General features: G+C 30.8%; 7 protein-coding genes across 9 annotated transcripts; 5 read left to right on the top strand and 2 right to left on the bottom strand.

The window, feature by feature from the left end:
* Positions 1–16,348: 16,348 nt before the first annotated feature.
* LOC135130200 (leucine-rich repeat-containing G-protein coupled receptor 4-like) lies at positions 16,349–17,622 on the bottom strand. Its single transcript, XM_064057555.1, has one exon. The coding sequence runs from the start codon at positions 17,607–17,609 to the stop codon at positions 16,380–16,382; it is 1,230 nt and encodes a 409-aa protein (XP_063913625.1). The 5' UTR covers positions 17,610–17,622; the 3' UTR covers positions 16,349–16,379.
* Positions 17,623–30,892: 13,270 nt separating this feature from the next.
* Positions 30,893–90,290, top strand: LOC135130560 (adenylate kinase isoenzyme 5). The gene is made up of 9 exons (XM_064057964.1): positions 30,893–30,988; positions 31,054–31,225; positions 37,860–37,970; positions 38,510–38,652; positions 52,753–52,935; positions 67,674–67,823; positions 68,016–68,483; positions 69,153–69,317; positions 89,328–90,290. The coding sequence occupies exons 1-9, from the start codon at positions 30,893–30,895 to the stop codon at positions 89,748–89,750; spliced, it is 1,911 nt and encodes a 636-aa protein (XP_063914034.1). The 3' UTR covers positions 89,751–90,290.
* A 15,593-nt stretch (positions 90,291–105,883) lies between these two features.
* LOC135130040 (inosine triphosphate pyrophosphatase) lies at positions 105,884–106,739 on the bottom strand. Its single transcript, XM_064057347.1, has one exon. It carries the CDS (start codon positions 106,615–106,617, stop codon positions 106,057–106,059), a length of 561 nt encoding a protein of 186 aa, XP_063913417.1. The 5' UTR covers positions 106,618–106,739; the 3' UTR covers positions 105,884–106,056.
* Positions 106,740–106,747: 8 nt separating this feature from the next.
* LOC135130037 (zinc finger protein 14-like) lies at positions 106,748–109,301 on the top strand. 2 transcript variants are annotated; one of them, XM_064057345.1, is made up of 2 exons: positions 106,748–106,847; positions 106,905–109,301. In XM_064057345.1, exon 2 carries the CDS (start codon positions 106,915–106,917, stop codon positions 109,288–109,290), a length of 2,376 nt encoding a protein of 791 aa, XP_063913415.1. In that variant the 5' UTR covers positions 106,748–106,847; positions 106,905–106,914; the 3' UTR covers positions 109,291–109,301. The 2 variants fall into 2 exon arrangements, with proteins under 2 accessions (XP_063913415.1, XP_063913414.1); XM_064057344.1 differs by having other exon boundaries at positions 106,749–106,853.
* Positions 109,302–118,044: 8,743 nt separating this feature from the next.
* Positions 118,045–121,004, top strand: LOC135130038 (zinc finger protein 90-like). The gene is made up of 3 exons (XM_064057346.1): positions 118,045–118,145; positions 118,435–118,565; positions 118,614–121,004. Exon 3 carries the CDS (start codon positions 118,624–118,626, stop codon positions 120,724–120,726), a length of 2,103 nt encoding a protein of 700 aa, XP_063913416.1. The 5' UTR covers positions 118,045–118,145; positions 118,435–118,565; positions 118,614–118,623; the 3' UTR covers positions 120,727–121,004.
* A 4,020-nt stretch (positions 121,005–125,024) lies between these two features.
* On the top strand, positions 125,025–127,799 carry LOC135130404 (zinc finger protein 43-like). 2 transcript variants are annotated; one of them, XM_064057783.1, is made up of 2 exons: positions 125,025–125,289; positions 125,345–127,799. In XM_064057783.1, the coding sequence occupies exon 2, from the start codon at positions 125,945–125,947 to the stop codon at positions 127,631–127,633; it is 1,689 nt and encodes a 562-aa protein (XP_063913853.1). In that variant the 5' UTR covers positions 125,025–125,289; positions 125,345–125,944; the 3' UTR covers positions 127,634–127,799. The 2 variants fall into 2 exon arrangements, with proteins under 2 accessions (XP_063913853.1, XP_063913852.1); XM_064057782.1 differs by having other exon boundaries at positions 125,025–125,296.
* A 12,478-nt stretch (positions 127,800–140,277) lies between these two features.
* Positions 140,278–142,978, top strand: LOC135130345 (zinc finger protein 142-like). The gene is made up of 2 exons (XM_064057709.1): positions 140,278–140,506; positions 140,555–142,978. The coding sequence occupies exon 2, from the start codon at positions 140,565–140,567 to the stop codon at positions 142,665–142,667; it is 2,103 nt and encodes a 700-aa protein (XP_063913779.1). The 5' UTR covers positions 140,278–140,506; positions 140,555–140,564; the 3' UTR covers positions 142,668–142,978.
* The last annotated feature ends 1,201 nt before the right edge of the window (positions 142,979–144,179 follow it).

The raw sequence follows: 144,179 nt of genomic DNA, 5'->3' as shown, positions 1-144,179 counted from the left end.
TATATGAAGAAACAATAAATAAGGTGAGAGTGAATGGAATAGAGAGCGAGAGTTTTTATACAAATAGAGGAGTGAGACAGGGATGCCCACTCAGCCCCGCATTGTTTGCAGCTTACCTAGGAGATACAGACGAAATGTTCAGAAAAGCACAGACAGGAGGGGTGGTAGTGGGCAAAGAGAAAGTGTGGTAGTTGGCGTACGCAGATGATTTGGTGATTGTGGCAAAGAAAAGAGAAGAAATGAAAACAATGATTAAAAGTTTCGAGAAGTACGTACAAAAAAAGGAATTGGAAATGAATGTGGAAAAACAAAAATGGTGGTGTTTGGGAAGAAAGTAAGAAAGGAGAAGGAAGAGTGGGCATGCAGAGGGAAGAAGATTGAACAGGTGGAAAGAATTCCAGTACTTAGGATATACATTAAAGGCCAATAATTCAAATAGAGCGCATATTCAAGAAATGGTCCGAAAAGCGAACAAAGTGATAGGAATAGTATGGGGAATAGGAGAGAGAAAATTTGGACATGACTATAAAAGAAGAATGATGATGTTTGATAGTTTGATCAAAAGTGTATTTATGTATGGAGCTGAGATTTGGGGGTGGAGGGAATATGAAGAAATAGAGAGAGTGCAAGAAAAATACTTGAAATGGACATTGGGATTGGAAAAGTATACGCCGGGGTATATAGTGAGAGAAGAAACAAAAAGGAAGAAAATGAGAGTGGAAGCGGGTAAAAGGGCGGTTGGATTTGAAGAGAAGTTTAGTGAGAGAGGTGATTGCAAAATACTGCAAGAATGTTGGAAAGAAATAAGAAAGGAAGGGGGAAAACATGTTTGGAACGAAAGAAACAAGTATTATGAAGGAAAGGGATGATGCATGTGAAAAAATAGAGAGAATGAGAGAAATGGCAAGGAGTATGAAAGAAGAATATCGGAGTCTAGATATAATGCAGAGTATAGAAAAATAATGAAGGATGAAATACCAAAGTACCGTTTGTTCGTGACCGTGGAACAGACGTTATTGACAAATTTTAAAAATTTGCAGAACTACCACCTACTTAAAAATAATTAAAATTACATTGTCATCAATTAAGGAAACATAAAATCTCAGTAAGTTCTGTTCATTAATTTATACTGTGAATATAGTTTTAACGACTAAGTTGACTGCAAGCGATTAAATTTCTTGCTTGTTAATGTAAAATGTGTAAAAAGTGTCCCTCCATCTAATATTAGCTTTCTATGCCACTTTATTTTTATCATTATTAAAAAGACAACAAATGCAGAATAATTCAATACCACTATAAACTATTTAAAACATATCGACCCCTTTTTTATAAATCCGCTTGAAACATTCCCCAAGTTACATGTTGCATCCCACGAGTTTCCGCTATCTCAAATAAAAAGTACTTTCTGTGAATTATCGCTCATAAAAATGCATGTTTTATACATCATGAGTCAAAATGATTGATTGTGATCGGCTTATTTATTTAACTTCGTTGACCTGTTCCCTACTCTAATTGTTACATCAAGTTGAATTTTTTCCCCATACTGACAACCCATCATTAGTGGCTTGTGAGAAAAGCCACTGGAACTATTATCTAATTTATTATTTAGGGGAGAAAATTCCAATGTACGCACCGGAGAAGTGCAATTAAAAATTTAAAGCTGACGTAGTTTTGACCCAGATGCTATTAGTAAAGTAAATCGGTGCTAAGGAATTGGTGACACTTATGTAGATCTTGGCCGAATAATATATACATTGTAGTTGCTTTATTTAGAAACAATTAGGGTAAAAAAATAATTAAGTCGTAGAATGAATGAGGTGAGACGTCAGTTGAAATGTACTTGAAATACATATTTCGGCTCCAAAATTATTTATTTGTAGGACGTTGCTCATCTTTATCGCAAATTTTAAAATTCGAGTCTACAGAATAAATTAAATATCGTTTCATACAAATTGATTGATAGTTATTTATTAATTATTGTGAATTTTTTGGCCGGTTGGCAACACATTTAAAATTTTATGATGGCATACCTGATTGTCAAAATGGAATTTAGAACACAGGCCATCTTCTTATCATATTTGTGAAGGCACGCTCGTGTCAAAGCTGACAACTGTGAACTGACACGTTAATACTGCTGCCAATAATTCAGAACTGCCAACCCAAAAATTTGCTTTAATCATTAATACTCAACAACAGATTTTGATTTAAATTAAATGTCACTCTCAACCATATCAACTCTGACACAGGAAGTAAGGTGGGGTGACAGTTCTATCATTTTCGAACAAAATATATTGATACCAACTGAAACAGTATTCAATTTTTTATCACACCGTATTTATATACTTTTCCTGCGATTCTGAAAATTTTGATGTAGTGTGTAGTTTTGACATTTGATTTTTAAACGAACTATGACAAATATGTTAGTTTATTTATTTTTATCAAGTGAGGTTTGACAGGAATGTGTCAACCTAATAATTGCCTACTTGAGAAATAAATGACAAATTAAAAGTCAGTTGAATTAATTCCCATTTTTATTGAATGCAACTGTAAAGGTAGTGTGCAGTGGTGCCAACTTGAAGGAAAATCCCCTGAAATAAGGGGACATATTTCTGTGATGAAATGAAGCCCAAGAACCAGTTGAAATCTACAAGAAAATGGCTTTGAGTAATTTCCGATTTATGCTCGAAAAATACTGAAAAAATTTAGACGGTGGAGGAGGCTATTGAAAATTTGAAAATTTTGAAATACTCAACAAAAATTTGGGACATAAATTTCGACAGTTTATTTGGAAAACAGAAAGTATAAAGCCCCGGACTAAAATTTTCGAAAAATTTGGTTTGATAATGAATTTTTTTGCCTCGAAAATTGATATTTTTTCATTTGATCAATTCTGGCAAAATTGTTAGAATTGTCGAAGAAATGGAACCGAAAATCTAAATGAATAAAAAAATTCCCTTGGCTAATTTTCGAAGTGTTCCAAGGACAAAAAACTGTTTGTATTTTTTTAACTCCTCTAATGTCTCTTTTTTAAATTGAACGGTTATTCGTGATTGCTTGTGTTTTATTAAAAAAATATATATATTTGAATATTTGAAGAAAATTTGAGGGTCTGTAGTGTATTTTTTTCTAACAAAACCTTCGGTATATTTTTATAACTTCAAGACCTTACATTTTGCCCTTTTTTCTTATTAATACATGTAGCCTTCTTTTTACAACAAGAAAGGTAAAACATGTTTAAAATGGTAAATTTTTGTAAGAAAGTAGCGATTTTGCAGTTAGGCTCCGCCTCTCGACTTACGACGAATAAATAAATCATCAGAATTGAGATAGGACGGGCGGGCGGGGCTTACATTTTCCCTTGTTGTTATATATACATAGCCATCTTTTCATAATAAGAAAGTTAGAACATGATTAAAATGGTACATTTTTGCAAGAAAATATGGATTTTGCAATTATGGGGCGGAGTCTAATGTCGGGAACCCCTGGTGTTTTATTTTTTTAAAGTGTTTGGCGAAATTTTGGGGCCCCAACGTTTTTCTTTATTGAGAAATCTTCGGGGCGCCTTATGTTTAGCTTTGAAAAGATTTGGAAATATCTACAGGGTTCCTGGGGTTTTTTTCCTTTTTTGAAAACTTCTTTGGAGCCCCCGGATTTTATTTTTGGCAAAATTTTGAAAATGAATTTTGTTGTTTTTTCAGGAATTTGAAATTCTGAACTCCTCTAACGTCTCTTTTTTAAATTGAACGGTTATTCGTGATTGCTTGTGTTTTATTAAAAAAAATATATATTTGGAACAATCTGTGAAAGCGTGCCGTTTTATTTTTGAAAATTTTTTGTTAAATATTTGAAGAAAATTTGAGGGTCCGTAGTGTATTTTTTTCTAAGTAAACCTTCGGTATATGTATTATAACTTCAAGGGCTTATATTTTGCCCTTTTTTCCTATTAATACATGTAGCCTTCTTTTCACAACAAGAAAGGTAAAACATGTTTAAAATGGTAAATTTTTGTAAGAAAGTATCGATTTTGCAATTAGGCTCCGCCCCTCGACTTACGACGAATAAATAAATCATCAGAATTGAGATGGGGCGGGGGGCGGGGCTTATATTTTTCTTTTTTTATATATACACATAGCCATCTTTTCATAATAAGAAAGTGAGAAAAGGACGATTAAAATGGTACATTTTTGCAAGAAAATATGGATTTTGCAATTATGGGGCGGAGTCTAATGTCGGGAACCCCTGGTGTTTTATTTTTGAAAGTGTTTGCGAAATTTTGGGGCCCCAACGTTTTTTTTTAATGAGAAATCTTCGGGACGCCTTATGTTTGGCTTTGAAAAGATTTGGAAATATCTACAGGGTTCTTAGGGTTTTTTACTTTTTTGAAAACTTCTTTGGAGCCTCCGGATTTTATTTTTGGAAAGATTATGAAAATGAATTTTGTTGTTTTTCCAGGAGTTTGAAATTCTGAACTCTAATGTCTCTTTTTTAAATTGAACGGTTATTCGTGATTGCTTGTGTTTTATTAAAAAATATATATATTTGGAACAATCTGTGAAAGCGGTGCCGTTTTATTTTTGAAAATTTTTTGTTAAATATTTGAAGAAAATTTGAGGGTCCGTGGTGTATTTTTTTCTAAGAAAACCTTCGGTATATGTATTATAACTTCAAGGGCTTACATTTTGCCCTTTTTTCTTATTAATACATGTAGCCTTCTTTTCACAATAAGAAAGGTAAAACATGTTTAAAATGGTAAATTTTTGTAAGAAAGTATCGATTTTGCAATTAGGCTCCGCCCCTCGACTTACGACGAATAAATAAATCATCAGAATTGAGATGGGGCGGGGGGCGGGGCTTATATTTTTCTTTTTTTTTTATATATACATAGCCATCTTTTCATAATAATAAAGTTAGAAGATGATTAAAATAGTACATTTTTGCAAGAAAATATGGATTTTGCAATTATGGGGGGGAGTCTAATGTCGGTAACCCCTGGTGTTTTATTTTTGAAAGTGTTTGGCGAAATTTTGGGGCCCCAACGTTTTTTTTAATGAGAAATCTTCGGGACGCCTTATGTTTGGCTTTGAAAAGATCTGGAAATATCTACAGGGCTCCTATGGTTTTTTCCTTTTTTGAAAACTTCTTTGGAGTCCCCGGATTTTATTTTTGGCAAAATTTTGAAAATGAATTTTGTTGTTTTTTCAGGAATTTGAAATTCTGAACTCCTCTAATGTCTCTTTTTTAAATTGAACGGTTATTCGTGATTGCTGGTGTTTTATTAAAAAATATATATATTTGGAACAATTTGTGAAAGCGGTGCCGTTTTATTTTTGAAAATTTTTTGTTAAATATTTGAAGAAAATTTGAGGGTCCGTGGTGTATTTTTTTCTAAGAAATCCTTCGGTATATGTATTATAACTTCAAGGGCTTACATTTTGCCCTTTTTTCTTATTAATACATGTAGATAAAACATGTTTAAAATGGTAAATTTTGTAAGAAAGTATCGATTTTGCAATTAGGCTCCGCCCCTCGACTTACGACGAATAAATAAATCATCAAAATTGAGATAGAGCGGGCGGGGCTTATATTTTTCTTTTTTTTTTTATATATAGATAGCCATCTTTTCATAATAAGAAAGTTAGAACATGATTAAAAGGGTACATTTTTGCAAGAAAATATCGATTTTGCAATTATGGGGCGGAGTCTAATTGAAAAATCGATATTTCCTTACACAAATTTTCCATTTTAAACATGTTTTAAGTTTCATGTTGTGAAAAATAGTCTACACATATATATTAAAACAAAAAGGCAAAATGTAAGCCCGCCCACCCGCCCTATCGCAATTGTGATGATTTTTTTTTATTCGGCGTGAACCAAGAGGGTGGAGCTTAACTGCAAAATACTTATTTCTTTACAAAAAATTAAAAGTATGTCTTTAAGTATCGTGTTGATCAAACAATACTATGTATATTAAGAAAAAGAAGGCAAAATATAAACCCCGCCCACCCACCCCGTCTCAATTGTGATGATTTTCTTTATTCTTAGAAACTTAAAATATGTTTAAAATGGTAAATTTTTGTAAGGAAATAGGGATTTTGCAAATAGGCTCCGCCCCTAGGTCTGGCAACGAATGAAAACTTCATTGCTGTTTCGATCAGGGTAGTTTTGGCTGGGACTTAATCTTTGGCTTTAATTTTTTCTTAATATACATATTTAGTAATGTTTGAACAACACGATATTCAAAATCATCTTTTTAATATCTCGTAGAAAAATAAGGATTTTGCAGTTAAACTCCGCCCCCTTGGCTCACGACGAATAAAAAAATCATCACAATTGAGATAGGGCGGGTGGGCGGGGCTACATCTTGTCTTTTTTTCTTAATATGTGTAGACTTATTTCGACAACAAGGAACTTAAAATATGTCCAAAACAGCAAGATTATAAATCCCACTTAACTCTAATTACTATATATTATATTGCGCAAACCCACCTTTATATTTAGTTACAAAAAAGTAACTATTGTGTCAATTATACCGCGGGATCAGAAATTACTGAATCTGAATTTTTAATTGAAATTGGTATCATGATGTTTATTATAATTTCCGGTTGTCAGCTGTCAAGATTGACAGATTGTTGACATTTTTAATTTTCAAAACGTATCCAAGAGATAACCTAAATTAATCAATCGCATGTCACGATTGACGTATCTGTCACACAATTATTTCCATTATGCCAACATAAACGCAAGAAAAAGTCACATTTTTGTTTAAAAAGTACTGCCAACAGACTCTATCAGTTTTGATCACGCGGTATCAGTTATAATAATTTGTAAAATAAGCAAATTCAAAACGACCAAGATTACATCATGGCCTGATTCACGTTTGTCTGACAGACAATTGAAATGTCAACAAAGAATTTCATAAGTTCAAAATTACCATACCTGATGTACTGCCAACCTTATTTAGAATTTTCACAGCTTTCTGCGTCGACAACTATTTTGAACTAAATGATAACTTAATGTTTTGTAATGATTTTGATTATTTTTGGTTAATTTAATTGAAAAGTGTAATTAATGTTGTTCTGTTTATGAGAAATGCCATTTAAATACTTATAACCAAAGATAACATACCTTTAACAAAGCAAAACTCCATTATCAATTTCAATAACTTCAACGAAGAGAGAAATTTGGTTCTGAGGAGCGGTTACCGAACAGATGGAGTGATCTCGTGCGTACAAAGTGAACGTCCAAGCTTACACAATACCATCAAAATTAAACGTATAAAGAAACATCGCTGGGATTATTGTTATTATTAACATTTTTTTATTAAGCGAGTAACCTTGAATTAATGGGTTTTTACTGAACAAAAAATAATTTCATTTTTACGTATCATTCCGTTCAAGTTCTTTGACATATATAACAATGCAAAAAAACATAACCTAATCTGAGCTGACGTGACCTGACTTGACCTGACCTGATGCACTATACATGACTTAAATTGCAACAGACTTTTTGAAAATATAACTTTTGTTTTCATTTTGGGGTTAGTTTTGCACCAAAGATTAGGTTATCTGTCATTTGTACCATTCTATTTTGACACTTAAATGTAGTGGCTAAAATTTCAAAATTGGCAAGTTAAGTGTAGGCTATCCACTTTATTACCTACTAAGTTTTTTTTGTAGGTTTAAAATTGGTGGATGCGCCGGTTTAGTCTAATACCCATTCGTGGTACCAATCGAATTCAATACAAAATTTAAGCGACAAATCTCAATAATAAGCACTCCAGGAATTTAGTTTCCAACAAAACAAAGAGGTCAAACTACTGCATGAAACCCATCTGGGACACTGCAACCATATAATTTCGAATGCTTATTTAATGCTTCCCATCATTAATGCAAACCCCACTTAAAAACCACCCACGTCGCCCCGTCCAAGAAACCGTGTCAAAACCCCCCGATGAATAGATAATCCCGGTAAACGCCACCGAGAAAACCAAATTATACCATCACCGGTCGGGATTTACCATGCGCGCGATGGTCACCGATGGTCAGCTACGGCGTCGCCGTATCCCCATGGTAACGACGTCGACCGCCGTCGAAGCCAACTATTATTAATTATTCAAATTACCGAACATTTTCACGGCCTCCCGATGGAAATCAACTAGTTTTGTGGCGGAGGCGGCGCGAACAACATTGTGTCTCGAGGCTTTTCTTCTGGTAACCCTTTGGTGATGACTGTGAGCGCGGCCGCCATGTAGTGATTATGCGCCGAAATTTTCGAAAGAAAAGGGACGAAAGGTGCTTTCAAAGTTACTTCTTGAGCTCCATGTTCAAAGTGGAAGGGCTTACGCGGCATCCGCGTTATTCGTTCTCGACGACGAACTTTCAGTTTTTCACTTTCTTGAGGATATAATATGGGAATCTGCTTGGATACAGGTGAGGATTGGTTAATTTGTCCGAGTAAGTTTGATGATGGTTTTAATCGAGCTGTGATTGGCGTTTAATCGATACGATTATTTATTGTTGGTTTTTTGAGTGCTATTGCTGTTTGTATGCAGGGAGTTAAGTTGTAAGGGTGCAAGGTATTAAATGTACGTGATTAATTTATGGATGGAAAGAACTTAAAGTTATTGTGTGAAGTTGTTTGTATGGAAGAATATTGGCGCGAAATAAAGTCGTTTGGAAGTTTTTGTTGGTTATCGACGTCTGAAAGTATTACGTTTTATGGCTGAGTAATGATGTGGTATGAAATGTATGTGTCAAGATGAGTGATTATAGAGGTATATGCAAAGTCACTTAGACGAGTTTTTCTACGACAAATAGAGCCGATGGATTTTGTTTTTTGTGTCATCATATACTTGTTCGTTCAATAATATGTTTTTTAATGGCTTATGGTGTGGCTGTGCTAGTTTATGACACACGAAAACTCACGAAAGCAATATGTATATTTTTGTTTTTATTTTCCTTTTATGGGTTATCGAAAAACGCTAATGCTAGTCTTTTAATTATTCGTTTAGTTATCTTTATAGTGTACACCATAAAAAGTTTGATTTTTTGTAAGGTTGGCAACATGTTTACAATTTTATGGTGGCATATCTGATGTCAATTTGAAATTTTGGATACCAATTCACTAACTGCCATCTCAAAATTGACAATAATAGCTGACATGCAAACACTGCTACAAATAATTCACAATTGCCAACCCAAAATTTGTTTCAATTAATAACTCACCCAGTAATCTGTAGATACTTTTCTTCCGGGATTTGTTCACATACTTTTGTTAGAGATAAAGACACATATCGAATACTTTATTTCATTGAAATTGACATTTATAACGAAAGAGACTACTGTATTTTTAAAAATAATTTGCCGTTTCATTGAGATCGGTAGCAAATCTTTATTGAAATTTATGACAGATAATGAGTAGTTTATGAATCATTGCAACGAGGCGGCAAAATTCACATAATTTCAAAGCCAACTTGATGTAAGGTTACTATAATTGGTGTTTTATTAAAAAGTTGCTTTAAAAAAAATAGAATCAGAATCTTAATCCTCTTATTATAATACGACTCCATCCACAACAACTACAACCCTCAAGAGTCCCCTACAAATTCATGTTTTTAAGCAGCAACCTTTTCTAGAATGCTCAATATACGGGGTAGACGGTCAGGATTAACCGCCTTAAGATGATGTACTTATTGGTATTTTAACCCTTCCGAAAACTTGACACTGTAATTTTAATTCGTTTTTAAGTAAATCGTTTTTTAAATTTATACTGTGACATGGCACTTTATTTGTGGTATCTACATTTTTAATCATACCCAGTAATTGAAAAAGAAAGCTTTGAAATTAATTCTCAATAAAATTATGTTGGCAACAGCAATGCGTTCCTTATTCGGTTTGACAGTTACGGTCAGGTCAAATCACTGTCAAGTAAAAGGTCAAACAGCGGCAATGTCAACATCACAATTTTTTTCGATCAATTGGTATTAAGTTATTATAAACAATTATATCAGTTTGAGGTTATGATTTTAAAGAACAACTTCCAAAAATTGTAAAAATAATTAAATTCTAAACTACAAAGATTACACCACGGACTGACACAGATGTTTCTGACAAAGTGACAAGACAACTGAATTGTCAAAAAAAAAATTTCAAAATTACTATACTTGATGCACTGCCAACTTTATTTAGAATTTTCACAACAATCTGCGCAGGCAATGATTTTGAAGTAAATAACAAAAGTAAATACCGAGTGACTATTAACATTTGCGATTTTTTTTGTCAGGTTGGCAACATATCTAAACTTTTATGGTGATTGTCAATTTGAAATTTATGACAGTAAGTAAGCAGCTGTCATCTTCGCATCACTTTTGTTAGGCGCCTTCATTTCAAAATTGACAACTATGAACTAACAAATGTAGTACCAATAATTAAGAATTGCCAACTAATTCAGAACTGCCAACATAAAAATTTGCTTCAGTCATTAATAAGAATACACCACGGACTGACGCATATGTTTCTGACAAGCCAATTGAAATGTCAAAAAATAATTTCAAAATTACTAGACTTGATGTAGTGCCAACTGTATTTAGAATTTTCACAACCATCTGCGCAAACAATCATTTTGAAATAAACAATAAAAATAAATACCGAGTGACTATAAACATTTGCGATTTTCTTGTAAGGTTGGCAACATATCTAAAATTTTATGGTGATTGTCAGTTTGAAATTTATGACACTAAGTCAGTAGTTGTCATCTTTGCATCACATTTGTTAGGCGCCTTCATTTCAAAATTGACAACTGTGAATTAATAAATGTAGTACCAATAATTCAGAATTGCCAACTAATTCAGAACTGCCAACATAAAAATTTGCTTCAGTAATTAATAAGAATACACCACGGACTAACGCATATGTTTCTGACAAGCCAATTGAAATGTCAAAAAAGAATTTCAAAATTACTAGACTTGATGTACTGCCAACTTTATTTAGAATTTTGACAACCATCTGCGCAAACAATCATTTTGAAATAAACAATAAAAATAAATACCGAGTGACTATAAACATTTGCGATTTTCTTGTGAGGTTGGCAACATATCTAAAATTTTATGGTGATTGTCATTTTGAAATTTATGACACTAAGTTAGTAGTTGTCATCTTTGCATCACATTTGCTAGGCGCCTTCATTTCAAAATTGACACACTATGAACTAACAAATGTAGTACCAATAATTCAGAATTGCCAACTAATTCACAACTGCCAACATAAAAATTTGCTTCAGTCATTAATAAGAATACACTACGGACTGACGCATATGTTTCTGACAAGCCAATTGAAATGTCAAAAAAGAATTTCAAAATTACTAGACTTGATGTAGTGCTAACTTTATTTAGAATTTTCACAACCATCTGCGCAAACAATCATTTTGAAATAAACAATAAAAATAAATACCGAGTGACTATAAACATTTGCGATTTTCTTGTAAGGTTGGCAACATATCTAAAATTTTATGGTGATTGTCAGTTTGAAATTTATGACACTAAATCAGTAGTTGTCATCTTTGCATCACATTTGTTAGGCGCCTTCATTTCAAAATTGACAACTGTGAATTAATAAATGTAGTACCAATAATTCAGAATTGCCAACTAATTCAGAACTGCCAACATAAAAATTTGCTTCTGTCATTAATAAGAATACACCACGGACTGACGCATATGTTTCTGACAAGCCAATTGAAATGTCAAAAAATAATTTCAAAATTACTAGACTTGATGTACTGCCAACTTTATTTAGAATTTTCACAACCATCTGCGCAGATAATCATTTTGAAATAAACAATAAAAATAAATACCGAGTGCCTAAACATTTGAGATTTTTTTATGAAGTTGGCAACATATCTAAAACTTTTATGGTGATTGTCAGGTTGAAATTTATGACAGTGAATCAATAGTTGTCATCTTGCATCACCTTTGTTAGGCGCCTTCATTTCAAAATTGACAACTATGAATTAATAAATGTAGTACCAATAATTCGGAATTGCCAACTAATTCAGGACTGCCAACATAAAAATTTGCTTCAGTCAATAATAAGAATACACCACGGACTGACGCATATGTTTCTGACAAGCCAATTGAAATGTCAAAAAAGAATTTCAAAATTACTGGACTTGATGTATTGCCAACTTTATTTAGAATTTTCACAACCATCTACGCAAACAATCATTTTGAAATAAACAATAAAAATAAATACCGAGTGACTATAAACATTTGCGATTTTCTTGTAAGGTTGGCAACATATCTAAAATTTTATGGTGATTGTCAGTTTGAAATTTATGACAGTAAGTCAGTAGTTGTCATCTTTGCATCACATTTGTTAGGCGCCTTCATTTCAAAATTGACAACTATGAATTAATAAATGTAGTACCAATAATTCAGAATTGCCAACTAATTCAGAACTGCTAACATAAAAATTTGCTTCAGTCAATAAGAAGACACCACGGACTGACGCATATGTTTCTGACAAGCCAATTGAAATGTCAAAAAAGAATTTCAAAATTACTTGACTTGATGTACTGCCAACTTTATTTAGAATTTTCACAACCATCTGCGCAGATAATCATTTTGAAATAAACAATAAAAATAAATACCGAGTGCCTAAACATTTGAGATTTTTTTGTGAGGTTGGCAACATATCTAAAATTGTATGGTGATTGTCAGTTTGAAATTTATGACAGTGAATCAGTAGTTGTCATCTTGCATCACGTTTGTTAGGCGCCTTCATTTCAAAATTGACAACTATGAACTAACAAATCTAGTACCAATAATTCAGAATTGCCAACTAATTCAGAACTGCCAACATAAAAATTTGCTTCAGTCATTAATAAGAATACACCACGGACTGACGCATATGTTTCTGACAAGCCAATTGAAATGTCAAAAAAGAATTTCAAAATTACTAGACTTGATGTACTGCCAACTGTATTTAGAATTTTCACAACCATCTGCGCAAACAATCATTTTGAAATAAACAATAAAAATAAATACCGAGTGACTATAAACATTTGCGATTTTCTTATAAGGTTGGCAACATATCTAAAATTTTATGGTGATTGTCAGTTTGAAATTTATGACAGTGAGTCAGTAGTTGTCATCTTTGCATCACATTTGTTAGGCGCCTTCATTTCAAAATTGACAACTATGAACTAACATATGTAGTACCAATAATTCAGAATTGCCAACTAATTCAGAACTGCCAACATAAAAATTTGCTTCAGTCATTAATAAGAATACACCACGGACTGACATACATGTTTCTGACAAGCCAATTGAAATGCCAAAAAGGAATTTCAAAATTACTAGACTTGATGTACTGCCAACTGTATTTAGAATTTTCACAACCATCTGCGCAAACAATCATTTTGAAATAAACAATAAAAATAAATATCGAGTGCCTAAACATTTGAGATTTTTTTGTGAGGTTGGCAACATATCTAAAATTTTATGGTGATTGTCAGTTTGAAATTTATGACAGTGAGTCAGTAGTTGTCATCTTGCATCACGTTTGTTAGGCGCCTTCATTTCAAAATTGACAACTATGAACTAACAAATGTAGTACCAATAATTCAGAATTGCCAACTAATTCAGAACTGCCAACATAAAAATTTGCTTCAGTCATTAATAAGAATACACCACGGATTGACATACATGTTTCCGACAAGCCAATTGAAATGCCAAAAAGGAATTTCAAAATTACTAGACTTGATGTACTGCCAACTGTATTTAGAATTTTCACCACCATCTGCGCAAAAATCATTTTGAAATAAACAATAAAAATAAATACCGAGTAACTATAAACATTTGTGATTTTCTTGTGAGGTTGGCAACATATCTCAAATTTTATGGTGATTGTCAGTTTGAAATTTATGACACTAAGTCAGTAGTTGTCATCTTTGCATCACATTTGTCAGGCGCCTTCATTTCAAAATTAACAACTATGAATTAACGTATATAGTACCAATAATTCAGAATTGCCAACTAATTCAGAACTGCCAACATAAAAATTTGCTTCAGTCATTAATAAGAATACACCACGGACTGACGCATATGTTTCTGACAAGCCAATTGAAATGTCAAAAAAGAATTTCAAAATTACTAGACTTGATGTACTGCCAAATTTATTTAGAATTTTCACAACCATCTGTGCAGACAATCATTTTGAAATAAACAATAAACATAAATACCGAGTGCCTAAACATTTGAGATTTTTTTGTGAGGTTGGCAACATATCTAAAATTTTATGGTGATTGTCAGGTTGAAATTTATGACAGTGAGTCAGTAGTTGTCATTTGGCATCATGTTTGTTAGGCGCCTTTATTTCAAAATTGACAACTATGCACTAACAAATGTAGTACCAACAATTCAGAACTGCCAACATAAAAATTTGCTTCAGTCATTAATAAGAATACACCACGGACTGACGCATATGTTTCTGACAAGCCAATTGAAATGTCAAAAAAGAATTTCAAAATTACTAGACTTGATGTACTGCCAACTTTATTTAGAATTTTTACAACCATCTGCGCAGATAATCATTTTGAAATAAACAATAAAAATAAATACCAAGTGCTTAAACATGTGAGATTTTTTTTGTGAGGTTGGCAACATATCTAAAATTTTCTGGTGATCGTCAATGTGAAATTTATGACACTAAGTCAGTAGTTGTCATCTTGCATCACGTTTGTTAGGCGCCTTCATTTCAAAATTGACAACTATGAACTAACAAATGTAGTACCAATAATTCAGAATTACCAACTAATTCAGAACTGCCAACATAAAAATTTGCTTCAGTCATTAATAAGAATACACCACGGACTGACGCATATGTTTCTGACAAGCCAATTGAAATGTCAAAAAAGAATTTCAAAATTACTAGACTTGATGTACTTCCAACTTTATTTAGAATTTTCACAACCATCTGCGCAAACAATCATTTTGAAATAAACAATAAAAATAAATACCGAGTGACTATAAACATTTGCGATTTTCTTGTGAGGTTGGCAACATATCTAAAATTTTATGGTGATTGTCAGTTTGAAATTTATGACAGTGAGTCCAGTAGCTGTCATGTTCACATTACGTTTGTTAGGCACGTTCATTTCAAAATTGAAAACTATTTTTCTGTCATTTAAAAAAAACACGATGTAATCTATGCTTTGCTGTCACAATGATTGACACTTTTAAAAAATATTTTTTTTAATGTAGTATCACATAATCAGAAATGACTGGGTCTGTTGGTAGTAGTTTTTAAACAAAAAATCTTTTACAGGTTTTTGTTTTATTTGCGGCTTTTTATAAATGTAAAAACCTTAGTAACCTTAGGGTTTTGCACAGCTGTTAACTTGGTGTCAAAAATGTCAACAGGTATGCCTTCATAAAATTTTAATATGTTGCCAACCTGACAAAAAAATCACAAACATTAATAGTCTGTCAATTGTATGTGCTAGCATGAAATCTCGCGTAGAATTTTTCTGTCACTTGGAAAAAATTGGATGTAGAGTAAGCTTTATTGTTGTATTTGTTGTTAAAATAATAAACCGACAAGCATGACTAAAATTACAAGTAAGGTTATGGTACCTAAGGAGCGTTTCACAAATTATGTTAGTGAAATGACATCAGTGTCCGACATTCCGTACTAGCAACTGTACAACGTAATCAAGTACTGTTTCAGTTGGTATCAATGAATTTTGCTTGAAATTGTCACTTCCTGTTGTCAAAAACTGACATGGTTAACAGTGACATTTAAGTTTTTATTTTACAATGGTAAAAATGTAGGTTAACATGCCAGTGTCACTACTAGTCACTACGTCTAGTGAATTTTCAAATCCACATTATATCTATCACTTGTGTCATTCTGTTTTGACACTTAAATGTAGTGGTTAGGCTACAAAATTTCGACAAATCTAGTGTAGGCAACTGATTTTGGTCTCGTTAAGTTTTTCTTTAAGAACTTCGCAAAGCAACGAAAAATTGTATCATACAATGTGTTAAAATGGTGGATGCGCCGGTTTCTAACTCACCTAATAATTTTCCTTGATGGCAGATAATTTTTAGCAATCTTTTAAAGTCCGTCTTCACAAATATTTTTGAAAGTATTTCGAGAAACGTTTAAAAACAAGCTCGGAAAAAACGTATTCGATTTTTTGAAAAATGAGTTGATTTATACCTGGGTAATAGGGAGAATCTCGCAGTTCTAGGACTCTAAAAAGTGAAAGTTTGGAATTTTATACAAAACGTTTGCGTCACCTTGTCTAATTATGCCAGTAAAAAACAAAACACACAAAATAATAACCCCAGCTTTATTGAACCAAATATTGTTAATATAAAATTACTCATATATCTCAAAAATGTTTATCCAGATTCTTCCACCATTGAATTTGTTCCAGTTAAGATCAATTCTATCAATACTAACATTAGCCACCCAATCTGGATTCCAACTATCAATTTCGTTAGCAGCCAAATCTAAAATATGAATATGCCCCACATTATGAAAAGCTTTCATTGAAATTTTCGAAATTTTGTTGTGTGCAAGATCAATATGAAACACGTCACGATAATTCTTGAAGGCCTCATCTGGAATTTCAGTAATTCGGTTGTTATTAACGATTAAAGCAGAAAGTTCTGATGATCCAGCTAACCAATTATTATCCCACAGAGTTAGATTATTATTATACATAATACTCAACCGCTTGAGTTTTGGCATATGGTCAAAAGCTTTTGTCGCAATTGTAGCAATTTGGTTGAACTGCAGATTTAAATCCGTGATAGTAGTGTTGTTGAAAACTCCATCTGGAATTTCTGTCAACATGTTAGATTCAAGTGTTAGCTTCTTCAATCGGGGTAAGTTTTTCAAGTCTCCAGGTCGTAAAAGCTTGATTTGGTTGTAACTCAAATCGAGTGATGTTAATTCAGGATGATTAAAATTGTCTGAATCGATTGATTCAACTCGGTTGATTTTGAGATTTAAATTTCTCAACGAACGTGGTAGTGCTTTTGATGATATAGTGTGCATGCGATTACTACTCAAATCCAAGCTTTTGAGTGTCACATTTTCGAAAATGCCAAGTGGAAGTTCAGTACGTGAATTGCCACTGAGGGCTAGTTCTCCAATAATGACGTTCTTGAAAGCTCCAGGTTGCAGAGATTTGATTGAACTAAATGCCAAGTTTATCAGGGACAGGTTTAGGTTACTAAAGGTACCACTTTTAATTTCAGTTATTTTATTCTCACTTAAATCCAAATATCGTAAAAGTGGTAAGTTTCCAAAGGCTCCCGGTTTGATTTCTTTCAAACTCTCCTCATTTAGTTGCAGCGATTCCAAATTATGTATATCATGAATTGATTGTTCATATAAAACGGGAACGACGCCAGTAACTTTTACTGACAGTTTTTCTCCACTAGGGATGATTTTCTTCAAATTGTCAGCGGTACCAAGTCTTGTTTCATTTTTGCTAGCGGTTACATACAAAATTGTCACATTTTTGAAAGTGATTTCTCGAGCATCACTAATTTTAAGTAGAAAAATAACGAGAAGTAGTTGGAACGGCAAAGAACACATTTTGAATACTGAACTGGTGTTTAGAATGAGCAGCGTATTAATAAACTGGGGTCAAGACAGTGATAGTGACCTCTCCAAGGCAAACTGCAATAAACATATTCAGCATTCATCATCAACGGCCCACTCCGTTTGTCCGAAAATTCACGTTTCATAACCCCTTGAATACGAAAACATAAGTCTCTTGTTTCCGTCGTTTGTGTCAATTTTGCCGAATAAATGTAAAATATGTACAATGTTAATTCTAGAAATTACAGAAATTCTAAAATTCTGGCCGAATTTTTGAAAAGATCCCAAATGTTGCGAAAGTCCACATATTCTAAGCTTTACAAAAGTTTTACGGCTTTCAAGGACGCCAAAAACTCTAAGGACTACAAGAATTTTGGAAATTCCAAAAAATTAAAAAAAGCGAGACAAGCCGGCAATTTAAAGGGATTTCTGTGATTTCAAAAATTTCGAAGATTCCACAGATACCAAATATTTACAAATTGAATTAATAAAAATCCTGCAGTATGTTAAAAATAATGAAAATCCGAAAGCTGTAAAGATTGTAGAAATTCTAGTGATTCTAGATTGTAGAGATTCTAAAGATTCCAAAGTTACCAATGATTTGAAAGATTGAAAAAGGACAAAAGCTTTCACGGATTACATATACCAGAAATTGCGAAGTCAAAAGACACTTAAGGTTCTAAATAAGTTCTAATGTTCTAAATATAAGAAACATCCAACAAGATCTTAAAAATTTTAAACAACGTGGGGGTACTAAGGATCCTAGAAGAAAGTGTCCAAAATTTCCACATATTGGAAAGACTCTAAAGAGTCTAAAGACTAAAAATTTTAAAGGCTCCAAAGGATCTAAAGACTCTAAGGACTCTAAGGGGTCAAAAGCTAAAATTCTATTTTGAATAATTGAAAGATTCTAAAAGTTCTAGAGAAGTTCCAATAAGCCAAAGATTCTAAAACTAGCAAAAATCGCGTGAAATCTTAAAATGCCACCCTAATTGTTATCTCAGAAATCTTGGAGACTGTAAAGATTCCAGAGATTCCAAAACTTCCAAAGATTTAGACTCTTGAAACTAAGTGTTAGAAAATCTGAAGTAATTTAGAAAATACAAAATATTGGAAAATGTTGATTTTCAAAATACTGCTATAACTGGAGCTTGATATAATTTTAGAACTTTTAGAAAATGTGAAAATTCTGGTCATTTTGTGTACTTCGGAAAATCTGAAAAATTGGGTTAATCTGGAATATTCCTGTAATTTTGAAAATTACGAAAATTCCCGAAAATTAAAAGAAATTAAAAAAAATATTAAATTTCAAAATTTCAAAAGATTTGCAGATATTCTAAAAATTCTAAAGTATGTAAATGTTTAAAATATTTAAAAGGTTTCAAACCTTTCAAAAATTCTAAAAACTTGACACATTGTAAAAATCTTAAAGATTTCATACACTAGAATTTGCGATATATAAAGACACCAAACATGCTAAATAAACTAAAGTTTTAGGTTCTAAATCGAAGAAACATCCAACAAAATCTTAAAAATTGTAAAGATCTTGGAAGTATTAATCTTTCTAGAAATTATAAAAATTCTAAAGATTCTATAATTTGTAAAAAATGCATGAACTCTTAACATGACAAAAATTTTAAAGATTCCAAGGACTAAACAAAACAAATATCCTAAAAATCTAAAAATTGTAAAAATCTGATGAATGCTTTTTTTAATTTTTATAAATCCTATATGAATTCAGGGTCTCGAATACCTTAATTACTATCTTGTACATCCCAGAGATTCCAAAATTCCAAAGATTTTAAAACTCTTGGCGTCTATTAATTTTAGAAAATCTGGAAATATCTAGAAAGTGTGAAAAATGTGAAAGACCTAGAAATCTTGAAAACTGAGGAAAATGTTGAATTCTGGCATATCCGAAGACTGATATTTTTGTAATATTTAGGAAAGCTGCAACTTTTGGAAATTATGAAAATTTACTCAATTCTAGAACATTTTGCTGAATTTGTGAAAATATTTCAAAACTGTGAAAGTTCAAAGTCTTCTCTAAGTTTCAAAGATTTCAAGGATTCCATGGGTGCCAAAATTCTAAGGAGTCTATTAATACTAAATTGATATATGTGCCCTTGCTAAAATGTTAATAACGTTATCAAACAAAATTTATATGGAAAACTGACTATAAAGATGAAAAAAAGAATTCTCAAAGTTAAAGTTGATAATAATTTTTCGAAGTTTCAACCAATTTTTTTAGTGAAAAAATGATCGCATTTAAAAATTCACAGCTCTACGATTCTTAACAGTGGTGGTTTGGATTTTTTTTTCTGATTCGTAACATTATTAATAATAAAATATCAAAATTTAGACGAATTAATTAATAAGAATGTTTTTGTATTTTTATGGAAAAAATTGTCACAGATGCCAAATATTTACAAATTGAAAATAAAAATCCTGCAATATGTTAAAAATAATGAAAATCTGAAAGCTCTAAAGATTGTAGAGATTCTAAAGATTCCAAAGTTACCAATGATTTGAAAGATTGAAAAAGTACAAAAGTTTTCACGGATTACATATACCAGAAATTGCGAAGTGTAAAGACACTTAAGGTTCTAAATACGTTCTAATGTTCTAAATATAAGAAACATCCGACAAAATCTTAAAAAATTTAAAGAACGTGGGGGTACTAAGGATCCTAGAAAAAAGTGTCCAAAATTTCCACAGATTGGAAAAACTCTAAAGAGTCTAAAGACTAAAAATTTTAAAGGCTCCAAAGGATCTAAAGACTCTAAGGACTCTAAGGGGTCAAAAGCTAAAATTCTGTTTTGAATAATTGAAAGATTCTAAAAGTTCTAGAGAAATTCCAAAAAGCCAAAGATTCTGAAACTAGTAAAAATCGCGTGAACTCTTAAAATGCTACCCTAATTGTTATCTCAGAAATCTTGGAGACTGTAAAGATTCAAAAGATTCCAAAATTTCCAAAGATTTAGACTCTTGAAACGAAGTTTTAGAAAATCTGAAGAAATTTAGAAAAGGTGGGAAAAATGTGGTGGACCTAGAAATCTTGAAAATATTGGAAAATGTTGAATTTCAAAATACTGCTATAACTGGAGCCTGATATAATTCTAGAACTTTTGGAAAATGTGAAAATTCTGGTCATTTTGTGTACTTCGGAAAATCTGAAAAATTGGGTTTATCTGGAATATTACTGAAATTTTGAAAATGTTGCAAATTACGAAAATTCCCGAAAATTAAAAGAAAATAAAAAATATTAAATTTCAAAATTTCAAAAGATTTGCAGATATTCTAAAAATTCTAAAGACTTGACACATTCTAAAAATCTTACAGATTTTATACACTAGAATTTGCGATATATAAAGACACCAAAGATGCTAAATAAACTAAAGTTTTAGGTTCTAAATAAAAAAAATTGGTCTAAAGAGTTTAGACAGTACTTCCCTCGCTGTCGGAAACGTGACGACTGCATGCCTATTATGTTTTTTTTTCGCAGTGGATTTCAAAGAATTCGGTTTTGTAGTTCCTGAGTAAATCAAAAAAATAAATTTACGCATTCATTAATTTTTTTGAGTCACCCTGTATATGCAAATCCAAAAAAAAAATCAATGGAGTGATAAATCACAAGTACAGACTCATCATATTTTGTACAGTTTAGATAGGATTTATTCGGCAAACTTTCGAGCTGACGTCATCAATTTTTTGGAGGGGATAAGCAAATGTATTTTGACTAAACATTTATTATGCTCTTTATAACCTTAAAACATCTGCAAGATTTCAAAGCATTCGGTTTTATAGTTCCTGAGTAAATCAGTAAAATAAATTTACGCTTTCATTATTTTTTTTTAATCACCCTGTATATGCAAATCCAAAAAATATGAACGGAGTGATAGATCACAAGTACAGACTGATCATATTTTGTACATTTTAGATATGATTTATTCGGCAAACTTTCAAGCTGACGTCATCAATTTTTTGGAGGGGATAAGCAAATATATTTTGACTAAACATCTATTATGCTCTTTATAACCTTAAAACATCTGCAAGATTTCAAAGCATTCGGTTTTGTAGTTTCTGAGTAAATCAGTAAAATAAATTTACGCATTCATTAATTTTTTTGAGTCACCCGTATATGCAAATCCAAAAAATATGAATGGAGTGATAGATCACAAGTACAGACTCATCATATTTTGTACATTTTAGATATGATTTATTCCACAAACTTTTGAGCTGACGTCATCAAGTTTTTGGAGGGGATAAGCAAATATTTTTTGACTAAAGATTTATGATGCTCTTTATAACCTTAAAACATCTGCAACATTTCAAAGCATTCTGGTTAGCAGATTAAAAATTAAATTTCAAAATGTTGTTTTATAATTTTGATTTTTTTTCCAAAAATCTGGACGTTTCGGGTGAAAAGTCGATTCGGAGTTGTAAACTACATGTGTAGGACTATGTTATTTTATGCAATTGAAAACCCATTTACTATGTACAATTTTGAAGTGACGTCATCGCATTAGTGGTGGGGATGATTAGACAAATTTTGGTTAGCGTTTTACCATCTACATGATATTCTTAATATAAGTACAAAATTTTACAACAATCGGTCGAGTACTTTCGGAGATTATCTGTCTAATAAAAATCCGGGACAACAGACGGACAGACGGACGGACAGACGGACGGACAGACGGACGGACAGACAGACGGAAATGGGAGACCTATTTCTTCGTCTTCTAGGGGTCATGAAAGATCGAGAAAACGTAAAAGTAGAGAGTCGGCCGACGGACTCGATTACAATACTTCCTTTGCTTACGCTCGGGAAGTAAAAAAACATCCAACAAAATCCTAAAAATTGTAAATATCTTGGAAATATTAATCTTTCTAGAAATTATAAAAATTCTAAAATTTATAAAATTTCTAGTGATTCTGAAGTATCCAAAATTTCCAAAGATTGTTAAGACTCTAAGGACTCTGAAAACTCTAAAGTTTCTAAATACTCTAAGGACTCAAACGTTAAAAAGGTTTTTAAAATTCTGTTCCAGATATTTCAAAGATTCTATAATTGGCAAAAAACGCATGAACTCTTAACAAGACAAAATTTTTAAAGATTCCATGGACTAAACAAAACTAAAAATCGTAAAAACCTGAAGAATGCTTTGTTTAATTTTCAAAAATCTTATATGTATTCATGGTCTTAAAAACCCTAATTACTATCCCAAAGATTCTAAAGTTTCCAGAGATTCCAAAAATTCTAAAGATTTTAAGACTCTTGGGGTCTATTAATTTTAGAAAATCTGGAAATATCTAGAAAATGTGAAAAATGTGAAAGACCTAGAAATCTTGAAAACTGAGGAAAATGTTGAATTCTGGCATATCCGAAGACTGATATTTTTGTAATATTTAGAAAAGCTGGAACGTCTGAAAATTACGAAAATTTACTCAATTCTAGAACATTTTACTGAATTTGTGAAAATATTTCAAATACTGTGAAAGTTCAAAATCTTCTCTAAGTTTCAAAGATTTCAAGGATTCCATGGGTGCCAAAATTCTAAGGAGTCTATTAATACTAAATTGATATATGTGCCCTTGCTAAAATATTAATAACGTTATCAGACAAAATTTATATGGAAAACTAACTATAAAGATGAAAAAAAGAATTCTCAATGTTAAAGTTGATAATAATTTTTCGAAGTTTCAACCAATTTTTTTAGTGAAAAAATGATCCCATTTAAAAATTCACAGCTCTACGATTCTTAACAGTGGTGGTTTGAATTTTTTTTCTGATTCGTTACATTATTAATAATAAAATATCAAAATTTAGACGAATTAATTAATACGAATGTTTTTGTATTTTTATGGAAAAAATTGTCACAGATACAAAATATTTACAAATTGAAAACAAAAATCCTGCAGTATGTTAAAAATAATGAAAATCTGAAAGCTCCAAAGATTGTAGAAATTCTAGTGATTCTAGATTGTAGAGATTCTAAAGATTCCAAAGTCACCAATGATTTGAAAGATTGAAAAAGTACAAAAGCTTTCATGGATTACATATACCAGAAATTGCGAACCGTAAAGACACTTAAGGTTCTAAATAAGTTCTAATGTTCTAAATATAAGAAACATCCAACAAAATCTTAAAAATTTTAAAGAACGTGGGGGTACTAGAAAAAAGTGTCCAAAATTTCCACAGATTGGAAAGACTCTAAAGAGTCTAAAGACTAAAAATTTTAAAGGCTCCAAAGGATCTAAAGACTCTAAGGACTCTAAGGGGTCAAAAGCTAAAATTCTGTTTTGAATAATTGAACGATTCTAAAAGTTCTAGAGAAATTCCAAAAAGCCAAAGATTGTAAAACTAGCAAAAATCGCGTGAACTCTTAAAATGCCACCCTAATTGTTATCTCAGAAATCTTGGAGACTGTAAAGATTCCAGAAATTCCAAAACTTCCAAAGATTTAGACTCTTGAAACTAAGTTTTAGAAAATCTGAAGAAATTTAGAAAGGGTGGGAAAAATGTGGAAGACCTAGAAATCTTGAAAATATTGGAAAATGTTGAATTTCAAAATACTGCTATAACTGGAGCCTGATATAATTTTAGAACTTTTGGAAAATGTGAAAATTCTGGGCATTTTGTGTACCTACTTCGGAAAATCTGAAAAATTGGGTTAATCTGGAATATTCCTGAAATTTTGAAGATTTTGCAAATTACGAAAATTCCCGAAAATTAAAAAATAATAAATTTCAAATTTTCTAAAGATTTGCAGATATTCTCAAAATTCTAAAGTATCCAAATGTTTGAAATATTTAAAAGGTTTCAAACCTTTCAAAAATTCTAAAGACTTGATACATTGTAAAAATCTTAAAGATTCCATACACTAGAATTTGCGGTATATAAAGACAACAAACATGCTAAATAAACTAAAGTTTTAGGTTCTAAATAGAAGAAACATCCAACAAAATCTTAAAAATTGTAAAGATCTTGGAAGTAATAATCTTTCTAGAAATTATAAAAATTCTAAAGACTCTATAATTTGTAAAAAATGCATGAACTCTTAATATGACAAAAATTTTAAAGATTCCAAGGACTAAACAAAATAAATATCCTAAAAATCTAAAAATTGTAAAAATCTGATGAATGCTTTTTTTAATTTTTATAAATCCTATATGAATTCAGGGTCTCGAATACCTTAATTACTATCTTGTACATCCCAGAGATTCCAAAATTCCAAAGATTTTAAAACTCTTGGGGTCTATTAATTTTAGAAAATCTGGAAATATCTAGAAAGTGTGAAAAATGTGAAAGACCTAGAAATCTTGAAAACTGAGGAAAATGTTGAATTCTGGCATTTCCGAAGACTGATATTTTTGTAATATTTAGAAAAGCTGCAACTTCTGGAAATTACGAAAATTTACTCAATTCTAGAACATTTTACTGAATTTGTGAAAATATTTCAAATACTGTGAAAGTTCAAAGTCTTCTCTAAGTTTCAAAGATTTCAAGGATTCCATGGGTGCCAAAATTCCAAGGAGTCTATAAATACTAAATTGATATATGTGCCCTTGCTAAAATGTTAATAACGTTATCAAACAAAATTTATATGGAAAACTGACTATAAAGATGAAAAAAAGAATTCTCAAAGTTAAAATTGATAATAATTTTTCGAAGTTTCAACCAATTTTTTTAGTGAAAAATTGATCATATTTAAAAATTCACAGCTCTAGGATTCTTAGCAGTGGTGGTTTGGAATTTTTTTTCTGATTCGTAACATTATTAATAATAAAATATCAAAATTTAGACGAATTAATTAATAGGAATGTTTTTGTATTTTTATGGAAAAAAATGTCACAGATACCAAATATTTACAAATTGAAGATAAAAATCCTGCAGTATGTTAAAAATAATGAAAATCTGAAAGCTCCAAAGATTGTAGAAATTCTAGTGATTCTAGATTGTAGAGATTCTAAAGATTCCAAAGTTACCAATGATTTGAAAGATTGAAAAAAGTACAAAAGCTTTCAAGAATTACATATACCAGAAATTGCGAACTGTAAAGACACTTAAGGTTCTAAATAAGTTCTAATGTTCTAAATATAAGAAAAACCCGACAAAATCTTAAAAATTTTAAAGAACGTGGGGGTACTAAGGATCCTAGAAAAAAGTGTCCAAAATTTCCACAGATTGGAAAGATTCTAAAGAGTCTAAAGACTAAAAATTTTAAAGGCTCCAAAGGATCTAAAGACTCTAAGGACTCTAAGGGGTCAAAAGCTAAAATTCTGTTTTGAATAATTGAAAGATTCTAAAAGTTCTAGAGAAATTCCAAAAAGCCAAAGATTCTAAAACTAGTAAAAATCGCGCGAACTCTTAAAATGCCACCGTAATTGTTATCTCAGAAATCTTGAAGACTGTAAAGATTCCAGAGATTCCAAAACTTCCAAAGATTTAGACTCTTGAAACTAAGTTTTAGAAAATCTGAAGAAATTTAGAAAGGGTGGGAAAAATGTGGTAGACCTAGAAATCTTGAAAATATTGGAAAATGCTGAATTTCAAAATACTGCTATAGCTGGAGCCTGATATAATTTTAGAACTTTTGGAAAATGTGAAAATTCTGGTCATTTTGTGTACTTCGGAAAATCTGAAAAATTGGGTTAATCTGGAATGTTCCTGAAATTGTGAAAATTTTGCAAATTACTTTAATTTCCGACAATTAAAAGAAAATAAAAAAATATTAAATTTCAAAAATTCTAAAACTTGACACATTCTAAAAATCTTAATGATTTCATACACTAGAATTTGCAATATATAAAGATACCAAAGATGCTAAATAAACTAAAGTTTTAGGTTCTAAATAAAAGAAACATCCAACAAAATCTTACAAATTGTAAAGATCTTGGAAGTATTAATCTTTCTAGAAATTATAAAAATTCTAAACTTTATAAAATTTCTAGTAATTCTGAAGTATCCAAAATTTCCAAAGATTGTTAAGACTCTAAGGACTCTGAAAACTCTAAAGTTTCTAAATACTCTAAGGATTCAAACGTTAAAAAGGTTTTTAAAATTCTGTTCCAAATATTTCAAAGATTCTATAATTTGTAAAAAACGCATGAACTTCTAACATGAAAAAAATTTTAAAGATTCCAAGGACCAAACAAAACAAAAATCCTAAAAATCTAAAAATCGTGAAAATCTGAAGAATGCTTTCTTTAATTTTTATAAATCCTATGTGTTCAGGGTCTTGAATACCCTAATTACTATCTTGTACATCCCAGAGATTCTAAAGATTCCAGAGATTCCAAAAATTCCAAAGATTTTAAGACTCTTGGCGTCTATTAATTTTAGAAAATCTGGAAATATCTAGAAAGTGTGAAAAATGTGAAAGACCTAGAAATCTTGAAAACTGAGGAAAATGTTGAATTCTGGCATATCCGATGACTGATATTTTTATAATATTTAGAAAAGCTGGAACTTCTGGAAATTACGAAAATTTACTCAATTCTAGAACATTTTACTGAATCTGTGAAAATATTTCAAATACTGTGAAAGTTCAAAGTCTTCTCTAAGTTTCAAAGATTTCAAGGATTCCATGGGTGCCAAAATTCTAAGGAGTCTATTAATACTAAATTGATATATGTGCCCTTGCTAAAATATTAATAACGTTATCAGACAAAATTTATATGGAAAACTAACTATAAAGATGAAAAAAAGAATTCTCAATGTTAAAGTTGATAATAATTTTTCGAAGTTTCAACCAATTTTTTTAGTGAAAAAATGATCCCATTTAAAAATTCACAGCTCTACGATTCTTAACAGTGGTGGTTTGAATTTTTTTTCTGATTCGTTACATTATTAATAATAAAATATCAAAATTTAGACGAATTAATTAATACGAATGTTTTTGTATTTTTATGGAAAAAATTGTCACAGATACAAAATATTTACAAATTGAAAATAAAAATCCTGCAGTATGTTAAAAATAATGAAAATCTGAAAGCTCCAAAGATTGTAGAAATTCTAGTGATTCTAGATTGTAGAGATTCTAAAGATTCCAAAGTCACCAATGATTTGAAAGATTGAAAAAGTACAAAAGCTTTCATGGATTACATATACCAGAAATTGCGAACCGTAAAGACACTTAAGGTTCTAAATAAGTTCTAATGTTCTAAACATCCAACAAAATCTTAAAAATTTTAAAGAACGTGGGGGTACTAGAAAAAACTGTCCAAAATTTCCACAGATTGGAAAGACTCTAAAGAGTCTAAAGACTAAAAATTTTAAAGGCTCCAAAGGATCTAAAGACTCTAAGGACTCTAAGGGGTCAAAAGCTAAAATTCTGTTTTGAATAATTGAACGATTCTAAAAGTTCTAGAGAAATTCCAAAAAGCCAAAGATTGTAAAACTAGCAAAAATCGCGTGAACTCTTAAAATGCCACCCTAATTGTTATCTCAGAAATCTTGGAGACTGTAAAGATTCCAGAAATTCCAAAACTTCCAAAGATTTAGACTCTTGAAACTAAGTTTTAGAAAATCTGAAGAAATTTAGAAAGGGTGGGAAAAATGTGGTAGACCTAGAAATCTTGAAAATATTGGAAAATGTTGAATTTCAAAATACTGCTATAATTGGAGCCTGATATAATTTTAGACCTTTTGGAAAATGTGAAAATTCTGGTCATTTTGTGTACTTCGGAATATCTGAAAAATTGGGTTAATCTGGAATATTCCTGAAATTTTGAAAATTACGAAAGTTCCCGAAAATTAAAAGAAAATAAAAAAATATTAAATTTCAAAATTTCTAAAGATTTGCAGATATTCTAAAATTTCTAAAGTATGTAAACGTTTCAAATATTTAAAAGGTTTCAAACCTTTCAAAAATTCTAAAGACTTGACACATTGTAAAAATCTTAAAGATTTCATACACTAGAATTTGCGATATATAAAGACACCAAATATGCTAAATAAACTAAAGTTTTAGGTTCTAAATAGAAGAAACATCCAACAAAATCTTAAAAATTGTAAAGATCTTGGAAGTATTAATCTTTCTAGAAATTATAAAAATTTTAAAGATTCTATAATTTGTAAAAAATGCATGAACTCTTAACATGACAAAGTTTTAAAGATTCTAAGGACTAAACAAAACAAATATCCTAAAAATCGTAAAAATCTGAAGAACGTTTTCTTTAATTTTTATAAATCCTACATGTATTCAGGGTTTTGAATACTCTAATTACTATCTTGTACATCCCAGAGATTCTAAAGATTCTAGAGATTCGGTTTCCTGGAATTTTGAAAATTTTGCAAATTACGACAATTCCCGAAAATTAAAAGAAAATAAAAAAATATTAAATTTCAAAAATTCTAAAACTTGACACATTCTAAAAATCTTAATGATTTCGTACACTAGAATTTGCAATATATAAAGATACCAAAGATGCTAAATAAACTAAAGTTTTAGGTTCTCAATAAAAGAAACATCCAACAAAATCTTAAAAATTGTAAAGATCTTGGAAGTATTAATCTTTCTATAAATTATAAAAATTCTAAACTTTATAAAATTTCTAGTAATTCTGAAGTATCCAAAATTTCCAAAGATTGTTAAGACTCTAAGGACTCTGAAAACTCTAAAGTTTCTAAATCCTCTAAGGACTCAAAAGATTTTAAAAATTCTGTTCCAAATATTTCAAAGATTCTATAATTTGTAAAAAACACATGAACTCTTAAAATGACAAAAATTTTAAAGATTCTAAGGACTAAACAAAACAAAAATCTTAAAAATCTAAAAATCGTAAAAATCTGAAGAAGGCTTTCTTTAATTTTTATAAATCCTATATGTATTCAGAGTCTTGAATACCCTAATTACTATCTTGTACATCCCAGAGATTCTAAAGATTCCAGAGATTCCAAAAATTCCAAAGATTGTAAGACTCTTGGGGTCTGTTAATTTTAGAAAATCTGGAAATATCTAGTGTGAAAAATGTGAAATGTTCTAGAAATCTTGAAAACTGAGGAAAATGTTGAAAGTAGTTCCTCTCTCCGTGGCAAATTTGACATTCAAGACGTTTTATTTTTAAATATTTTTTTCGACATTGCGTGTTCAAACCTTCTAGAAATACAAATACATATTTAAATTCAAATATATTCAACTTTGATATAATTTTCTCAAAGTTGCTAAAATAAACCTATAATTTTTCACAAAACACGATTTTTGATTTTTTGATACACACAACTGATGTCATTGCAATTGTCGATAATTTTTCAAAGACGCATTTAAATTGTTTATTATTTACTAAACACAATAACAAGTCAACCAAATATTATTGTTATTATCGTAACGTGTAATTGTCCTTCTGATCTGTAGTGGGTGTTATTGATTTGAAAACAACATTATGTCAATTTGACACAAGTCCACACCCTGAAATAAATGACAAGCACTTGACAATGTTGCCAACATTATTTTGAGTAGTTTGTTCTTTATATTAAACCTTGATGATGTGGTAATTTTTCACACTTTTAATCTTTGATAAAAGCTCAGATTTCCACAGTGACAACAAACAAAAAACGCTTAACGACTTCATGTATATTAACCCAGACAGGACGCTTTTCATCAAAAATTCAAACTCAAATTCTATATCCATCATTTTTTTACTGTGACCCTAATCACGTTTTTCCATCTAACGAATAGCTCATTTGTCAGAAAATGAAAAGCTTTCAACTTATGATCTTAATTGTGCAGTGTTTATTCCCAAATCTGATAACAACACTATTCAAAAATGAATTTCTAAAAATATTCGCTCCGATTTCGTGATAAGCAAATTAGCATTTCCTTAAGTTTACGTTATAATCTAAAAGAGTGAGAAACGCATGCAACTAATTACGGAGTTAAATTCTGTCCAAGTAATTACCTTAATTAATTCATAAATAACTCCCGCATTCAACAAGTGGATAGAAACACAGATTTTCGCTCAAGCCTCTCACAATTACCATTAAAAAAATGCAATTAATGCAGAAATGTTAAAGTAGCACGCTCCCTTAAACCCACACGCAATTTAAAAATTTCCTGCCTGATTTATGCGAAAATCGAACACAAAAGTCGAAGAAAATGCATTGCGGAGTAACTGCGAAGTTTCTATTTATAAACGCGGATTTAAAAATAAGAACAATTGCTCAAGAAGTCGAGGGTATAAAAAGAACGCGTCCAACCCTGAAAAGAACTCATTTATAAACATGAATTGAAACAGTGTTTTGGTGTAGCCTTGTACTCCCCGTTGTCAGCGATATGATCGGTCAAGGGTGGCTAATCTACATGCGAGGGTTGATTTGCTGCGACTGTCTACATTTACGGCTGCTAATCACTAAGGGCACGCATTTGACTGTGAGAATGGGAATTTTGACACGGAAATGTTTTAACGTTGTTTTCGTTTTTTCATTCCAGAACAGAGTGATGGTTCTCAAGCATTTGAAGAAGGACAGGACACTTGGGTGCAAAATACCCCAAGACGGGCCGAACCGGGAAGAAATACAGCCACTCCACCAACCGGGAAGTTGCCTATGCAAAACGACACGACTGTACAGTTCGAGTCACCAAAAGTGCCAGTTATTTTCGTTTTGGGTGAGTGGCAACAATTAGAACAGTTGGCAACTACGTGTTAGTGTGTTTTGAGGTTAATGTCACTGACACGTGACCCTAAAGCGATCGTTAATTATATGATTGGCTAATGAAGCTTCAAAGTCGCGGTCAGATCTGTTTACACTTTTGGAACGAAGATTTACGTAGTGGAATAAGTAGTATATGAAGCGTTTGTTTTTAATTCGTAATGAGGACGGAGACAATGTTAATGCGTTATAAATGTTGACCTCACAAGGTAATTAGTGGGTTTTGTAGATATTAATGGTGCTATGGTTTCCAGAACATCTTTAGCTTTTTTCCGATAGTTCGTTTGCTTTATACCTTCTTGAATATTTCAAGCTTTCGTGATCGAATATATATGGTTTTGTCTTTAATGAAAGTAATGACGTTCTTTTGAGGATGACAGCGTAGAGATTAAAATACTGACACAGTGTTAATAACGTTGGAAGTTTAATACATGTGATCGAAAAATTATCAAAAAAAAATAAGGTACTGAAAAATTGACTTTTTGGAAGAATGTCTTAAACATCCACAAAACCATATTTCTTCAAATTTTCAACTTGAACTTTTCGTTTTCGGTTTTATATTTTCTTTATTTTTACAGTCTTTCCATTTTTCAATGTTCCAATTTTATAATTTTTTGTTTTTTCAATTTTTCATTTTTTTTGTTTCTTCAATTTAGGCTATACAACTTTTCGAGTTTTTTAGATTTGCAATTTCACGAGTTTTCAATTTTTTCAGTTTTCAATTTATCATGTTTTCAGGTTTTCGATTTACAATTTTTCGTTTCGATTTTGTTTTCGTTATTTTTTCAATTTTATGGGTTTCAATTATTCAGTTTTTCAGCTTTCGGATTTTTTAATTTTTCACTTCTTTAATTTTAGATTTTTCGTTTCTCGATTTTTCAGATTTTCCTTCCTTCAATTTTTGATTCGTATTTTTCTAGTTTTCTTGTTAAATATGTAATAATTATAATAATATTTAATATTTTTTACTTTTGTAATTTTATGATTCTTGAATTTTTCATTAATTTATTCGATTTTCCAAATTTTCGATCTTTCAATGTTACAGTTTTTTGATTTTACAATTTTTTGGTTTTCTAATTTTTTGCTTTCCCGTTTATTCTTGTTTCTAATTTTTCGATTCATTAATTTTTTCGATTTTTAAGTTTTTCAAGTTTTAGTTCTTCAGTGTTCCAATTTGTCATTTCTTCGTTCTTTTCAGTTTCCACTTTCTCGTTTTTTAAATCTTTCGATTTTCCAAATTTTCGAGTGAAGAAAATATAAAAATTGAAAAAGGATAAAATGAAAACTGAAAAATAAAAAATTGGAAATCAGGAACTTGAAAAATCGAAGAAATGAAAAACATAAAATTGAAAAACTTAAAAATGGGTTGACGGAACTTCTCTCGCCCTTGGAAAAATAGTCAAAATTATATAATAATATTTTACAATTTGACTTTGAAATTGTAACACCAAAGATTTTAAAATTTATCCCTTATCAAAAAAAAAAACGGAAAATGAAGCTTTAGATTTGGTTTATAAGTAAAATTTTTAAAATTGGTACTATTTGCCAAATTTCAATTCACCCTTCTGGAAAAACGACAGCAATTTTCGAAGAAATTCGATTTGACAACCAAATAATCCTAAAAATTGCTATATTTCAATTGGCGATTGTACAAAAATGATAAGAATTTTCGAAAAAACCAAGCCTAAAATAACTTCTAGGGCTTGAATTTACAAAAAAATTCTTTAGCTAATTTTAGAAGGTGATCGAAAAATGATAACGTACTAAAAAATTGACGTTTTGGGAAAATATCTATCCTAAATATCCACAAAAAATTCTGGGATTTTGATCTCGACGTCCTGATTTCAGTTTTTAGTTTTTTAATTTTTCGATTTTTCGTTTCTGTTTTTTATTTTCTTTATTTTTACAGGTGTCCATTATTTTCTGGAGATGAAAGCGACCAGATTAATAAAAAATTGATTCATTCATTATTTTTTTTTAGTAGAACTGTATATATATTTATTCTAAAAACTACGTTTAAAACCGAAAAATTGGCAAATTAAAAAAGCAAAATATCAAAAAAAAATTCGAAAAACAAGAACTGAAAAAGCCAGAAATCAAAAAGTCGAAAAACCGTCAATTTGAGACACGAAAACTGAAAATTTAAAAAACTGAAAAACGAAAAAATTGAAAAATTCAAATACTGAAAAATCGGGAAATTGGAAACTCGATAAATCAAAACATCAAATAATCGAAAAATTAAAAAATAGAAAATTTAAAAAATGGAAAAATTGGAAAAGTAAAAAATCGAGGAAAATTTTCAAATAATGAAGCCTTATTGACATTTCGCATTGTTGCCAACCGCGATTTTTGTAAAATAAAAAGAACAAGATGAAAAAATTGTTCGAAGATTATTTCGACGGAAAATGCTTTTCGAAAAATCCAAGAACTGAAAAATTGAAAAATCGTGAAATTGAGAAATCGAAACATCAAAAAACAGAAAAATTGCAAAATATAAAATTTAAAAATCGGAAAGCTGAAAATGTTAAAAATCGAAAAAGCGAGAAATCGAAAAATCCAAATGTTTTTTAAATTTCGATTTTTTCAATTTTTCATTTCTTCAATTTTTCAATTTGCAATTCGTCAATTTTTCATGTTTTGTTGTTTCTTCAATTTAGGATTTGTAACTCTTCCAGCTTTCATTTTTAAATTTTTCAGTTTTTTATTTTCTAATTTTTGGATATTTAAATTTTGTACTTTTTCGATTTGTAATTTTAGGAGTTTTTAATTTTTGATTTTTCAGTTTTTCAAGTTTTCAGTTTTTCATGTCCTCAATTTTTCGATTTGCAATTTATCGTTCCGGTTTTTTATTTTTGAATTTTTCAGTTTTCAATTATTCGATTTTTCAACTTTTGGGTTTTTTAATTTTTGGTTTTTTCAATTTCAAATTTTTCAGTTCTTCAATTTTTCAATTTTTCTTCAATTTTTTATTTGCATTTTTGTACTTTTCATGTTAAATATACAGTAATTATAATAATATTTAATATTTTTCACTTTTGTAATTTTATGATTTTAGAATTTTTCTACTTTTCTTTAATTTATTCGATTTTTCAAATTTTCGATTTTTAATTTGTCAATTTCTTGATATTTAATCTCTCAAATTTTTGATTTTTCAATGTTACAGTTTTTCGATTTTATAATTTTGACGATTCTATAATTTTGCAATTTTTTGGTTTTCCAATTTTTCACTTTCGGGTTTAATCTTCTTTCTAATTTTTCAATTCATTAATTTTTTCCAATTTTTAATATTTTCAATTTATAGTTCTTCAGTGTTCCATTTTTTCTTTTCTTCGTTTTTCGATATACAGTTTTTCAATTTTCCACTTTTTCGTTTTTTCAGTTTTTCGAACTTTTTGAATAAAAAAAATCTGAGATGTAGATCCACAAAAAATTCTAGGATATTTGATTTCGACGTCCTGATTTCAATTTTTCGATTCTTCAGTTTTTCATTTCCTCAAATTTTCCGTTTTTCGTTTCTGTCTTTTATTTTCTTTATTTTTACAGTTTTTCAAATTTTCAATGTTCCTATTTGACAATTACCTGTTTTTTTATTTTAATTTTTTCAATATTTTGGTTTTCAATTCTTCGATTTTTCAATTTTTGGATTTTTTTATTTTTTGTTTTTCAGTTTGCATATTTTTTTGTTTCTTCAATTTACGATTTATTCTATGTTTAAATTTTTAGAAGTTACAATTTTTCATTTTTAAATTTCAGGTGTTTTTAATTTTTAGTTTTTCGATTTTTCATGTCTTCAACTGTTCGGTTCTTAATTCTTTGATTTTTCAACTTTTTGATTTTTTAATTTTCCGTTTTTCAATTTTCGATTTTCCGTTTTTTCAGTTTAACGTTTTTCATTCCTCAAATTTTCAATTTTTCGTTTCTTCAATTTTTGATTTGCATTTTTCTAGTTTTCATGTTAAATATATAATAATTATAATATATTTTAATATTTTTCACTTTTTCAATTTTTAAATTTTAGAATTTTTCTATTTTTCATTTATTCGATTTTTCAAATTTCGATTTTTGATTTTTCAAGTTCTAATTTAATTTTTCAATGTTACAGTTTTTTGATGTTACAATTTTGACGATTCTGTCCTTTTTTGAAGTTGTAATTTTCTGGTTTTTCAATTTTTCGCTTTCGCGTTTTTTTTTTCTTTCTAATTTTTCGATGAATTTTTTTCTGTTTTTAAGTTTCTTGATTTTTAGTTCTCCAATGTTTCAGTTTTTCGTTTCTTCAGTTCTTCGATTTTTATTTTTAATTCAAAATAGAAAAATTGTAAAATTGAAAAATCAAAAATGAAAAAACGAAAAAGCATGAAATGTAAACTTTCAAAAATCTAAAAATTGATAATCAGAAACTTTTCGATTCTTCAATTTTTCATTTCGTTAAGTTTTTGTTTTGCAATTTTTTGTTTTATTCATTTTTGCAGTCTTTCAAATTTTCCGATCTCATAATTACTTTTGTTTTTTTTAATTTCAGTTTTTCGTTTATCAATTTTTCGATCTGCAATTTTTCGATTTTTCATATTTTTTTGTTTCTGCATTTAAGATATCCAACTCTCGAGTTTTCATTTTAAATCTTTTAGTTTACGATTTATTTGATGTTTAAATTTTTAAAAGTTGGAATTTTTCAATTTTAAATTTCACGACTTTTTAATTTTTCAATTTTTTTATGCCTTATAAATTTTTCGATTTGCAATTTTCCATTTCGGGTTTTTATTTTTATTTTTTTTTTTTCAATTATAGATTTTTCGTTTCTTCAATTTTTGATTTGCATTTTTCTAGTTTTCATGTTAAATAATAATAATAATTATAATAATTTTTAATATTCTTCGGTTTTTCAGTTTTAGGATTTTTGATTTTTCCATTTTTCATTTATTCGATTTATCAATTTTTCGAAATATTTAATCCTTTAATTTTTGAAAAAGTTTTGGGATTTTGATGTCGACGTCCTAATTTCAATTTTTAATTTGCAATTTTCGTTTTCTTTATTTCTACAGTTTTCAAATTTTATTAATGTTCCAATTTTTCAGTTTTTCATATTTTTTGTTTCTTCAATTGAGGATATGCAACTCTTTGAGTTTTCATTTTTAAATTTCTCAGTTTTCGATTTTTTGAATATTTATATTTTTAAAAGTTGCAATTTTCTAATTCAAAATTTTTTATTTTTCAATTTTTCATGTTTTCAACTTTTCGATTTACAATTTTTCGGTTGGGCTCAATTTTTTGTGTTCAATTTTTAGATTTTTCAACTTTTTGATTTTTCAAATTTCCTTTTTTCAATTTTGGATTTTTCGTTTCCCGAATTTCCAGTTTTTCGTTTCTTCAATTTTTAATTTGCATTTTTCTAGTTTTCTTGTTAAATGTATAATAATTATAATGTTTTTTAATATTCTTTACTTTTTGAATTGTAGCATGTTAGAATTTTTTCATTTGGTATTACTCCATTTTTCTGTCTTTCTATGTTGCAGTTTATCGATTTTACAATTTTGACGATTCTTTGATTTTTCATTTCTACAAACTTTCGATTTGCAATTTTTCGTTTCGGTTTTTATTTTCTTTATTTTTACAAATTTTCGATTTTTGCATGTTCCGATTTTATAATATTTTTGCTTTTCAATTTAAATTTTTTCACTTTTTGGTTTCTTGAATTTTTCGATCATTTATTGATTTTCCAATTTTTGGCTTTCGCTTTACTTTTCTTTCAAATTTTACGATTCATTAATTTTTTCGATTTTTAAGTTTCTTGATTTTTAGTTCTTCCATGTTTCAGTTTTTCATTTCTTCAGTTCTTCGATTTTTAATTTTAATTAAAAAATAGAAAAATTGGAAAATTGTAAAATTGAAAAATCAAAAATGAAAAAACGAAAAAGCACAAAATGAAAACTTTCAAAAATCTAAAAATTGGAAATCAAAACTTGAAAATTTGAAGAACTGAAAAATTAAAAATTGGTCGACAGAATTTCCCTCGCCCTTGAAGTATATTCCGCCAAATCCCCTTCTATAAAAAATTATAAAATTTCATTTTTCGATTTTCGTTTTGTGATAACCTCTATAAACTCTGAACCAATGGCGTAATTAACACCCGCTTAGCCCTAAATTCCAAGAGGGCGCGATCAGCTTAATTGTGGCAAGTTTAAATATATTTAAAGCAGATAACCAACGACAAAAAATGTAGAGATTCTCCATTTCTCAGTACATGCTTAACTTTGGCACTTTGACTGTTTATGTTTATTCTTCGAAAGATATCGACTATTAGCCCGTTCAGATTACAAACAGCAGCGGTTAAAAGAAAATGAAATTTGATTAATTTTGCCTCCTCAACACACTCAGTTTTTTTCCAAAAATGGTGTGAAAAACTGTAAAATGACAAACACCGTTAAACTGTGAAATATTGGTTACATAATTTTGATTTTTTCCCAAAAATCTAGATGCCAAGAATAAAAATTTAAAACGGATTCATAAATCACACATACAGGAGCACGTTGACTTCCACACACGATTTTCAGCACCTTAACAAAAACAGGAAAATAACAAAAAACCCATTTCAGGAGGTCCTGGCAGCGGGAAGGTGACCCACTGCGACAGCCTCATGCAAGAAAAAAAGGGCATCACCCACATCAACATGACCGACCTCCTCCAACAATACGCCATCGGCAACGGTAAGCCAATCAATGAAACCACTAATAAAAAACATTCATACCGAAAACACTCAATGGTAAATTATTATACACACACAAAACGCTAAATAATCAATACGACGTGACGTACAAGAAAATGATTGAATTTTTGTTAAACCCCCAGATGGACAAACGAGCTTAATCAATATCGGTAGCGTTCAAAAAGGTAAATAGTCTCGAAAAACTCAAAACTAGTTTGGTGTGGCATTGCGATACATTTTGACTGACTTACCGTAGCGTAGACCTAGGCTTTGACAACCCCAGCTTGCCTGCAAAATTAATACCAACAAACGCATCATTCCATCCGCAGCCGTCACAGGAAAATTCTACAGTTTGCTTATCGATTATTTAAAACTAATAATGTAGGGCGTCCAAGGCCGAGCCTTCAGGTTAATCTTTCTGATAAAACTTACTGCAAATTCCTGCAGTTGCATTAAAATAGTTGATGTTGGCGTGTTGCACAAGCATGCGGTTGCATAACACTCGGTCAATTGACGGTTATTTATTGTGGGGTTTTGCAGACATGCAAGATTTCGGCTTGCTGTCCAGCAAGACGGTGACGGAAGTCCTCATGCTGGAAATGAAGATGGCGCCGGCGGCGAAGACGTATCTGGTGTCGGGGTTTCCCCGGAACATGCGAGACGTGGTGGAGTATTCGGAGAAGGTACTATTTTTGTTTTTTTTTTAATGTAAGGGTGTCCCAGTGGCGGCTCGTCAAATAATTACTTAAAAAAAATAATAATATCTTTATTAAATATTCCATTCTCGCGTGGTGTCCAGATCGAAAAAAGACAAATTTTAGAAATTGGCAAGCCAAAACTACAACTGATTTTTTTAACGGGTGTTGTTTTCTGTTGATAATAACTTTTAGTATATTTCACTTTTTTGATTTTAAGATTTTAAAATAATTCCATTTTTCATTCGATTTCTCAAATTTTCGATTTTCAATTTGTCAATTTCTCGATATTCAATCTTTCAATTTTTCCATTTTGCTATTTTTGCTTTCCAAATTTTTCGCTTTCCGTTTATTCTTCTTTCTAATTTTTCGATTCATTCATTTTTTTAGATTTTTAAGTTTCTCCCTTTTCTAATTTTTCGGTGTTTCAGTTTTTCGTTCCTTCAGTGTTTCTCAACGTCTTGATATCAATTTTTAATTTGCAATTTTTCGATTTTTCAATTTTTCGTTTCTTCAAATTTTCGACTTGCAGTTTTTCGTTTTTTTTTATTTAAAAAATTTTTCAAAATATTCAAGGTTTCGATTTTATAATTATTTGTTTTTTGAATTTCAATTTTTCGTTTCTTCAAATTTTCGATTCACAGTTTTTCAATATTTCAATTTTTTTTGTTTCTTTAATTTTACGATACACAACTCCTCGAGTTTTCTTTTTAAATTTTTCAGTTTTCATTTTTTTGGATGTTTAAATTTTTAGAAGTGAAATTTCACGAGTTTTTCATTTTTTAATTATTCCATTTTTCAATTTTTCGGTTCTTCAATTTTTGATTTGCATTTTTCTAGTTTTCAAGTTAAATATAAAATAATTATAATAATTTTTAATATTTTTCACTTTTTCAATTTTAGGATTTTAGAATTTTTCCATTTTTCTTTTATTCCGTTTTTCAAAGTTTCAATTTTTTTTAATTTGTCAATACTTAATCTTTCAATTTTTCGATCTTTCAAAGTTACAGTTTTTCGATTTTACAATTTTGACGATTTTATAATTTCTCGATTTTGCAATTTTTTGGTTTTCCAATTTTGCGCTTGCGCGTTTATCTTCATTCTAATTTTTCGGCTCATTAATTTTTTTAGATTGTCAAGTTTGTCGATTGTCAATGTTTCAATTTTTCGTTTCTTCAGTTTTTCGATCTATAGTTTTCCGATTTTCCAAAAAAGTCTTTTGCTAATTTTCAAAAGTGGTCGAAAAATTATCAAAAGTCACAAGGTTTGACTTTTTCGAAAAATGTCCTAAAAATCCATAAACAATTCTGGGATTTTGATCTCGACGTCCTAATTGCAATCCTTCATTTGAAATTTTTCGATTTTTCAATTTTTCATTTCTTCAAATTTTCGACATGCAATTTTTCGATTATTTGTTTTTTGAATTTCAATTTTCCGTTTCTTCAAATTTTCGATTCGCAGTTTTTCAATTTTTCAAATTTTTTTGTTTTTTAAATGTTACCAAATGCAACCCTCGAGTTTTTCTTTTTTAATTTTTCAGTTTTCAATTTTCTGGATGTTTAAATTTTTACAAGTTGCAATTTCACGAGTTTTTCATTTTTTAATTATTCGATTTTTCAATTTTTCGTGTCTTCAGGTTGTCGACTTTCCAACTTTTCCGTTCTTCAATTTTTGATTTGCATTTTTTTAGTTTTCAAGTTAAATATAAAATAATTATAATAATTTTTAATATTTTTCACTTTTTCAATTTTAGGATTTTAGAATTTTTCCATTTTTCTTTTATTCCGTTTTTCAAAGTTTCAATTTTTTTTAATTTGTCAATATTTAATCTTTCAATTTTTCGATCTTTCAGAGTTACAGTTTTTCGATTTTACAATTTTGACGATTTTATAACTTCTCGATTTTGCAATTTTTTGGTTTTCCGATTTTTCGCTTTCGCGTTTATTCTTCATTCTAATTTTTCGATTCATTAATTTTTTTAGATTTTCAAGTTTCTCGATTGTCAGTGTTTCAATTTTTCGTTTCTTCAGTTTTTCGATCTACAGTTTTCCGTTTTTCCGAAAAAGTCTTTTGCTAATTTTCAAAAGTGGTCGAAAAATGATCAAAAGTCATAAGGTTTAACTTTTTCGAAAAGGTCCTAAAAATCCATAACAAATTCTGTGATTTTGATCTCGACGTCCTGATTTCAATTCTTATTTTGGAATTTCTCGATTTTTCAATTTTATTTCAATTTTTCGTGTCTTTAGTTTCTTGATTTTCCAATTTTTCGGTTCTTCAATTTTTGATTTGCATTTTTCTAGTTTTCAGGTTAAATATAAAATCATTATAATAATTTTTAATATTTTTCCCTTTTTCAATTTTTGGATTTTAGAATTTTTCCATTTTTCTTTTATTCCATTTTTCAAAGTTTCAATTTTTTTAATTTCTCAATATTTAATGTTTCAATTTTTCGATCTTTCAGAGTTACATTTTTTCGATTTACAATTTTGACGATTTTATAACTTCTCGATTTTGCAATTTTTTGGTTTTCCAATTTTTCGCTTTCGCGTTTATTCTTCATTGTAATTTCTCGATTCATTAATTTTTTTAGATTTTCAAGTTTCTCGATTGTCAGTGTTTCAATTTTTCGTTTCTTCAATTTTTCGATCTACAGTTTTCCGATTTTCCAAAAAAGTCTTTTGCCAATTTTCAAAAGTTATCGAAAAATGTCCTAAAACTCCATAAAAAATTCTGGGATTTTGATCTCGACGTCCTGATTTCAATTCTTAATTTGAAATTTTTCGACTTTTCATTTTTTATTTTTTTATTTTTTCAGTTTTTCATTTTTCAATTTTTCGATTTTTCAAATTTTGGATTTTTTAATTTTTGTTTTTTCAATTTTAGATTTTTGGTTTGTTCAATTTTTGACTTGCATTTTTCTAATTTTCATGTTAAATATATAATAATTATAATAATTTTTAATATTTTTCACTTTTTCAATCATAGGATTTAAAAATTTTTCCATTTTATATTTATTCGATTTTTTTGAAGATTTTTGATTTGCACTTTCGTTTTCTTTAATTTTACAGATTTTCAAATTTTCAATGTTCCGATTTTATATTTATATATTCGTTTTTTGAATTCCAGTTTTTCGTTTCTTCAATTTTTCGATTTGCAATTTGTAAATTTTTCAGTTTTCGATTTTTTGGATGTTTAAATTTACAGAAGTTGCAATTTTTCAGTTTTAAATTTCAGGAGTTTTTAATTTTTCAATTTTTCGATTTTTCATGTCTTCACTTATTCGGTTTTCAATTCTTCCATTTTTCAACTTTTTGATTTTTTAATTTTCCGTTTTTTCAGTTTCAAATTTCCAATTTTACGTTTCTTCAATTTTTGATTTACATTTTTCTACTTTTCGTGTTAAATATATAATAATTATAATATATTTTAATATTTTACATTTTTTCAATTTTAGGATTTTAGAATTTTTCTATTTTTCATTTATACGATTTTTCAAATTTCGATTTTTGCTTTTTCAATTTCTAATTTAATTTTTCAATGTTACAGTTTTTCGATATAACAATTTTGACGATTCTGTCCTTTTTTGAAGTTGTAATTTTCTGGTTTTTCAATTTTCAGTTTTTAATTTTTCAGTTTTTTGAATTCCAATTTTTCGATTCGCAATTTTTCAATTTTTCATATTTTTTTCCACTTTTGGATTTTTTAATTTTTGTTTTTTCAATTTTAAATTTTTCGTTTCTCGATTTTCCAGTTTTTCATTTCTTCAATTTCTGATTTGAATTTTTCTAGTTTTCTTGTTAAATATGTACGTAATTATTATAATTATTTTTTCGATTTTTAATTTGTCAATTTCCCGATATTTAATCTTTCGATTTTTCGATTCATCAATGTTGTGTTTTTTCGGTTTTACAATTTTGACAATTCTATAATTTTTCGATTTTGCAATTTTTTGGTTTTCCGATTTTTCGCTTTCGCGTTTGTTCTTCTTTCTAATTTTTCGATTCATTAATTAAAAAAAAAAATTAAGTGTCTCGATTTTTAGATTGTCAGTGTTTTAATTTTTCATTTCTTCAGTTTTTCGATATATAGTTTTTCTATTTTCAAAAAAAATCTTTGGCTAATTTTCGAAAATAGTCGAAAAATGATCAAAAATCAGAAGGTTTGACTTGTTCAAAAAATGTCTTAAAAATCCACAAAAAATTTTGGGATTGTGATCTCAACGGTCTGATTTCAATTTTTAAATTGCAGTTTCTAAATTGGCCGAAGTTAATTTGGACAGAACTTTCCTTGCCCCTGAAGCAGTGCCCAACTAAACCCATTTCTTTGAAAAATTATAAAAATTGGTTGCCAATTTTATTTTCTCATAACCTCTGTAAAGTAAAAACCAACGACGTAAATAACAAACTTTTAAGTTTAAGTTTTTCAATTTTTCGGTTTTTGGATTTTGCAATTTTTCTGTTTTTTTTTTCGTTTCTAGAAATATCCAATTTTATATTTTTTTTGTTCTTCAATTTAGATTTTTTCATTTTTTCGTTTCTTCAATTTTTCGATTTGCAATTTTCTAATTTTTTCAATTTTTGAAGTTTAACAATTTTTCGATTGCAATCTTTCGTAATTTTTTTTTTGTGAATTTTAGACTTTTCAGTTTCATAATTCTCTAATTTTTCGTTTCTTCAAGACTTGATTTGTAGTTTTTCTAGTTTTCATTTTATGTATGTAATAATCATTATAAATTTCAAAATTTTTTACTTTTTCAATTTTACGATTTTAGAATTTTTCTATTCTTCAATTATTCGGTTTTAAAACTTTTTCATTTATTGGATTTTTCAATTTCTCTATTTTTAATTTTTCAGTTTTTCAATCTTTCAATGTTGAGTTTTTCGACTTCCCAGTTTTGACGATTCTTTGATTTTTCATTTCTTTAAATTTTCGATTTGCAACTTTTCGTTTCGGTTTTTTATTTTCTTTATTTTTACAAATTTTCGATTTTATGAATGTTCCGATTTTATAATTTTTTTGTTCTTCAATATAAATTTTTTCACTTTTTTTATTTTCTTTTTTGGATTTTATCAATTTTCTTTTTTTCAATGTGAAGTTTTTAAAGGTTTGGATTTTTAAACTTTTAGATTTTTTAATTTTTCTTTTTCAATTTTTGATTTTTCATGTTCATAATTCTTTAATTTTTCGTTTCTTCAATATTTTTCGATTTGCAATGTTTCTAGTCCTCATCTTATATATGTAATAATCCTTATAATTTTCAAAATTTTTCACTTTTTCAGTTTTACGGTCTTCGAATTTTTCCAATTTTCAATTATTTGGTTTTAAAACTTTTTTTAGTCATTAGATTTTTCAATTTCTCGAATTTAATTTTTCAGTCTTCCAATGTTACATTTTGACGATTCCATAATTTTTTGATTTTACAATTTTTGGGTTTTCCAATTTTCCGATTCCATTCGCTTTTTCTTCTTTCCATTTTTTGTGTTTCATTAATTTTTTCCCATTTTTAAGTTTCTCGATTTTTAGTTTTTCAATGTTTCAATTTTCGTACTTCAATATGCAATTTTTCGTTTCAGATTATCGATTTTGAATCGCTTGATTTTCCAATTTTTAGATTTTTCAACTTTCGAATCAAAAAAATGGAAAAAATGCAAAATTCTAAAATTGAAAAACCAAAGCGAAAAAACGAAAAAGGAAACTTTGAAAAATCTAAAAACTGGAAATCAAGAACATGAAAATTTGAGGAAACGAAAAATCGAAAAAGTGCAAAATCGAAAAAACACGAAATATGAATAATATAAAATCGAAATATTGAAAATTAAAGAAATTAGAAAATGGGATAACTTGAAATCCAAAAATTGCAAAACTGAAAAATTTAAAAATTGGAAAATTGGGGAATTAAAAAATCAAATATTGAAAATTTTGAAAAATTGAATAACCCAAAAATTATAAAATCGAAAGAAACAACAAAACAAACAAAAAATTTTGATCTAAAATGAGAAAGTGAAAATAAAAAAATCGGGAGAATATAAAAAACAACGAGAGATTGAAATATTGAGGAAACGAAAAATTGAAATTTGGAAAAATTAAAAATTGTGAAACTGATCGAAGGAAATCAAGATTTTTCGAAAAGTTATAAGATTTGATTTTGCGAATTTTTTATAATACGTTATACAATTTTGACTTTTTTTTTCCAAAAATCTGGATGTCTAGGGTGAAAACTTGACACGACTTCATACACACAAGTACAGGAGTATCTTATTTTATGAAATCCAAAAATTGGAAAATTGAGGAATGAAAAAATCAAATATTGAAAATTTTGAGAAAAATTGAATAACCGAAAAAATATAAAATTGAAAGAAACAACAAAACAACCAAAGCTTTTCATATAAAATCGAGAAAATGAAAATTAAAAAATCGGGAGAATGTAAATAACATTCGAGAACTTGAAATATTGAGGAAGCGAAAAACTGAAATTTAGAAAAATTAAAAATTGAGAAACTGAAAACCTGAAAAATGAAAAATTGTAATATCGATAAGTTGCAAATCGGGAAACTGAAGAAACGAAAAATTGTAAATAAAAAAATAAATGGTTTATTTCCAAATAGGTTACAAACTTAATTATTATAGGAAATCTATAAAAGTTATTTTATTTTATTTTTGTTATTGATTTTTTAATACGTTTTTTGTTAATTAGATATTTAAGTTTAAAGAATTTTATTTTATACAGATTGTTAGCCTCACGAGCCGTCCCTGGGGTGCCCCAGAATAATCGGCACCCTTAATCGCTTCAAACGTACACATCGTCGTTGAAAACACTTATCGATTGTGGCGAGCTGTGTAAACATTGTTGCGTTATCAGACATTAATTTGACGGTCATGGAAAAAGTTCCATTTTGTCTTTTAACTACATTATTGTAATGAATAAGTTATTTGTTACCCTTTTTGGATAGCTTGTTGCTTCATATTTTAGTGTGATTGTGCCTACATACATCCTAAACACTCGTTATTTCGTCAGTGTTGTTTAAAGCAGTTTGAAAGCTTTCCCTGAAAGCTTTTTAATGCCCCATTTCAAAATGCAAATTTTACGTTAAAATATGCCTGTCGCAACGCTTTGTGTATAATTTGTGCGAGAAACTTAAAGAACTTTATTTAATGCGATAGCCTGATAAGAGTGCTGTATGCAGTTAAACCTTTTGTTGTAATTTCCATGTTTTAGCCATTACTCAGGGGTAATAATTAAGCTTTCATAGATGGAAGATACGTCGTCCCAATACTTTGAATAAAACGTATTTGCAACAAAGTATTGCAAAAGAAAACTTTATAGAAAATTGTAACAAAATATTAAAAAGCAATTCTTGAATATTACTACTTTAAAAATCTCGAATGAGAAGTTATTAATCTAAATAATAACTTAGGAAAAACCATCCAGCCCTTTGGACATATTACAATTAAAATGTCAAGCTTGAATCAGTCTCTCACTAAATCATTCTAAAATTACACCTAAAGATTCCCACTACCAACCACTATATTTTTTAAAAACATCAATGGTTGTCTACACTCCTAAAAGGGATTTTCGCGATCTGTGTTTTTTTCCTAGGGGTAAATTTAATTTCAAAAATTTCGAAATGGGACACCAACCATTTTATATAAATTCTTTGATAGCTGTACCTGAGTTTTCCGGATTGTAGGTTTTTTCAATTTTTCGAAATTTCAGTTTTGGAATTTTTCAGATTACACTAGTTTACAAGGTTTTATATCCAAAGACAAAAATAGTTGAACCTAAAGGATTTGGGTTCGGGAAATTCAAATCTGAAAGCAGAAAAAATTGATCACGTCAGGTTTTTGAGATATTTATATAAACATTCCCCGTATTTCTTTTCTTTTATAGAACTCTTGCAATTTTTTTATTTTTAAATATATATGAACATATAGTTCTTTGAGCAAATTTGTATCATTTTAAAAGATCATTTACGTAAATAAATAACATGAGTCAATTTTTCAAGTATTGATTTTAGAATAATTGGTTGCTTTTGATTTTTCTACGGGAAGTGATAATAAAAATGTGAGGTTGGCCTCACAAAGATCTTTTTAAATGATACAAATTTGCTCAAAGAAGTATAGGTTTATCTTTAAGAATAAAGAAGTTACAGGGGTTGTATCAAATAAAAGCAACACCCAGTATATATTATAAACATTATGGCTCAAAATTAAAAATAATTAACACTTTCTTTTATTGGCAGTACTGTCAGTTTCTCTTACAATAGACCGACAGGAACACATTTTCGTTCCAAAAACCTTGATACCTTCTTTTTAAGCATATTTGAACAGGTCTTCCAGCTTTAGGTACTATAATTTTACCACAAACGTAAGAAAACTGATTTCCACTTAGTTTGCACGATCTCGAAGACATTTTTTATACGACATGGTGCATTAACATGAATCAGTTTAACACTAACAAGAAGGTAAAAGCAAAGTTCATTATTTTGGATTTATGAAAAAACCTGACGTGATAGGGATTATCCGTTTTTGGATTTGTTATCAGTAAGTAATTTAGAAGTAGAAAATATTTTTTTTATTTTTGGATAAGAAAAAAAGTTTAAATTTGTAAACTAGTGTTATTTGTTATTCAATTTTACAATTTTTAAATATTTCGATTTTTCAATTTTCGAGTTTTCTAAATTCTCAATTTTTCGATTTTTCAGTTAATCGATGTTTTGATTTTCCCATTTCTTAACTTTCGATTGTTTCTATTTTCCAGTTCTTCAATTCTTTTTCAGTTCAATTTTTCGACTTCACGTTTTTGATTTTTCGATTTTTCAATTTTTCAGTTTTTCTTCCATTTTTCAATTTTTAGAAATTTCAGTTTTAGGATTTTTTTCCCAATTTTCCGATGTTTCAATTTTACGTTTTTCCAATTTTTCTCCTCTTCAGTTTTACGATTTTTAAATATTTGGTCTTTCCAGTTTTTCAAATTTGACTTTTATAAACTCAGTTTTTCGATTTTCCATTTCTTCAATTCGTCAAATTTTAAATTTTTTAGATTTTTGATTTTTCAGGTTTTTAAGGTTGTGATATTTCGACTTAACTTTTTGAATCTTTGATTTCTCAATTTCTAAATTTATGGATATTTCAGTTTTGAGATTTTTCAGTTTTTCCATTCTTCAGTTTTTCTTTCATTTTTCAATTTTTCGAAATTTCAGTTTAGGGATTTTTCAGATTATTTATTATTTAATTTTTCTCTACAATTTTACGAGTTTTAAATATTTCGATTTTTCAATTTTTGACTTTTCTAAATTCTCAATTTTTCGATTTTTCAATTAATCCATGTTTTGATTTTCCAGTTCTTCAATTCTTCAATTTTTCGACTTCTCTTTTGATTTTTAGATTTCTCAATGTTTCGAATTTTTCAATTTCTCAGTTTTTGGATATTTCGGTTGTTGGGATTTTTCAGTTTTTCTTCCATTTTTCAATTTTACGATTTTCAATTTTCCGATATTTCAATTTTACGTTTTTCTAATTTTTTTCCTCTTCATTTTTATGATTTTTAAATATTTGGTCTCTGCAATTTTTCAAATTTGACTTTTATAAACTCAGTTTTTCGATTTTCCAGTTCTTCAATTTTTCAAATTTTAAATTTTTCAGGTTTTCAATTTTTCAGTTTTTTAAGGTTGTGATATTTCGACTTCACTTTTTGACTCTTTTATTTCTCAATTTCTCAATTTATAGATATTTCAATTTTGAAATTTTTCAGTTTTTCCATTCTTCAGTTTTTCTTTCATTTTTCAATTTTTCGAAATTTCACTTTTGGAATTTTTCAGATTATTTATTATTCAATTTTTCTCTACAATTTTACGATTTTTAAATATTTCTTTTTTTCAATTTTTGACTTTTCTAAATTCTCAAATTTTCGAATTTTCAATTCATCGATGTTTTGATTTTCCAGTTCTTCAATTTTTTAATTTTTCGACTTCACTTTTGATTTTTCGATTTCTTTTGAATTTTTTAATCTCTCAGTTTTTGGATATTTCGGTTGTGGGAATTTTTCAGTTTTTCTTCCATTTTTCAATTTTACGATTTTCAATTTTCCGATGTTTCAATTTTACGTTTTTCTAATTTTTCTCTTCTTCAGTTTTACGATTTTTAAATATTTGGTCTTTGCAATTTTTCAAAATTGACTTTTATAAACTCAGTTTTTCGATTTTTCATTTCTTCAATTCTTCGAATTTTAAATTTTTTACGTTTTTGATTTCTTAGTTTTTTAAAGTTTTGATTTTTCGACTTCACTTTTTTGACTCTTTGATTTCTCAATTTCTCAATTTTTAATTTCAGTTTTGAGATGTTTCAGTTTTTCCATTCTTCAGTTTTTCTTTCATTTTTCAATTTTTAGAAATTTCAGTTTAGGGATTTCTCAATTATTTGTTATTCAATTTTTCTCTACAATTTTACGATTTTTAAAAATTTCGATTTTTCAAATTTTGAATTTTCTAAATTCTCAATTTTTCGATTTTTCAATTAAGAAATTCCCATTTCCTGACTTTCGACTGTTTTCAATTTTCAATCTTTTAATTTCTCGGTTTTTGGATGTTTCAGATTTGAAATTTTTCAGTTTTTCCATTCTTCAGTTTTTTTCATTTTTCAATTTTTCGAAATTTCAGTTTCGGGATTTTCCAGATTATTTGTTATTCAATTTTTCTCTTCAATTTTACGATTTTTAAATATTTCGATTTTTCAATTTTTGACTTTTCTAAATTCTCAATTTTTCGATTTTTCAATTAACCGATGTTTTGATTTTTCCATTTTTTGACTTTCGACTGGTCCAATTTTCCAGTTCTTCAATTCTTTTTCAGTTCAATTTTTTGGGATTTTTCACTTTTTCATACATTTTTCAATTTCTCAATTTTTCAATTTTACGGTTTTCAATTTTTCGATTTCCCAATTTTCCGATGTTTCAATTTTACGTTTTTCTAATTTTTCTCCTCTTCAATTTTACGATTTTTAAATATTTGGTCTTTGTAATTTCGCAAATTTGACTTTGATAAACTCTCAGTTTTTCGATTTTGCATTACTTCAATTATTTTTAAATTTTAAATTTTTTACGTTTTTCATTTTTCAGTTTTTTAAGATTTTGATTTTTCGACTTCACATTTTTGACTCTTTGATTTCTCAACTTCTCAATTTTTAATTTCAATTTTGAGATGTTTCAGTTTTTCCATTCATCAGTTTTTCTTTCATTTTTCAATTTTTAGAAATTTCAGTTTAGGGATCTTTCAATTATTTGTTATTTAACTTTTCTCTACAATTTTACGATTCTTAAAAATTTCGATTTTTCAATTTTGGACTTTTCTAAATTCTCAATTTTTCGTTTTTTCAATTAAGAAATTCCCATTTCTTGACTTTCGACTGTTTCGATTTTCCAGTTCTTCAATTTTTCAATTTTCCGATTTTTCAGGTTTTTCAATCCTCAATTTTTTTAATTCTCAGTTTTTGGATAATTCAGATTTGAAATTTTTCAGTTTTTCCATTCTTCAGTTTTTTTCATTTTTCAATTTTTCGAAATTTCAGTTTTGGGATTTTCCAGATTATTTGTTATTCAATTTTTCTCTTCAATTTTAGGATTTTTAAATATTTCGATTTTTCAATTTTTGACTTTTCTAAATTCTCAATTTTTCGATTTTTCAATTAATCGATGTTTAGATTTTTCCATTTTTTGACTTTCGACTGGTCCAATTTTCCAGTTCTTCAATTCTTTTTCAGTTCAATTTTTTGGGATTTTTCAGTTTTTCTTTCATTTTTCAATTTCTCAATTTTTCAATTTTACGTTTTTCTAATTTTCTCCTCTTCAATTTTACAATTTTAAAATATTTGGTCTTTGTAATTTCGCAAATTTGACTTTGATAAACTCTCAGTTTTTCGATTTTGCATTTCTTCAATTATTTTTAAATTTTAAATTTTTTACGTTTTTGATTTTTCAGTTTTTTAAGATTTTGATTTTTCGACTTCACATTTTTGACTCTTCGATTTCTCAACTTTTCAATTTTTAATTTCAATTTTGAGATGTTTTAGTTTTTCCATTCTTCAGTTTTTCTTTCATTTTTCAATTTTTAGGAATTTCAGTTTAGGGATTTTTCAATTATTTGTTATTCAATTTCTCTCTACAATTTTACGATTCTTAAAAATTTCGATATTTCAATTTTTGACTTTTCTAAATTCTCAATTTTTCGATTTTTCAATTAAGAAATTCCCATTTCTTGACTTTCGACTGTTTCGATTTTCCAGTTCTTCAATTCCTCAGTTTTTCGATTTTTCAAGTTTTTGAATTTTCAATTTTTCCATTTTTTAAGGTTTCGAGTTTTCGACTTCATTTTTTCGAGTTTTTGACTTCATTGTTTTGATTTTTCTATTTCTCAGATTTTCAATTTCTTAGATTCTCAGTTTTTCGACATTTCAGTTTTTCCATTCTTCAGTTGAAAATTTTAGATTATTTTTCGATTTTTTGATTTTTCGTTTTTAAAATTTTTCGATTTTTCAATGTTTTGATTTCCCGATCCATGGAGATTTGGATGTTTCGATATTTTAATCGTTCAGTTTCTCGATTTATGAGTTTTTCAATTTATAACTTTTCGATTTTTTATTTTAGCCTATTTCGGTTTCTCAGTTGTTCCATTTTTCCGTTTTTTTTATTTTTTCGCTTTTAGATTTTTCAATTTTCCAATTTTTAAACTTTTAACTTTTCGTTTTTTCGATTTTAGACTATTTCGGTTTCTCAATTTTTCGATTTCATGACATCGATTTCTCAATGTTTCATTTTTTCAAATTTTTAAATTTTTTGATTTCTCGAGTTATAGAGATTTGGATGTTTTGAATATTCAATTTCTCGATTTATCATTTTTTTTTATTTTGAACTTTTCGATTTTGACCTATTTCGGTTTCTTGATTTTTCGATTTTCCAGTTTTTCGATGTTTCGATTTTCAATTATCCCATGTTTCATTTTTTCGATTTTTTGATGTTTCGATCTCTTGACATCTTGGTTTTTCGAGTTCTCGATTTTTCAAATTTTCCATTATTTTAATTTTTATCACAAAATTGTCACTAAAAACATTTAAAAATTCATACAAAGTTCTTCGTATTTAAGCCTGAATAAATGAATTTCTAACAAGTGTTTTAAATTAACATTTGCATCGCTACAATGATTAATTCAAAAGCAAAACAAATCTTATTGAATTATTTTAAACTCAAATTCACATATGTGTCAAATCATCGGGCCTTGCTTTTAATAAAATATAGAAATGTGTTACAATATGGAGGAAAATTAAATTGACCCCCACAAAGAACCACTATATTTTTTGAAAAAATAAAAGTAAAAATCTAAAATTTATAAAGTATTTTGATCTTTAAGGAAATTATTGCAAAAACACATTTCCTTTCTAAAAAAATCGACATCTTCTATATACGAAGCCTTAAAATTGTTAGGGAAAATCTAAGAGCCTTAAAATATTAAACGAAACAGATAATTATGTCTTGCACAAGATCCATTTTCAAGCCCTAAATATCCAAATAGGTTTTATCATCAGTTGATAGTTGATTTAATATTCACATAATGAAACAAAACCCAGAAGTTTAAATCTTGTATTTACAAAGTATACAAAAAGCTGAATTATTGGTTGCCTACCTAACGAAACACGTGTCTCAAAATCTACATTTATTTTCAAAATGAAAATTTTATTACTTCGGGAATATTGTATGTTTTAATATTGAATCAAATTAAGAAACAAAGTTGTTTCGAATATTATTTGAGTCCTTATTTTCGGAAAATAGCCAACTCTTTATGTATAAACCAACTTGGCCTCTTTTTAATTACGTTACAAAGAAACTTTCAGCGTGTAGCTTCTTTATCGACGAGCTCAATAATAACTTAATAACTCAAACACGTGCATTCCACTCCACCTGCACTTCCATAAATAATGAAGCGATCAAGGGGATATTATAGCATTATCCACCATTCAATTACATGCAACTCTAAGTGCACCACTATTCTAATATTTATAGCAACATTAATTCCCACAGCTGCACAAACTCCACTTTTTCAGATTCAAATGCTGAGCGGAGCCATCATGATCTCGTGGCGACAAAAAGTCCTAGAGCGACAAATCGACTATGGTGCCAAATTAGGTCAAGTTGTCTTATCACTGGCCAGAATGGAACTGAACAATTTTTACAAAAACGTCATGCCCGTGGCCGACTACTTCGACCAGAGCAACATGCTGATATCGGTAAGTCGCCTAATTTTCCATTTAAAAAAAGAATAAATCGCAAGCACACACTTAAGCGAAAGCTCGCTGGCTTTATGGAAAGCGGCACGTAATAAGGAAAATCCGCCGGCGTTTAGACTCGTTGTTTAGGACTTCCGGTAATTCGAAGCTCCGGTTCGCTCCGGGCACGCAATCGTGTCACGATTTTTCCATCCGGGGACTGCTGGTCTCAATGAACGCATAAGTTATCGTTTAAAAATGATCTTAAACAAGTATTAAACAAAACTGGTTAATAAGTGTGTCCATGGACAAATAAACAAAATTCTGAACACGCCACACTGAACTCCACAATCAATTATAATGTCGTTTGTTTGACCTCTAAGTAATGACAACGCTTTACCGACAAAAAGTATCGATCTTTGATGATAAAAAATGTCATATATTTACCCACCTTTGCTTGTTTTCCGTATAATAACTCGTATTGATTATTTTAAATAATTAAACAGCGTTGTTACAATTATAATAATATAAAAATTGTTCTTGTGCTGCGCCATTTTCGGTGACATCGTGTGCATAATTGTGGCCTGTGATAAATAATACAAGAAGTCATCTTTCCACTAAAACTACATCAAAACAAATCAAAGATTTAACACTTAATATGTATCTTGGACTCGGCCGCCGATCGATATGATAAAAGAAGGTAAAGAAGCGACTGAATATATTAATACAGTGAATAAAATATGACGGTGGAAAGATTTGTCAATAATGTACTGGAAATGTGTGTCATTAACACTGACATGGATTTTATCTTGCCGGAAAGGTGACGGATATCGTGATTTACTAGTCGAAAATAATTATGGGGAATGCATTCCCGATCGTTTTTGTGTATTTGCTTGATTTGTTGGAGCTATTACTTTGGTTTATGATCTGTGAAGCCGTAAAAATCAGGACAGCGATATTTGTAAATTACTTAGAAGTCCTAATCATTTATTTATGAAATCGGACTATGGCGGCGTGACATAAAAATGCTCCGGTTATTTTACGATGTCTACGTGGATTTAGAATCTGATTTGAAATTGATTGATTGTTAAAGACTAGATTTTGCAATGACACAAACGCATTTTTCCAAGAAACCATAAACTCAGAACAAAAAGTAGCCATTCGTGGGATGGACCCTATTACAATACTTCCTTAGCTTACTCTCGGAAAATATAAAGAAGTAGTAAATACCAAGTAATAATAATAGGCAATCACACAAATTACAGTTTTGGTACAATAAATGTAACGACGAATAAAGGCGCAAAGAAACCAGCAATGAAACTGATGATTACATATTATTACACAATTGATAACATTGTTCATGTACTTTTGTACAGAAGTAAATGCGATTAAAACAAAAACAGAACTGTATACACTATTTTATGATATTGTGTCGAAAAGAAAGGGATTTAAATTTGGCTACAATATCGTAGTTTCGGTTGGTAACTCTGTTTGGTAAATTATAATATGCAGTTAAAGTGTTTCCAAGGAAAAATTAACTCTACACTTTTTTTTTATATTTATACGAATAATGTATTGTTAAAATATTATTATTATTAACAAATAATCAAAGAAAACTACACAAAAATTTAAAAGATCCCAGTTAGGATGATGTTGGCAACATCAACACTCTTCTTGTGAAGTTTGACAGTTACGGCTAATCAGAGTTCTAGAATTACTTACTACTAATTCAGTGACTTTGCGGTCAAATAATTGCAAAAAGTGGCAAATAGTTGCAATGCCAACATTATTATTTTAAAAATACATTTCAAGGCCTACTAGAGGACTTTTTTCGATCAATTTTGTCATTTTCAATTTTTCGTTTCCTCAGTTTTTCAAGTTTTCGATTTTTATTTTTCCTTTTTCCTGATTTTTTGAATTTTCAATTTTTCGGTTTTATGTCACAAATTTTCATTTTTCAATTCCTTTATTTTTTGTTGTTTCTTTCGATTTTTCAGTTTTCGATTTCTTCAATTTTTCAAATTTTCAGTTTCTCAATTTTTCTGTGTTTTTTTTTTCGATTACAACTTTGCAGTTTTTGGATTTCCAGTCTTAAAATTTTTCAATTTCTTTAATTTTCAATATTTACATTTTACAATACATATTTCTTTTTTTTATTTTTCACTTTTTCGAATTTTAAGTTTTTCAATTTTTAATCTTCCGATTTTTCAAATTTTCGTTTCTTCAAATTTTCATGTTTGATTTTCACTTTTGACATTTTTCAAGTTTTCATTATATACTTTTTCGTTTTTTTATTTTTGATTTTTCAATTTTACAGTTTCTTGACTTCTACATTTTTCAATTTTTCGAGCTGCAATTTTTTAATTTTGCAATTTTTCGATATTACAGTTTCTCATTTTTCAATTTTTCGCATTCTCAGTTTTTAATTTTTGTCATTTTCAAGGTTTCGTTTCCTCAGTTTTTCAAGTTCTCGATTTTTATGTTTCCTTTTTCCTGATTTTTTTAATTTTCATTTTCTCGGTTTTATGTCACAAATTTTCATTTTTCAATTCCTTTATTTCTTGTTGTTTCTTTCGATTTTTCAGTTTTCGGTTTCTTCAATTTTTCAAATTTTCAGTTTCTCAATTTTTCGTTTCCGCAATTTTTCATGTTTCCGATTTTTATTTTTCAATATGGCGAATTTTTAATTTTTATTTTCTAGATTTATATCACAATTGTCCGTTTTTTCATTGCCTTTATTTTGTGTGTTTTTTTTTCGATTACAACTTTGCAGTTTTTGGATTTCCAGCCTTCCAATTTTTCAATTTCTGATAATTTTCAATATTTAGATTTTACAATACATATTTCTTTTTTTTTATTTTTCACTTTTTCGAATTTTAAGTTTTTCAATTTTTAATCTTTCGATTTTTGAAAATTTCGTTTCTTCAAATTTTCATGTTTGATTTTCACTTTTCACATTTTTCAAGTTTTCATTATATACTTTTTCGTTTTTTATTTTTGATTTTTCAATTTTACAGTCTCTGGACTTCTACATTTTTCAATTTTTCGAGTTGCAATTTTTTAATTTTGCAATTTTTCGACATTACAGTTTCTCATTTTTCAATTTTTCACATTCTCAGTTTTTAATTTTTGTCATTTTCAATTTTTCGTTTCCTCAGTTTTTCAAGTTCTCGATTTTTATTTTTCATTTTCCTGATTTTTTTAATTTTAATTTTCTCGGTTTTATGTCACAAATTTTCATTTTTCAATTGCTTTATTTCTTGTTGTTTCTTTCGATTTTTCAGTTTTTCGTTTCTTCAATTTTTCGAATTTTTAGTTTCTCAATTTTTCGTTTCCACAATTTTTCATGTTCCCGAATTTTGTTTTTCAATGTGGCGAATTTTTAATTTTTATTTTCTCGATTTATATCACAATTGTCCGTTTTTTCATTTCCTTTATTTTCTGTGGTTTTTTTCGATTACAACTTTGCAGTTTTCGGATTTCCAGTTTTCCAATTTTTCAATTTCTTTAATTTTCAATATTTAGATTTTACAATACATATTTCCTTCTTTTTTTTCACTTTTTCGAATTTTACGTTTTTCAATTTTTAATCTTTCGATTTTTCAAATTTTCGTTTCTTCAAATTTTCATGTTTGATTTTCACTTTTGACATTTTTCAAGTTTTCATTATATACTTTTTCGTTTTTTATTTTTGATTTTTCAATTTTACAGTCTCTGGACTTCTACATTTTTCAATTTTTCGAGTTGCAATTTTTTAATTTTGCAATTTTTCGACATTACAGTTTCTCATTTTTCAATTTTTCACATTCTCAGTTTTTAATTTTTGTCATTTTCAATTTTTCGTTTCCTCAGTTTTTCAAGTTCTCGATTTTTATTTTTCATTTTCCTGATTTTTTTAATTTTAATTTTCTCGGTTTTATGTCACAAATTTTCATTTTTCAATTGCTTTATTTCTTGTTGTTTCTTTCGATTTTTCAGTTTTTCGTTTCTTCAATTTTTCGAATTTTTAGTTTCTCAATTTTTCGTTTCCACAATTTTTCATGTTCCCGAATTTTGTTTTTCAGTGTGGCGAATTTTTAATTTTTATTTTCTCGATTTATATCACAATTGTCCGTTTTTTCATTTCCTTTATTTTCTGTGGTTTTTTTCGATTACAACTTTGCAGTTTTCGGATTTCCAGTTTTCCAATTTTTCAATTTCTTTAATTTTCAATATTTAGATTTTACAATACATATTTCCTTCTTTTTTTTCACTTTTTCGAATTTTACGTTTTTCAATTTTTAATCTTTCGATTTTTCAAATTTTCGTTTCTTCAAATTTTCATGTTTGATTTTCACTTTTGACATTTTTCAAGTTTTCATTATATACTTTTTCGTTTTTTATTTTTGATTTTTCAATTTTACAGTCTCTGGACTTCTACATTTTTCAATTTTTCGAGTTGCAATTTTTTAATTTTGCAATTTTTCGACATTACAGTTTCTCATTTTTCAATTTTTCACATTCTCAGTTTTTAATTTTTGTCATTTTCAATTTTTCGTTTCCTCAGTTTTTCAAGTTCTCGATTTTTATTTTTCATTTTCCTGATTTTTTTAATTTTCATTTTCTCGGTTTTATGTCACAAATTTTCATTTTTCAATTGCTTTATTTCTTGCTGTTTCTTTCAATTTTTCAGTTTTTCGTTTCTTCAATTTTTCGAATTTTTAGTTTCTCAATTTTTCGTTTCCACAATTTTTCATGTTCCCGAATTTTGTTTTTCAATGTGGCGAATTTTTAATTTTTATTTTCTCGATTTATATCACAATTGTCCGTTTTTTCATTTCCTTTATTTTCTGTGGTTTTTTTCGATTACAACTTTGCAGTTTTCGGATTTCCAGTTTTCCAATTTTTCAATTTCTTTAATTTTCAATATTTAGATTTTACAATACATATTTCCTTCTTTTTTTTCACTTTTTCGAATTTTACGTTTTTCAATTTTTAATCTTTCGATTTTTCAAATTTTCGTTTCTTCAAATTTTCATGTTTGATTTTCACTTTTGACATTTTTCAAGTTTTCCTTATATACTTTTTCGTTTTTCTATTTTTGATTTTTCAATTTTACAGTTTCTTGACTTCTACATTTTTCAATTTTTCGAGTTGCAATTGTTAATTTTGCAATTTTTTGATATTACAGTTTCTTATTTTTCGATTTTTCTCATTCTCAGTTTTTGTTTTTTGTCATTTTCAATTTTTCGTTTCCTCTGTTTTTCAAGTTCTCGATTTTTATTTTTCTTTTTTCCTGATTTTTTAATTTTCATTTTCTCGGTTTTATGTCACAAATTTTCATTTTTTCAATTCCTTTATATCTTGTTGTTTCTTTCGATTTTTCATTTTTCGTTTCTTCCATTTTTCGAATTTTCAGTTTCTCAATTTTTCGTTTCCACAATTTTTCATGTTCCCGAATTTTGTTTTTCAATGTGGCGAATTTTTAATTTTTATTTTCTCGATTTATATCACAATTGTCCGTTTTTTCATTTCCTTTATTTTCTGTGGTTTTTTTCGATTACAACTTTGCAGTTTTCGGATTTCCAGTTTTCCAATTTTTCAATTTCTTTAATTTTCAATATTTAGATTTTACAATACATATCTCTTTTTTTTTCACTTTTTCGAATTTTACGTTTTTCAGTTTTTATTCTTTCGATTTTTCAAATTTTCGTTTCTTCAAATTTTCATGTTTGATTTTCACTTTTGACATTTTTCAAGTTTTCATTATATACTTTTTCGTTTTTTTATTTTTGATTTTTCAATTTTACAGTTTCTTGACTTCTACATTTTTCAATTTTTCGAGTTGCAATTGTTAATTTTGCAATTTTTTGATATTACAGTTTCTTATTTTTCGATTTTTCTCATTCTCAGTTTTTATTTTTTGTCATTTTCAATTTTTCGTTTCCTCAGTTTTTCAAGTTCTCGATTTTTATTTTTCCTTTTTCCTGACTATTTTAATTTTCATTTTCTCGGTTTTATGTCACAAATTTTCATTTTTCAATTCCTTTATTTCTTGTTGTTTCTTTCGATTTTTCAGTTTTCGGTTTCTTCAATTTTTCAAATTTTCAGTTTCTCAATTTTTCGTTTCCGCAATTTTTCATGTTCCCGTATTTTGTTTTTCAATGCGGCGAATTTTTAATTTTTATTTTCTCGATTTATATCACAATTGTCCGTTTTTTCATTTTCTTTATTTTCTGTGTTTTTTTTTCGATTACAACTTTGCAGTTTTTGGATTTCCAGTCTTCCAATTTTTCAATTTCTTTAATTTTCAATATTTAGATTTTACAATACATATTTCCTTTTTTTTATTTTTCACTTTTTCGAATTTTAAGTTTTTCAATTTTTAATCATTCTATTTTTCAAATTTTCGTTTCTTCAAATTTTCATGTTTGATTTTCACTTTTGACATTTTTCAAGTTTTCATTATATACTTTTTCGTTTTTTTTTTTTATTTTTCGATTTTACAGTTTCTTGACTTCTACATTTTTCAATTTTTCGAGTTGCAATTTTTTAATTTTGCAATTTTTCGATATTACAGTTTCTCATTTTTCGATTTTTCACATTCTCAATTTTTAATTTTTGTCATTTTCAATTTTTCGTTTCCTCAGTTTTTCAAGTTCTCAATTTTTATTTTTCATTTTCCTGATTTTTTTATTTTTTATTTTCTCGATTTATATCACAATTGTCCGTTTTTTCATTTCCTTTATTTTGTGTGTTTTTTTTCGATTACAACCTTGCAGTTTTTGGATTTCCAGTCTTCGAATTTTTCAATTTCTTTAATTTTCAATATTTAGATTTTACAATACATATTTCTTTTTTTTATTTTTCAATTTTTCGAATTTTAAGTTTTTCAATTTTTAATCTTTCGATTTTTCAAATTTTCGTTTCTTCAAATTTTCATGTTTGATTTTCACTTTTGACATTTTTCAAGTTTTCATTATATACTTTTTCGTTTTTATTTTTGATTTTTCAATTTGACAGTTTCTTGACTTCTATATTTTTCAATTTTTCGAGTTGCAATTGTTAATTTTGCAATTTTTGATATTACAGTTTCTTATTTTTCGATTTTTCTCATTCTCAGTTTTTATTTTTTGTCATTTTCAATTTTTCCTTTCCTCAGTTTTTCAAGTTTTCGATTTTTATTTTTCCTTTTTCCTGACTTTTGTAATTTTCATTTTCTCGGTTTTATGTCACAAATTTTCATTTTTCAATTCCTTTATTTCTTGTTGTTTCTTTCGATTTTTCAGTTTTCGGTTTCTTCAATTTTTCGAATTTTCAGTTTCTCAATTTTTCGTTTCCACAATTTTTCATGTTACCGAATTTTATTTTTCAATGTGGCGAATTTTTAATTTTTATTTTCTCGATTTATGTCACAATTGTCCGTTTTTTCATTTCCTTTATTTTCTGTGTTTTTTTTTCGATTACAACTTTGCAGTTTTTCGATTTCCAGTCTTCTGATTTTCAAATTTCTTCCATTTTCAATATTTCTATTTCATATTACATATTTTTTTTTATTTTTCACTTTTTCGATTCTTAAGATTTTTCAAGTTTCCATTTTGTAATTTTTCGTTTTTCGGTTTGCATCATTTTATCAATTTGGCAATTTTTCAATATTACAGTTTTTCATTTTTCGATTTTTCAGTTTCTCAATTTTTAATTTTTTCCTTTTCCAAATTTTTGTTTCAATTCTTATTTTTTATTTTCCCGATTTTTTAATTTTCACTTTTTCGATTTTATATCACAATTTTTCGTTTTTCCATGTCCTTTACTTTTTGTTGTTTCTTTCGATTATTCAATTTTTCGTTTATTTAATTTTTCAAATTTTAAGGTTTTTTTCAATTTTTCTTCAAATTTTCAAGTTTGATTTTCACTTTTTACATTTTTCAAGTTTTTATTATACTTATACTTTTTCGTTTTTTTATTTTTGAGTTTCAATTTTACAGTTTGTCGACTTCCAAATTTTCCAATTTTTCAATATTACAATTTCTCATTTTTCCATTTTTCACATTCTCGATTTTTAGTTTTTCCCTTTTTCAATTTTTGTCCCCTAAATTTTTCAACTCCCCGATTTTTATTTTGCATTTTCCTGATTTTTTATTTTTCATTTTCTCGATTTTATATCACAACTTTTTGTTTTTTCATTTCCTTAATTTTTGCTGTTTCTTTCGATTTTCCAATTTTTCGTTTATTCAATTTTTCAAATTTTCAGGCCAATCGATTCCAATTCGTCGATTTTCCAATTTTGAAATTTTTCAGTTTGCAGTTTTTGGATTTCCCCCCCTTTTTTACTTTTTGGATTTTCAATTTTTCGTTAAACTTTAGATTTTTCAAATTTTCGGCAGTTTTATACTTCGATTTCTCAATTTTTTTTTATTTCTCGATTTATCGAATTCAGATGTTTGGATGTTTTGATTGTTCAATTTCTCATTTTTTTTTCTATTTCTCGATGTTTCGATTTTTGGATTTCTCGGTTTTTCGTTTTTCCAATTTTTCGATGTTTCGATTTTTCAATTTTTTAAAATTCTGGAGTTTCGATTTGTCGATTTTTCAGTTTTTCGATTTTTATGTTTTAGATTTCGAATTTTTCTTTTTTGATTCTTTGATGTTTGGATTTCTCCATCTTTCAATTTTGCGATATTTCAATTGTTCAATGTTTTAAATTTTAGATTTTTCGATTTCTGGATTTTTTGATTTTCCAGTTTTTCGATATTTCTATTTTCCAATTTTTCAAATTTTGACGTTGCTAAATTTTCAGTTTTCCGATTTTTCAATTAATATATATTTTTTTATTTTCCCGTTTCTCGAATTCGCAGTTTCGATTTTTCAGTTCTTCAATTCTTCGATTTTTGGATTTTTCGGTTTCCCTAATTTTTTAATTTCTCAATTTTGGATATTTGTTTCAGTTTTGGGATTTTTCAATATTTCTATTTTTCGACTTTTCGATTTTTAATTTTTTCGATAACGATTATAACTGCCTAAGGGTAGAAATTATTTTAGCCCCCCGCCAGTTCATGATACTATGAATTTTGTTAATTTAACTGCCGTGAATGAACTATTAGCAATCTTGTGTGAAAAATTTAGGAAATGTTCTAATGTACGTAACACTTCAGTATTGGCATCCAGAAACGTTATTCGTAATTTGACAAACAAAATCAAACGAGTCCTGACTCAGTGAATTTCATGAAATCTCCTAGCAAGTGTTTGTCTAAACAAATCTAATGTCTGTTAAATTGTATTAGAACCAGTTAACGATTAAAATCCTAACCTGATCGGTAAATTTGTTTTGTCTACTCAACCGCCCTCTAACTAAAATCTCAAGCAGACTACTACCTACTACCCGAAAGCGCTAACGTACACATGGTTGCCTATGTTTAACGATTTTTTGATTGAACTTTTTTCTCAAATTCAAATCATTCAAACGTGATTTCGCGCCACTGTTAATTAATTTCAGCGCGAAAATTTGATTCAACTTCGGTCACATCAATAACGATTAACAAATTTGGATTTAAATTAAAAAATGTATTTGGAATTATGAATCTGCCTGATTGAACGCAAATTGTCAAAAAAAAACAGACAAATTCGGTTGCGAGCTTACGTAAAATATCCTCTGAAAATATCGAACTAGTCCGAGAAGGAGAATTGTTATTTTCACCGAACCATTTCAAATAAAATTTCATAAGTGAGTTTTTCCACCGAAAATGAATGAAAATTACAGAATACCGGAAGTGGTAAATGCTTATCTGTAAACGTGTCTTTTCTGTCTTGTTCTAACAGAGCGTGTTAGTAAAAGACAAGTGACACACGTTTATAATTTATCATAATGTATATCTCTGATAGTTCTAAAAAGAAGTATTATAGATATCATGCAAATGGTGTTAAAATAATAGTGACAATAATAATAGTAATAATATTTTTTAATTAATTATAATACAGGGTTTTTATAAATGATGGTAAGGGTGTAGTAGGCAATGGATTTCAAAAATCCCGCTTCGCTGAAATTATGCCTCATTGGCTATGTAATTTCAATACTACCAAAGCAAAATATATGTACATTAAAAATATTACATTGAATTTGTAGTAATAGTAAAATAGTACGTACATTATTAATCTACCACGGACTAGAAATATTAACAAATCTATAAAAAAAAGAAAAACTGCGAAATCGAAAAATTGGAAAACCAAAAAATTACAAAATCGAAAAATTATAAAATCGTCAAAATTAAAATGAAAAATTGAAAAATCGAATAAATAAAAAAGTTTTAAAACTCAGTAATTGAAAAATGAAAAAATTCAAAAAACTGAAAATTTAAATTGAAAAAACGAGAAATTAAAAAATCCAAGAAAATCGAAAAATTGAAAACCGAAAGTTATACTTAGCCACGCCTACCCACCCGTTTCTCATTTTTTCTCCTGAAATAAGAAATAATTGTTATAGCAAGTACTGCAACAATTTCTTAACATATATACTTTTCTTTTAACAACATCATACTTAAAAAGATGTTCCACATGGCAGTTTCTTGTAGGGAAATAAGCATTTTGCAATTAAGATCCGCCCTTCGGTTCACGACGAATAAGAAAATTCATCACAATTGAGAAGAGGGCGGGTGGGCGGGGTTTTGAATTTTGTCTTTTTTTTTCTTATATGCACGTAAATTTGTAGAGAAGTGTTGGAGATAAAATTTACCATTTTAAATATGTTTCAGTCTTTTGTTGTGAAGAGTATGTAAATTAAAAAGATTTTTTTTCTTCTAAGTCAAATTATAAAAAATGAAAACTCCAAGAGTAGCAAATATTGAAAAATTGTAAATCGAAGAAAAGGAAATGTAAAAAAAAAATCAAAAAGGAAAACAAATAAAACATTTAAACATTAAAATCGAAAAATTCTAAAAACAAAGAAAATAAATAACCGAAACGAATAATTGAAAAATTGAAACCCAAATAAATGAAAAAGTTTTAAAATCCACTAACTGAAAAATGGAAAAATTCTAAAATAGTAAAACTGAAAAAGAGAAAAATTCAAAAAGTTATTTTTATTACACATTTAAAATGAAATCTAGAAAAATTGCAAATCAAAATCTAAAATTAAAAAAAAGTAAAATTATAAAATGAGAACACCGAAAACGCGAAAAATCGAAAAAATAAAGAAAATAAAAATCGAAAAAAATTGCAAATCGAAAAACTGAAGGAAAAATGGTAAAACCTAGAAATTAAGACATCCAAAACTTGGAAAATTAATACTTAAAACTAAAAAATTGCATTTCGAAAAATTGAAGCAACGAAAAATTTTTAAAATATTGAAATTGAAAACACAAAAAGTTATAAAATCGGAACATTGAAAACTCGAAAAATTGTAAAAAATTTAGAAAATAAAAAACCAAAACGAAAAATTGCAAATCGAATATTTGAAGAAACGAAAAAGTGGAAAATCAAAAATTGAAAAATTAGAAATCGAAAGTTTGAAAAATCGAATTAATGAAAAACTTCTGAAATCCCGATACCTGAATATGGAAAAGTTATAAAATCGTAAATCTGAAAAATTAAAAATGATGAATTGAAAAATTTAGAAACTGAAAACCTAAAATTAAAAAAACGAAAAATTCAAAAAGTCAAAAGTTGAAACAGCGAAACAATGAAAAATTGAAAAAATCATAAAACCAAAACATTGAAAACCTGAAAAATTGATAAAATAAAGAAAATAAAAAACCGGAATGGAAAATTGCAGAAAAGGAAAATTGAAAAACGGAAAATAAATTAAACATTGAAACATTAAAATCGAAAAATTCTAAAAACAAAGAAAATAAATAACCGAAACGAAAACTTCCAAATCGAAAATTTGAAGAAATGAAAAAATGAAGAATTGAAAAATTAAAAACCAAATTAATGAAAAAGTTTTAAAATCCACTAAAAAAAAAGCTATTGCTATTACATATTTAAAATGAAATTTAGAAAAATCAAAACTTGAAGAAACGAAAAATAGGAAACTAAAAAATGTAAAATTGAAAAAAGAAAAATTAAAAAATATGGAAGTCGAAAAATCGAAAAAATAAAGAAAATAAAAATCGAAAAGAAAAATTGCAAATCGATAACTGAAGACATGAAAAACTGAAGGACAGATAAATTGAAAAATTGAAGAAACGAAAAATTTTAAAAATATTGAAATTCAAAAAACAAAAAATTATAAAATCGGAACATTGAAAAACCGAAAAATTGTAAAAAATGAAGAAAATAAAAGACCAAAACGAAAAATTGCACATCGAATATTTGAAAAAATGAAAAAGTGGAAAATTCAAAATTGGAAAATCAAAAATTGAAAAATAAAAATCGTAAAATTGAAAAATCGAATTAATGAAAAACTTTTGAAACCCTCTTAACTGAAATTGGAAAAGTTATAAAATCGTAAAATTGAAAAACTAAAAAAATTTTAAAATTATTGTGTTTACAATATATATATATTAAACATGAAAACTAGAAAAGTTGAAAAAGTGAAGAAACGAAAAATTGAAAAATCCAAAAGTTGAAAAAGCGAAAAATTGAAAACCGAAAAACTGTGAATCGAAACATTGAAAAATCCAAAAAGTTATAAAATCAGAACATGAACACCCGAAAAATTGAAAACATAAGGAAAATAAATAAAAAACCAAAACGAAAAATTGGATGGAAGACTGAAAAATCGTGAAATTGCAAATCGGAAAATTGCAAAATAAATTGCAGAATCTAAAATCTGAAACATCCTAAATTTGGAAAATTGAAAAACTGAAAAATCAAATAAATGAAAAGTTTTAAAATCCACTAAATGAAAAATGGAAACATTCTAAAATCGTAAAATTCAAAAAGGCAAAGTTATTGTTACATATTTAAAATGTAAACTAGAAAAATCGCAAATCGAAACTTGAAGAAACGAAAAATTTAAAAATCTAGAAATCGAAAAATTGCCAAAAAGTGACAAATTAAACATTGAAAAAGGAAAAATTCTAAAATCAGAACATTGAAAACTCTAAAAATTGAAAAAATAAAAGAAATAAAAATCGAAATGAAAAATCGCAAATCGAAAAACTGAAGACATGAAAAATTGAAGAAATGATAAAATGAAAAATTGAAAAATGAAAAATTGCAAAATCTAGGTACTGGGACATCCAAAATTTGAAAAATTAAAAAACTAAAAAATATTGAAGAAATGATAAATTGAAAATTGAAATTAAAAAACAAAAAATTATAAAACTGAAACATTGAAAACTCGGAAAGTTAAAAAAAATGAAGAAAAAAAAATTGCAATTCGAAAATTTGAAGGATTGAAAAATTGGAAAATCAAAAAGTGAAAAATTAAAAATCGAAAAATTGAAAAATCGAATAAATGAAAAAGTTTTAGAATACCAATAACTGAAGAGTGGAAAAATTTTAAAATCGTAAAATTGGAAAAGTGACCATTTTTTAAAATCCTTATTATTATTAATTATTTAAAATGAAAACCAGAAACATTGTACGAGTAAGTCAAAAATTGAAGAAACGACAAATTAAAAAATGGAGTAACTAAAAAAGTTGAAAAATCCAAAAACTAATAACCAAAAAATTGCAAAAAGACATGAAAAATTGAAAAATTAACAACTGAAAACTCATGAAATTGCAAATCGAAAAATTGTAATTTCTAAAAATTGAAACACCCGTAATTTGGAAAATCGAAAAACTGGAAAACTTGAATATTAAAACTCGAAGAGTTGCACATCGTAAAATTGAAGAAAAAAAATTAAAAACTGGAAAATTGCAAATCCAAAAATTGAAAAGAAAAAAATTATAAAATCGAAACATTGAAAAATTGTTAAAACAAAATAAATAAAAAATCGAAAGGAAACATTAAAAAATCTAAAAGTTGAAAAATTGTAAAATTGAAATACCCAAAAACTGAAAAATTTCACATTGAAAAAAGAAAAAGAATATTGAAAAATCGAAAAGTTAAAAAAATTAAGAATGTAAAAAACTGAAACGAAAAATTGCAAATCGAAACATTAAAGCAATGAAAAAGTGAAAAACAAAAAGTGAAACATCCAAATGTTAGAAAATCGAAAAACTGAAAAATTTTAAAAGGAAAACTCGAAGAATTGCATATTGTAAAATTGAAAAAAAAAAAAAAATTAAAACTTTAAAAAATTGCAAAACGATAAATTGAAAAAACAAAAAATTATAAACCGTAAACATTGAAAAACTGGAAGATTGTAAAAATAAAGTAAAAAAAAACCGAAACGAAAAAATGCAAATCGAAAACTGAAAAATAAAAAATTAAAAATTCTAGAAACTAAAACCGAAAAATTGAAAAACTGAAAAATTGAAAAATTGCTGCGAAAAAACTTTTTTCAAGCACGAAGTAAGTTCCGTCGAAACAACCTAGTAAAGAAAGTCTAAAAATAAAATTCGGATATCGAAATATTCAGTTTTATTGCGTATATAATCTGTTTATCTACTCAATTTTCTATTTGAGGCAGCTATTTTTGGTTGATTTCTCAAACAGAAACACATCCTTGAAGAAACCAGCAAACACTTTTCAGCATTTACCCCTATAATGTTTTATTATCTTAATAATTTTCTCGATTTTATCCCAAACCGCCCTCCCACTGACCCAGCGGACGCGCGCCCATAAACACGTCACCCACCTTTAACTAACCCCAACGTTTCGGTAATTAATAAATAATTCACCCCATCATCGATTCTTTTCGCCACAACCTAATCCCTGAATAATTAAATTCCAGATAAACGGTGAACGTCACCCTTCGGACGTCTACAAAGACTTCCGAACGGCCGTATTCAAAATCCTTGGCATGCAAGACAACCCTCCAGTATTCACCAACGGCAAAATAGCCAACGTACCATCGGACGTCACCAACGAACTTCCAACAATGGTGAGTTCATACAAACAAGCTTCAACGCTTCCACCGATCGATTCTAATAGACTTCATAAATTGCTCATCGCAAGTAAAATGCAATCGATAGTGACGATATGGGGGCAGCGGGGGCGGCGGTCACTTGCCCCGTCAATGCCGCCTCCAAAACAAAACTTTACTTGTATTTAAAATTAAAAACGACTTTTACAGCAAACTTTGCCCCCCGTACCTGCCCCCCTCCAGACCCACCAGCCCGAGCGAATGGTGGTAGATCCCGAGTCAGAGCCGGAGCGGCCCAGGACGCAGGTGATCTCCGTGAACGCCAGCAACCCCAACAACTACCAGTCGCCCGTGAAGACGGGGTGGCCGCCGGTGCTGTGGGTCATCGGGGGCCCCGGGAGCAACAAAGCGGCCCTGTGTTCCCAGGCCTCGAAGGACACAGGCTGGACCCATATTAGTCTGGGGAAGCTGTTAAGGGCAGCCGCTGAACCCCCCGACCCTAGACACAACAGCGAAACGTCCAAAATAAGGAACAGCATCAGCGGCGGGGAAATGGTACCTCTGGACATAGTCATGAAGTTCGTGGAGTCCCATATGGCGTCGAATATCACGACGCCCGGGATCATTTTAGACGGGTTCCCGAGGGATATGACGCAAGCCACGGAGTTCGAGGCAAAGGTAAATTTTGTTTATTTTCACAGCTATAAGGGGAGTACTGTGGCGGCACAATATACCATTCCAGTTGGTATTATTGAGTCGCAGGTCCACAAAATGTTTGTTTCGTTCAAAATATTATTTAAACGAAAGTAAATATGTTTTCAAAAGCAACATTCGCCGTGTTTGTCATATTGATTCTTATAAAAACAAGTTTCTACGCATTTATTTACACAACGGACCTATCGTTGACAGCAGAATTTAAGCTTAATAAAAAATAAACTACGATTCGTTTCAAAAATATCTCCCAAATCACCGAAATCGATAAACTTAAACTAACAACATTTTATTACGTAATTAGATAACGCCCACGATCGTCTGAAATAAATCACGACGTGCGTTTTGTTTCACAACACCTCACCAAATCGATAGCTCAACGTAATTAATATTCCTCTTCAACTCTCACAATTATGATTAAAATTTTACAAGATCGTCTACAATTAAACGTCGTCAAATTCTAATGTCTGACGTCATAATTACCACCCACGGTTGTAATTTCCAGAAGTCGTACTTCTCGAATAAACGTGTAATTTCGTCGTGTCTTAATGAAATATTAAGCGTCGTATGAAGGACTCGCCGGAAATACATGTTTCCTTCTAGGCGAATCGTACATTCGTTGATTGTTCGTTTCAGTTCAAGCAAAAACCCACGATCATCCTCTTGGACTGCTCCAAGCTGCAGCTGGGTCGGGGGCGGCTGGACGACAGCGTGACTGCGTTCAGGAGGAGGCTGGAGATTTTCAGACAGTCGTCGTTGCCGATGTTGAAGGCCATGGACAGCATAGGACGTCTCACGATTGTAAGTTATTTATCGGGTTTTGTTGAGTGGGGTAATTTTTGTAAACACCGCAATTGGGGTGGTGATTATAGAGTGGGAAATCTGGTTGTTTTCGTGAAAAAATCGGGTTCGATCGGTTTAACGAGGGTAAGTGTCAAAGGTTGGTTCGACAGAACTAGGCTTGTCCCTGAAAAAGCTCGATAAATACCGAGCCTCTTTGAAAAAAAATTGGGATTTTTTTTTGATAACCTCTATAAAGTAAAAAGTACCAGCATAAATAACACTCGCAGCTTTTTTGACTTGACTTCAGTTTTCCGAGTTTTAAGTTTGAATTTTTCAGTTTTTCAGTTTTTAGATTTTTCGTTGCTTCAATTATTATTATTGATTTGAAATTTTGCTAGTTTTAATTTTAAATTTGTAATAATAATAACTTTCAAAATTTTCCACTTTTTCAATTTTAAGATCTTTAAATTTTTCCATTGTTCTTAGATTTTAAAACTTTTTCATTTATTCGATTTTTCCATTTTTCCATTTTTAATTTTCCAGTTTTTCTATTCTTCAACTTATTATTTCTTCAATGATTCGTTTTGCAATTTTTCACTTCGGCGTTTTATTTTCCATATTTTATTAATTTTTCGGTTTTTCAGTGTTCTGATTTTGAATTTTTTTCGGCGTGAAATCCTCAATTTTTTTTGATTTGTCAATTTTTGGATTTGCAATTTTCTGGTTTACAATTTTTCAATTTTAGATTTTTCAGTTTCTTGATTTTTCAGTTTTTCTTTTTTTCAATTTTTAATTGCAATTTTTCATTTTCATTTTAAATATATAACAATAATAACTTCTAAATTTATCACTTTTTTAATTTTACGATTTATGAATTTTTCAATTTTCCAATGATTCGATTTTAAAACTTCCATTTATTCGATTTTTCAATTTTTCGATTCTTCAATTTTTCATTTCTTCAAATTTTCGGTTTGCAATTTTTCGTTTCGGCTTTTTATTCTGTATTTTTACAATTTTTTATTTTTTTGTTTTTTTAATTTTACGATCTGCAGCTCCTCGAGTTGGGATTTTTAGATTGTTCAGTTTTTCGATTTTCCAACTTTTTTATGTTTCAATTTATAAATTTTATAACTAATAATAATTTAAAAAATAATAATAATTTTTCATTTATTTAAATCAAATTTTCGATTTCAATTTTTTCGTTTCGGTTTTTTATTTTCTTTATTTTTACAATTTTTTGATGTTTTTAACGTTTCTATTTTATAATTTTTTAATTTTTTTAATTTCTTGTTTCTTCAGTTTTTCGATTTGCAACTTTTCTTTTATTTTTTTTGTTTCTTCAATTTTATGATACGCAACTAGTTTTCATTTTTAAATTTTTCAGTTTTTCGATTTTCCAACTTTTGGATGTTTTAATTTTTTAATTTGCAATTTCCCGAGTTTTCAATTTTTAATTTTTCAATTTTTCATATCTTCAAATTTTCGATTTCCAATTTATGGCTTCGGGTTTTTATTTTTTCAATTTTTTGGGTTTTCTTTTCTTTCAGTGTTCTTTTTCTTTTATCAATGTGAAATTAATAATAATTACAAATTTTACAATTTTTCGATTATTGAATGTTCCGATTTTTTTTCAATTCTAATTTTTCCAATTTTTCTTTTCTTCTACTTTTGTTTTTCAGTTTTACGATATGCGAGTCTTCCAAAATTTAGGATTTTTTAGTTTCTCGATTCAGCAATTTTTCGATTCGCAATTTCACGATTTTTCAGTTTTTCATTCAAATTTTCGCATTGCAATGTTTTGTCATTTTGTCAGTTTTTCGGTTTTTCAATGTAAAATTATTCAATTTTTCAATTTTGCAATTTGGGATTTTTCGGTTTTTAATTTTTCGATATTTCAACTTGTAGTTTTTTTAATTTTTTAATTTTTCGTTTTTCAACTTTAGGAGTTTCCAATTTCTCGATTTTTCAAATTTTCATTTTATCAGTTTATGATTTGCCATTTTTCCAGTTTTCAATTTAAAACTGTAATAATAATAATATAATAATAATAATGCTAACTTTAAAAATTTTTCACTTTTTCAATTTTACGATTTCAGAATCTTTCCGTTTTTCAATTATTTCATTTGAAAAGATTTTATATTTATTCGATTCTTCAATTTTTGATTTTTTTTGTCCCTTGAATTTTATGATATTCAACTCTTCGAGTTTTCGTTTTCAACTTTTTCAATTTTTAGATTTTCCAAATTTTGGATATTTCAATTTTTCGATTTGCAATTTCACCAGTTTTCAATTTTTAATTGTTCAGTTTTTCATGTCTAATTTTTTTATTTACAGTTTATGGTTTCCGGTTTTTATTTTCTTTGTTTTTTCAATTTATAGGTTTTCTATGCTCTTTTTCTTTTATTCAATGTGAAAAATTTGAATTTTTGGATTTTTCAGTTTTTCAATTTGCAATTTTCCGGTTTTCAATTCTTTGATTTTTTAATTTTTAATTTTTGGTTTTTTTCAGTTTTAGATTTTTCAGTTTCTCGGTTTTTCAATTTTTGGTTTGCAATTTTCTAGTTTTCGTTTCAAATATGTAATAATAGTAATAATAACTAACAATTCTACGATTTCATTTTTTTTCCATTTTTCAACTATACTTCATTTATTGAATTTTTCAATTTTCCGATTTTTCAATTTTTCAATTCTTCATTTTTTTTTAGTTTTACAATTTTCGAATTTTTCATTGCTCCGATTTTTTTTCAATTTCAATTTTTTTCAGTTTTCTTTCTTCGATTTTTGATTTGTAATTTTTTTTGTTTCTTCAATTTTACAACATCCGAGTCTTCGACTTTTCATTTTTAAATTTTTCAGTTTTTAATTTTCCAAATTTTGGATGTTTTAATTTTTAGATTTTGCAAAATTGAATATCTATAATGAAAAAAGTTTAAAATGAAATAGTTGAAAAATTTTAAAATTGGAAATTAAATTTTTGGGATTTTTCAATGTTTCAAATCGCAATTTTTCGGTTTTCAAATTTTCACTTCTCCAATTTTTCAATTTTTCGTTTCTTCAATTTTTGATTTGCAGTTTTTCTAATTTTCATGTTAAATATTTCATATCTATATTAATAAAAATGAATCGCCGAAATGTATGTACGCTCATAACTTCAGAACGACTGCACCGAATTGGACGATTCTTTTTTTACGTGTACCTTATTGTCAGGACAAGGTTTATATGTAGGAAAATTTATAAAAAATAAGACGGCTAAAAGATAAAAAAATTTTAAAAATTTTGCATGGGAATCGCCACTTCGAATGAATTTGAATAGTTGGCGTTCCTGACGGACCTGTCGCCTAACTGACATGTCATACAAAACTATTTCTTCCGTGCGATTGTGAAAAAAGTATTATTGCATTTCAAATCGTTCTTTGTTTTTTCGTAAAAAAAAACGTCGTTTATTTTAAGAAAAGTCTTAGTTAAAGTGAATTTAGTTACACATTGCAAAAGTGTCTTATTAATTTTGATCTGCCATTCTATTTACCTATGTTCACTTTGTTGGTTTCGACAAAACTTCAAACTTTACCGTTGTTCGAGGATTTAATTTGAAGTTTTCAATATTTTAAAATGCTCAAGACAAAATTTACAGATTTGATTGACTGTGAAAATAATTCTGTATCGTTTTATGAAGTTCATTACAATGCCGAGAAGACGACAAGCTGACATAAGTCCACGAAGTCAATCAAATGTGCGACGAACTACCTAAGGTGCAAATCGCGATGATTTATTTCAAGGGTAATTCGGATACGGAAGTTGATCAGCGTTGTGCTCATAATCAACATCATAATTAAACATTGAAGCGAGACATTGGACGGTATGAATAAAACTGAGTAGATACTCATATTCGAAGTACGAAGTACCTACTTCATTATTACTCTTATATACCTGAGCATCTACCCGATGTACTGTGTATCTACTTGCAAACATTGTATCTCCCCGGACACAAATTGAACATTTACGCGTTTTGTGAGCATTTAATCTAAAAATGAGCATCGGCGTGGCAAATGACTATTTGTGCTTATAAATGATAAATTAAATGGAATATATTTTTTTTTCCTTAAGAATATAGAGTTAACAAAGTTAGTTGAGTTACAAAAGTCTCTTTTGCTCCACGTTGGCCACCAACGAGCGATTTTCATGATTTTTGTGAACCTTTGCTGGTTTTGAATTTGAATTTTCTGTCCTCGATAGTTGATGCTCAGCAAGAACCACGGGAAGGTCTGGAGCAGATCTCGCTAGGAAAGGAGAGGGCTAGGAATTGTTAATGAGGGATAGAACGTTATACAGTACAATACAACGGAAATACAATACAGGTACCTACAATCTAGCTAGAATACAGAATGCACTACAGATTCAGATACAATTCAGATACAATACAAATGCAAAGTTAGTACCCACCGGAAGAAATTGCACCAAAAATTGAGAATGTTGCAAAATGAAAACCCAAGCAAGCACACCGATGGAACTCGGGACGAAATCTATTGGTCGCAGCGCTCACACGCCCAAGGGAGAACGCAGCCGCATAAATCCAAGGTTGTCTTACCTCATTCTCAAAGAACGATGCAACCCAGCGTCTAAGGGCCAAAAGAACCCCCCCAGGCCAAAGCGTCTGACGACATGGAGAATTCAAACCCGGAACCAAAGAATGCACTGTTGCAAAATTAATACCCAAGCAAGCACTCCGATGGAACTCGAAACGAAATCTATAGGTCGCAGCGCTCACACGCCCAAGGGAGAATGCAGCCGCATAGATACAGGGCCGACTGACCTCATCCGTTTAGGATGATGAACCTCATCCGTTTAGGATGATGACCCAGTGTCTAAGGGCCAACAGAGCCCCCCCAGACCAGAGCGTCTGATGACATGGAGAATTCAGTCTCGGAACCAAACTGTTGCAAAATTAAAACCCAAGCAAATGCACCGTGAAAACAAAGCATTTGCACCACTGGAGCTAAATTGGCAAGACCCAAGTTAAGTTAGTAACACATACAATATACAGTACAAAATGCTTCAATTACAAAAGTTACAATATACAAATTTCTCCACGTTTGCCAACAAAGAGCGATGACTCTGCTCGCTCGTTGCTGTTGCCCAGCAAGAACCAAACAATACGAGGAGGTCTGGAGTGCGTCTTGCCATTAAAAGAGAGGACTAGGGTTTGATAGCATGGGTGAAGGACACCGTATTTTGTAAATTTGGACGCCGTAGTTTAAAAATGATGCATACGGTATTTTGTGAATTATGAACGCTGCACTTTGTATTGTCCAAAGCCGTACTTTATCAGTCCTGAATGCATGTTATTAACAACATAGTTAAAAAAAAATCGGGCATTTTTGGAAAAATATCCACATTCCTTCGTGTTCACAGCACGTAACACAAAACATTTTCGCTAATATTTATTAACAATAAATTAGAAATTCGCGAACACGTGCTACTTTTAAGCCAAAACGGAGCTCCAGTGTTGCTGCTACCAGACCGGAATCAAAACTAAACACAGAGGATGGAAAAACTGACCTTTTATTAGGTAGCTCACGTGACAGTGACGTCATCGTACGTCACGATGAGATTGCAAAAGTTATCTTTCATATTTTAGATCAGAAATTGTACATTTTCGGGGTTAATTTAAAAATGTTTAAACAAACTAATTTGTTTTTGCTAACCTCGTGTTCTTAGGAAGATGGATTTCGGTTTAATTATCATATATTGATAGTTATCGTATTTGAACATTATGAATTCTATTAATTATGTTTAAATTTTATTTAATTATATCGCGAAAATGTATAGCTTTGACCCACCAACTTCAATCGTTTCGAAAATTTATCCAAAATGTAAACATTGTCGACCAAACGAATCACGGAATCCGATAAATTAAAACTAAAGTCGTACTTACCCTGTTTTCGGTCTATTTCGGAAAAATATTCATTTTCGTCCGTGTTCACAGCACTAACACAACAAATTTTCCTTAATACGTATTAATAATAAAATTAAAATTCGCTAAAATGCTCCACCTTTACGCCAAAATGACGCGACGATCTTGCCGCCATCAAACAGAAATTAATACTGAACACAAAGGACCGTAAAACGTGACCTTTATACAGGTAGCTCACGTGACATTGACGTCATCGTACGTCACCATGAGACTGCAAAAATTATTTTTCATATTTTTGCCGGGAAAATGCACATTTTCGGGGATAATTTAACATTGTTTAAACAAATTGATTTGTTTTTAATAATTTCGGGTTTGTAGGAAAACGAGTTTCGGTTTAATTATCGTATTTTGATGCTTATCATATTTAAACATTATAAATGATATTAATTACGTTTAAAATGTATTTATTTATATCGTGAAAATGTATAGCTTTGATCAACCGATTTCAATCGTTTCGAAAATGTCCCCAAAATTTAAACAAAGTCGAGTGAACGAATCACGGAATCCGATAAATTAAAACTGAAGTCGTACTTACCCTGTTTTCCGTCTTTTTCGGAAAAATATCCATTTTCGTTCGTGTTCACAGCACTAACACAACATATTTTCCGTAATATGTATTAATAATAAACTAGAAATTCACTAAAACGTTCCACTTTTACGCCAAAATGAAGCGACGATCTTGCCGCCATCAAACAGAAATTAATACTGAACACAAAGGACCGAAAAACGTGACGTTTATACAGGTAGCTCAGGTGACAGTGACGTCATCGTACGTCACGATGAGATTGCAAAAATTATTTTTCATATTTTGGCCGGGAAAATGCACATTTTCGGGGATAATTTAACGTTGTTTAAACAAATTAATTTGTTTTTAATAACTTCGGGCTTTTAGGACAACGAGTTTCGGCTTAATTATCGTATATTGATGCTTATCATATTTAAACATTATAAATGATATTAATTATGTTTAATATTTATTTATTTATATTGTGAAAATGTATAGCTTTGATCAACCGATTTCAATCGTTTAGAAAATTTTCCCAAAATTTAAACATAGTCGACCGAACGAATCACAGAATCCGATAAATTAAAACTGAACTCGAACTTACCCTGTTTTCGGTCCTTTTCAGAAAAATATCCATTTTCGTTCGTGTTCACAGTACTAATACAACACATTTTCACTATTATTTGTCAATAATAAATAAGAAATTAGTGAAAGGAGCCCTACTTTTAAGCCAAGAATGACTCTGAAGTTGCTACCACCAAACCAAAATCAAAAGTAAACGCAGAGGACCGAAAAATGTGACCTTTTATCAGGTAGCTCACGTGACAGTGACGTCATCGTACGTCACGATGAGATTGCAAAAATTATTTTTCATATTTTAGATCAGAAATTGTACATTTTCGGGGTTAATTTAACAATGTTTAAGCAAACTAATTTGTTTTTGCTAACCTCGTGTTTTTAGGAAAATGGTTTTCGGTTTAATTATCATATATTAATAGTTATCATATTTAAACATTATGAATTATATTAATTATGTTTAAATTTTATTTAATTATATCGCGAAAATGTATAGCTTTGACCCACCAACTTCAATCGTTCCGAAAATTTTTCCAAAACTTAAACATTGTCGAATAAACGAATCACGGAATCCGATAAATTAAAACTGAAGTCGTACTTACCTCGTTTTCGGTCCTTTTCGGAAAAATATCCATTTTCGTTCGCGTTCACAGCACTAACACAACATATTTTCCGTAATATTTATTAATAATAAAGTAGAAATTCGCTAAAACGCTCCACTTTTACGCCAAAATGAAGCGACGATCTTACCGCCATCAAACTGAAATTAATACTGAACACAAAGGACCGCGAAACGTGACCTTCGGACAGGTAGCTCAGGTGACAGTGACGTCATCGTACGTCACGATGAGATTGCAAAAATTATTTTTCATATTCATTTTTTGAAAAATGGGCCGGGAAAATGCACATTTTCGGGGATAATTTAATAATGTTTAAACAAATTGATTTGTTTTTAATAATTTCGGGCTTTTAGGACAACGACTTTCGGTTTAATTATCATATATATTTATGCTTATCATATTTAAACATTATAAGTGATATTAATTATGTTTAAAATTTATTAATTTATATCATGCAAATGTATAGCTTTGATCAACCGACTTCAATCGTTTCGAAAATTTTCCCAAAATTTAAACATTGTCGAGTGAAGGAATCACGGAATCCGATAAATTAAAACTGAAGTCGTAAGATAATTAGCTTTTATTTATGCATAAATTGTGCAGTGCGTTCTTTCTAACACTGAACATAGAGATTCCCAACTCAAGGTGTCTACCCCATACTAACTGATATTTTGGTGACTCGATTTTTGCCTTGATGGTTGAACACTGTCACTGTTTTCCGTTTTTGTTGTATCGAGATACTACTTGAGCATCAACTGTTACCTACTGAAGTATTAGCATCATCTAGAAAAACTAGAAATATTTTGATTTGATATTCGAGTAGATAATTCGTATTTCGAGTATGAGCATCTAATGAGTTTTATTTATATCAACCATTGTCAAAAATGATCGAACGTTGTTTCGACAGAACTTCCTTCGCACCAAAAGTATAATGAAACATATTCACCATTTTCGAGTTGAGTCTTTTCTTCACACAATTTTGTGATGACCTAATCAACATTTACGATCAACACGTGTAGCACCTTGGATTGGTGCAGTGTAATACTGAAAATAACTGTATTGTATTCCCAAAATTATCTGCGAAAATCGAGTGGGCCGTTCCATCAATTTTTTGGGGGGAATAAGTAAATATTCTTAACAATTTACCATGCTTACAATAACTTTAAAACGTCTGCAAGATCTCAAAGAAGTCATTTCTTCAACTCTTGAGTTATTCTCTAAAATAAATTGACTGATCCATACATTTTTTGGAGTCACTGTAAAAACAAATCTAAAAAATATGAATGCAATGATAAATTACGAAATTATACTGATGATGTTTTGCACATTTTAGATAGGATTTGTTCGGCAAAATCTTGAGATGACGTCATCAAGTTTTTGGGCTTGATTAACAGATATATTTTGATTAAAAACCTACCATGTCAAACAGTAACTTCAAAACGTCTGCAATATTTCAAAATTCAGTTTTGCAATTCTTGATTCTATCAATAAAATAAATTGACTCAGTGATTAATTTTTTTGAGACACCCCCTATAAGCAAAACCAAAAATTATGAATGGAATGATAAATCACAAGTATAGTCTCATCCTACCGTGGACATTTTAGAGAGGATTCATTTGGCAAAATTTTGGGCTGACGTCATCAATTTTTTGGAGGGGATAAGTAAATATATTTTGAATAAAAATTTATTATGCTTATCATATGTTTAAAACATCTGCAAGATTTCAAAGCATTCGGTTTTGCAGATTCAAAATTAAATTGTAGGTGAAACGAAGTTCTCGGGGTCAGCTAGTTTATAATAATTAAAAAAACAATCTTTACGATTTTAAGATTTTTCCATTTTGAGTTATTGAATTTAAAATTTTTTCATTTATTCAATTTTTCGATTTTAATGGTTTCGGATTTCGGGTTTTTATTTTCTTTATTTTTTAATTTTCTGGGTCTTCAATGTCCTTTTTCTTTTTTCAGTGTGAAATATTTGTATTTTTGGATTTTTCAGTTTCTCGGTTTTACAATTTTTGATTTGCAATTTTCTAGTTTTCATTTTAATTATGTAATAACAATAACAATAATAATAACTTTAAAAAATTTTCACTTTGACAATTTTACGATTTTAGAATTTTTCGATTTTTCAATTATTTTTAATTTTTCCGATTCTTCAAGTTTTCAATTTTTCAAATTTTCGATTTGCAATTTTTCGTTGCGGTTTTTTTAGTTTCTTCTTTTTCCGATTCTTCAATTTTTCAATTCTTCAAATTTTTTTTAGTTTTACAATTTTTCGATTTTTCATTGCTCCGATTTTTTTTCAGTTTAAATTTTGTTCAGTTTTTCTTTTCTTCGATTTTTGATTAGTAATTTTTATTTTTTTTGTTTCTTCAATTTCACGACATCCGAGTCTTCGAGTTTTCATTTTCAAATTTTTCAGTTTTTTAATTTTCCAAATTTTTGAGGTTTTAGTTTTGAGGTTTTGCAATTTTTCCATTTACAATGTCACGAGTTTTCCATTTTTCGGTTTTTCAATTGTCTGATTTTATTTCGAATAAAAAAAATGGAAAAATTGCAAAATTGTAAAATTGAAATATCAAAAATGAAAAGAAAAACGAAAAAGTATAAAATCACAAAATTTTCGGTTTTCAAATTTTCACTTCACCAATTTTTCATTTTTTGATTTACAATTTTTCTAGTTTTCATGTTAAATACTTAATAATTATAATAATAATTAAAAAAAATCTTTACGATTTTAGAATTTTTCCATTTTGAATTATTGGATTTGAAATTTTTCATTTATTCAATTTTTCAATTTTTCGATTTTTATGGTTTCAGGTTTCTGGTTTTTATTTTCTTTATTTTTTAATTTTTTGGGTCTTCAATGTCCTTTTTCTTTTTTCCAGTGTAAAATATTTCTGTTTTTGGATTTTTCAGTTTCTCGGTTTTTCAATTTTTGATTTGGAATTTTCTAGTTTTCATTTTAATTATATAATAACAATAATAATAATAATTTGAAACATTTTTCACTTTTACAATTTTACGATTTTAGAATTTTTCCATTTTTCAATTATTTCTCATTTTTCCGATTCTTCAAGTTTTCAATTTTTCAAATTTTCGATTTGCAATTTTTTTCAATTCTTCAATTTTTTTATTTTTACAGTTTTTCGATTTTTCATTGCTCCGATTTTATTTCAATTTCAATTTTTTTCAGTTTTTCTTTTCTTCGATTTTTGATTTATAATTTTTATTTTATTTTTTTTGTTTCTTCAATTTTACGACATCCGAGTCTTTGAGTTTTCATTTTTAAATTATTCTGTTTTTCAATTTTTCAAATTTAGGATGTTTTAGTTTTTAGATTTGTCAATTTTTCGATTTACAATGTCACGAGTTTTCAGTTTTTGATTCAACTTTTCGTTTTGGTTTTTCGTTTATTTTATTTTTTTATTTTTTCAATTTTCCGGTTTTTCAATGCTGTGATTTTATTTCGAATAAAAAAAATTAAGAAACTGCAAAATTGTAAAACTGAAATATCTAAAACGAAACGAAAAAGTATAAAATAAAAACTTTGAAAAATCTAAAAATTTGAAATCAAGAACTTGAAAAATTTAAAAATGGAAAGATAAAACTTTGGAAAACTTAATTTTTTGGATTTTTCAATGCCCCAAATCGCATTTTTTAGTTTTCCAATTTTTCGATTTGCAATTTTCCGGTTTTTATTATTTTTTTTTGTTTCTTCAATTTTATGATACTGTTCAAATTTTCCTTTTTAAATTTTCAATTTATGGTTTCAGTTTTTTATTTTCTTTATTTTTTAATTTTCAATGTCTTTTTTTTTGTGTGAAATATTTCTGGATTTTTCAGTTTTTAGTGTTGCAATTTTCCGGTTTTCAATTTTTTAATTTTTTAAGTTTTGGATTTTTTAATTTTTCAATTTTAGATTTTTCAGTTTCTGGGTTTTTCAGTTTTTGATTTGCAATTTTCTAGTTCTCATTTTAATTATATAATAATAATAACTTAAAAAAAACTTTTCAATTTTACAATTTTACGATTTTAGAATTTTTCCATTTTTCAATTATTTTTCATTTATTAGATTTTTCAACTTTTCGAGTTTTAATTTTTCATTTTTCCGATTCTTCAATTTTTCAATTTTTCAATGCTCCGATTTTTTCTTCAATTTCTATCTTTGCAATTCTTCTTTTCTTCGATTTTTGATTTACAATTTTTTTTTGTTTCTTCAAGTTTACGATATCCGAGTCTTCGAGTTTACACTTTTTTATTGTTCTAGTTTTATATTCTGAAATATTTTTCGAACAGCAATTTCACGATTTTGCAATTCTTCATTCAATTATTCGTTTTGGTTTTTTATTTTCTTTATTTTTTCAATTTTTCGGTTTTTCAATGTTCTGATTTTGTTTCCTATAAAAAAAATGGAAAAATTGCAAAATTGTAAAATTGAAATATTTAAAACGAAACGAAACGAAAAAATATAAAATGAAAATTTTGAAAAAGCTAAACATTGGAAACCAAGAACTTGAAAAAATTAAGAATGGAACGATTAAAAATTGAGAAACTTAATTTTTGGGATTTTACAGTGTTTCAAACCACAAATTTTAAATTTTTCGTTTCCTCAAATTTTTTATTTGCAATTTTTCTAGTTTTCATTTTAAATTTGAAACAATAACTTAAAATTTGTAAATAAATAAAACATTGAAAAAAATATATAAAAACATAGAAAATAAATAACCGAAGGAAAAAATTGCAAATTGAAAATTTGATGAAATGAAAAATTGAAGAATCGAAAAATTGAAAAATGGAAAAATTCTAAAATCGTAAAACCGAAAAATCGAAAAATTGAAAAATTTCACATTGAAAAAAATATATATAAATTGAGAACACCGAAAACGCGAAAAATCGGAAAAATAAAGAAAATAAAAATCGAAAAGAAAAATTGCAAATCAAAAAACTTAAGACATGAAAACCTGTACAGATAAAATAAAAATTTGTAAAATCTAGAAATTGGGACATCCAAAATTTTAAAAAAGAAGAAAAAACCAAAACGGAGAATTGCAAAGAAACGAAAAAGTGGAAAATCAAAAATTGAATAATTAAAAATCGGAAAATTGAAAAATCGAATAAATGAAAAACTTGAAATCCCCATAACTGAATATGGAAAAGTTATAAAATCGTAAAATTGAACATGAAAACTAGAAAAATGGAAACACTGAAAAAAGGAAAAATTGAAAAATTTAGAAACTGAAAATCTAAAATTAAAAAAAAGTTGAAAAACCGAAAAACTGTGAATCGAAACATTGAAAAATCCAAAAAGTTGTAAAATCAGAACATTGAACACTCGAAAAATTGAAAACAAAAAAAATAAATTAAAACCCAAAAGGAAAAATTGCAAATCGAAAAATTGAATAGTGGACTGAAAAATCGTGAAATTGCAAAACCAAAAATTGCAAAATAAATTGCAGAATCTAAAACCTGAAACATCAAAAATTTGGAACATTGTAAAATTGAAGAAACAAAAAAAAATTAAATATTGAAAAATTGCAAATCCAAAATCGAAGAAAAGGAAAACTGAAAAAAGGAAAATTTATAGAATATTGAAACACTGAAAATCGGAAAATTGTAAAAAAAATAATAAAAAACCGAAACGAAAAACTGCAAATCAAAAATTTGAAGAAATGAAAAATTGAAAAATTAAAAATCAAATAAATGAAAAAGTTTTAAAATCCACTAATTGAAAACTGAAAAAAAAATGAAAAAGAGACATTTTTCGGTTTTACGATTTTAGAACTTTTACATTTTTCAATTATTTTCCATTTTTCAATTATTTTTCATTTATTAGATTTTTCAACTTTTCGAGTTTTAATTTTTCATTTTTCCGATTCTTCAATTTTTCAATTTTTCAATGCTCCGATTTTTTCTTCAATTTCTATCTTTGCAATTCTTCTTTTCTTCGATTTTTGATTTACAATTTTTTTTTGTTTCTTCAAGTTTACGATATCCGAGTCTTCGAGTTTACACTTTTTTATTGTTCTAGTTTTATATTCTGAAATATTTTTCGAACAGCAATTTCACGATTTTGCAATTCTTCATTCAATTTTTCGTTTTGGTTTTTTATTTTCTTTATTTTTTCAATTTTTCGGTTTTTCAATGTTCTGATTTTGTTTCCTATAAAAAAAATGGAAAAATTGCAAAATTGTAAAATTGAAATATTTAAAACGAAACGAAACGAAAAAATATAAAATGAAAATTTTGAAAAAGCTAAACATTGGAAACCAAGAACTTGAAAAAATTAAGAATGGAACGATTAAAATTTGAGAAACTTAATTTTTGGGATTTTACAGTGTTTCAAACCACAAATTTTCAATTTTTCGTTTCCTCAAATTTTTTATTTGCAATTTTTCTAGTTTTCATTTTAAATTTGAAACAATAACTTAAAATTTGTAAATAAATAAAACATTGAAAAAAATATATAAAAACATAGAAAATAAATAACCGAAGGAAAAAATTGCAAATTGAAAATTTGATGAAATGAAATATTGAAGAATCGAAAAATTGAAAAATGGAAAAATTCTAAAATCGTAAAACCGAAAAATCGAAAAATTGAAAAATTTCACATTGAAAAAAATATATATAAATTGAGAACACCGAAAACGCGAAAAATCGGAAAAATAAAGAAAATAAAAATCGAAAAGAAAAATTGCAAATCAAAAAACTTAAGACATGAAAACCTGTACAGATAAAATAAAAATTTGTAAAATCTAAAAATTGGGACATCCAAAATTTTAAAAAAGAAGAAAAAACCAAAACGGAGAATTGCAAAGAAACGAAAAAGTGGAAAATCAAAAATTGAAAAATTAAAAATCGGAAAATTGAAAAATCGAATAAATGAAAAACTTGAAATCCCCATAACTGAATATGGAAAAGTTATAAAATCGTAAAATTGAACATGAAAACTAGAAAAATGGAAAAACTGAAAAAACGAAAAATTGAAAAATTTAGAAACTCAAAATCTAAAATTAAAAAAAAGTTGAAAAACCGAAAAACTGTGAATCGAAACATTGAAAAATCCAAAAAGTTGTAAAATCAGAACATTGAACACTTGAAAAATTGAAAACAAAAAACCCAAAAGGAAAAATTGCAAATCGAAAAATTGAATAGTAGACTGAAAAATCGTGAAATTGCAAAACCAAAAATTGCAAAATAAATTGCAGAATCTAAAACCTGAAACATCAAAAATTTGGAACATTGTAAAATTGAAGAAACAAAAAAAATTAAATATTGAAAAATTGCAAATCCAAAATCGAAGAAAAGGAAAATTGAAAAAAGGAAAATTTATAGAATATTGAAACACTGAAAATCGGAAAATTGTAAAAAAAAATAATAAAAAACCGAAACGAAAAACTGCAAATCAAAAATTTGAAGAAATGAAAAATTGAAAAATTAAAAATCAAATAAATGAAAAAGTTTTAAAATCCACTAATTGAAAACTGAAAAAAAATTGAAAAAGAGACATTTTTCGGTTTTACGATTTTAGAATTTTTACATTTTTCAATTATTTTCCATTTTTCAATTATTTTTCATTTATTAAATTTTTCAACTTTTCGAGTTTTAATTTTTCATTTTTCCGATTCTTCAATTTTTCAATTTTTCAATGCTCCGATTTTTTCTTCAATTTCAAACTTTGCAATTCTTCTTTTCTTCGATTTTTGATTTACAATTTTTTTTTCTTTCTTCAAGTTTACGATATCCGAGTCTTCGAGTTTACACTTTTTTATTGTTCTAGTTTTATATTCTGAAATATTTTTCGAACAGCAATTTCACGATTTTGCAATTCTTCATTGAATTTTTCGTTTTGGTTTTTTATTTTCTTTATTTTTTCAGTTTTTCGGTTTTTCAATGTTCTGATTTTGTTTCCTCTAAAAAAAATGGAAAAATTGCAAAATTGTAAAATTGAAATATTTAAAACGAAACGAAACGAAAAAATATAAAATGAAAATTTTGAAAAAGCTAAACACTGGAAACCAAGAACTTGAAAAAATTAAGAATGAAACGATTAAAATTTGAGAAACTTAATTTTTGGGATTTTACAGTGTTTCAAACCACAAATTTTCAATTTTTCGTTTCCTCAAATTTTTTATTTGCAATTTTTCTAGTTTTCATGTTAAATCTTACTTACTTACTAAAATTATAATTAATAATTTTAAAAAATGTTCAGTTTTACGTTTTTAGATTTGTTTCATTTCTGAATTATTGGATTTTAAAAGTTTTTCATTTATTCGCTTTTTACTGTTATGATTTTTAATTTTTCAATTTCTTGATAATTTAGTTTTTCAATTTTTCGATGTTCAGTTTTTCGATTTTACAATTTTGACGTCTCTATAATCTTTCGAAGTAACAATTTTTTGGTTTGTCACTTTTTCGCTTCCGCTTTTTTCATTTTTTTTCCATTTACAATTTTTTTAGATTCTTAAGAATCTCGATTTTTAAGTTTTTCAATATTTCAATTTTTCGTTTCTCATTTTTTCGATTTTCCATTCGATTTTGCAATTTTTCGTTTTTTCCAGCTTTCGATCTTTAATTTTTCAATTTTTCAACTTTTCGAATTAAAAAAATTGAAAAATTGCATAATTGTAACAGACAAATTTTAATTAATGATTTACGATGTTTGCAATAACCTTAGATACTTGTTATATAAAAATCCGGACAGACGACAGACAGATTCTTTGATTTTTTAACTTTTAAATTTTTTAATTTTTGTTTTTTTTCAGTTTCAGGTTTTTCAGTTTCTCGGTTTTTCAATTTTTGATTTGCAACTTTTGCAATTCTACGATTTCAAATTTTTTTCCATTTTTCAATTATATTCATTTATTCGATTTTTCAATTTTCCGATTTTTGAATTTTTCAATTCTTCGTTTTTTTTATTTTTACGATTTTTCGATTTTTCATTGCTCCGATTTTTTTTCAATTTAAATTTTTGCAATTTTTCTTTTCTTCGATTTCTGTTTTTCAATTTTACGATATTCGAGTCTTCCAAATTTTGGATGTTTTAATTTTTCGATTCTGCGATTTCACGATTTTTCAGTTTTTCATTCAATTTTTTGCATTGCAATGTTTCGCTTTGTTTTTTATTTTTCTTCATTTTCTTCAGTTTTTCGGTTTTTCAATGTGAAATTATTTAATTTTCAATTTTGGGATTTGGGATTTTTCGGTGTTTAATTTTTCGACATTTACCTTTTACTTTTTTTAATTTTTCGTTTTTCAACTTTAAGAGTTTCCAATTTCTCGATTTTTCAAATTTTCATTTTATCAGTTTATGAATTGCCATTTTTCTAGTTTTCATTTTAAATATGTAATAATAATAATAAGAATAACTTTAAAAAAATTTTTGTTTTTCAATTTTACGATTTTAGAAATTTCCCATTTTTCCATTATTTCACTCGAAAAGATTTTTCATTGCTCCGATTTTTTTTCAATTTCAATTTTTTTCAGTTTTTTTCTTCGATTTTTGATTTGTATTTTTTTTGTTTCTTCAATTTTACGACATCCGAGTCTTCGACTTTCCATTTTTAAATTTTTCAGTTTTTCAATTTTTCAAATTTTGGATGTTTTAGTTTTTAGATTTTGCAATTTTTCGATTCACAATGTCACGAGTTTTCAATTTTTCGGTTTTTCAATGTTCTGATTTTATTTCGAATAAAAAAAATGGAAAAATTGCCAAATTATAAAATTGAAATATGTATCTAAAATGAAAAAAAAAAAACGAAAAAGTATAGAATGAAATCGTTGAAAAATCTAAAAATTAGAAATTTTTGGGATTTTTCAATGTTTCAAACGGCAATTTTTCGGTTTTCAAATTTTCACGTCTACAATTTTTCAATTTTTCGTTTCTCCAATTTTTGATTTGCAATTTTTCTATTTATGATAATTAAGAAAAAAATCTTTACGATTTTAGAATTTTTCCATTTTAAATTATTGGATTTGAAATTTTTCATTTATTCAATTTTTCAATTTTTCGATTTTTATGATTTCAGATTTCGGGTTTTTATTTTCTTTATTTTTTAATTTTTTGGGTCTTCAATGTCCTTTTTCTTTTTTCCAGTGTGAAATATTTCTGTTTTTGGATTTTTCAGTTTCTCGCTTTTTCAATTTTTGATTGCAATTTTCTAGTTTTTATTTTAATTATGTAATAACAATAATAATAATAATTTTAAACATTTTTCACTTTTACAATTTTATGATTTTAGAATTTTTCCATTTTTCAATTATTTTTCATTTTTCCGATTCTTCAAGTTTTCAATTTTTCAAATTTTCGATTTGCAATTTTTCGTTGCGGTTTTTTTAGTTTCTTGTTTTTCCGATTCTTCAATTTTTCAATTATTCAGATTTTATTATTTTTACAATTTTTCCATTTTTCATTGCTTCGATTTTTTTTTCAGTTTAAATTTTTTTCAGTTTTTCGTTTCTTCGATTTTTGATTTGTAATTTTTATTTTTTTTTTGTTTCTTCAATTTTACGACATCCGAATCTTTGAGTTTTCATTTTTAAATTATTCAGTTTTTCAATTTTCCAAATTTTGGATGTTTTCAATTTTTCGTTTTTTCAATGTTCTGATTTTATTTCGAATAAAAAAAAATGGAAAAATTTCAAAATTGTAAAATTGAAATAACTAAAATCAAAAGAAAAACGAAAAAGTATATCACAAATTTTCGATTTTCAAATTTTCATTTCCCCAATTTTTCAATTTTTCGTTTCTTCAATTTTGGATTTGCAATTTTTCTAGTTTTCATGTTAAATATTTAATAATTATAATAATTAAGAAAAAAATCTTTACGTTTTTAGAATTTTTCCATTTTGAATTATTGGATTTGAAATTTTTTCATTTATTCAATTTTTCGATTTTTATGTTTTCGAGTTTTTATTTTCTTTATTTTTTAATTTTTTGGGTCTTCGATGTCCTTTTTCTTTTTATCAGTGTGAAATATTTCTGTGTTTGGATTTTTCAGTTTCTCGGTTTTTACACTTTTATGATTTTAGAATTTTTCAATTTTTCGGTTCATTTTTTCGATTTTCCATTCGATTTTGCAATTTTTCGATTTGCAATTTTTCAGTTTTTAATTTTTTTGTTTCTTCAATTTTTTGATATTCAACTCTTCGAGTTTTCATTTTTAAATTTTTCAGTTTTTCGATTTTCCAACTTTTGCTTGTTTCAATTTTGCGATTTTGCAATTTCACGAGTTTTCAATCTTTAACTTTTCAATTTTTCATGTTTTCAATTTTTCAAATTATAATTAATGGTTTCTGGTTTTTATTTTCTTTGTTTTTTCAATTTCTGGGTTTTTAATGTTCTTTTTCTTTTTTTTCAACGTGAAATATTCGTATTTATGGATATTTTTTAATTTTTAGATTTTTTAGTTTGTCGTTTTTTCAATGTTAGATTTTTCAGTTTTTCGGTTTTTCAATCTTTAAGTCGCTATTTTCTAGTTTTCATTTTATTTGTACAATTTTACGACTTTTCAATGCTCCGATTTTTTTTTCAATTTCAGTTTTTTCAATTTTGCTTTTTTCGATTTTTTTTTAATTTTTTTTGTTTCTTCAATTTTACGATATCCGAATCTTCGAATTTTCATTTTAAAATTTTTCATTTTTTCAATTTTTTAAATTTTGGATGTTTTAGTTTTTAGATTCTGCAATTTTACGATTTTTCAATTTTTCCTACAATTTTTGGATTTGTAATTTTTCGTTTTGGTTTTTTATTTTCTTTATTTTTTTAATTTTTCGGTTTTTCAATGTTCTGATTTGGTTTCGAATTAAAAAAAATGGTAAAATTGCAAAATTGTAAAACTGAAATATCTAAAATCAATAAACGAAAAAGTATAAAATGAAAACTTTGGAAAATCTAAAAATTGAAAATCAAGAACTTAAATAATTTAAGAATGAAAAGATTAAAAACTTACTTTTTGGATTTTTCAGTGTTTAAAATCACAATTTTTTGGTGTTCAGTTTTACGTTTCTTCAAATTTTCAATTATTCGTTTCTTCAATTTCTGATTTGCAATTTTTCTAGTTTTCATGTTAAATATTTAATAATTATAATAATTTAAAAAAACATTATTTTTTTTTCGAATAAAATAATGGAAAAATTACAAAATTGTAAAATTGAAAAATCTAAAATGCCACATTTTGGTTAACGTTTTACCATCTACACGATATTCCTAAGACACATAAAAAACTTTACAACAATCAGTCCAATAGTTTCGGAGATTATATGTCTAATAAAAATCCGGACAGACGACAGACAGACAGACGGACAGACAGATTGTTCCATCAATTAACAACTCCAACTCTGTCGTCCCGCAGGTCGACGGCGACACCGACACCGTCCCCGTCCAGGAGGACTTCAAGAGCGTGGTCCGCGAGCACCTCGAGTACATCAAGCTGCAGCAGCAGCCCCCGGAGGCCGCCCACAGCAACGGTTACGCCAACGGGCACCTCCCCAACGGGCACCTCCCCAACGGGCACCTCCCCAACGGGCACCTACCCAACGGGCACGTACCCGACGCCACCCTGCAGGACCTGGAGGCCGAGCCCATCGAGACCATCAGCAAGCACGTGGGCAACGGCGTGGCGCACACCATCGCCAACGGCGTCCGCCACATGGGCAACGGGTTCGCCCCCAACGGGTACGCCCGGGACGTGCCCCAGTACACCGCGCTGGACCGGCGCGAAGACAACGTCCGGCAGATGTACAACGAGGTGAACTACATGGACGGACACATTTAGGTTTAGGTTAGACGACGAGATTGTGATACTCTGCGAACTTGTACAAGTATTATAGGTTAGGGTAGGTTAAGTTAGGCTAGTGGAGTGCTCAAGGTGCCTTAGTGGGTGACGGCGTCGGATGCGGCGTCGGAGATGGGTTTCTGTAAAGGGTCCAACAGTATTTTTAGATGTAAGGAGCAATTTTGTATAGTATTGTAACACGTGATTTATTATAATATTGAAGAAGATTATATTGTTATAAGAGAGGCCGCTGGTCGGTTTTATTTTGCATCTTGTTATTTATAAGTGAATAAGTGGCAAACTATTTAATATATTTAGGGTAGGAACACGTAGGTTGCACACGTCACTCAGTTTCAAGAGAGCAGTACTTGCTATTTTTAACTAGATTTTAATAACTTGAGCAGTATTATCAAATTTTGATGTTTTGATTTGACTACAATTCGTTTAGTTAGGTATGCAGATTGAATGCAAAGTTATTTTATTATTATTTATGATGCAAAAATCTAATTCTTACACGTTTCTTTTTTTACATTTTGTTAATTGCATAGCATCCCAAAGTTAAAAAAAAACTTATTACTCGTAACTAAATACATTTTATCAAAAATACTTTTTTCATACTTGAAAATAAAGTGTGGATATTTTGTTAACGATAATATTCTAAATGAGCAGTTTTTATAATTACTCATCACGGGTTCAGATGCTAACTCTAAAGCATTATTTTTAAAATTTGTAACACTTCAAATAATAGTTATTTTATTGTTTTGGTAGCTGGTTTTATTGTTTGAATGAAATTACATGTTTGAAGTGTTGAATAAAAATATATAATTTGTGAGTTTGTTTTTATTATTTACTTGTTCTAAATAGTTTTATTTTGAAAATTTTGATGTATTTTTTTTTATAATACCACATGATCGAAAAAAAAATTTACCCTGTTTAGCCAAAGGTACCCTGTTAAAAAAGTCAAACCACTTTAAACTGGGAGTACAATACATCTCCCATACGTGTTATTATAAGGAACAAATCCAGTGATAAACAATGGAATTTCCGTAAAGCTGATTTTATGGACATAGGGAATTAACATGGCAAATTGGTTTTTATTTTATAATATCTCCCCAGATCACGTTAAAGCTATTACTGAGTGATGCCTTTGTGGAGGTCGAAGAGGGCTATCGGTCAGTATTATTTTCAAATCGTTGCATCGCGCTCATTTACTGTAAAAAGGTTTTAAAAATCATCTTTTGAAATTCGCGCCCGATCCGATTTCTCGCGAGATGTTCCGTCGCACTGTCGAAGTTCGGCGATCGCGTCTTTGGATTAACCATGCAAAATCCAAACCTCAAAGTGAAATTAGAAATTATTCTCAGAGATCAACGAACAACTCAAACTGAATTATTTTATCCAGTGTGATTTTGGGAAATGACATATCCTACGAGGAAAGAGTGGGCGGGTGGGCGGAGCTAGTATATGCTAAGAAAAAACTGATCTTAACACATAACATACCCCTAAAAAAATTGAGAGAAGGTTGGGGAATCTAGTACTTGCTAAAACAAGACAATTTTTGCAACTGACATACTCTTTAAGAAAATAGAGGGTGGATGGGCGGGGCTAGTAATTCATAAGATAAATTTGCGATTAATACTCTACAAAACTAGAAACTCAATATTTTCCTCTCAAATTAAGCCAATTGGAACGGTTTCAAATTTTCTGTAAATTTTGTGGATTTTTGGAATATTTTCCCCACAGTTCTCAGTTATTTGAAAACAAATTGTCAAAAATATTTTAGATTCATGATCTACGAAAAATTATCTATAAGCCAACTATTTTCCGTTGGGTCAGATCGTCTTTTAACTGTTTCAAACAAAAAAATTTCGGAAATAGTTGAAAAATAGTCGAAAATGTCAAAAGTGCGAAAATCAGTTTTATCTTATCAAATACTAGGCCCGCCCACCCACCCTCTCTTTTCTTAGAGGATATGTCATTTGCCAAAATCAGTCTTATCTTCGCAAGTACTAGCCCCGCCCACCCGCCCTCTTATATTCTTGGAAGGTATGTGATATGCCAAAATCAGTTTTATCTTAGCAAGTACTATTTAATTATTGTTTAATAATTTATTTTGCTATTTCAATATATAATATAGTACTTGATAAGATAAGACTTATTTTGGCAATTGACATACCCCCTAGGAAAAATACATGGCGGGTGGGCGGGGCTAGTACTTGCTAAGGTAAGACTGTTTTTGGCAAATGACATATCCTACAAGGAAAGACAGAGCGGGTGGGCGGGGCTAGAATTTGCTACCAAAAAAAACTTATTTTAGCAAATAACATACCCCTTATGAAAATAGAGAGAGGGTGGGCAGGGCTAGTACTGGCTAAAATAAGACAATTTCTGGCAAATGACATATTCTTTAAGAAAATAGAAGCTGGGTAGGTGGGCGGGGCTAGTATTTCATAAGATAAATCTGCGATTAATACTCAAATTTTTTGGAACAATATCCCCGGCAGTTCTCAGTTATTTGAAAACAAATTGTCAAACATATTTTAGATTCGTAATCTGCGAAAAATTATCTATAAACCAACTATTTTCCGTCTGATCTTTTAACTGTCTCAGACAAAAAATTTTTGGAAATTACGAAAAACGTTACTCACTTTTCTCGCTAATTTTCGGAAATAGTTGAAAAATAGTTGAAAATGTAAAAAAGTGTGAAAATCAGTTTTATCTTATCAAATACTAGGCCCGCCCACCCACCCTCTCTTTTCTTAGAGGATATGTCATTTGCCAAAATCAGTCCTATCTTCGCAAGTACTAGCCCCGCCCACCCGCCCTCTTATATTCTTGGAAGGTATGTGATATGCCAAAATCAGTTTTATCTTAGCAAGTACTATTTAATTATTGTTTAATAATTTATTTTGCTATTTCAATATATAATATAGTACTTGCTAAGATAAGACTCATTTTGGCAAATGACATACCTCCTAGGAAAAAAACACGGCGTGTGGGAGGAGCTAGTACTCGCTAAAACAAGACAATTTTTGGCAAATGACATACTCTTTAAGAAAATAGAAGGTGGATGGGCGGAGCTACTATTTCATAAGATAAATTTGCGATTAATACTCTATAAAACTAGAAACTCAATGTTTTCCTCTCAAATAAAGCCATTTAGACGGGTTTAAAATTTTTTGGAAATTTTGGGAATTTTTGGAACATTTTCCCCGCAGTTCTCAGTTATTTGAAGACAAATTGTCAAAAATATTTTACATTCGTAATCTGCGAAAAATTATCTACAAGCCAACTATTTTCCGTTGGGTCAGATCGTCTTTTAACTGTCTCAGGCAAAACATTTTTAGAAATTACGAAGACATTTTCTCACTTTTCTCGCTAATTTTCGGAAATAGTTGAAAAATAGTGGAAAACGTCCAAAAGTGCGAAAAAAGTTTTATCATATCAAATACTAGCCCCACCCACCCACCCTCTATTTTTTTAGACGATATGTCATTTGCCAAAATCAGTCTTATCTTAGCAAGTACTAGCCCCGCCGACCCGCCCTCTCTTTTCTTGGAAGGTATGTGATTTGCCAAAATCAGTATTATCTTAGCAAGTACTATTTAATTATTGTTTAATAATTTATTTTGCTATTTCAATATAAGTATAATATAGTACTGGCTAAGGTAGGACTCATTTTGGCAAATGACATACCTCCTAGGAAAAATACAGGGCGGGTGGGCGGGGCTAGTTCTTGCTAAGGTAAGACTGATTTTGGCAAACGACACATCGTACAAGGGAAGAGAGGGCGGGTGGGCGGGGCTAGTATTTGCTAAGTAAAAAACTGATTTTAACAAATAACATGCCCCCTAAGAAAATAGAGAGAAGGTGGGCAGGGCTAGTACTTGCTAAAACAAGACAATTCTTGGCAAATGACATACTCTTTAAGAAAGTAGAGGGTGGGTGGGAGGGGCTAAGATTTCATAAGATAAATTTTCGATTAATAATATAAAACTGGCAACTCAATATTTTCTTTTCAAATAAACCCGGCCATTTGGACCGGTTTCAAATTTTTTGGAAATTTTGGGAATTTTTGGGACATTTTCCAAGCAGTTCTCAGTTATTTGAAGATAAATTGTCAAAAATATTTTAGATTGGTAATATGCGAAAAATGATCGATAAACCAACTATTTTCCATTGGGTCAGATCGTCTTTTAATTGTTTCAAACAAAACATTTTCGGAAATAGTCGAAATTGTCAAAAGTGCGAAAGTCAGTTTTATCTTATCAAATACTAGGCCCGCCCACCCGCCCCCTATTTTCTTGGAAAGTAATAAGCATTCACGTTCGGTAGAAGTAACTGACAGAAACTTTTCTGTGGTTAAGTTGCAATCTTAAGATCACTAGAAATTTAAGATTGGCATCAACTGTCTAATTTTCTAATTCAAATGTCAAATCTGAATTGTGTGGAAAAAAACGAAGTTTTTCTAATTTCAACACGCTTCGTTTCTAGAAAATCCTTAAATACAGCGTGGAAACAGTTTCCATAAAAGTAATCACGAGAAAGCTCATTTTAAAGGAAAAGAAACAAGAAATATTTCGTGGTTTTCAAAAAATTGGGTAAAACGGAAACAGTTAAACTGGTGGCAGAAATATTCTCCGTAAAGTTCGCTAGTGTTGTCGAGTGCTTTTCGAATTTTAAAATAATACAGATACAGCGGCGCTTGTGCCGTTAATATTATAATCAGAATCAGAAAGACGACTGCGCAGATTTATATACCTACATGCTTTGTTGGTTCCGTTCTACAATTGGTTTTCAAGTTTTATATAATCGTTATTGTTTTGTAAGAGGTAAAACACTTGGCTTTGAAAATAATTGTACATAATACACGTATAAATTTAGGTTTCCGAAGGCGAAGTTTTTCACATTTTAAACACGTTATAGCTGCCAGAATCAAATTTCTAAGGCGGTACCTATCTCCAATTGCGTGATTGTGGTGAAGATTTACTTTTCATTTTCTTGAATGAGACATGGATATACCAGAACGGATCCATGGTGAAATTGTGGATCCATGATGATGACATCAAAGCTTGTCCTCCTAAAAGAAGTGAAGGGAAAAGATTCAAAATTTTACATGCGGGTTGCTCTTTGGGCTTTTAGAGGGATGCGATTTTCTCCTTGGTTCAAAAATAGATTCACCAGATTACCACAAAACCATCACATTTTCGATATTTGACCTTTACTTACTTACATGTCACATTTTTGATAGCTACTTTCTGACATTCCAGTAATACATTATACACTAGAACAATTATGTCCGCAGTTACACAGCTTAAAAAAAAAAGTTACCAAATCTAGTTACATCTACCGAACGTGAATTCCTTATATGTGATTTGCCAAAATGAGTATTAGTAAGCACTATTTAATTATTGTTTAATAATTTATTTTGCCATTCCAATATATAATATATGTGGTACTTGCTAAGATAAGACTGATTTTGGCAAATGACATATCCTAGAAGGAAAGAGTTGGCGGGTGGGCGGGGCTAGTATATGCTAAGAAAAAAACTGATTTTAACAAATAACATACCCCCTAAGAAAATAAAGAGAAGGTGGGCCGGGTAGTATTTGCTAAAACAAGATAATTTTTGGCAAATGACATACTCTTTAAGAAAATAGAGGGTGGGTGGGCGGGGCTAGTATCTGTTAAGATAAGACTAATATCGGCAAATGTTTGCTCTTTAAGAATATAAGAATAGTTTGCAACTATTTCCGAAAATTAGCGAGAAAAGTGAGAAACGTTTTTCGTAATTTCCAAAAATCTTTTGTCTGAGACAGGTAAAAGACGATTTGATCCAACGGAAAATAGTTGGCTTATAGATAATTTTTCGCAGATGACGTATCTAAGATATTTTTGACAATTTGTTTTCAAATAACTGAGAACTTCCGGGGAGAATGTTCCAAAAATCCACAAAATTTACAGAAAATTTGAAACTGTTCCAATTGGCATTATTTGAGAGGAAAACATTGAGTTTCTAGTTTTACAGAGTATTAATCGCAGATTCATCGTAAGATATACTAGCCCCGCCCACCCACCCAGCTTCTATTTTCTTGAAGAGTATGTCATTTGCCAGAAATTGTCTTATTTTAGCGAGTACTAGTCCCGCCCACCCTCTCTCTATTTTCGTAGGGTGTAAATGTTATTCGCTAAAATCAGATTTTTTGGTACAAAGACTAGCCCCGCCCACCCGCCCTCTTTTTCTTTGTAGGACATGTCATTTGCCAAAATCGGTCTTATCTTAGCAAGTATTATATTATATATTGAAATGGCAAAATAAATTATTAAACAATCATTAAATAGTACTTGCTAAGATAAGATTGAATTTGGCAAATCACATACCTTCCAAGAAAATAAAAGGTGGGTGGGCGGGCCTAGAATTTAATAAGATGAAACTGATTTTCGCACTTTTGACATTTTCGACTATTTTTCAACTACATATTTACGAAAATTAGCGAGAAAGGTGATAAACGTTTTTCGTAATTACCAAAAATTTTTTGTTTGAAACAGTTAAAAGACGATCTGATTCAACGGAAAATAGTTGGCTTATAGATAATTTTTCGCAGATAACGAATGTAAAATATTTTTGACAATTTGTCTTCAAATAATTGGGAACTGCGGGGGAAAATGTTCCAAAACTCCCGAAAATTTTCCAAAAATTTGAAACCGTTCCAAATGGCTTTATTTGAGAGGAAAACATTGAGTTTATTGTTTTATAGAGAATTAATCGCAAATTTATTTTATGAAATACTAGCCTCGCCCATCCACCCTCTATTTTCTTAAAGAGTTTGTCATTTGCCAAAAATTGTCTTGTTTTAGCAAGTACTAGCCCCGCCCACCCGCCCACTCTTTCCTTGTAGGATATGTCATTTGCCAAAATCAGTCTTATCTTACCAAGTACTATATAATATATTAAAATGGCAAAATAAATTATTAAACAATAATTAAATAGTACTCCTACTTGCAAAGATAATATTAAGATTGGCAAATCACATACCTTCCAAGAAAATAGAGGGCGGGTGGGCGGAGCTAGTACTTGCTAAGATAAGACTGATTTTGGCAAATCACATACCTTCCAAGAAAATAGAGGGTGGGTGAGCTGGCCTAGTATTTGATAAGATAAAACTGATTTTCGCACTTTTGACATTTTCGACTATTTTTCAACTATTTCCTAAATTTTTTGGTTTGAAACAGTTAAAAGACGATCTGACCCAACGGAAAATGGTTGGCTTGTAGATAATTTTTCGCAGATTACGAATCTAAAATATGTTTGAGAATTTGTTTTCAAATAACTGAGAACTGCCGGGGAAAATGTTCCAAAAATCCCCAAAATTTCCAAAAAATTTGAAACCGGCCCAAATGACTTTATTTGAGAGGAAAATATTGAGTTTTTAGTTTTATATTATTAATCGAAAATTTATCTTATGAAATCTTAGCCGCGCCCATCCACCCTCTATTTTCTTAAAGAGTATGTCATTTGCCAAAAATTATCTTGTTTTAGCAAATACTACCCGGCCCACCTTCTCTCTATTTTCTTAGGGGGTATGTTATTTGTTAAAATCAGTTTTTTTCTTAGCATATACTAGCCCCGCCCACCCGCCAACTCTTTCCTTCTAGGATATGTCATTTGCCAAAATCAGTCTTATCTTAGCAAGTACCACATATATTATATATTGGAATGGAAAAATAAATTATTAAACAATAATTAAATAGTGCTTACTAATACTAATTTTGGCAAATCACATACTTTCCAAGAAAATAGGGGGCGTGTGGGCGGGCGTAGTATTTGATAAGATAAAACTGACTTTCGCACTTTTGACAATTTCGACTATTTCCGAAAATTTTTTGTTTGAAACAATTAAAAGACGATCTGACCCAATGGAAAATAGTTGGTTTATCGATCATTTTTCGCAGATTACCAATCTAAAATATTTTTGACAATTTATCTTCAAATAACTGAGAACTGCGAGGAAAATGTCCCAAAAATTCCCTAAATTTCCAAAAAATTTGAAACCGGTCCAAATGGCCGGGTTTATTTGAAAAGAAAATATTGAGTTTCCAGTTTTATATTATTAATCGCAAGTTTATCTTATGAAATCTTAGCCCCTCCCACCCACCCTCTACTTTCTTAAAGAGTATGTCATTTGCCAAAAATTGTCTTGTTTTAGCAAGTACTAGCCCTGCCCACTTTCTCTCTATTTTCTTAGGGGGCATGTTATTTGTTAAAATCAGTTTTTTACTTAGCAAATACTAGCCACCCTATATTTTTTTAGACGATATGTCATTTGCCAAAATCAGTCTTATCTTAGCAAGTACTAGCCCCGCCCACCCGCCCTCTCTTTTCTTGGAAGGTATGTGATTTGCCAAAATCAGTATTATCTTAGCAAGTACTATTTAATTATTGTTTAATAATTTATTTTGCCATTTCAATATAAGTATAATATAGTACTTGCTAAGATAAGACTGATTTTGGCAAATGACATACTCTTCAAGAAAATAGAGGGTGGGTGGGCGGGGCTAGTATCTGTTAAGATAAGACTAATATCGGCAAATGTTTGCTCTTTAAGAAAATGAAGGGCGAGTGGTTTTCAATGTCGGTTAGTATACCTACAGATTATGATCTTTATATCATGATTTTACAGTATGGTCGCAGTGTACAACTTGGCAACGTCAGTATCTGTCAGTGCATTTAACGCCTCCTTTTCAGGTGCTGTCATGTCAAAATTATTCAGAATTACCAACCCAAAAATTTGCGTCCATTAATAGTCACCCGATATTTATAACAATTTTTAGAAATTATTAAGTTGACAAGTGTAAGCTTGAGAAAATCATTAAAAACAATTTAGCACTCCATTAGAACGTTAAATAAATAAAAATCGATATGAAATATAACAAGACATATGTTTTCCTGTTTGTAGAATATAAACCATCAAGAACTATTTTATTTCTACAAATATTGATCTCAACTTTTGATAATGAAATTAGACATAGGTATCGTTTATTAGCAATTGTATAAATGGAGAGCGATCGGTGTTTTTTAATTCCATTACATTACTTAAAGAAGAACCTAAATTCTTTATTATCTACGACGTACTAATCAATAACTATAATAATTATTATAGTAACGCAGAATGGTATACCGTGTGGTGCTACAGTGTAACAAAAATGTTTCATAAAGCAACACCATGTTATTTCATTTACGTCTACAACTTCTTCGGAATTGTACCATTTTACTTTAAGCCTGGAAACAGTGAAGTTGCAAAAATTTTCCCACAGTTTGCATATTTTCCTATAATACTTTACTTCGTATATGTTTGCATCACCTGGAAGACCATTATCAACCGAGCAAGTATTAGTAAAGCTGGCAATTACATCGACCTCTTGTCCAACATCGGAAGTCTTCTATCCATGATCACCGCAGCGTTTCGCAATAGACATCAAATTCTCACACTACTTGAACAAATCGAGAAAACACCTCCTCCTCCACTCGTGCGTAACCACCATAAACCCAGTTCCACCTTACACGTAATTTTCATAACCTACGCTTTTGTTATGTGTTTATTTGTCCCCTTTTTTGACTCACCTTTATGGAGTGCGTTTTTTTACCTTCTACCTGTCTACGTCAACAGTTTTGATCATTTATTTTTAAGCGATGTTTTGTCGTTAGTTGGACGACACTTTGACGACATCACTTACCGTCTAAAGAACATTCACAACCAAGAATATGTTAACTGTGACGAAATTGAAGATTTGTCCTGTTATCACTGCCGTTTGGTTGATATTAGCTACCAAGTCACAAGACACTTTGAAATTACGACTATAGTGTCCATGGTGATGTGGTTTGCCCATACCGTCGACAGCTTATATTTCGTCCTTTTTGGAATTTTACACCAGAAACACCCATCCCAGAAGTACGTTTTCTTTACTAGTAATTTCATTTTTTTGAGTTTCTTACTCCTGTGGTTTTTTGTTATGTTGAAAACGTTTGTCGAGACGGAAGCTAAGGTGTGAATTGAGGTCAAATAGTTGTTGAATTTAAAAAATGGACAATTTTAGGCCAACAAAAGTGTAAGTTATGTACACGATATATGGAACAAGTTTGCCCAAAAAGGTGAATTTAGTAGAAATTTGCGCCTCATTGCAGTTCGATTTCACATGAATAAGTTAAAATTTACCGCAAGACACTACTTTGATTTGGACTGGACGTTCTGCCACATGGTATTACAATGGTTGCTTATTTTACTCAATTGTGTTCAATTTAGTGAATTTCAGATGGTGGGGGCAGTAGTTACATACGTCATCATTCTTTTTCAATTCTAGACAGCTACTTTTTTTTGTATTTTTGTTTATATAAAAATTACGGATTTTTTTTGTCCAGCTCAGAATTAATGGAAATCCAATAACCTCCAAACACAACAATCTTGAACAAACACTCCAGGAAAACAAACTACCAAATTTATTTAACCGATTAACATCTCCCATTACAACTCGTGTAGAGTAATTCAACCAGTCACAACCCAAAATGGCCACCCAAATCAACTACCAAAGACATACACCCAACGACTGCATCATCTGCACAACACGACCCATGTTATACTTAAGCCAAATCAACATCTACCAAGCTACTTTCCACTGCTACCACTCCAACCCACCGTCTAAACCCCATTTCCAGCCCTCGAAGTTGCTCAAAATGGTAACTTTTGCATGCAGTGTTATTCTGTTGTACGGAGTGATCAACGATTTAAGACAAACGTACGGGAAATTCGCCAGCAGACACGCTCTAATCTACACCGAAATCATCTACAACGTCGAAACCATCATCTGCAACTGCATCTTCTGGGCTAAGAACGACATCAGACTGTTAGAATCGCACGGGTTGATCACGCTGATGAAGAACAAGTTCCAATTTGGAGTCAACGTGATCCTACCAGGACCCTTAGCCAAGAAACTCCACGACGTTCTATTCTACTTTATAATTTTTTTTCTTATTGAAGAAGTAATAATGTCTTGTGTAGCTTTAATACTCGAACAAGTCAATACAGAATTTCTGGTAAGAATGATAGCAATTGAAGTCTTCATCCTCTCGAATGCTGCTCTCGGTTTCTACTGCATGCAGTGCTTGTTGATGTACGAAATAATGTTCGAACGTTGTTTCCAAGAAATAGAAAGCTTTCTGCGCGACGCGTTCGCATCGCGAGAAACCAAAAACCCCCAAATCGTCATCGACAAGTTGCAAAAATTACAACGACTTTACATGTCGTTGCGTCGCAACTATCAACTCAACGAAGAATTTCTCCAACCTGGTGTTCTTCTTCTCTACAGTGTTGATATCTGTTTGTTGATTATAGGATATGGGTACTGGATTCTCATGTTTTTTGAAGGCGAAGTGGTCCTTTTGAAGTTCGACGTTTTCTTGATTATGAAATCAGCGGCGTTCGTTGTGGCTTTCTATTTCTTGTGCTACCAAGTGCAGAAGGTTTCTTCGACGGTTTGTTGGTTTAGGGTATTTTCGCGTTTATGGATGGTTTGTTGCAGGCGGACAACATTCTTTCGTTTTTGTTTCGATGTCGGTTGACCAAAATGAGCCCATTTGAGTCTGCACAAATCGAGATGCTTGTTAATACTTTGATTCTGCAACGACCGACGATGAAAGCGTCTGATATTCTGACGATTGGGACTGGATTAATGGCTACGGTACGGTTTATGGTGTTTTAGAACTGTTTTAATTTTGGTCTAGATTTCAGGGACCGCGCTTACGTATGTACTGGTGGCTTTGCAGTTCACGACTTTGTGGGCTAAATGAAGTAAAATTTTCATTATGTAGCCCTTGTAGTGGATAAATTAAATGTTGTTAGATATTAGAAAAGGGCGACCCTGAAGGGTTGGCCATGACAACAAAATAACAAGACATTGGAATGATTGTAAAAAGTAATTAGCTGTCGTTTGTATTCTGTATTTGCCTTGTTTTTCTTTAAGTTTATTGTAATAACCCAAACATTCCCCCAAAATTTAGACATGCGCACAAAATTTGAAAACCCGCGAAAAATTCGAAAAAGTGGCCATGAACTGTGATCATCATCAAGTGGAGGAACCTTACGTTGTCTGTTAGCAAAATTACACAGAAAGGGTTTGACGTGTTTAAAGGAGACAAGGCGTTTTTTCTTTTTTTTTTCAATTTTTTAAATTTTCAACTTTTAGATATTTTCATTTTTCGTTTCTTCAACTTTTGAATTACAATTTTTCTAGTTTTCATTTCATATGTGCAACTAATAATTATAACTTGAAAAATTGTTCACTTTTTCAATTTTAGGATCTTGTTGTCTATTTTCTTAGAGGATTTGTCATTTGCAAAATCAGACTTACCTTACTAAATACTAGCCCCGCACACCCGCCCTCTCTTTTCTTGGAGGGTATGTTTTGCCACAGTCAGTCTTATCTTACCAAGCACTAGTACCGCCCACCCGCCCTCTATTATCTTACAGGCTATATCATTTGTCAAAATCAGTCTTAACTTAGCAAGTACTAGCCAAGATAAGACCGATTTTGGCAAATGACACTCTATAGGAAAATACATGGTGGGCGGGCGAGCGGGGCTAGTTGTTGATAAGATAAGACTGATTTTGGCACTTTTGTCATGTTTGACTACTTTTCAACTATTTTCGAAAATTTTTGTTTCTGTTTTTTATTTTCTTTCTTTTTTCAAAGTTCCATATTTTATAATTTCTCTTTTTTTTTCAATTTTTTGAATTTTAAACATTTAGATATTTTCATTTTTCGTTCTTCAACTTTTGAATTACAATTTTTCTAGTTTTCATTTCAAATGTACAACTAATAATTATAACTTAAAAAATTGTTCACTTTTTCAATTTTACGATCTTGCCCTCTATTTTCTTAGACGATTTGTCATTTGCCAAAATCATACTTATCTTACTAAGTACTAGCCCCGCCCACCCACCCCCTCTTTTCTTAGAGAGTATGTCATTTGCACAATCAGTCTTGTCTTACCAAGCACTAACCCCGCCCACCCGCCCTCTATTATCTTAGAGGCTATATTGTTTGCAAAAAACAGTCTTATCTTAGCAAGTGCTAGCTAAGATAAGACCGATTTTGGCAAATGACATTCTATAGAAAATTCATGGTGGGCGGACGGGGCTAGTTGTAGATAAGATAAGACTGATTTTGGCACTTTTGACATGTTCGACTACTTTTCAATTATTTTCGAAAATTTTTGTTTCTGTTTTTTATTTTCTTTCTTTTTTCAAAGTTCCATATTTCATAATTTCTCTTTTTTTTCAATTTTTTTAATTTTAAACATTTAGATATTTTCATTTTTCGTTCTTCAACTTTTGAATTACAATTTTTCTAGTTTTCATTTCAAATGTACAACTAATAATTATAACTTAAAAAATTGTTCACTTTTTCAATTTTACGATCTTGCCCTCTATTTTCTTAGACGATTTGTCATTTGCCAAAATCATACTTATCTTACTAAGTACTAGCCCCGCCCACCCACCCCCTCTTTTCTTAGAGAGTATGTCATTTGCACAATCAGTCTTGCCTTACCAAGCACTAACCCCGCCCACCCGCCCTCTATTATCTTAGAGGCTATATTGTTTGCAAAAAACAGTCTTATCTTAGCAAGTGCTAGCTAAGATAAGATCGATTTTGGCAAATGACATTCTATAGAAAATTCATGGTGGGCGGACGGGGCTAGTTGTTGATAAGATAAGACTGATTTTGGCACTTTTGACATGTTCGACTACTTTTCAACTATTTTCGAAAATTTTTGTTTCTGTTTTTTATTTTCTTTCTTTTTTCAAAGTTCCATATTGCATAATTTCTCTTTTTTTTCAATTTTTTAAATTTTAAACATTTAGATATTTTCATTTTTCGTTCTTCAACTTTTGAATTACAATTTTTCTAGTTTTCATTTCAAATGTACAACTAATAATTATAACTTAAAAAATTGTTCACTTTTTCAATTTTACGATCTTGCCCTCTATTTTCTTAGACGATTTGTCATTTGCCAAAATCATACTTATCTTACTAAGTACTAGCCCCGCCCACCCACCCCCTCTTTTCTTAGAGAGTATGTCATTTGCACAATCAGTCTTATCTTACCAAGCACTAACCCCGCCCACCCGCCCTCTATTATCTTAGAGGCTATATTGTTTGCAAAAAACAGTCTTATCTTAGCAAGTGCTAGCTAAGATAATGCCGATTTTGGCAAATGACATTCTATAGAAAATTCATGGTTGGCGGACGGGGCTAGTTGTAGATAAGATAAGACTGATTTTGGCACTTTTGACATGTTCGACTACTTTTCAACTATTTTCGAAAATTTTTGTTTCTGTTTTTTATTTTCTTTCTTTTTTCAAAGTTCCATATTTTATAATTTCTCTTTTTTTTCAATTTTTTAAATTTTAAACATTTAGATATTTTCATTTTTCGTTCTTCAACTTTTGAATTACAATTTTTCTAGTTTTCATTTCAAATGTACAACTAATAATTATAACTTAAAAAATTGTTCACTTTTTCAATTTTATGATCTTGCCCTCTATTTTCTTAGACGATTTGTCATTTGCCAAAATCATACTTATCTTACTAAGTACTAGCCCCGCCCACCCACCCCTCTTTTCTTAGAGAGTATGTCATTTGCACAATCAGTCTTATCTTACCAAGCACTAACCCCGCCCACCCGCCCTCTATTATCTTAGAGGCTATATTGTTTGCAAAAATCAGTCTTATCTTAGCAAGTGCTAGCTAAGATAAGGCCGATTTTGGCAAATGACACTCTATAGGAAAATACATGGTGGGCGGGCGGGCGGGGCTAGTTGTTGATAAGATAAGACTGATTTTGGCACTTTTGTCATGTTTGACTACTTTTCAACTATTTTCGAAAATTTTTGTTTCTGTTTTTTATTTTCTTTCTTTTTTCAAACTTCCATTTTTTATAATTTCTCTTTTTTTTCAATTTTTTAAATTTTAAACATTTAGATATTTTCATTTTTCGTTCTTCAACTTTTGAATTACAATTTTTCTAGTTTTCATTTCAAATGTACAACTAATAATTATAACTTAAAAAATTGTTCACTTTTTCAATTTTACGATCTTGCCCTCTATTTTCTTAGACGATTTGTCATTTGCCAAAATCATACTTATCTTACTAAGTACTAGCCCCGCCCACCCACCCCCTCTTTTCTTAGAGAGTATGTCATTTGCACAATCAGTCTTGCCTTACCAAGCACTAACCCCGCCCACCCGCCCTCTATTATCTTAGAGGCTATATTGTTTGCAAAAAACAGTCTTATCTTAGCAAGTGCTAGCTAAGATAAGACCGATTTTGGCAAATCACATTCTATAGAAAATTCATGGTGGGCGGACGGGGCTAGTTGTTGATAAGATAAGACTGATTTTGGCACTTTTGTCATGTTTGACTACTTTTCAACTATTTTCGAAAATTTTTGTTTCTGTTTTTTATTTTCTTCCTTTTTTCAAACTTCCATATTTTATAATTTCTTTTTTTTTTCAATTTTTTAAATTTTCAACTTTTAGATTTTTTCATTTTTCGTTTTTTCAACTTTTGAATTACAATTTCTCTAGTTTTCATTTCAAATCTACAACTAATAATTATAACTTAAAAATTGTTCACTTTTTAAATTTTAGGATCTTGCCCTCTATTTTCTTAGAGGATTTGTCATTTGCCAAAATTAGTCTTATCTTAGCAAGTACTAGCTAAGATAAGATAGATTTTGGCAAATGACATTCTATAAAAAAATAAAGGGCGGGTGGGCGGGGCTGGTACTTGCTAAGATAAGACTGATTTTGACAAATCACATACCTTGTAAGAAAATACAGGGTCGGTGGGCGGGGTTAGTTTTTAATAAGATAAGACTGATTTTGGCACTTTTGACATACTCGACCACTTTTCAACTATTTTCGAAAACGAGCCAAAAGATTTTCTTGTAGATTTCGATTTCCTGTATTTGCCTTGTTTTTCCTTAAGTTTATTAAAGCTTCTAAATGTCACCAATGGAAATATTAATGAGTATATGCAACCAATTATACACGCTGATGAACCACGCGTAAAAACTATCTATAAAGGGTTTCTTTATTTTTAACTTGATTCTTCCGAAAATATGACGTTCTGGCCTAACCAATATTTTTTTTTTAATTGTTTGTCTAATACATTAATTAATACAACATAAATAAAACAAAAAACTGAGTTTTTGACTACAGTTGTACTTAATTATTATAAATTATTTAATCACTTCACAAAATAGTCTCTAAGCGCATCCAGCGCCCGGTACCTATGCGAAATCTTGTTCTTCTCCGCCTTGGGCATCTCGGCGTACGTCTGTTGGTACCCCACGGGCTGGAAACACGGATCCCAGCCGAAGTCCCTCGGCCCTCTCGGCATCACAATTTCCCCCTGAGTCCTACCCTCGAACAAAATCACGTCGTCGCCCTCGGCCCCCGGATGGTACGCAAAAGTGCAGACGGCCTGCGCCGTCTTGTCTTCAAAGCCGGCCAGCATTTGGTACAGCCCCTCCGGGCCCAACTTGTCGAGGAACCACTTGATGTAGGGGCCAGGCAGCCCCCTCAGGGCGTTGAAGCACAAACATGTGTCTTCGACTATGCAGGGGCCCTTGATGATCTCGTAGGCGGCCTGGCATTTTTTCCTACAGATGTCCTGGATTTCGCCCTGGAGCTCCGGGAGGTCGACTTTCTGGCTGACGACTTGGCGAGGGAAGGTCGAGCCGAGGATGGCGATGACTTCTTCGAGCTTTTTGGCGTTGCCGGTGACGAAAGTTATCGGTTTTGACATGGTTTGTGGGAAAGTGAGGTTATGCCGGGTTGGAAATTGAGGTTATGTTCGTTTCATAACTTTTCGTTCTAGTTTATTTTGTTGGTACCACTACTACACGTGGATTTGGGTCCAATCCAAAGTACGAATCCAATGGTTCGTTGACCATATCGGTACCAAATTTTACACTTATTAAAATATGTTTGTGAATTAAAAAACCAAAGTCGATTTTGAAAGCAAACAAATTTGAGGTTATGGTAAGAACAAACTTGACGTCCACTCCATACATTTATATATATTTTTTTTAGATAAACGACCATGTCGCTACTAAAATACTCGAAGAAGCTCGCGTATATGAAGCCTTCCCCGAACAATGTCCACCGCTGTAAGGTTTGTCCGTATTTCACAACCTCGTTTTTGCTTATGGTGAACCACGTTAAACACCACCGAGCGCCCCCACAATATTTCAACTGTGAAAATATCAACGTCGAAACTTACCACTGTGAGGACTGCAATTTCCAGACAGAACTAACACTTCTTTTCAAGCAGCACGCCCGACAGTGCTACAGGAAGTCTGAAGAGAATTTACCAGAGCAAGTTTACTCAAGTCAGAGTTTCATTTGCAAGAAGTGCAGTTTCGAAACACATTTCTTGCTTAAATGGCTTCAGCACGGTACGCAGTGTTTGGGGAGCAATAACTTTCAAATAGTAGCAACTAATGATAAAATTACCACATGGTATCACTGCAACCAGTGTGAATGCAGATTCAAAAGGAAACAAAACTTGAAGGCTCACAAAATTTTAAAACACTTGAGTGATGATCAACGTAGGTGGTACTATTGTGGACATTGCTCCTATAAAACCATTCTGAAATCGCGTTTAAAAGTACATGTGATGAGGCATATGAACAAACCAAAGAGACGGGTTTCTTTAAAAACTCCCGGGGTTATGCAGTATGTGGATGAGCAGAGTATTAAATGGTATAAATGTGAAAAATGTCCACATAAATCTAAAATTAAGGGGAATTTAATGAAGCATATAAATTCGTGGCACTTAAATGAGAAGGATATTACATGGCATGAATGCCAGACTTGTCCCTACAGAGGAAAAAATTTGTTGGCTTTAAAGAGACACATTATTGTTCATCATTTGAAAGATGAGGATGTTCCATGGCACAAATGCCAAAACTGTCAATATAAGACTAAATATCATACAGTATTAAAAGAACATATAAATGCGCAGCATTTAGACGAACGAGATATTAAGTGGCACGAATGTGAAGACTGTTCGTATAAAACCAAATACAAAGGCAACTTGTCACGTCACAAACGTCTATCACACAAAACTGAAAACGTTAAGTGGTATGAATGTGAAAAATGTCCATTCAAAACGAAGCATAACGACAATTTAAAAAAGCACATCAACTTCGTACACATCAACGAAGCGAATATTAAATGGCATAGATGTAAAAATTGTTCATTCAAAACCAAGTATAACATGAGCTTACGAAAACATGTAAAACTACTTCACAAAAATGAAGCAGATATTAAATGGTACGAATGCCAAATTTGCTATTTTAAAACTAAACATGTGGGGTCTTTCAAAACTCACCTAATTACACAACACGGTTGCGAAAATAATATTAAATGGTTTAAATGTGACCATTGTCCACATAAAACTAAAAGCAAGACGCATTTAAAAATACATATAAATTCTCACCATTTAAATCCACAAGATATAGAATGGTGCCGATGTACCAAGTGTCCATATAAAAGTAAAGTCTTATCATCGCTAAATAGGCACATGAAAGTACGCCACGTGGACGAAAAAGACATTGAGTGGTATAAATGTAATAAATGTGAATACAAATCAAAACAAAAATCTGGCTTGAAAATTCATATCATTAGACGACATACAAATCCACGCGATATTAAATGGTACGAATGTAAACTTTGCCCCTACAAAACCAAATGTAACGGTAATTTAAAGCGTCACACGAACACACGCCACGTAAATGACGAAGATATTAAATGGTATAAATGTGAAAAATGTTCTTTCCAAACAAAACTAGCGCCATGTTTAAAGTATCACATGATGGTACACTCAGACGAAAGTGACATTAAATGGCACCAATGCAATACGTGTTCTTACAAAGCTAAAAGAAAATTTGCTTTAGAACAACACATAAATGGACGTCATTTAGACGAACAATTTGTTAAATGGTATGAATGCGAAAAGTGTCCATTCAAAGCTAAATGGCGGACTACTTTAAAAGCTCACATTGTCAATTACCACGTCGACGAACAAAGTATTAAGTGGTTCGAATGCTACAACTGTCCATACAAAGCTAAAACAAAAGGCGCGTTGAAGAGTCATATAAATTCTCTGCATTTGGACGAAGAAGCCATTGAATGGTATAAATGTGAACAGTGTCCACACAAAGTTAAAACCAAGTCAAAGTTAAGAATTCATGTACTTAGGCATCATGTGGACGGACGAGGGCTTAAATCGTTCGAGTGCAAAGAGTGTTCTTGCAGAATTAACGGCAGGGAGAATCTTAAACGCCACATGAGGTTAGAACACGGGGATGGAAAAGAGATTGTGTGGTATGAATGTGAAAAATGTCCATACAGAAGCGATGGGAGAGCGAATTTAAGACGTCATGAACGCAAAACACATAAAGAAAGTGTTTAATGTGTATAACATTAATTTATTGCAAATATTGTCATTTTGTACGATTTTTTGGAAAGTTTTATAATGACTCGCTAAAAATGAAGTCATTTTTTTTTAGTGACAGTAATTATTTGTTACTTTAATAGTGCTAGGTTTCATACAGGTTACGAAACCCACTTACAGAAACAGAAAATAAACAAACTTAAATCTGAGAATGTGTATGATTTAATAAATAACTTAAATGAAGAATATAATATATATAATAAAACTTCCTCTCTACGAAAAATAATAATATAAAATATAAACAGATTTTTTTTTTAGTGTCAATCTTTGGTTTTTTCGAAATTCGATGAACTTTATCGATATTTCGATGTTTGGTCTTTTCCTTGAAATCTGCCATTGAATCTTCAATTTTTCTTTTTTTTAATTTTAGGATTTTTCAGTTTTACACTTTTTCGGGTTTTTTGTTTTAGTTTGTAGTTTCTGGATTTTTGGTTGTTCGATTCTTCAATGTTTGAATTTCTGATTTTCAAACTTCTGAATTTTTCAGTTTAGAATTTCTCGGGTTCATTTTCATTTCTTCGATTTTTATTTTGCAATTTTTAGATATCTTAATTTTTCGATTAATTGCATTTTTCCTTTTTCCAATTTTCGATTTTTTTACTTTTGAATTTATCCACTTTTCGGATTTGTTAATTTTTCGCTTCTTCACCATTCTGGAAGTTTTCGAGTTTGAAATCATATTTTTAAATTCAATATGTAGATGTTTCTATTTCTCGATTTTTAATTTTTCAATTTTCTTAGTCTTTTTTTAATTTTCGGATCCAGTTTTACAATTTTTCGTTTCTTCAAGTTTTGATTGTTTCAGTTTTTAGTTTCTCAAATTTTCAATTTCACGATTTTTGATTTTTCAGTTTTTGCATGTTTAACTTTTGAATGTTTCGTTTCTAGGATTTATTTTTTCGATTTATCAGTAATTTGATTTTTTAAATTTTGAATTTTTCAATTTGTCATTTTTTTCAATCCTTCGAATTGCAATTTTTAAATTTTACAATTTCGAATTTTACGATTTTCGATTCCTCAATTTTAAAATTTTTCGATTTTCCAATAGAGATTTTTCACTGCTTCACTTTAACAAATTTTCGTTTCTTCACTTTTTGATATTCCTTTTTTTTCAGTTTATCGATTTTTAATTTTCTACTCTTTCAATTATTCAACTTATCGAATTTGCAGTTTTTCAATTTTTTGATTTTGCAATTTTTCCATTTCGGATTTTAAATTTTACAGATTCTGATCTAATAATAATAATTTAGCAGCTGCCAAGAACAGACTGATCTTGGCAAATGAGATATCCTCTAAGAAAACAAAGGGTGGGTGGGCGGGGCCAGTACCTGTTAGGATAAGACTGATTAAACCGAGCTCAATAACAAACAACGAAACGAAAATCTGAAAATTTCGTATGAAAAGTAAAGGTCGATTTATAAACTTACCGCTGACGTTGCTGTTCGCCGTTACGTTGCCGTTGACGTTGGGTTTTCAACCAATCAAATTGCGGTGGTGCAGTGCTGCTTTGTTACTGAAATAATGATGGAAGCTTTATTGTTAATACTTAAAAAAGTTTACAAACGTCCAGAATAATTTTACATACAATTAGTGTAATAAACAAAATAACATTATAAAGCAATAAATAAAATATTTATGTTAACTAAAAGTTTCATTACGTATTTTAAGCCTAAATTCATCAATAGAATAGAATGCATTTTTAAGAAGAATGGCTTTGATAATATTTTTAAAAGATGAATACTCTAATATTTTAATGCATTCTGGCAATTCATTGTATAAACGAACACAGAAATAATTGCTACTATTTTGTGTGCGGTTTAGTCGAAGAAACTCGGGTCTTAATAAATGACGGTTTCTGGTGGCATATGTATGTTTAGCACAGTCATAATCAGTCCTGTTCTGGTAGACAAATAATAGACACTGGAAAATATATACAGATGGTAGTGTTAGGATCTTTAGTTTGATGAAGGCAGGGCGACAGTCATCACGATAACCTAAATGGTCTAGTAACCTTAAACATTTTCTTTGAAAAGCAAATAGCTTCTTAATATGTGGCGAATGGCCCCATATTAATGTGCCATAAGTGAGAACGCTATGAACAACAGAGTGATATGTTGTTAACGCTGCACTTTGAGAGACACAAGTTAATATTTCTCTCAAGAGAAACAATTTACTAGATAATTTCTTTACTACTTGTGTTATGTGTGATTCCCAGGTCATTTTGCGATCCAGTAAAAGCCCAAGAAATTTCGCAGGTGTTTCAGTAGGGTTATTGATTTCCCTAAGCGAAAAAATTACTTCCTGAGTTTTGTTACTGTTCGATACTAGTTTGTTCGCTGCGAACCAACCACTGATTTGATTCGTCACATGGTTTTTAGCAGATTCGAGTAAGGTCAATACACTATGTTGGCCTATGACAGTTGTATCATCAGCAAACAGGATTACTTGATTACTAGTTGAATTTGGTAGATCGTTAATATAAATAAGAAACAGTATAGGTCCTAGGACCGAACCCTGTGGTACACCTTGTTCAATAGTTTTTATTAATGATTTATCGTTTTTAATACAAACATATTGTTGGCGATTTGATAGATAAGATTGTAACATATTAGTACTTTGAATGCCAAATTTATAATGATTCAATTTCTCTATTAGTATGTTATGCGAAACAACATCAAAAGCCTTTGTTAAATCAAAGAAACACGCAAAAGCATAACATTTAGCCTCAAATGCATTTAATACATGCTGACACAAAGAATTTACTGCTAACGTGGTGGATAAATTGTTACGAAATCCATACTGACTAGAAGAAAAAATGTTATTCGTTTCAAGATAGTCGGCCATTTGTTTTTTCAATAATATTTCAAAAATTTTCCCAAGGATAGGTACGATTGTTATTGGGCGGAAATTATTTATATTGCTGGGATCCCCTTTTTTAAAAACTGGTGTGACTTTGCCAAGTTTTAACACATTCGGAAATATGCTATCATTAATACATTTATTTATTATTTTAGTTAACGGTAATGTAATTATATTAACAACTTTTTTAATCATAAGGGCATTAATTCCATAAGCATCTAAACTAGGACTATTTTTTAACGACATAATTGCATCCCTAACATTTATATATGTCACTTCCTTAAAATTAAATATTTTATCAATTTTATCAGTAATAGGTAGATAGTCAGTAAAATTGCAACTTGATGGTTTCTGTTGATTTAATAGTTGATTCGGGACATTAATAAAATAGTCATTAAATTCATTAGCAGATAAATTCGTGTTCCTGGTACTTTTCTTTGTGTTTCTGTAAGAATTGATAATGTTCCACATCACTCTTTCTTTGCTACGTGAAGAATTTATAATATGTTCATAAGCAGATATTTTGGCTTTAGACAACTCAGTCCTGTAAATTTTTTTAAAAGCATTATAATAAGAGGCATCAATTTGTTTAAGTAAGGTCAGTTCATGCAGTAACTGGAGAGTATTTCTCATCTTCTTTAAATTATTATTGAACCAACTAATATATCGATTATTATGACTATTAATATATTTAACAGGGAAACAATTTTCCGTTGCTTCAGATATTATGTTCTGAAAGAAATCCATGATTTCACTTGAGTTTAATGAGCTGTTATCAATAAAGCTCCATTCAACATTATTGAGGCAATTAAAAAATGTATTTAGTCCATTTGTAGTGATAGGCCTGTAAGATACTAACTTATCTTCCGATGACATTTGACTAATATTATTAGACAGTGGTACGCAAAAGGTTATGCATACTCCCGAGTGATCTGCTATATTAGGATTGTGTACAGATGTTTGGAAATTTTCTTTTAACAAATTTGTAAAGATATTATCTAGACAGTTCTTTTGCCTTGTTGGGCTAAATATAGTTTGGTATAAACCAAAAGAAAGAAGTAGATTCACTAAAAGTTGAGTTTTCTTCTGAGGAGTATTAAATATTACATTAAAGTCTCCCATTAATATAATAAAATACTTCACTTTAATTAATCGTGATAACAATTTATCCAGGTTTCTTAGAAAAACATCAAAATTACCATCAGATGTCCTATATACTGCTATAATAATAATTTTACCATATTTAATGGCTGCTAATTCACAATCAAGATCCTGACAGTATTCATCTAAATCTAAACAACAAACCGGAGTAAAAGAATTTCTTGTTAGTATACATACGCCACCGTGACTGACACTTTTCCGGCAGTAACTAGCTGCAAGAGAGTAACCTCCAATGTTCATAATTTCCAATTCACCACGCGTCATCCAGTGTTCATTTATACAGAGAACGTCAATGGGACCATCATCTTCAAGAAAAGCTTCTGTATCTAAAATTTTATTTTTTAAGCACTGTACATTAATATTATATACATTAATTAATTGAGGCATTACACTGAAGTTGCCTCTGTCGTCGGAATTTTCCCTAAAAAATTATTTCTAGGAAAGTTGAAACGTCTCACACAAACTCCTTGTGGCCAAAAGTCCTCTTTGAGTAAATCATCCTTAAATCTGAAATTTACGCCCACTTTGTAAGCATCATATGTTGTACCCTGAAGATTAAGATTATCAACGATGACATCTTCCGAAGAAAGCTTACTGGCTATATATGACTTGATAACGGTCGTATCGACGTTTTTGTTAACCTTCCCTACGTAGTACCAGGCCCTTTTGACATAATTGGAGCAAAAACCCAAATTATCATTCACCTGTAGCGTACCAGTTATTGTGGACGCACGCTGTTTTCGATTTTGACGTGGTTTTTGTACACGTCCTGAATTTTCCTTTGAGTTATTATCATTGGTATTGTTAGTTGGCAAGACTTCTTTACGCAATATTTTCAGATCACGACGGTTTCGGCGTGTCCTTTGTTCAGTCCAAGGATTTTCAATTAGATCACAGGACTTACTTTCTTCATCCGATGATTCGCACGTACTCGGCTGTTGTTGGCACGCTTTTTTGTCGGTCTTGATATCACCATTTCTTTCCTGGCAGTTGAGATTGTTTTTTTGGAGGGCAGGTGTTCTTTCACGAGTTTTCTCGACTTGTAACAATTCATTACAATTTACACTAGGTTTCGTAATCAACGGTTGATGATGAGGAAATGTACACTTGACTGGAACAGGAACACCAGGATTGTTCAACGTTAACAGCCTCACCAGCTCTAAATTGCTATCTTTGAGGTCCCGAACTTCATTTCTCAGCATCTCTATTTGTTGTACCAACGGCAGGGTTATCTTCTTGACAAAGTCTTCAATATCCTCCGTTGAGAGTTCCATTTTCTTGAACTGGCTAGGCGCACTTTTTACGTTGTCGGCGTTTTCACAACAAATTATCGTTGTTTCACTAAGATATTGGATATTTTTCAGCAATTTAACACAACTCGGATGACTCAAAGAGTTACATTTTATACATGTAAGCCCAGCAGTTGGCATAGACTTACACTTTTTGCAAGGAATAATCCCAGAGGGATTGTTTGACGCGTCTTTACTCTGCGGCTGCATGACCGCTGTTTTGTTTCCTACAGGTAAAAAAAGCAAATTATAAGCAACAGAAAATAAACAAACTGAAATCTAAATAAAAGCGTGTATGATGTCATAAATAACGTAAATGTAGCTATATGAAGAACATAACACAATAAAACTTTCTATCTACCAAAAATAATAATACCAAATAGATATAAACTTCTAGTTCTAGTTAATACTTAGAAAAAAAGTCGAAAACTAGAGATGTATAGTTTTTTAAATAGCATATCATTTACTTGAATTATTTTTAACTATACAGAATGTAATATTACATCAGGGAACCGAGAGAAAAAAATGCTTCCCGCTTCCTCATCCATAACAAAATAAATCGAGCTCAATAACAAACAACGAAACGAAAATTTGAAAATTTCGTATGAAAAGTAAAGGTCCATTTATAAACTTACCGCTGACGTTGCTGTTCGCCGTTACGTTGCCGTTGACGTTGGGTTTTCAACTAATCAAATTGCGGTAGTGCAGTGCTGCCAACCTGAAAGAAAATCCCCTGAAATAGGGGGGACATTTTTCTAGTTAACAGCACTAATTCCACGAAAATCAAATTTTGATAGAGCTAATGAGGTCCACCAAAATTAAGCCATTTAATCACCTGTTCGCCGAAACCCTCATATTTTAAATAGTTCCCATCATTTTCTACACTGTAGCTTTCTAGCAGTACTCATGCATTGTTAAAGATAGTCCTCGACGTTTAAATCGACAAAATTTATTGCTATTCGTCTCAAAAACAGATTAGGTATTACAACTACACTATTTTGCCTTTTTCACAATATGTGTAGTCTTGTTTTCACAACAAGAAAGGTAAAACATGTTTAAAATGGTAAATTTTTATAAGAAAGTATCGATTTTGAAATTACGCTCCGCCCCTCGGTCTAACAACGAATGAAAAATTCATCACAATTGAGATCGAGCCGGATGGGTGGGGCTTCTCTTTTGGTTTTCTCTTTTAATTAATACATTTATTTTTGTCTGTATAACACAATTACTTAAGACCATATTTCACATGGTAATTTTTCACAGAAAAGTAAGGATTTAACAATTAAGCTCCGCCCCTCGGCTTACAACGAATAAAAAAGTCATCAGAATTGAGATAGGGCGGGTGGACAGGGCTTACACCTTGACTTTTTTAATATACATAGCCATCCTTTCACAACAAGAAACTTAGAATATGGTTAAAATCGTAAATTGTACTTTTTCTTTTTTCTTATTTGAAATAAGTAACTTTTTTTCAGGGAAACATTGAGGGGGGGACTTTAGTACCGACCATTCAAGATGGACTTAGTTCATTTCTTCATACAGCACTGGAACAGGATTAAACAATTACATTTTTTACAGTTTATTTTATATATAAAGAAACCTTGTGGGTTTCTCAATCTATTTTCTGCAGCGTTTTAAACTTTCAACACATTTTTTTTTTTTCAAAATACATACAAAAAAGCATCCAGAAATCTTATTTATAACTTGATAAACAAAAGATGAGTCCTGAATAAGTGAATTTCATGAAATCTCCTAGCAGATGCTTTTAAACAAACTCCAGACTGTTAAACTGTGTTAGAACTAGTAATAATTAAAATCTTCATCCTACCCAGAAATTTCCTAGGAATGCAGTACTCATGCATTGTTAAGGATAGTCCTCGACGTTTAAATCGACAAGATTTATTGCTATTCGTCTCAAAAACAGATTAGGTAATACAACTACAGTATTTTGCCCTTTTTTCATAATATGTGTAGTCTTCTTTTCACAACAAGAAAGAAAAAGCATGTTTAAAATGGTAAATTTTTGTAAGAAAGTATCGATCCTGAAATTACGCTCCACCCCTCGGTCTCACAACGAATGAAAAATTCTTCTCTTTTAGTTTTCTTTTTTAATTAATACACATAGTTTTCTGTGTATAACACGATTACTTAAAAACATATTTCATATGGTAATTTCTCGTAAAAAAATAAGGATTTGACAATTAAGCTCGGCTTACGACGAATAAAAAAGTCATCAGAATTGAGATAGGGCGGGTGGGCGGGGCTTATATTTTTCCATGTTTGTCTTAATATACATAGCCATCTTTTCACAACAAGAAACTTAGAACATTGTTAAAATGTAAGGACCTAAGGATTTTGCAATCATGCGGTCGAGCCTAATTGCAAAATCGATATTTTCTTATATAAATTTCCCATTTTAAACATATTTTAAATTTCATGTTGTGAAAAGAAGTCCATGTGTGAAATAGGGAGGGTCGGCGGGGCTAATATTTTCTCTTTTTCTCAATATACGTGGTCGTCTTTTCGGAACAAAAAACTTAAAACATGTTTAAAATGCTAAATTCTTTTAGACAAATATGGACCTTGCAATTAAGCCCCACCCTGCGATCTTACAACGAATGAAAAATTCATCACAATTGAGAATTAAGGTCGGCGCGGGTATGGGTGGGGCCTAATCTTTGGCTTTATTTTATTCTTAATATACATGGTATTTTTTGAAGAACACGATACTCAAAAACATGTTTTTAATATCTCGTTGAGAAATAAAGATTTTGTAGTTAAGCTCCACCTTCTTAGCTCACGACGAATAAAAAAAATCATCATAACTGAGATAGGGCGGGTGGGCGGGGCTATATTTTGCCTTTTTGTCTTAATATGTATAGACTTATTTCGACAACAAGAAACTTAAGACATGTCTAAAATGGTATTTTTTTGTAGAAATCAACTTAAATCCTCCACTTTTCTTCTACAACCTTTTTAAAAACGGCAAAAGCTGAACATCAAAATTACTATCGACGGCAACTTGGCAACGGAGTTTATAAATGACATTTTCAGCTCTAAAAGCAACGTCAGCGGGAACAGCAACTGCAACGGGAACTTCAACGTCAACAGCAAGTTTATAAATCCTACTTAATAATTAACAGAAATGAAGAAAAACTTTTGTACTTTCATTTACATTACACGTATTGTTGGTTGCCTACTTAAATATGTTATTTATTCTGTGATATATTAACATTTTAAAGTAAAAAAAATACAACTTTTGAAAATGTAAATAAATTAATAAAATATTTATGAAAATTTCAATTATAAGTGAAATGTGTTTTGAACATGAATAAAAAAAATGACATTCCATTGCCTTACAGAAATCTGTAACTTGACATTCTAATCTATGGTTTTCATGTTTTTGTTCTGGTTCTGAGGCATTTAATTTCGGAATTTTTCCCTTTTAACAGTTATTTTACAAAATATTTCTGTCAAGTAAACATACTATGTGATAATGTTTAGGCATGGCCGACTAGTATAAAGATTATGGCCTGTCCAAAGGAATGCCAAAGGTACCATACGTGCTGCCATCTAATAATAATTCAAAATCGACAAAAGAATTATTAACACCTTTTGAAAGGCACAAAGGCATTCATACCCAAACAAACCACCATTACACGTTTTGAAGTCCCATAATGTCAAGTCAAATTAAAGTTTTGCTAAATTATTAAGTGTAATTATTAATAGATGGCAACACGTATCGTACCTCTTGGACAGGCCATAATCTTTATACTAGTCGGCCATGGTTTAGGTAACCTAGGGTAACCTTTCATTCTATTTTCATGTTTGTATACCAAAATCGATTTAGAAAGCCGACAAATTTGAGGTTATAACTACAGCACGTGCTACAGCAAATTACACACTTGTCTCTCAAAGTACCAGGTAAGAACAAACTTGACGTGCACTCCACACACTTATAAACATTTTTAGATAAATCACCATGTCGCTACTAAAATACTCGAAGAAGCTCGCCCACATGAAGCTTTCCCTGAACAATGTCCACCACTGTAAGGTTTGTCCGTATTTCACAACCTCACTTTTGCTCATGGTGAACCACGTTAAACGCCACCAAGCTCCCCCACAATATTTCAACTGTGAAAATATCGACATCGAAACTTACCACTGTGAGGACTGCAATTTCCAGACAGAACTAACACTTCTTTTCAAGCAGCACGCCCGACTGTGTTATAGGAAGTCTGAAGAGAATTTACCAGAGCAAGTTTATTCAACTCAAAGTTTCATTTGCAAGAAGTGCAGTTTCGAAACACATTTCAAGCTTAAGTGGCTTCAGCACGGTACGCAGTGTTTGGGGAGCAATCACCCTCAAATAGTAACAACTAATGATAAAATTACCACATGGTATCACTGCAACCAGTGTGAATGCAGATTCAAAAAGAAACCAAACTTGAAGGCACACAAAATTTTAAAGCATTTGAGTGATGATCAACGTAGGTGGTATTATTGTGGACATTGCTCCTATAAATCCATTCTGAAATCGCGTTTAAAAGTACATGTAATGAGGCATATGAACAAACCAAAGAGACGGATTTCTTTAAAAACTCCCGGTGTTATGGAGTATGTGGATGAGCAGAGTATTAAATGGTATAAATGTGAAAAGTGTCCACATAAATCTAAAATTAAGGGGAATTTAATGAAACATATAAATTCGTGGCACTTACATGAGAAGGATATTACATGGCACGAGTGCCAGACTTGTCCATACAGAGGTAAAAATTTATTGGCTTTAAAGACACACATTATTGTAAATCATTTGAAAGATAAGGATGTCTCATGGCACAAATGCCAAGACTGTCAATTTAAGACTAAACATGATTCAGTATTAAAGGAACATATAAATGCGCAGCATTTAGATGAACAAGATATTATATGGAACGTATGTGAAGAGTGTTCATATAAAACTAAATACCAAAGCAACTTGTCACGTCACAAACATCTATCACACAAAACTGAAAACGTAAAGTGGTACAAATGTAAAAAATGTCCATTCAAAACGAAAGATAAGAGGAATTTCAAGAGGCACAGCAACTTTGTTCATATGAATAAAAAAGATATTAAATGGTACGAATGCCAAATTTGCTATTTTAAAACTAAATATCCGGGGTCTTTCAAAACTCACTTAATTACCCAACACGGTGGTGAAGAAAATATTAAATGGTTTAAATGTAACCAATGTCCACATAAAAGTAAAACGAAGGGGCATTTAAAAGTACACATTATTGCTCACCATTCAAATGCACAAGATATAGAATGGTGGCAATGTACCGAGTGTTCATACAAATTCAAAAACTCATCGCAGCTAAATAGGCACATTAAACTACGCCACTTGGACGAGAAAAATATTAAGTGGTATAAATGTGATAAATGTGATTACAAAGCAAAAGAAAACGCCGGCTTGAAAACTCATATCGTGAACCGACATACAAATTCACGCGATATTAAATGGTACGAATGTAAAGATTGCCCCTTCAAATCCAAATGTACCAGTAGTTTAAATCGTCACATAACCGTGCGCCACTTAAAGGATGAAGATGTTAAATGGTACAAATGCTACAACTGTCCATATAAAGCTAAAACAAAAACCACATTGAAGACTCATATAAATGCTCGGCATTTGGACAAAGAAGCCATTGAATGGTATAAATGTGATAAATGCGATTATAAATCAAAACGAAACAGTGACTTGAAAACTCATATCATGAGGCGACATACAAATCCACGCGATATTAAATGGCACGAATGTAAACTTTGTCCCTTCAAAGCCAAAGGTCGCGGTAATTTAAACCAGCACATAAACATACACCACTTAAAGGATGAAGATGTTAAATGGTATGAATGCTACAAATGTCAATACAAATCTAAAAATAAAAGCACATTGAAAAATCATATAAATGCTCGGCATTTGGACAAAGAAGCCATTGAATGGTATAAATGTGAAAAGTGTCCACACAAAAATAAACTCAAGTCACAGTTAAAAATTCATGTAGCTAGGCATCATTTGGACAGACAAGGGCGTAAATCGTAGGAGTGCAAAGAGTGTACTTGCAGGGATAATTTTAAACACCACATGAAGTTACGACACGGAAATGGAAAAGACATTCTGAGGTATGAATGCAAAATTGTCCATACAAAAGCGACGTCAGAGCGAACTTAAGACTTCATGAACGCAAAACACATGAAGAAACTGTTTAATCAACGCAAGCACTGCCCTGGGATGAGCCCACTTATTAGTGTAATTTTTTCCCGTTTACAATCTTTGTTAAAATGAATTTTTTATATTATTATTATGTTTTTTTAATATTTTGTATAACTATAATTTATATCATTTTCTTTCCTATTTGTTCTTATTTCGTATATGTGTATGATTTAATAAGTAACGTAAATGTACCTATACGAAAACATTACATAATAAAAGTTCCTATCTGCCAAAAGTAATAATATAAAATGTAAACTGATTTTTTCCTAATGTCGATGTTTACGAGTTTTTTTCCAAATTCGATGAAGTTTATCGATTTTCGATTTTTGGTCCCTTCAGTTATTCAGTTCAACGGTTTTTCAGTTTTTCGAATTTTCAATTTTTAGATACATATTTTAATTTCCGGATTTTTTAAATTTTGAATTTTTCAATTTTTCCTTTTTTCGATTTTGCGATTTTTCCGATTTTCAGTTTTTTCATTTGCAGTTTCTGGATTTTTTATTGTTCGATTTTTCAATTTACGATTTCTCAAGTTTTAAATTTTTTCAGTTTTTCATTTCTTCAGGTTTTCGATTTCTCAACTTTTTGTATTTTAATTTTTCCGTTTCTTATTCATTTTGATATTCCAAGAGTAGAATCACCATCGTGGTGGAAGAACAGCCACAACCAGGGGCCCCAAACTCCGCTCGCTTGATTCAGAAAGTTTCATTTAATTTCATTTGAATTTAATCCAGAGTTCAGTAAGTTTTTTTTTTTTGGAGCTGAAAAGTGATTGCGATTTGCCCCCATTGGGCAGCCTGAGGGCAAGTCACGAGTCATCATCGCTCGCAGCTTTTTTTTCTTTTTTTTTGGCAGTGGAGGAATAAATATTTTTGTGTCCCCCATAAATGTTGTGTTTTATTTAGCGGCACTTTTCCAACCTTGGGGTCCACAACTTGCATCTGAACGCATCCCGCGATTTTTCAAAAACACAACGTAGGGTTCCAATTTGTTAGATGATCATAGCCGAGGCCAAATTTTGAATTTTTAAATTTTTTTTTTATGTCAATTTTTAGACCATTTTAATTCAAGTTAATATTTATAGTTGATTATTGTCATTAAGCGTAAACTTAGGCTCCTCGATATTTTATTACTTCTAGTTCCAGTTAATACTTAGAAAAAAAGTCGAAAACTTGCATATCATTTACTACAATTATTTTTAACTATACAGAGTGTAATATCAGAGAATATAGAGAACGTCATAGTTTAAATTAAATGACGGTTGAGGGGTTGACGACTCCTCGACTTATGTTGTCAACAGTATTTATTTCTAACTAGGAATAAAATTAGCAAGCAAAAATGTCATAATATTTTTAACGACGCGTTTTACTTTCGATAAATTGACACTAGATTTACCACAATTTTACAAGCTGCTTACTGTTTCCTTCAGTTTAATTCAGATCACACGAATTACAGTTCGTCGTCTGAGAACTTGTTTGATCTACAGACCAGAGCGCACTCAGGCCAATGTCGACTCTAAGCGTTCGGAAACGATTTGATTTATAACCCATGATTTTTTTTGCTGTTTTAACTTTCGAATTCTCAGTTTTTCCAAATTTTAGTTTGGAGACTCTTCAGTTTACTCCTATTTATTATTCAATTTTTGGATTTTACAATTTCTTAATTTTTCAATTTCTCGGTTTTCAGTTTCTCTCTTCAATTTTGCGATTTTTAAATACATATTTCGATTTTTCAATTTTTTTCTTTTATAAACTCTTTATTTGTCGATTTTTCAATTAATTTATTTTTCAGGATTTTTGGTTTTTCAGTTTTTCTATTTTTTCAGGTTTCGATTTTTCAACTTCACTTTTTTGATTTTTCGATTTCTCAATTTTTCAATTTTTTAATTTCTCAGTTTTTGGACATTTCAGTTTGGGATTTTTCAGTTTACTTGTTATTCAATTTTTCGATCTTACGATTTTGCAGGTTTTTGATTTTTCAATTTTTCGATTTTTTAAGGTTTCGATATTTCGACTTCACTTTTTGATTCTTTAGATTCTCAGTTTTGGGATTTTTCAGTTTATCGATTCGTCAGTTTTTCTTTCATTTTTCAGTTTTTCGATATTTCAGTTTTGGGATTTTTCAATATTTCTGTTCTTCAACTTTTCCAATTTTGACTTCTGGATTTTTCGATGTGTCGACTGTTTACTTTTTCGATTTTTAAATTTTAGATTTCTCGATTTTTTGGTATTTTAATTTTTCAATATTTAAAATTTTAGATTTTTCGATTTCTCGATTTTTCATTTCATCTCTTCCATATTTCAGTTTTTCAAGTTTTCGAATTTTTCAAATGTTTCGATTTTTCGACTTCCCGGTTTTAGATTTTCTGTCTTTCAATTGTCGTTTTTTCAAATTTCCGATTTTTCAATTTTTCAAATTTGACATTTATAAGCTGTCAATTTTTCGATTTTTCAATTAATTGATGTTTTGATTTTCCTTTCTTCGAGTGTTTCGATTTTCCTGTACTTCAATTCTTTAATTTTTTGATTTTTCAATTTTTAGATATTTTAAGGTTTCTATTTTTTCCACTTCACTTTTTTGATTTTTCGATTTTTTAGTTTTTAGATATTTCAGTTTCAGGATTTTCCAATATTTCAGTTCTTCGGCTTTTCTATTTTTGACCTCTGGATTTTTCGATGCGTCTACCTTTTTACTTTTTCGATTTTTCAATTTTTGGATTTTTCAATTTTAGATTTTTCAATATTTCTTAATCTTTCGATTTTTCGACTTCCTGGTTTTAGATGTTCTGCTTTTCAATTTTTCGATTTGTTAATTTTTCATTCCCGATTTATAGAGATTTGATTGTTCAGGTTTTCGATTTATCAGTTTTTCAATTTTTTATTTTGGCCTATTTCGGTTTCTCAGTTTTTCCAGTTTTCCATTTTTTCGTTTTTTGATTTTTCCGCTTTTCCAATTTTTCAACTTTTAACTTTTTGTTTGTCGATTTCTCGATTTTTCGATTTTTCGACTTCATCAATTTTCGATTTCTCGTTCTTTTGATCTTTCAATCTCTCAATTTTTCAAATTTTTAAGTTTTTTGATTTCTCGATTTATCGAGATTTGGATTTTTCGATATTTTGATTTTCAATTTCTCAATTTATATTATATTATTTTGGCTTATTTCAGTTTCTCAAATCTTTTGATTTTCCGATTTCTCGGTTTTTTCGATTTTCCAGTTTTTCGATCTGTCGATTTTTCAGTTATCCGACTTTTTAAATTTGGGAGTTTCGATTTCTCGATTTTTCGTTTTTCGGTTTTTAAATTTTAGATTTTTGAATTTTACATTTTTTCGATTTTCTGATGTTTCATTTTTCGATTTTCGCTTCTTCGATATTTCGATTTTTCAATGTTTCGGTTTTACGATTTTTTAAGGTTTCGATTTTTCGATTATCTATTTTAATTTTTCTTTTTTTTTTCTCACTGTTAATATCATACAGTGTATCAAAAACAACCAGAAAAATTGTCACTAAAAACATTTAAAAATTCATACAAAATAGAACACAGTGTTTCCAAAACATATTCCCGAAAAAAATCCATTGTGTTATTACGATTTCAACAATATTCTTAGTTTAAGACATTGTGCTAGTATAAAACACAAATAAATAATTAATTCTTAGTTAAACAAAATATGTAAAATCATCTAAATATGTACCAAAAATATTCACTTAGTCGTTATAAAAACCGACCAAACAACTATTTCCCGCAGAAATTATAGTCCAAACCAATCAAATCGCTTATGAACGCTTAGAGTCGACATTGGCCTGAGCGCGCTCTGGTCTGTAGATCAAACAAGTTCTCAAGCAACGAGTTGTAGTGAAACAAATTTTTTATTGGCATCGACTATTTATATTTGGCGCTTGTTTTTGGCGGTTGAGGACTGCTGTGTCAATAACGGTGGTTTTGCAAAATCAGCCTGTATGGCGCATTTATATTAATCTATGATATACTATTTGATAATTTTTGGATGACCTTTCATTGTACTTTTTTTGTTTGTATATTTAAAAAACAAAAATTGATTTAAAAAGCGGACAAATTTGAGGTTATATTGAAACTGCAGCAAATTAAATAATTTTCTCAATGACATTCCATTGCCTTACAGAAATCTGTAACTTGAGGAACTCGGAGGCATTGTTTAACTTGGGAATTTTTCCCTTTTAACAGTTATTTTACAAAAAATTTCTATCAAGTAAATATACAATGTGATAATGTTTGGGTAACCCGCGGTAACCTTTCATTCTACTTTCATGTTTGTATATTAAAAAAATAAAAATCGATTTAGAAAGCCAACAAATTTGAGGTTATAACTACAGCTCATGCTACAGCAAATTAGACGCTTTTCTCTCAAGTCTCAAAGTACGAGGTAAGAACAAACTTGATGTCCACTCCACACACTTATAAACATTTTTAGATAAATCACCATGTCGTTACTAAAATACTCAAAGAAGCTCGTCCAAATGAAGCCTTCCCTGAACAATGTCCACCGCTGTAAGGTTTGTCCATATTTCACAACCTCATTTTTGCTTATGGTGAACCACGTTAAACGCCACCGGGCTCCCCCACAATATTTCAACTGTGAAAATATTGACATCGAAACTTACCACTGTGAGGACTGCAATTTCCAGACAGAACTAACACTTCTTTTCAAGCAGCACGCCCGACAGTGTTATAGGAAATCTGAAGAGAATTTACCAGAGCAAGTTTACTCAACTCAAAGTTTCCAACTCAAAGTTTCATTTGCAAGAAGTGCAGTTTTGAAACACATTTCAAGCTGAAGTGGCTTCAGCACAGTACACAGTGTTTGGGAAGCAATAACTTTCAAACAGTAACAACTAATGGTAAAATTATCATATGGTATCACTGCAATCAGTGTGAATGCAGATTCAAAAGGAAACAAAACTTGCAGGCCCATAAAATTTTAAAACATTTGAGTGATGATCAACGTAGGTGGTATTATTGTGGAGATTGCTCCTATAAATCCATTCTGAAATCCCGTTTAAAAGTACATGTAATGAGGCATATGAACAAACCAAAGAGACGGATTTCTTTAAAAACTCCTGGTGTTATGGAGTATATGGATGAGCAGGGTATTAAATGCTATAAGTGTGAAAAGTGTCCACATAAAACTAAAATTAAGGGGAATTTAATCAAGCATATAAACTCCTTGCACTTAGATGAGAAGGATATTACATGGCATGAGTGCCAGATTTGTTCATACAAAGGTAAAAATGTGTTGGCTTTGAAGAGACACATTATTGTACATCATTTGAAAGATAAGGATGTTACATGGCATACATGTCAAAGCTGTCAATATATGACTAAACATCGTAGAGTATTAAAGGAACATATAAATGGGCACCATTTAGATGAACAAGATATTAAGTGGCACGAATGTGAAGAGTGTTCGTATAAAACCAAATATAAAAGCAACTTGTCAAATCACAAAATGGTATCACACCCTACTGAAGACAGTAAGTGGTATGAATGTAAAAAGTGTTCATACAAAACTAAGTATCGACTTGCTATACAAAAACATGGAAAACTACTTCACAAAAATGAAGAAGATATTAAATTGTACGAATGCCAAATTTGTTGTTTTGAAACTGAACATGTGTGGTCTTTCAAGACCCACGTAATTACCCAACACGAATGTGAAGAAAATATTCAGTGGTTAAAATGTGACCAATGTCTACATCAAACTGAAAGTAATACGCATTTTCAACAACATTTAAGTGCACATTGTACCGAACAAAACAGTCCATGCTATATTAAATGGTATGAATGTAAAGTTTGCCCCTACAAAACCAAATGGAAGAGCAGTTTAAACCGTCACATAAATGTACACCACTTAACGGATGAAGATGTTAAATGGTACGAATGCCAAATTTGCTGTTTTAAAACTAAATATTTGGAGTCTTTCAAAACTCACACAATTACCCAACACGGTGGTGAAAAAAATATTAAATGGTTTAAATGCGACCAATGTCCACATAAAACCAAACGTAAGATGCGTTTAAAACAACATATAAATGCTCACCATTTAGATGCGCAAGATATAGAATGGTACCGATGTACCGAGTGTTCATATAAAGCCAAAGACTTACCGTCGCTAAATAGACACATTAAAGTACGCCACTTGGACGAGAAAAATATTAAGTGGTATAAATGCGATAAATGTGATTTCAAATCAAAAGAAAACGCCGGCTTGAAACGTCATACCACTAGGCGACATACAAATCCACGCGATATTAAGTGGTACGAATGTGAAGTTTGCCCCTACAAAGCCAAATGTAGCAGTCATTTAAAGCGTCACATAAACACACACCACTTAAAGGATGAAGATGTTAAATGGTACGAATGCTACAACTGTCCATACAAAACTAAAACAAAAAGCGCATTGAAAGATCATATAAATGCTCGGCATTTGGACGAAGAAGCCATTAATTGGTATAAATGTGATAAATGTGATTACAAAGCAAAACGTAAAACTAACTTGAAAATTCATATCAATGTGCGACATACACATCCACGCGATACTAGATGGTACGAATGTAGTGTTTGCTCCTACAAAGCCAAATCTAGCAGTAATTTAAACCAGCACATCAGCGCACACCACTTCAAGGATGAAGATGTTAAATGCTCAACTAAACATGTGAGGTCTACAACTGTCCATACAAAGACAAAACAAAAGGCACATTAATTGGGCGGCATTTGCCCATTAAAATGTATTTTTTATTTTATTATTTTTAATTTATATTTTTTGTTTTTTTTTTAATATTATGTGTATCATTAATTTATAGTAAATATTGTCATTTTGTTCTTATTTCTGCTCACGAAACAGGAAATAAACTTAAATCTAAATGAGATTGTGTATGATATACTGTGATAACCCAAACATCCCGCCTTAAATTGACACTAGCACGAGCGGAGTTTGGGGCTCCTGGTCGTGGTTATTCTTCCACCGCGACGGTGGTTCTATTCTATCGACAACACATGCCACCCAGTACCCCTCTATGACCAAGAAACGTGCCACGCGAAACAGACCGTTACGGTCGCAAACTCGTGGCTAGGTCTCGACTATTGGGCCAAATCGACAGCGTCACGTCATCACGACCGTCCCTGACTTTTATGCAAGATGGTGCGGCCGCCAGTTCGACGAGGAACCGCGCACTCCGCTTCCGCTACGTGTTTCTGTGTTATTTTACCTCAGTTCCATTTAAATGACTGAACCAGTGTCAAAGTTTCAAAGAGCAATAAACAACATTTATTAAATTCGCCATACACTCTCGTGAAATTTTTAAACGGCAAAGAATTCTTATTTGAGATTAAGATTAGACATCAGACAATTATATGATGAAAACATTAATCAACAAAATATTTACATAAAAAAATTAGCAAAGATTTAAAAAAAAAAGATCTGGTGTGAAGTAAAACTTGTGCAGACAATAGCATTATGAAATTACTGTACCTCATCGATAAATCCAATAGATGTCACTACAGTAGGCGGAGGATCTGAAGATAGCTACAGAATAAAAAAAAGGCGTCACGCGAACGGCTTGAGGAGACGAAGTCTTGGACTTTGGACTTATATCTAGGAGGCCTTGCTATAGTTTCGTACGATTTTTTGGAGAGCTTCATAATGATTCGTTAAAGATGAAGTATAAGTCAAACTTTTTTTCATAACAATAACAATTTGTTACTGAAATAATAAGCGAATTTTCGCGACTAACTTTCTGTAACTGAAAAGTATGATACTGGTAACATCCCCACCTAATGACAATGACGTAATCAACATACTGCGACGATTATCACGAAAATAATGTAATATGATTGACTGGCAAGAAGTGTGACAAGAACGTAAGAAAATATAACCTTGCAATTTGCAAAAACTGTGCAGCATTAAAGTTTTGGTGGAAAATGGAGCCACTCAGCGTAATTAATTTATGTGAACAGTACTTTTTTGATGCTGATGAACTTCTGTTGTGTAACTGGATTCCCAATAAAACAAATGCCACAAATTTGTATATAAAATTACGTGAAACCTATTACAAAGGGCCGATTGAAGAAGATTGGTTAAGAAATTACCATGACATCATGTTTTTTCGGTTTTTTCGAATACAAAAGTCAACGTTTTTAAACTTATTAAATGTTGTTCTGGAAAATGACAACCATAAGTTAATGAGGAAAAAATATCACGGGGGTAATTTACCAATACCACCTGAGAAGGCTTTGCTTACGTTTTTAACATATATGGCAACCCAAGAAAGTTTATTGTCAATTGGGCAAAGATTTGGAATTGTTCCATCAACTGCAATGAATATAGTGAATGCTTTGCTTTATATTATGTTAAAAATAAAGAAGAAATACATATTTTGGCCTCGAACTGATGAAGAGGTAGAACATGTAATAAACGGTTTTACTCATTATATTATATTTATAAAATAAAAAAAATATTTATAAAAAGTACCATTTAATAGAATCTGGGCAATATGTAATGGGACTACACACGAGTAGTCTTCTCCCTTACTATTTATAGAAATCTCCACCAAGTTCTCTTCTTCATTAGCTTCTGGTTCAACTATCATGTCTACAAAATGCAACTTGTGACATTAATTAGTGTTAAAACTTGTTTTAATAAGTTGACCTTCTGTTGATGAACACATTTTTTTTTCACAAATTAATATAAAATTGCACCATCAACACTCAATCAGTCTCAGAACGCAAATTAATTTATTAGGCGGCAAAGAAAATAACCTAACAAAACTTGAAACACATTAGACCCATTTGACAGATCTACATTTGGTTACCGCGAGATACATGCAACGTTAGGCCGTTAGTGCCAGTATGTTCATGGTAAGGTCGATATGACGTCACAACACCTTCTCCTCTGATACCTTTCCAAAGCGAAAATGTTAATGTTACACGTAATAAGATACCGTAACTTACTTAGTTAGTCGCGAAAATTCGCTTAATGCTTTGTTTCCTACAGGTAAAAAAAGCAAATTATAAGCAACAGAAAATAAACAAACTGAAATCTAAATAAAAGTGTGTATGATGTCATAAATAACGTAAATGTACCTATATAAAGAACATAACACTAAAACTTTCTATCTACCAAAAATAATAATACCAAATAAATATAAACTTCTAGTTTTAGTTAATACTTAGAAAAAAAGTCGAAAACTAGAGATGTATAGTTTTTTAAATAGCATATCATTTACTAGAATTATTTTTAACTATACAGAGTGTAATATCACATTAGGAAACTGAGACAAAAAAATGCTTCCCGCTTCTTCATCCATAACAAAATAAATCGAGCTCAATAACAAACAACGAAACGAAAATCTGAAAATTTCGTATGAAAAGTAAAGGTCGATTTATAAACTTACCGCTGACGTTGCTGTTCGCCGTTACGTTGCCGTTGACGTTGGGTTTTCAACCAATCAAATTGCGGTAGTGCAGTGCTGCCAACCTGAAGGAAAATCCCCTGAAATAGGGGGGACATTTTTTTAGTTAATAGAGCTAATGAGGTCCACCAATATTAAACCATTTAATCACCTGTTCACCGAAACCCTCATATTTTAAATAGCTGCCATCATTTTCTACACTATAGCTTTCTAGCAGTACTCATGCATTGTTAAAGATAGTCCTCGACGTTTAAATCGACAAGATTTATTGTTATTCGTCTCAAAAATAGATTAGGTATTACAACTACACTATTTTGCCCTTTTTTCGTAACACGTGTAGTCATCTTTTCACAATAATAAGAAACTTAAAATATGTTTAAAATGATAAATTTGTATAAGGAAATATCGATTTTGCAATTGCGCTCCACCCCTCGGTCTGACAACGAATGAAAAATTTGTTGTCGTCGAATTACTAACGGAAACGGTTTTAGAACAGGTTTATTTACAATACCAACTACAAAAATGATAACACGGCCCAAGGTTGTATGTGTATGTCCACGTGGAGGTCTTGAAGAGAAGAGGACGTCTGCACCCGGTGAGTGGTCGGAGAAGAAGAGGACGTCTGCACCCGGTGAGTGGTCGGAGAAGAAGAGAGTCTGTTTTACGTTTCCACCGTTTCCTCTTTGGGCTTGCGCGTTGTAACTGCCAATCCGGTGGCTGCATTATGTATGTATAACTGGTTGCCTACTTCCAGGCGGCCACAGTAGTCCCCTCCCAGTGACTACGTTTCGTAGTCGCGGAATTTCACTGGTGGCCTGGCTGTTCTTCCTGACCTTGTAGTGGTGCTCGTCGACGCAGGTGTTGTCGGGACCTGTTGCGTTGGGGGCTGCACATGAGGCGGAGTGCAGGACTCTGCCGATATGAAAGCCGGTTTTACTCGGTCCAGGCTCACTGTGGTTTCTCTTCCATTCATGCTTATAACTATCACCTTGTCTGTACGTCGTAATACGTGGTGGGGTCCGGTGTATGGTGGTTGTAGTGGCTTCCTGACTGAGTCATCTCTGAGGAAGATGTGGGAACAGTCAGACAGCTCTGGGTGGACAAAAGTCTTGTGGTGGCCATGGTGGGTTGCTGGTCTTGGTCGGACGTTGTGCATGTGGAGCCTCAACTTGTCGACGAAATTGCTGGGGTCGACTTCTGGCTCGTCGTTTGCGAAGAAAAATTCCCCCGGGATTCGTAGTTGCGTGCCGTAAGTCAGCTCGGCTGGGGAACACTGAAGGTCATCCTTGATTGTTGTCCTTAAACCTAACAGCACCGTAGGTAGGATGTCGTACCAGTCACTGGTCTCGTGGCACATGATGGCGGCTTTGATCGTTCTGTGCCACCTCTCGATCATCCCGTTGCACTGTGGTCGGTATGGCGTGGTTCGGCAACGTTTAGTGCCCAAAAGGTCTGTGAGGGCAGACATCAGTGTGGCCTCGAACTGCCGGCCTTGGTCAGTTGTAATACGGTGGGGGCAACCGAACCGCGCAACCCAGGTTGCGTAAAAGGTTTTCGCCACCGTCTCCGCCGTCATGTCCGTCATGGGAATTACTTCTGGCCATCGGGTGAACCTGTCTGTCATCGTGAGGCAGTACCGGTGTCCCTGTGATGGTGGTAATGGCCCAACGATGTCCATGTGTACATGTTCGAATCGGCATTCTGTAAGTTCAAAATGTTTTAGGGGTGTTCTAGTGTGCCTACTCACCTTTGACCGCTGGCAAGGAAGGCATTCGCGCGCCCATTTTTTTATGTTGCGTTCCATGTATGGCCACACGAAACTTTTATGTACCGCCTTGAATGTGGCTTTGCCGCCTGGGTGTGATTTAGAATGTACCATGTCAAATACCCTTTTTCGTAAGTGGAGGGGTATGTAGGGGCGAATTCTCCCCGTGGCTGTGTCGCACCAGATCGCCGTATCCGAGTTCATGGGTGTGAGATTCTGGAGTTTCAAACTGGTACTGGAATTCAGCAGGTTTCTCAACTCCAGGTCTTGTTCTTGGGCGGAGGCGAGTTCGTCTGGATCGATCACTGCTGCCGTGTGAACTTCGCTGATTCGGGATAATGTGTCCGCCACCATGTTGTTTTCGCCCGGTATGTGTTCTATCTCCGTAGTGAACTGACTGATGAAGTCGAGTTGGCGTAGCTGCCTCGGGGAAGCTTTCTCTGAGTTGTGTTTGAACACGTAAATCAAAGGCTTGTGGTCCGTTCTAACCGTGAAGACTCTCGCTTCTACCATGTAGCGAAAGAATTTGATGGCTTCGTATATCGCGAGCAGTTCGCGGTCGTACGTGCTGTACCTTCGTTGGGTGTTGGTCAACTTTTTTGAGAAAAATCCCAGGGGTTGCCAGTCGCCTTTAACCTCCTGCTCCAACACAGCCCCCATGGCTGTATCCGAAGCATCGGTGGTCAATCTTAATGAGGCGTTCTCGGAAGGGTGTGCTAGCAGCGCAGCACTGGACAACTCGCTCTTGCACTGGCTGAACGCTTCTTCCGCCTCGTTGGTCCAGCTGATTGGCGTCTTGTCATTTTTTTTCGAATTTCGCAGATACACATGTAGAGGTGCTTGGATAGATGCGGCATTTTTGACGAAGCGACGATAAAAGTTGATCATGCCGAGGAACTTTCGTAAGTCCTTCACAGTTTGCGGCTTAGGAAAATCACTTATCGCCGTCACTTTCGCGGTTGCTGGACGGGTCCCGTGAGTCGAAATGCTATGTCCTAGGTACTCCACTTCACTTGCCCCGAACACGCACTTTGCTGCATTAACCACGATTTGGTGTTGCTTCAGTCTTTCAAACAGCGTTTTTAAATGTCGCACGTGCTCCTCTGGGTTCGCGGAAAAAACTAAAATATCGTCTATATATGCGAAACAAAAGTCTAAATCGTTGAGCACATTATTGAGGTGTCTTTGAAAAGTTTGCGCGGCATTGCGTAGGCCAAAAGTCATCACTGTGAACTCAAATAAACCGAATGGCGTACACACTGCAGTTTTGGGGATGTCCTCGTCGGCCACTCGAATTTGGTGGTAAGCACGTACCAAATCTATCGTGGAGAACACCGTTTTTCCCTCTAGTCTGGCCGAGAAGTCCTGGATGTGTGGTATGGGGTATCTGTCTGGGATTGTTACCCCGTTCAGCCTCCGATAATCCCCACAAGGACGCCATTCCCCAGGATTCTTCTTCTGCACTAGGTGCAGTGGGCTGGCCCATGGACTGCTGGAGGGGCGACACCACCCTTGCTCCAACATGTACTGGATCTCAGCTTTGGCAGCCTTGAGTTTCTCCGGTGGTAGTCTGCGTGGTGTTTCAGCTACAGGAGGGCCGGTTGTGTATATATGATGCACTACGGAGCTGGATGTTTGACTTCCCGGACGTGGTGCTTTCGTCAATTCCGGGTATTCCGCCAGCAGGTTGTGGTAGCTGGAGGTTTTTGCCACCGTCGTAATACGTGGTACGGAGCAGGCCAATACGAAACCAGGGGAAGAGAGATGTGTCAAGGGGTCTACCAGCTTCCGGTTTCTCAGGTCCGGTAGGAGGTGGTAGTACTCGAGAAAATCGGCCCCTATTATTGGTTTCTCGACGTCCGCGAGGATGAAAACCCATTTAAAAGTTCTGCGTAGCTTCAAGTCAACCACCATGAATTTCTGGCCGAACGTGCGGATGGGTGTGTTGTTCGCTGCAAATAGGGCGGGTGTATCTTGTGTCTGTGACTGAGCCTTACCTGAAAACGTTTTCGGCAGGACTGAGACCTCTGCTCCGGTATCGACTAGATACCTGATACCGGATTTGGGATCCGTGACGAAGAGACGATGATGACGCGCGTCGTCGTGTACCGCCTCGATACCCGACGGCGCCTCTAGTTTTCCGGCTGTACAAACGTGCAAGGTTTGAAACACTTTCGGGCGTTTACACCGAACTTGGCGTGGTAATAACAAACGCCATTTTGATCCGTGCGTTGCCTGCTGTGTGTCCTTGACCGATTTCGACGGTCATTTTGCCGTGCCACGGCCAGCTCCATTAACTACATACGGCCGTCCCATTTTTCAAATTTCCATTAGGCAAATTGTTTCTGCAGATCTGTCAAAATCGCCCCATATACAGTGACATCTATTGATTACTAGTGTTATCAAACACGACATTTTTGGTCAGGTTTGTTGATTTTAATTGTCATGTATGTCAGTGAATCGTCGATGTCCAACGTAATTGAACTAAAAACGGTTTGTAAATAGTAATTTTAATCAATACTACTCTTGAAAATCGCCTTGAATAGTACACAAATATATTATAGGGCACTAAATTATACAACCAAACAGTTTTATTGAAATGCTTACAAATTACCAAAGTCTAAAACGACAAGTACCTACCAAAACAACAGTAAGGGACTTACTAAGGAACATAATTTCGTGAAAATATCTTGGACAATGCGATCGCAAATGTATATTTACATTATTTATAATTTCAGTACTTTTCTACTTAATGGCTTTTGGCGTAATTGTAAATTCTTAACCATGTCCGTTTTTTCTAGACAAATGTTGTCAAGAACAGGCTTCACAGTTAGATTGATAACCATACTAGACAATTTATCCTTGTGCAAGGGGCAACAAAATAACGAATTTTCCTTCAAATGAGGATATAAGCACTGAAATGCTTGATATAATGGCATTTCATATTTTAAAAAAGGTGAAATTTCTTGCACAATGTCAGCTATTCTCTTAATGATTCCAACAAAAGTTTCGTTTGGATACGTTAGACCTCCACGATCTTGCAAGAATATCAAACGGAGCAAAGGCCCTGGAAGTGTTGTGGAAACTAATGGTGATACACACACGTCACACTTTAATTTGTCATTCAGTTTCTTAATGATGTAACCTGCTAGGAACGCTACTGACGCAGAATATATTGTATTGTTAGCAGGCATGTTTGTCTTCAAATTTTGAATTTTCATTCTTAACTGAAAAGGTAATACCATATCTTCTATATGTTGTTCTACTACCTCTCTTGTCTTTGATGGGGCTGTACTCACAAAACTGATAGTTTCAGAAATATTTGCCGATGTGGAAGCCTTAACAATGCCACAACGTAATATTTGACGTAGGGCGTACTCCGCCGCCCTTGCGTCTGTTGCATCATTAGACCCTCCTCTCAGGCGTACATGGGAAAACATAGCTTCAACAGCATCTGAACTGAATCCCCTTGTTAAAACGTAGTAAAATCCAACTTGTTTCAGCAAGAATTTTATACAAAGGCATGTACTCTTGGCGGTGAATTTTAAGGCCTCTGCTGTTTCTTCTGATAAACCAGACAATCTGTCTCTTGAAGAATTGCTTTGCACATCGTCGATGTAATTAGGAAGTGTTACATTTAACCACTCTAACCTTTGGTCTGATACATCTGCATAAGGTGCAACCGTGCTGTCTCGTGAACGGATATAATACGTTCTACTAGACACGTTGTGGATTTGGAAAAACTTATACATGTTTTCCAGATAACTAATAGTGGCGTCGACGTTGCAAAACCTCGGATCACCTGCTTCCTTCAAAAACTTCAAAGATGCCGTGACTGATGGTGAAAATATTTGAATGGCTCGCAGCACATTCATTTTTTCGAAATTCGAAGGGTACAAATGCTTCCTGGTTAGGTACCTTACAGGTTTAACAGGCAAATCTTTTTGTAAATCGTACAATTTTTTCAAATATGTAGATGAAATAACACCTTCGGAAGAGGACATTTCCCTGTCTAAAAATAAACTCCTCGCATTCTTCACTGCGTGACAGTAATCGTAGCTCAAAAACAAAGGTATTGATGGCAGAACAGGGTGAGAAATATAATTCTGAAGAGATCCATTTCCCAACTTTTTAAAAAGTGCAGTATTTGCCGAAAAGTTATCCGTCACCAGTCTCAACACAATAAATCCACTTTCACTCAAAAGTTGTAAAACCGAAATAGTAATCGCATGAAAATCATTTGTGGATAAAGTTTTATGAAAAAAATATCCCGCTGGGATGGTATATTTCGTCGACAACCCATGGACAACGTAACACAACATCTTATTTGCGATTTGGGGACGTTGGCCTATTTCGTGGGAACCACAAGTATCCAAGCCATAAATATGATCATCAGTTCTACTATACTGGATTCTTTCTTTGACTGACATATCGTCAACTATTAAAGAACACACTCTTTCAACCGGTACTCTAAAATTTTGGACTTCAGCCTCCAAACGTTGTTTTATTAAGACATTTTGGCCTTTGTATTCACCAAGAAACCTTGATAAAGTACTTTTCGAAGGAACTTTAAACAAATTCGTGTGACAGAATCGGTAACCTTTCGGAGAGCAAAATCTCCATATAATTGACATTCTTATGGTTTGCTCAGACCATCTCGGTTTCTGCTTAAAGTGGTTTTTTAATAAATCCAACAGAAATGCCGCCTTTTCATCACCAGCTTCTGCATTTCTTACTAATTTAGTGATAAGCTCTACATTTGGAGAGTTTTCGCTTTTCTGTTGCTTCAAATCTTCAATTTTTGACAAACATTGATGGTATTTTTGTGTGGTTCTTTTCAATTTTTGAGTTAACACTTTACAGTGGTACCGCAGATTTTGAAGTTCTTTTAAAGAAATTAAATCAGCTTGTACATATTTTTCAAATCTGCAAGGCAGGACAGGAAATTCAGGTTCTGGAGATGTTTCAACCTTTAAGCAATATAATTTCGAATTTTGTAAAATAATATAATAATAATTTTACATCAACAGTGGGTACAGCTTCTTTATTCAGCCGGTATCTCCTGTTGACAAATTTGAGACAGCCTTCTTCAAAGTGATTTTTACAGATTACCGAGTAATCATTAATATTTGTTACGTCTAAATTAAGGAAGAATATGTGAATTTTTACATTGATATTCAATATTCAAATTTACCACAAACTTTATTAATGACGTCTAACCATTTGGCTCTTAAAGTATGTTCCGCTGGAAACTGAAACAGCGGAATGTCCGTACTACCACAAATAAAGCACTTTTTAACCATTTTCTTTAATAATGAAAGAGTTTAATCAAATATTTAAATTGACAATTCGTGGATTTGAATTTGACAGTGTTTGACAGTTCTCCGATAGATGACGCCAAATAGAGGGCGGTCATGGCATGCTTTTTAGGAACAACTTTTAGAAAAAATGGGACGGCCGTATTTAGTTGATGGAGCTGGCCGTGGCCGTGCTTGTGGACTGCGCCCTCTCGTGTTGGTTAGATGAGTTACGGCTACCGATAAGGCCGCCATCTGTTTCTGGAGGTCTGCTATTACCGTAATGAGGTTAGTTTCCTGCGTTGGTACGATGGTGTTCTGCCGCGTCGAGTCGCTGGTGGCGCCTATCGCGTTGATACTGGAAGCCATAGCGTTGCTTCTGTGTATTTCCGCCAATTTGTCCGCGATTTCTGCCATCTTTTCCAGCGGTACTCCCTCGCTCGCAGACAGCACGAGTTGGACATGTGGTGGAAGTCGCTGTAGCCAGAGCGTTTTTATGACTTCGCTATTCATCTGTTGCCCCGCGAGTGCCTTCATTTCGCGGAATAACTGCGATGGTTGTCGGTCCCCTAGCTCCATCTCGTTTATCAGCTTTCGTAGCTGCTTCTCCTGTGAGTCGGTGTAGGCGGCTATCAGTTTCTTCTTAATTGTCGTACCTCTCTTTGTCTGGTGGGTTCGCTACGTCTGTGACCGGCTGGAGTGTGCTCTAGCTTCCGGATGGCTTCTTGCTGTTTTTCGAGTTGCTGTTGCAGTTCTTCGGCAGTCGACATGTTCGTACCCGTAGTTCTTCGATCACGTCGGGGTCACCAATTGTAATTGTTGTCGTCGAATTACTAACGGAAACGGTTTTAGTACAGGTTTATTTACAATACCAACTACAAAAATGATAACACGGCCCAAGGTTGTATGTGTATGTCCACGTGGAGGTCTTGAAGAGAAGAGGACGTCTGCACCCGGTGAGTGGTCGGAGAAGAAGAGGACGTCTGCACCCGGTGAGTGGTCGGAGAAGAAGAGAGTCTGTTTTACGTTTCCACCGTGGCGTTTCCTCTTTGGGCTTGCGCGTTGTAACTGCCAATCCGGTGGCTGCATTATGTATGTATAACTGGTTGCCTACTTCCAGGCGGCCACAAATTCATCACGATTGAGATCGTGACCCATGGGTGGGGCTTCTCTTTTGGTTTTCTTTTTTAATTAATACTTGTTTTCTCTGCATAACACGATTACATATATATTTCACATGGTAATTTCTCGTAGAAAAATAAGAATTTAACAATGAAGCTCCGCCCCTCGGCTTACGACGAATAAAAAAGTCATCAGAATTGAGATAGGGCGGGTGGGCGGGGCTTATATCTTGCTTTTTTTTTTTTTAATATACATAGCCATCTTTTTACAACAAGAAACTTAGAACTTGGTTAAAATGGTACATTTTTGCAAGGAAATATGGATTTTGCAATTATGAGGCGGACCCTAATTGCAAAATCAATATTTCTTTATGCAAATTTTCCATTTTAAACATATTTTAAGTTTCATGTTGTGAAAAGAAGTCTACACATATTAAAACAAAAAGACAAAATGAAGGCCCACCCACCCACCCTATCTTAATTCTGATGATTTTTTTATTCGCCGTGAACCAAGGGGGTAGACTGTAGAGCTTAACTGCACAATACTGTAAAATTAAAAACATGAGTATCTTGTTGTTCAAAAAATTCTATGTACATTAAACAAAAAGGCAAAATATTAACCCTGTACGCCCACCCCTTCTCAATTGTGATGATTTTTTTATTCTTAGAGACTTAAAACACATTTAAAATGGTAAATTTTTGTAAGGAAATATGAATTTCGATTAAAAAAATCATCACAATTGAGATTGAGGCGGGAGGGCGGGCCTTATACTTTCCCTTTTTTCTTAATATACGTAGTTGTGTTTTCAGAAGAAGAAACTTAAAACATGTTTAAAATGGTAAGTTCTTGTAGACAAATATGGATCTAGCAATTAATCCCCGGCCCTCAGCTTACGACGAATGAAAAATTCATCACAATTGAGAATTGAGGTCGGGGCGGGTTTGGGTGGGGCCTAATCTTTGGCTTTATTTTATTCTTAATATAGATGGTATTTTTTGAAGAACACGATACTCAAAAACATGTTTTTAATATCTCGTTGAGAAATAAAGATTTTGTAGTTAAGCTCCGCCTTCTTAGCTCACGACGAATAAAAAAAATTATCATAATTGAGATAGGGCGGGTGGGCGGGGCTATACTTTGCTTTTTTGTCTTAATATGTGTAGACTTATTTCGACAACAAGAAACTTAAGACATGTCTAAAATGGTATTTTTTTGTATAAATCAACTTAAATCCTCCACTTTTCTTTTACAACCTCTTTAAAAACGGCAAAAGTTGAACGAACATCAAAGTTACTATCGACGACAACTTGGCAACGGAGTTTATAAATGACATTTTCAGCTCTAAAAGCAACGTCAGCGGGAACAGCAACTGCAACGGGAACTTCAACGTCAACAGCAAGTTTATAAATCCCACTTAATAATTAACAGAAATGAAGAAAAACTTTCTTTCTTAGTGCTAAAATTGTGCTTAAATTAGGAGAATCGCTTCCTTTTGTACTCTCATTTACATTACACGTATTGTTGGTTGCCTACTTAAATTTGTCATTTGTATTCTGTGATGTCATATTAACATTTTAAAGTAAAAAAATACAAGAACATTTGAAAATGTAAATAAATTAATAAAATATTTATCAAAACTTCAATTATAAGTGAAATGTGTTTTGAACATGAATAAAAAACATTCCATTGCTTTACAGAAATCTGTAACTTGACATTCTAATCTGTGATTCTAATCTGATTCTAATGTTTTTGTTCTGGTTCTGAGGCATTTAATTTCGGAATTTTTCCCTTTTAATAGTTATTTTACACATTTTTTCTGTCAAGTAAATATACTATTTGATAATGTTTGGCTAACCCGGGGTAACCTTTCAATCTACTTTCATGTTCATCATACAAAAATCGATTTAGAAAGCCGACAAATTTGAGGTTATAACTACAGCACGTGCTACAGTAAATTAGACGCTTTTCTCTCAAAGTACCAGGTAAGAACAAACTTGACGTCCACTCCACACACTTATAAACATTTTTAGATAAATCACCATGTCGCTACTAAAATACTCGAAGAAGCTCGCCCACATGAAGCCTTCCCTGGACAATGTCCACCACTGTAAGGTTTGTCCGTATTTCACAACCTCACTTTTGCTCATGGTGAACCACGTTAAACGCCACCAAGCTCCCCCACAATATTTCAACTGTGAAAATATCGACGTCGAAACTTACCACTGCGAGGACTGCAATTTCCAGACAGAACTAACACTTCTTTTCAAGCAGCACGCCCGACTGTGTTATAGGAAGTCTGAAGAGAATTTACCAGAGCAAGTTTACTCAACTCAAAGTTTCATTTGCAAGAAGTGCAGTTTCGAAACACATTTCAAGCTTAAGTGGCTTCAGCACGGTACGCAGTGTTTGGGGAGCAATCACCCTCAAATAGTAACAGCTAATGATAAAATTACCACATGGTATCACTGCAACCAGTGTGAATGCAGATTCAAAAAGAAACCAAACTTGAAGGCACACAAAATTTTAAAGCATTTGAGTGACGATCAACGTAAGTGGTATTATTGTGAACATTGCTCCTATAAATCCATTCTGAAATCGCGTTTAAAAGTACATGTAATGAGGCATATGAACAAACCAAAGAGACGGATTTCTTTAAAAACTCCCGGTGTTATGGAGTATGTGGATGAGCAGAGTATTAAATGGTATAAATGTGAAAAGTGTCCACATAAATCTAAAATTAAGTGGAATTTAATGAAACATATAAATTCGTGGCACTTACATGAGAAGGATATTACATGGCACGAGTGCCAGACTTGTCCATACAGAGGTAAAAATTTATTGGCTTTAAAGACACACATTATTGTAAATCATTTGAAAGATAAGGATGTCTCATGGCACAAATGCCAAGACTGTCAATTTAAGACTAAACATGATTCAGTATTAAAGGAACATATAAATGCGCAGCATTTAGATGAACAAGATATTATATGGAATGTATGTGAAGAGTGTTCATATAAAACTAAATACCAAAGCAGCTTGTCACGTCACAAACGTCTATCACACAAAACTGAAAACGTAAAGTGGTACAAATGTGAAAAATGTCCATTCAAAACGAAACAAAAGAGCAATTTCAAGACGCACAGCAACTTTGTTCATATGAATAAAAAAGACATTAAATGGTACGAATGCCAAATTTGCTATTTTAAAACTAAATATGCGGGGTCTTTCAAAACTCACTTAATTATCCAACACGGGTGTGAAGAAAATATTAAATGGTTTAAATGTAACCAATGTCCACATAAAGCTAAAAAGAAGACGCATTTAAAAAAACATATAATTGCTCACCATTTAAATCCACAAGATATAGAATGGCGGCAATGTACAGAGTGTCTATATAAAGCCAAAGACTCGTCGAGGCTAAATAGTCACATTAAAGCACGCCACTTGGACGAGAAAAATATTAAGTGGTATAGATGTGATAAATGTGATTACAAAGCAAAAAATAACTTTACCTTGAAAAGTCATATCATGAGGCGACATACAAATTCACGCGATATTAAATGGTACGAATGTAAAGATTGCTCCTTCAAATTTAAATGTACCAGTAGTTTAAAGCTTCACATAAGGATGCGCCACTTGAAGGATGAAGATGTTAAATGGTATGAATGCTACAACTGTCCATATAAAGCTAAAACAAAAACCAATTTGAGAACTCATATAAATGCTCGGCATTTGGACAAAGAAGCCATTGAATGGTATAAATGTGATAAATGCGATTATAAATCAAAACGAACCAGTGACTTGAAAACTCATATCATGAGGCGACATACAAATCCACGCGATATTAAATGGCACGAATGTAAACTTTGTCCCTTCAAAGCCAAATGTCGCGGTAATTTAAACCAGCACGTAAACATACACCATTTAAAGGATGAAGATGTTAAATGGTACGAATGCTACAAATGTCCATACAAATCTAAAAATAAAAGCACATTGAAAAATCATATAAATGCTCGGCATTTGGACAAAGAAGCCATTGAATGGTATAAATGTGAAAAGTGTCCATACAAAAATAAACTCAAGTCACAGTTAAAAATTCATGTAGCTAGGCATCATTTGGACAGACAAGGGCGTAAATCGTAGGAGTGCAAAGAGTGTACTTGCAGGGATAATTTTAAACACCACATGAAGTTACGACACGGAAATGGAAAAGACATTCTGTGGTATGAATGCAAAAATTGTCCATAGAAAAGCGACGTCAGAGCGAATTTAAGACTTCATGAACGCAAAACACAAAAAGAAACTGTTTAATCAACGCAAGCACTGCCCTGGGATGAGCCCACTTATTAGTGTAATTTTTTCCCGTTTACAGTCTTTGTTAAAATGATTTTTTTATATTATTATTATTATTGTATGTTTTTTTATTATTATGTATAACATTAAGTTATATAAAGTATTGTCATTTTGTTCTTATTTCCTATATGTGTAATGATTTAATAAATAACGTAAATGTACCTATACGAAAAACATTACATAATAAAAGTTCCTATCTACCAAAAGTAATAATACAAAATATAAACTGATTTTTTTCTAATATCGATGTTCCTTGAAACCTCGATCATATAATAAATATAAAATAATATTGTATGAGCTTTCGTTTCTTCAAGTTTTGGTTATTTCAATTTTTAAAATTTTCAATTTCTCCGATTTGCAATTTTTAAATTTTCGATTTTTTAATTTGTCGTTTCTTCAGTTTCGCGATGTTGCATGTTTTTCGATTGTTCATTCATTAGATTTTTCGATTTTTGTTTTTTTACTTTGTTAACGTTTGGATGTTTCGTTCCTCAATAATTTAATGTTTTCAATTTGTCATTTATCAATATTTCGAATTGCAATTTTTGAATTTTAAATTTTACAATTTTTTGAGTTTTAAATTTGTTCAATTTTTCATTTCTTTATTTCTTCAGTTTTTTTTTTATTTTTCAATTCTTCGATTTTTCACCTAGTGCTATTCTTAGATTTTTCAATTTCCCGATTGTTTTTCATTTATATTTTGCAATTGTTTAATTTCACAATTTTTAGATATTTAAAATTTTTGTTTACTTCGGTTTTTCGTTTTTCCAACTTCTCGATCTTTGATTGGACAATTTTACAACTTGGAATTCATCAATTCTTCGATTTTTTAAATTTTCGTTTCTTTGATTTTACGATTTTACAAGTTTTCGATTTTTCAATTATATTTTTTTAATTTTTCAATCTTCCAATATTTCAGTGTTGCAGTTTTTCAGTTTTACGATTTTTCGTTTTTTCGATTCCTCAATTTTAATTTTTTTCGATTTTTCACTGTTTCGCGTTTACAATTTTTCATTTCTTATTCCTTTTGATATTCTAATTTTTTTAGTTGATCAATTTTTAATTTTCTATTCTTTCAAATTTTCAACTTCTCGAATTTGCAGTTTTTCCATTGTGAGTTATAAATTTTTCAAATACTGGATCTTTAATTGTCTACTGGAAATAAATTCATTATTAGTAGTATTATTTTCATTTTCACGGTTTTTAATTTTTTAATTTGTATAGAAAAATAACGCGTTTATTCCAAATGAAATTTTTTAAAATGATAGACTAGGAAATTTTCTATTATTTTAACTATTGGAC

Source organism: Zophobas morio, unplaced genomic scaffold, assembly GCF_036711695.1.
Source record: "Zophobas morio isolate AGI-343-1 ecotype UQ-CSIRO unplaced genomic scaffold, CSIRO_AGI_Zmor_V1 ptg000017l, whole genome shotgun sequence".
Classification (NCBI taxonomy): Eukaryota; Metazoa; Arthropoda; class Insecta; order Coleoptera; family Tenebrionidae; genus Zophobas; species Zophobas morio.
This window is presented reverse-complemented; position numbering and strand designations above follow the sequence as displayed.

Coding starts and splice junctions, on each gene's coding strand:
- LOC135130200 (XM_064057555.1), bottom strand. CDS start 17,609: ATGTGTTCTTTGCCGTTCCAACTACTTCTCGTTATTTTTCTACTTAAA.
- LOC135130560 (XM_064057964.1), top strand. CDS start 30,893: ATGATCGGTCAAGGGTGGCTAATCTACATGCGAGGGTTGATTTGCTGC. Junction 67,824..68,015: donor CCAACGAACTTCCAACAATG/GTGAGTTCATAC, acceptor CGACTTTTACAG/CAAACTTTGCCCCCCGTACC. Junction 69,318..89,327: donor GCATAGGACGTCTCACGATT/GTAAGTTATTTA, acceptor GTCGTCCCGCAG/GTCGACGGCGACACCGACAC.
- LOC135130040 (XM_064057347.1), bottom strand. CDS start 106,617: ATGTCAAAACCGATAACTTTCGTCACCGGCAACGCCAAAAAGCTCGAA.
- LOC135130037 (XM_064057345.1), top strand. CDS start 106,915: ATGTCGCTACTAAAATACTCGAAGAAGCTCGCGTATATGAAGCCTTCC.
- LOC135130038 (XM_064057346.1), top strand. CDS start 118,624: ATGTCGCTACTAAAATACTCGAAGAAGCTCGCCCACATGAAGCTTTCC.
- LOC135130404 (XM_064057783.1), top strand. CDS start 125,945: ATGAGGCATATGAACAAACCAAAGAGACGGATTTCTTTAAAAACTCCT.
- LOC135130345 (XM_064057709.1), top strand. CDS start 140,565: ATGTCGCTACTAAAATACTCGAAGAAGCTCGCCCACATGAAGCCTTCC.